The 137442-nt window shown below is 47.0% G+C and overlaps 1 protein-coding gene across 1 annotated transcript; it reads left to right on the top strand.

Moving 5' to 3' along the window:
• The first annotated feature begins 72222 nt into the window (after positions 1–72222).
• Positions 72223–121598, top strand: LOC146178083 (immunomodulatory peroxidase-like). The gene is made up of 15 exons (XM_084577928.1): positions 72223–72311; positions 74906–75069; positions 87047–87119; positions 92148–92380; positions 99062–99259; positions 100903–101037; positions 103967–104068; positions 105837–105947; positions 106488–106623; positions 107986–108195; positions 109631–109762; positions 112603–112821; positions 118355–118524; positions 120340–120445; positions 121474–121598. The coding sequence occupies exons 1-15, from the start codon at positions 72301–72303 to the stop codon at positions 121565–121567; spliced, it is 2094 nt and encodes a 697-aa protein (XP_084434054.1). The 5' UTR covers positions 72223–72300; the 3' UTR covers positions 121568–121598.
• Positions 121599–137442: the final 15844 nt, after the last annotated feature.

Below are 137442 nucleotides of genomic sequence, written 5' to 3' on the forward strand. Positions count from 1 at the left end.
TGCAGATTTTGCAACCCGCCAGACGACTCTACCTACATCAATGACACGCTTCCTCACTATGGATGATACAAGAAAGGAGCACCTCCGGCGCCGCACACGTGCTCTTATCCCAGCGTGTGCGGTAACCCTTCCCAGCGGTCTTACCCGCGAAAAAGAGGTTGTGCTACGGAGGATCCGGGTCGGGGTTGCCCTCACACCTGCTGTAACATGAACACGGTCTCAATATCGATATTTACATCAACGTCCAGGATGTCCTGTCTTCAAGTCACAAAATCATGAGGTAGATATTCACCACTTGTGGGTTTGCCCGGCACTGAAGCCTACGAGAATTCGGCACCTGACGGCAGTGGGCCTTTCGCCGAACAACTTATCTTCATACATTGCATGGACGCAAGGGCCTTATCATCGCTTTCTCTTGAACTTTATTAGAACTGCCAATCTTTTTTCTTTCATTTAATACGTACCCCTTTAATTTTTTTTACATATTCCTTTATGCCCTGAGGCAGTAAACAACGCTATTAAAAATATGACAGGTACTGCGCCTTACGGCGTAGCTCTCCACCACGGCTCCTCTTTCTCTCTAACTTTCACTCCATCTTCCTCCCTTCCAGAGTGACAGATACCACGCGTTTCCGTTGTTGTCAACCAGTTATTAATGCGTAAGCATTGTATAGCTATATAGGCGGGTTTCACATGAAGTGACTTTGTCGGAGCTGTAAAAGATAATTAGTATATCGGAAAAAGAATGGTAGCACCGGATAGAGCGTTAAGGAAAGATGTGAAAGTGACAAAACGGTTGGTGTGGGTTAATCAGATAACTAATTAGGGCCAATAAAGTGGTTTATTGGAAAGGAAAGGCCCAGTATCTGTCACTCGCGGAATCTCGCTGACAAAATTCTGCAGTGATCTCGGAAAATATTTATTATTTTTCCACTGTGCGGCACGAGCCCCGGCCTTGAAAGAAAAAACACGAGAAAGGGCGAGCGATATACCCCATTTCTCCAGTGCACATTCTGCAGCGTTCTCTGGATTTAGAAGCGATAGCTTCACTACACGAAGACAACATATTTTCGATGACCTTCAAACAGCTTCGAGATCAAGTTGGAACTTAAGCTACAACCACTCTGGGTGAGTATGTACCCACCAAAGCTCAGTCAACATTCTTAAAGACTTACTGGCTTTCCTGCAGGGGAAGCAGTGTGCATACGACGGTAAATCATCGACGGGGACGCGTAATCACAAGAGCCTGGAATTGAATGAACTTGCCCAGACGACCCTAATGGTGTCATCCCTCCTCCCTTCCTCCTCATCTCCCAATCCCCGTGCACAAGCAGGGGCACCCAGGCCTCGTGATGACCAGACACCCCTCAAGCCTTAACTGGCAGTGGAACTGCCGTGATTTCCGCGGAAAGCGGAACGCGCTGCAGCTCCACCTCCAGAACATCCCTCCCTCCGACCTCCCTGCTTTAATCGCCCTCCAAGAAACTTTCTCCCCAATTAAGCTGCGCGACGTCACCGCTTTCCACTATCCTTCCGCATCCCCCCAAACATTGCCACTCTGGTTCACCGCAACTATACGACAATAGAGCATCCTCTCGACGTTCCAGAGTGCACGTACCTTTTCCTAGAACTCCTCCCCCGGCGGCGACAGGATGCCAGTCTCTTTGAGATTGTTCTGAACGTCTACAGCCTTCCTCGTACACCTTCAGCTCCTCTCCTCCTCCTTTTACGCAAAGCCCTTTCTCGCGCACATCGCAACGCGCTTCTTATTCTTAGGGATTTCAGTGCACATCACGTCAGCTGAGGTTACCCCAGGAACTGTAGGAAAGGTCTCGCGCTGTGGACATTCGTCCAGAACAAACAATTATCCGTTCTCAATAATTTTTCTGCCCAACCCGCATCGGCTCCAGCATCCAACGCAACACTAATCCGGACCTTTCCATCTGCAAAAACGTCTCGGATGCAGCGTGGACAAACACTTGGGCCTTTCTCGGCAGCGACCACTATATCCTGTCCATATCTTTCTCTCTTCTTACCCTATCCTCCCGCCAGTGTCTGAACCAGGTAGTCGACTGGGATCGGTTCCGCCACTCACGGCAACATGCCCCACCTTTATATCAGACCTTTCTCAATGGACTGCCACCTTGCTCAAAGATGTTTCATCCACCACCTCTACCGTCCCTACCCCTCCTCACTCCTCCACGGCTGACAGCCGCCTTCTTCACCTATGGGGGCGCATCATTCCCTGCTCCGCCGCTGGCTTTCACGAAAACACAACCGCTCACTACGCCTCCGCCTTGCCCGCCTTGCCCGCCTGGCTATGGAAATTGCGGAGAACAGCTCATATCTCATCAGGCAACAGTGGGGCCAGACCTGCGACCGCATGGCTGGTAACCTCGGGCTGAGGGATACATGGACGCTCCTATGTGTCCTCCTTGACCCGTTGCATACCAAGGCCACGCAACGCAGGAATGTGACGCGCCTCCAACAATCCTCACCACTATCCGATTTCGATTTTCTTCTTGCACTCCGAGATCGCTATCTCTGCACTTCCCCTCCGTCCCCCTCCCTTCCTACATCGGCACTCTTAATTCTGCGCTTAACGCAGATATAACTTTGGGGGAGGTTTGTGCGGCGCTACATAAGCTCCGCACCACTTCGAAACCAGGAGCAGACCAAATTTATACCAAGGCCCTTCGTAAACTGGACACATCATCCCTAGAGGCCATTACGGACCTCTTTAACAAACATTGGCACGAAGGCACTCTGCGTTCTGAGTGGACCCACGCTAAGGTAACATTCATGCCCAAGCCCGGCAAACCCATAGACATTCAAAATCTCCGTCCTATTTCCCTCACCTCTTGTCTCGGTAAGCTCTTTGAGCACTTCGTTCTAGACCGCTTGCAGAGCTTCCTTGAGGACAGCCATCTTTTCCTTGATTCGATGTTCGGCTTTCGCCATCCTTCTCTACCCAGGAGGTCATGCTCCAGCTCTCCAGAGGTCCTTCACCCTCTTCACGCCAACACTCGCGCGATTGTGGTACTGGACTTGACGAAAGCATTTGACAATGTCTTCCATACCGCCATCCTAGACGCCCTTTCTACCTTTAACGTGGGTTCCCGGATCCATGGTTACATCAAGGCTTTTCTTGCTCATCGCACGGCTGAGATCTCATTCGGCCCCCTCTCCTCTCCTGCTTTCCTTCATGGAAATCGAGGTACTCCCAGGGTTCTGTTCTCTCTCCCCTTCTCTTCAACATCACCCTTTTCCCTATGGCACATGCTCTAGCTACCATTCCTAACCTCTCCCATGCTTGCTACGCTGATGATATCCCCCTCTGGGTAACTACCGGCAATCTTGGAGAGATGAAAGCCGCTCTCCAGGCGGGCGCGAACACGATCGCCGATTATGCTCGCACGGTTGGGCTAGCTTCTTCCCCGTCCAAGCCAGAGCTCCTGCTCCTCCTGGCTTGAGGCATAGTTCCAACCTCATCTCCTACACTAATGTCACTATCGACGGACATCCCATCCCTTCTGTCTCTTGCATCCGTATTGTCGGTCTCTTTCTCCAATCCAATGGCACACTACTGTCCTTTCCCGCCTTACTACCACCGTCCAGCAGACGGTACGGCTGATCCGGCGGGTCGCTAACCGACACTACAGCATGCGTGAGCACGACCTCCGTCGTCTTGTGCCGGCCTTTGCGCTAAGCCGTCTTGTCTACTCCCTCCCCTACCTCTTTCTGTCTCGTGCCGAGAAAGACAAGGTCAGCTGTCTCATCCGCCAAACCTACAAGTCGGCTCTCGGGCTTCTCACTTCCACCCCCACTTCTCGTCTGCTGGCGATGGGCGTCCACAATACTCTGTTAGAACTTGTGGAGGCCCATCGCGTGGCACAGCTCGATCGCTTATCTCGCACCACCCCTGGCAGAGCCCTTCTTACTTCCCTTCGCTTGACCCCTGTCTCCCCTGTCTGGGTCACCCATCCCTTTCCCAGCTCCCTCTTCTCCACGCTCACTGTCAAGCCCCTTCCCAAAAACATGCACCCTGAGCATCATGCCGCTCGCCGATCTGCCCGCGCCTCCACCCTCTGGTGCCAATACGGTACACGGTCTTACGCCGTGTTGATGCAGCACCCTACCTCTCGCATCTCGCCTATGCCCTGGCCACTGTTTCCAATACACGAATCCTCCTCTCCGTCGCCACTATCCCTGCTCTCACTTCCACTGCCGCAGAGGAAGCAGCCATCACCCTCGCCATTGCTAGCACACCGGCCCTTCTCATATTTAGCGATTCTAAGACCGCAGTCCGCAACTTTGTAAAGGGTAGAATCTCTTCCTCTGCGCTCAACATTCTTAAGCTCTCCTCCCCCCCCCCCCCCCGTTCCCGTCCTGTCCAACTCTTCTGGGTTTCGGCTCACGCGGGGCACCTTGGAAATGAGGCTGCAAATTGTATCGCTCGCGAGGTGACCGACCGAGCTTGCTCCCTCCACCCCGGGATGGACACGCGTGACTCCCTCCTCACCTTCCACGACATCACCCTCCACTATCGCAACTCCCGATTATCCCTCACTCTCCCTCACAAGTGCCTATCTAAAATCGAATAAAATGCGTGGCACCATTTACAGGCCCACACTTTCCTCTCCTCTGCACGCCTTGCCCTTAATCACCCCGGTGCCTTCTCGCCCCAATGCACGCTTTGCAGCTCTCCCCGAGCAGACTATGCTCACATTCTCTACTCTTGTCCGGCGCACTTTCCCCCGTCTCCTGACAAATAAACAGCCCGCAGCTGTGGCAGGCTGCTTTGGCAAGCTCGGAGCCGCTTATTCAACAGCGGCATACGACCTGGGCAGTGGAAGTCACCGCTAGGCGTTACCTGGAGGCCACGACCAGCAGCCGGAAGGCCACCCACGGAACGGCGGAAAACGTAATTTTTTTTAGCCTTCACTGAATAAAGTTTTTACCACCACCACTGATGTAACAGGGCCCACAACTTAAGCTTGTGCCAACGAAGGCGGGTTTTGAGCTCCCCCACTTTAGTGGAGATGCCTCTGCAGTACCATTGGAGCACACCAGAAAAGCTTCTAGAAGCCATCCTTCGTTAGGCATCCAAGCTTTGCAAGAGAACAGATGTCAGGCTGGACAGCTGTGTCACCATGAAACGGAGCAAGGATGCTGTATAAATAATTATCTGAGATTGCAGAAGACACTTTCGGAGTAGCACTCAGGGAAGCAGCTGGGCGGGGGATAGTTTGTGGTCATTCAGCACTTCCTCCAGCAAATGTGTTTGCGTTGCGACTGAAGGAAAAAGCCTAAAGAGAATGTTGTTGCGACTGAAGGAAGAAGGAAAAGAAAATGCACGGGCCTGCTACTGACTGTAGCTGAGCCACCTCTGCTGCCTCGTGCAGACAGAAGAGAAAAAATTACCGACAATTACGTTACTTCCTAATGCGAAATTTGAGCGCAATAAATAAGCTGTTTCACCTTTTCGATAGATTGAGACAAAGAAATCGAGCAACACATGTATGCGCTATCACAGATTTTTTTTTTTATTTTTCACACGTATTCCTTTAACAAAGACTCCACTAACAGTTCTTGACAGTGATGAAGGAAGCTTTGTGGTCGGAGAAATAGACTGATATATGCTCATGGCTCAGAAAGAACTGGCAGATAATTTCGCAGTGGCGAACGGCAGCGGCAATTTCGGCTCGGGCGGTGCACATATACAGATCCGCCGCCACCGATCTGGCTCTCTGATTGCCATCGCACAGGGGTTGCATTGGAGGAGGAGCGAAGAAAGGAATTAAGTTCGAGCCGGCGCTTTGACAACCGGAGACTCGCAGGAAGAGGGGGGAGGGGGGCGGCATGTACACCCAGCGGCAAACGATGGGGGCAGAAGCGCGCGCAGCAAGCGGACAACGCGATAAAGGGAGGAGGGAAGAGATAGCAGCGACTGACTGATGCTGCTGACGCCGATAGTGAGTCAACCTCAGCTGCGGAGTTGGTTTCAGGGACAACGCCGCCGATGCCGACGCAAACAATATGATACCCTCGCTTCCGCAGCGCCAAGAACCAGGTCTAGCCGTGGGAAGGTGGTCACGTATTCGTCGACGTGCCGGGGCCTACGTGAAATAACCGGCGCGTCGGCAACTGAAGAGCACCCTATCCGCCACACAGGAACAAGGGGGAGAACCCTCCCCTCCTCTTTCTGCATGGCGGCAACGGTGTTCTATGCAGTCAGCCCCGCCGGGGTGGTGCAGTGGTAAGACGCCCGACTACTGTGCCGGAGTTCCCGGGTTCGAACCCGACCTCGGCGGCTGCGTTTCGATGGAGGCGAAACGAAGAGGCGTCGTGTGCTGTGCGATGTCAGCGCACGTTAAAGATCCCCAGGTGGTCGAAATTACTCCGTAGCCCTCCACTACGGCTCCTCTTTCTCTCTTTCCACTTTCATTCCCACCTTCCTCCCTTCCCTTACGGCGCGGTTCGGGTGTCCACAGAGCAAGTGTGACAGTTACTGCGCCTTTCCCTTCCTGTGAACCAATTTAATTTTAATCTATGCAGTCACGTTATCTTGACTCTCTAGCGGCGTCAGCGGCATCCAGCGGTATCAGTCGGTCGCTGTTAGCGCTGGGGGGATGAAAGGGGGGCGGAGCTGGTTACGAGGCCGACGACGACGACCACGCCGACGCGAAACCCAGGAACGGACGCCAAAGAGCTGCGCTCTAAAAAGCCACCCTTCACCATCTCCGCCTAGGGTGCCTCGACGTCTTTCGCCTCCGCGAAAGGCATCCTTCATCACCTCCATGCTGATCCTGGCCCTGATGGGACTGGGACAGGTAGGTCAATGCCGCTTGCGGCGTGGGCTAGCCTGTCACCGAATTTTATCTGTAGGCCGTCATTGGTTGGTTGGTTGGTTGGTTCACAGGAAGGGAAAGGCGCAGTAACTGTCACACTTGCTCTGTGGACACCCGAACCGCGCCGTAAGGGAAGGGAGGAGGGTGGGAATGAAAGTGGAAAGAGAGAAAGAGGAGCCGTAGTGGAGGGCTACGGGGTAATTTCGACCACCTGGGGATCTTTAACGTGCGCTGACATCGCACAGCACACGGACGCCACTTCGTTTCGCCTCCCCGCCACTGCTTCGGTAGTGGACGACGGCTGTTGTTGCCGCGCGCGTCTTTCTCCCTCTCTTCTTTTATTGCGAAAGCAATACTGCTAGCAGTTTAGGAAACGTAGTGCAAAGAAGACAAGGACGAAAAAGGATACACGCACGAGCGCTTACTCACAACTGATTTTTTATTAGAAAAGCTAACAGAAAAGAATGTCAGCCCCCACGAAATTGTCAGGTGTGTGCGCTTTGGTAAGAAGAAAGGCAGACGCGTTAAAAAGTGAGCATCGCTGCTATGTTAACCATAAATCTAGGTATGTACAGTGCAGAACGCAGGTAATTTACAAAATTCCTCTTTCTTGTGAAAAATACTACATAGGTCAGACTGGCCGTTGTTTGAATGTCCGGCTCTCTGAACATAGAAATTCTTTAACCCCAAAATCACAAGACAATTTGCCTAAACATTGCACGAAATGTAAATGCCGCCCCATTTTTGATAAAACTATCGTTCTTGGCACATCGTGCAAATCAACGTACAAGAGAAATTATAGTGGAGGGCTGCGGAGTAATTTCGACCACCTGGGGATCTTTAACGTGCGCTGACATCGCACAGCACACGGACGCCACTTCGTTTCGCCTCCATTGAAACGCAGCCTCCGTGCCCGGGTTTGAACCCGATCACGGCGGCTGCGAACGAAGTGGCGTCCGTGTGCTGTGCGATGTCAGCGCACGTTAAAGATCCCAAGGTGGTCGAAATTACACCGTAACCCTCCACTACGGCTCCCTTTTCTCTCTTTCCACTTTCACTCCCACCTTTCTTCTTTCCCTTATGGCGCGGTTCAGGTGCCCACAGAGCACGTGTGACAGATACTGCGCCTTTCCCTTCCTGTGAACCAACAAACAAAAAAAATTATAGAGGCATATCATATCAAGAAAGGAGGGGATAAATGTGTTAGCGAAGCATCCATTAACTTAACAAAAGTAGAGATTACATACCTTGAATCAGTGGTCAAGTAGTTTTTTCACGTGTTTTTTGTGTATCTTTGCCTTTTTTCCACATTGTTGTCAATTTTTGCCAATTCACCTCCTTTATTTCATGTATTTGATATTTTTTGTACCCTATAATTCTGTTAGCTTTTCTAATAAAAAGTCAGTTGTGAGTAAGCGCTCGTGTGTGTATCCTTCTTTTTGGTCCTTGTCTTCTTTGCGCTACGTTTCCTAAAATGCGAACGCACCAACTCGCCCAATTCAGCATTCTTGTGCAATACTGCTAGCACTTCGAGCCTTTGGCGTGTCGTGGCGCCTCCATACATAACCTTTCACGTGACCGTGTGACGTCACGCCAGACCGATAGACGGGGCCCCAGCTCGAGCTGTGTTGTTGTTGGGGCTGTAGGAAGCAGGAAAAGAAAATGCACGGGCCTGCTACTGGCTCTGTAGCGGAGCCACCTCCGCTGCCTCGTGCAGACAGAAGAGAAAATAGAGAAGAAAGAAAAGGAATACGGAGAGAAAGACGCGCGCCGCTACAACAGCCGTCGTCCACCACCGAAGCGGTGGCGGGTGCAATGACGGCCTACAACAGATAAAATTTCGGTGGCAGGCTAGCCCACGCCGCAAGCGGCGGTGACCCACCTGCCCCAGCCCCATAAGGGGAGGTTTTCCAGCTCGAGCCATCGGATGGTGGCGATGAGTCCTTACAGGAGCTGCAGCGGTGACATCACGCCAGACCGAGAGACGGGGCCCCAGCTCGCTCCATACACGGCGCTGTGTCGCAGCCGAGAGAGGGCGCTTGCTGTTTGTGACGTCACGATTGGAGGATAAATGGGGCTGTGGCTCGGCTCCTCGGAGTAGTCGGGGCGTAGCCTTACGGTTTGTCGGGTGATGCGTATAAGGCGAGGCTGGAACGATCTGCTGCAGCCATGGAGCGGCACCGTGCTGAAGAAACAGAAGAACGGAACAACGGCGAGCTAAACAAAGTGCTTATCCAGCAGCTTGGCGAGCGCGCCGGTCAACATGTCTTGATGTAGGTATACCTACAAGTTCAGAGCTTAGTTCAATGAGTGGTGTTAATGTTAGCGAGACTATGGAGACAGCCAGTAGTTCGGAGACAAGTTTCATGGACGCTCTTAATGCCGATGAGACTATGATGGATGCTTCAACTGCGGACGATGCTGCATCTATGAACAGTATGGAATGCTACAACTTCAAGAGAAGAAAACGCCGTGCCGAAGAAACGCCTGAACAGAGAGAAGAACGGCTTTCTAAAAGAAGAGTGCAGTATGCAGCCAAGAAGGGAGAACGCAACGAGGCGAGAAAAAAATTCACGGGCCTGCTACTGGCTTTGTAGCTGAACCACCTCCGCTGCCTTGTGCGGACAGAAGAGAAAATAGAGATGAAAAAAAAAGAGGGAGAGAAAGACGCACACCGCCACACTAGCCGTCGTCCACCACCGAAGCACTGGTGGGTGCAATGACGGACTACAACAGATAAAATTCGGTAGCAGGCTAGCCCCCGCTGCAAGCGGCGGTGACCTACCTGTCCCAGCCCCATCAGAGCCAGGATCAGCCACCCTTACTTCTGACGCTTCTAAGTCTCCATATTTGAGCCCACGCAATTGTGTACCTAACAAAATTCCCATAAAGAAAGGTGTTAGGCAAGGAGACACAATCTCCCCAGTACTATCCACAGCTTGCTTAGAGGAAGTATTCAGAGATTTGGAATGGGAGCAGTTAGGGATAAGGGTAGATGGAGAATACCCGCAGTAATCTGCGATTTGCTGATGACATTGCCTTGCTAAGCAAGTCGAGGGATGAACTGCAAATAATGATTGATGACCTAGACATGAAAAGTAGAAAAGTAGGCTTGAAAATCATTATGCAGAAGACTAAGGTAACGTTCAACAGCCTCGGAAAGGAACAGCAGTTTACATTAGGTAGCGAAGTACTGGAAGTAGTAGGCGAATATGCCTACTTAGGACAGGTAGTAACCGCGGATCCGGACCATGAAAAAGAAATGGAGCGCATTTGGCAAGCACTCACAGATTATGACTAGCAGCTTACCCGTCTCGCTTAAGAGGAAAGTATATAACAGTTGCATCTTACCTGTACTCACCTATGGGGCTGAAACGTGGAGGCTAACCAAGAAAGTTCTACTTAAGTTGAGGACAGCCCAGAGGGCTATGGAACGAAAAATGATAGGGGTAACATTAAGAGATAGGAAGAGTGCAGAGTGGGTCAGAGAAATAACTCAGGTTACCGGCATTCTAGTGGAAATTAAGAAGAAGAAATGGGCATGGGCAGGACATGTAGTGCGAAGAGAGGATAACCGATGGTCGCTTAGGGTAACAAACTGGATTCCAAGGGAAGGAAAGCGTAGCAGGGGGCGGCACAAAGTTAGAGGTTAAGAAGTTCGCAGGGGTCAAGTGGATGCAGCTAGCACAGAACCGGGTTAAGTGGAGAAATATGGGGGAGGCCTTCGCCCTGCAGTGGGTATAGTCAGGCTGATGATTATGATGATGATGAATTGTGTCCCGCTTTTGCGGCGGCTGTCGCGTGGCGTTCCTTTGCGCGCGTTCAAGTTTGGGATTACAGATAATAGGAGCGCTCCTGAAGCGCTATGAGAAGGGTAGGCCGAAATATGGCGGAGTTATCTCCACCCTCCGAGTCCGCGAGGGCGCGCGCATCGAGACACCCTAACAGGTGGTGTCGTCTTCCATTGGAGACACTTCGCCTCTCTTGCTTTCGCAATCTCCTAGGCTACACCTAAGCCACTGAGAATTTTCTTTCTCTATTTTTATTGCGAAAGAAATACTGCTCACAGTTTGAGCCTTCAGCGTGGAACGGCGATGACCACCACTGAACTTTTACCTTTAGACGACCCCAAGCTGGCAGGAGCTGCCACCTTGGGTCTCTCGTTTCACATGGGACGGTTATGTCAGAATTAGCCTGCCAGGATCCTGGCATTCACGCTACTCCTAGAGCCCAATAACGGCTCATATGGCTTGGTTAAAGAGGGGCTTTATATGTGAGATAGCAGGAGCTGCCAACGTGGGTCTCTCGTTTCACATGGGACGCTAATGTTAGAATCATCCTCTCAGGACCTTGGCATTTTGTTACCCCTCTAGGCCACTAAGGCACATTCATACGGCTTGGTTAAGGAAAAAAGAAGAAGAAGAATGCTCGGTCACCCACAGCTATTGCTTTCGCTCAGTATTTGGTTCAGCAGCGTTGAACTCTTCTAATTTTTTCTTCTGTCCCCACAGCCGTCTTCTGCATATGTGGGAAGCTAAGCAGAGCATGGAGCGTCGTCTCAAAAAGCAGAAATGGAACCGCAACCTCAGAAGGATTGCGCGACATAATAAGGAAATCGAAGACTATACTTTCAAATTATGCGAACAAAATTGGGACAACAAGTGTGACGAAATGGAGGGGAGCATGAACCTCTCCAAGACGTGGAGCTTCCTCCGGCACTTGTTGGACCCAGACAACTCGAAGACGCAATCTGGTATAAGATTGGCAAAAGTGAGGCACGCTTTCGAAGGGAACGATGATGATTTCATGAACAAATTGATTGAGACGTATGTGGGGGAAACTTCACGAACCCCACTTCCTGACTATGGTGGAGCGCCTAACGAGGCGCTGGACGCCCCCATCACAGAAGCGGAAGTGAGGGCGGAGATTGTAAGACTTAAAACGAAGTCGGCTCCAGGCCCTGACGGAGTAACGAACAAAATGCTCAGGAACCTAGATGATGACTCCATTAGATATCTAACGGAGTATATGCAGGAATGTTGGGAAAAAGGCGAACTCCCACAACAGTGGAAGACGGCAAGCATTATTTTAATACCGAAACCAGGGAAGCCTCCTCAACTAGCAAATTTACGACCAATTTCCTTAACCTCATGCGTGGGGAAATTGATGGAGCACGTCGTCCAGACCAGACTGATGAATTTCATGGAGCAGGGTGATCTGTGGCCACATGAGATGGTCGGGTTCCGTCCTCACTTGTGTATGCAGGACGTCATGCTCCAAATCAAACATGACATAATAGACTCAAAGTCTAAAGATGCGAAAGCAATTTTGGGGCTCGACCTCACGAAGGCTTTCGACAACGTAAAACATGAGGCGGTCCTGGAAGGGCTGAACAAGATTAATGTAGGTACCAGGACATATCGGTACATCAGGGACTTTCTGACAGGTAGAACGGCCTGCATGAAGTTCCAGACGCTGGAATCCCCCGCAATAAAGCTAGGGAGTAAGGGTACGCCCCAGGGATCAGTGCTGTCCCCCCTACCCTTCAACGTGGCTATGAGGGAACTCCCCGAGCAATTGGCAAAGCTCGAAGGATTAAAATTTAGTATATATGCGGATGATATCACCCTTTGGGTCAACCGGGGAAGTGATTCGTGCGTCGAAAACCTGCTCCAAGCCGTCACCGACATTATAGTCGATTACGCGGCAGAGAGAGGCCTAGCGTGCTCGCCGCAGAAATCAGAATTGTTTATATACAATCCGAAGCATTTAAGGTGCAAGGCACCGTCGGAGATCAAAATTAAAGTGGCGGGTAACGAGGTACCAATAGTCGAGCAAATCAGAATCTTGGGCTTGATTCTCCAGTCACACGGACATAATGGCGAGACCATCAAGAGGCTGGAGAATCACGCGATGCAGACCCTGAGCCTAATTAGGCGGGTGGCCAACAGAGGCCGAGGGTTAAAGGAAAAAAATTTGATGAAACTGATACAGGCCTACATCTTCAGCCGAGTGAGCCACGCAACGCCGTATCTAGATTTGAAAGCGGTGGAAAAAGAAAAAATTGAGTCTCTAATTAGAAAATGCGTAAAAAGAGCGCTGGGACTGCCCATATGCACATCCACAGAGAGATTGATGGCTCTAGGGGTACACAACACATGGGCAGAACTTGCGGAAGCGGTGCGAACCTCTCAAATTGAGAGACTTAGCACCACGAAGACAGGAAGAGTCATTTTGACGAAAGTTGGAATAAATCCGGATAGAGGTCCCACGGTCAAGGTGGAGGTAGCTAGAGAAGTCAGACAAAATTTGGTGATTCCCCCGCTGCCAAAAAACATGCACCCAGAATATAACAAAGACAGGAGGAAAAAACGAGCCGAAGCATTAGAAATTAGATTCGGCGAAATGTCGGAACATGAAGTGGCCGTAGACGCGGCGGGAGGTGGTGGCAGTTTCACGGTAGCAACGGTCGTCAGCGGCCGGAGCAATCCCGTGACAGCTGCCACTTTGCGCGGGCGGAACATAGAAATAGCCGAGAAAACTGCGATTGCGTTAGCTTGCGTCGGAACGGAAGCGAAGTTTGTCATCAGTGACAGCAAAACTGCCATACAAAATTTTAACAAGGGCAGGATCTCGCCCTTAGCAGCCAGAATCCTAGGCCAGAAAAAGTTGGATAGGAAAATTCAAATAATTTGGACTCCTGCGCACGAAGCCGTCCCCGGCAACGAGGCGGCCCGCAAGCTGGCTCGAGATCTCTACCGCCGAGCCGCTACAGGGCCACTTGATTACCGAGGAAGCGGAGAGCGCTTGCTAAAATATGGGGAGATCACGCAGCACTACAGATTGGATCGTAGACTGGTACCCCCACCAGACCAGAAATTAAACAGCAGACAAGCAGTGGCGTGGAGGCGACTGCAAACTTATACATATCCGCACCCGGTTATGGCGAACCACATGTTCCCTGAGGCTAGGAGTGACAAGTGCAATCTTTGTGGGGCGAGAGGGACCCTCGACCACATAATATGGGAATGCCCGTATTCTCCCAGGAGGACGAACAATATAGGCTGTAGAGACACCTGGGAGACCCTGCTGCGCAGCTCGGACCCTGAGCTCCAGCTCCTACTCGTCCAACTGGCTGAAAAGGCTGCTGGGACCCAAGACCTCCCGGCCTGCCTTTGAGGCGGCGGCACCCGCCTTTTGACCTGCGTGTCGGGTGGTGGGTAGATCACCTTATCTGTTGGACATTAAAGTTTAGTCCATCCATTCACCTTCTGTCCTCATGAGGCAGTGGAGGTGGCTCAGCTACAGAGTCAGTAGCAGGCCGCTCGTGCATTTTCTTTTCCTTCCTCCTACAGCCACAACGACAACACCGAAAGGCATTGAGGAATAACCTAACCACAGCTCACCTCCGTTGCCTCGTGTGGACAGAAGACAAATAGAGAAGAAAGAAAAAGAAGAGGAAGAGAAAGACGCGCGTCTCAACGGCCGTCGTCCGGTGCAATGACGACCTACAACAGATAAAAAATTAAAGGTGGCTATAGCTCTGCTATGCCTGGATATACGTAGCGAAAAGCAGTGACTACCTCGGGATCAGAAGTTAATTTCTCCAGTCTTCTGCGCCGTTCGCCAGCAGCTAAGCATTCCTTGGATTCCATGTCGAGCGCGTCTAAGTTCATCGGCGTTCTGTAATTCGTTTGCAGGAAAGGAAACGCGCAGCATCTGTCACTCGACGGATGCATGGGTGGAATATAGGAGCGTCTCCATTAAAACGGGGTAGTAGCAGTTGCTAGCATGCTCATTTTTTCTCCCTATATCTTAATTATTATTTTATATTAGTTAACTATACCATAATTCTATTTATTGAAATTTTCTTTCTATATTACTAACATTATGTCACTTTTCTGCTTTTAAGCCACTAATCTTCCAAAGGTTTTGCTAGCTTCCACCGCAGGTTCATTCGCTCCAAATCAAGTTTTTCACACACACACCCGTCCGCTTATTACCAAACCACATGATGTAGGAGCACTCGAGCAGACGACGCTCTGAGCGTGATTCCTCTGAGCAACGCCACCTGGCGGCAAATTGTGAATATACGATAATAACGCATTTAAAAGCAATTGTTCCCGTCGCTTTTGTGGCGCAATGCATTAACACCATCCACCTCTGCACTGATGCTAGTGAAACATCTGTTCGACTCCTGTGCTTTAACTTTTTTTCTGGATATTGTTTTTCACTTGCCTTCACCGTAATTATTTCCTGCCTTCAGTGAGTGTATGTTACCTTTAGATAGCGTTCATTGACACATTTCAGTAACAATTGGTATGAGAACGGTTACAATAAGCAGTTACCTTCACCGTAATCATTTCCTGCCTTCAGTGAGTGTATGTTACCTTTAGGTTGCGTTCAGACACATTCAGCGACAATCGCCGTTTACAGTGAGTGTATGTTACCTTTAGGTAGTCTTCAGGGAGACCTTTCAGCAAAAATCGCCGTTTAGCTCGCTGAGAGCGTCGTCTGCTCCAGTGCGCCTACGGGATATGGTTTGGCAATATGCCAACCGGCCACTGGCATCTCTAAACCTCAAAGCTTCAGGAAGAGTGACTGCGCTTCATCGACTTCCGGATGGATACCATTACATTCGAGTATAATATGGTTAATTGTTTCTGTGGATTTACAACATACTGCACATGTGTCATCTTCCTTGTTAAATTTCTTGTTGTAGCTGCGTGTTCTAAGGCACCCTGATCTAGCTTCAAAAAGTAGGGCACTGCCTCTTGAGTTATCAAAGAAACCTTCCTTCCTGATCTGCCTTTTCCACTTTCGGTATAGTTCCACACTCTGTTTATTTTCCATCGAATTTATCCAATATTTACCTTGTGTGCTTTTCAACTGTTGCTTAACGCTCTTTACTTCTTCGTCCTTGTAACCAGCATACTTACTGGTTAGTTTTCTAGTTCTTTTCCTTCATTGGGAGTCAACGCTTTTTAGGCGTAGGTGTTTAAATATTTTAGCTGCCCATCTATTACTGTAAAATTTCCTCAGGCGTTTCTCATATATTATTTTACTCTGAGCTTCCCGTACTTCGAAAGATGCCCAGTCCATATCTCCCTGTACCGCCTCATTTGTGGTTTTTCCGTGGGCACCCAGTGCTAATCGTCCGACGGCTCTCTGATTTATTTCTAATGCCGACTTTACCTCTGATATTAGGCACAAAACCGAATTTCCGAATGTAAGGCCGGGCACCATAATTTCTTTCCAAGTACCCCTCAAAACCTCATACCCGTTGTATCCCCACAATGCCCTATGCTTCATTATACTGGGATTTCTTCGCCCTTTTGCCTTTAGTAATTGCTCATGCTTTTCAATGTATGCCAATCCTTCGTTTACCCATACCCCGAGATATTTATATTCTGCCACTCTGGGTACATCATGGCCTTGTATTGTAAGACCTTGATCAGTTGAGCCATTGAAAATCATCAGACCTGACTTAACTGCGCTAAAACCGTAGCCTAGTGCATCCACTTCGTCTCCGCAATACTTAACCAGAGTTTGCAATTCTTGATGAATTTCTGCTAGCAGCACAATATCGTCTACATACATTAAACCGGGGAGGCGCTGCTCTACAGCGGTTCCGCGTAATCTATATGACAGGTTAAAACCTAGGTTACCTTCTTGTATCCTGCGTTTCACATTTATCTTATAAAGCATGAACAGCAGCGGTGATAGAGGACAACCTTGTCGTAATCCTTAGCATACCTTGACAGCTTCCGTACTTCTTATCCCTTCCCATGTAATTTCTACTTTGTTATCTCGGTATATTTCCTGTAGGGACTCTGTTATCTCGTAACCGATGCTTTCTTCCTTTAATACCGTTACGGGGTAGTTCAGCTTGGAGCAGAGGGCGGACACTGAAGACAAGGCTTTCAAACACGTTTTCTGCAAGCACCAGCCGACTCTGTTGAAAGTCGTCTTCTCTAAAAACTCAAGAGAGTCTTCTTCTTCTTTCCTTATGCGTATGCACCGCCTAATGTGACACTATCCCGCCGGCTGAAAAGCACCATCCCGGTGCGTACTAGCGTCCAAACCAGGGTCCGTGTAGTACGGCTTTAGGCGTGCAACATGGACCGTCTCGGTGCGTGGTGTAGAGGTATGGCGTGCGGGATGCAAGGGCGCAATTTCGTATGTCACTGGTGTCACTTGTCGTAAAATATGGTAGGGTACTGTATAACGGGGCAAAAGTTTTTCCGAGAGGCCAACGCGGCGAGCTGGGGTCCAAAGCAACACGAGAGAGCCGCAAGAATACTGGGTGTTGCGATGACAGGAATCATAGCGACGTTTCTGGGAGTGCTGGGAGGCTGCGAGTCGGTTGCGAGCAACAACGCGGGCAGCATCAGCTCGGGCTATGGTGTCACGAGCATATGAGCTGGCAGTGGTGACAGACGGGAGCAGGCTGTCAAACGGAAGCAGAGGTTCACGGCCGTATATAAGATAGAAGGGGGAGTAGCCGGTAGTGTCGTGACGCGACGAATTGTAGGCAAATGTCACAAATGGCAGCGTTATGTCCCAGTCGCGGTGGTCATCAGAAACGTACATAGACAACATGTCAGTCAGTGCCCGGTTAAGGCGTTCGGTAAGCCCGTTCGTCTGTGGATGGTAGGCAGTCGTGAAAGAATGGCGAACGTTGCACAACCGCAATATGTTCCACAGGAGTTCCCTGTTTACGTTGTCGTACGCCCCGTTTATGTCCAGGAAGGCCAAATACAAAGGTCTATTTTCCACTCTAGATATTTCGATGCATTAGGTAAGCACGAACAGGCTATAATCTAGGCGCCTACCATTTCTAAAGCCGTTCTGAAGTTCTCCGAGTATCTTGTTACTTTCTACCCATGCTAGCATCTTTAATTTCACCGCCTGCATGGCCAATCTGTAATCGGAATGTAGGATTTTATGTGCATCCTTTCTATTTTCCCTTTATAAATCAAATTCATTTTACTCTGTCGCCAGCTGTCCGGAATTTGCTTATTCGTTATCACGGTTTCCAAAGCTTTTAACACCCATTCCTTACTTCATCATCATCATCATCATCATCATCATCATCATCATCATCATCATCATCATCATCATCATCATCATCATCATCCCGACTATACCCACTGCAGGACGAAGGCCTCTCCCATATTTCTCCACTTAACCCGGTTCTGTGATAGCTGCATCCACTTGACTCCTACGAACTTCTTAACCTAATCCGCCCACCTAACTTGCTTCCGCCCCCTGCTACGCTTTCCTTCCCTTGGAATCCAGTTTGTTACCCTAAGCGACCATCGATTATCTTCTCTTCGCACTACATGTCCGGCGCATGCCCATTTCTTCTTCTTAATTTCCACTAGAATGTCGGTAACTTGAGTTATTTCTGTGACCCACTCTGCACGCTTCCTATCTCTTAATGTTATCCCAACCATTTGTCGTTCCATAGCTCTCTGTGTTGTCCTCAACTTAAGCAGAACTCTCTTGGTTAGCCTCCACGTTTCAGCCCCATAGGTGACTACAGGTAAGATGCAACTGTTGTATACTTTCCTCTTGAGCGATACCGGTAAGCTGCTAGTCATAATCTGCGAGTGCTTGCCAAATGCGCTCCATCCCAATTGTATTCTACTTGTTATTTCCTTTTCATGGTCCAGATCTGCGGTTACTACCTGTCCTAAGTAGACATTATCGCCTACTACTTCCAGTACTTCGCTACCTAATGTAAACTGTTGTTCCTTCCCGAGGCTGTCTTAGTTGTTCCTTCCCGAGGCTGTCTTACCTTAGTCTTCTGCATATTGATATTCAAGCCTACCTTTCTATTTTTCCTGTCTAGGTCACCCATCATTATTTGCAGTTCATCCCCCGAGTTGCTTAGCAAGGCAATTTCATCAGCAAATCGCAGATTAGTGAGGTATTCTCCATCTACCCTTATTCCTAACTGCTCCCATTCCAAGTCTCTGAATACTTCCTCTAAGCAAGCTGTGAATAGTACTGGGGAGATTGTGTCTCCTTGCCTAACACCTTTCTTTATGGGAATTTTGTTACTCTCTTTATGCAGAACTATGGTTGCTGTGCAGCCACTATATATATGCTAAAATAGAAGCCTGGGCGGGTTGGTATGTATATATTCTAAAACAGCGCAAAAGAACAGGGACGATAGAACGAAACGTACAACACGAGCGCAGTTGTACGTTTCGTTCTCTCGTCCCTGTTCTTTTGCGCTGTTTTAGAATGGAAACTATATATATCTTCCAGCACTTTCACGTACGACTCGTCTACCCCCCGATTTCGCAATGCCTGCATCACCGCCGAGGTTTCAACTGAGTCAAATGCTTTTTCGTAATCAATAAATGCTATGTATAAGGGCTGGCTATATTCCGAGCATTTTTCTGCCACCTGATTGATGGTATGGATATGATCGATAGTAGAGTACTGTTTCCGAAAACTTGCTTGATCCTTTGCTGGATTGCAGTCCAAGGTTGTCCCGATTCCATTAGCGATTACCTTAGTAAATACCTTATACGTAACAAACAGTAAGCTGATTGGTCTGTAATTTTTAGGGTCCCTAGAGTCCCCTTTCTTATGAATAAGGATAATGTTTGCATTCTTCCATGGTTCCGGTACCGTCGATGACACCAGGCACTGCGTTTACAGGGTGGCCAGTTTTTCTAGCACGATATCCCCCCCCCCCCCCCCCGTTTTTTAGCAAATCTGTAGTTATCTGATCCTCCCCAGCTGATTTCCCCCTTTTCATAGTATCTAATGTTTTCTTGACCTCGTAATTCGTCACTGGTGGAACGTGTGACTGTTTTTTCCTGCCGCTAATCTCGTTATGGTCCTGACTACTTTGGCTACTGTAGATATCTGCAGAGTCCTTCAATGTTTTAAAAAAGCATTGAAGGACTCTGATATCTGTATACAACTCCTCGGCTACTTTGATTATCTTGTCCATATTCGTGATGACATTGCTCGCCTTGTCTCTTATCGCATACATCTGGTTTTTGGATATGCCCAATTTCTTCTTTACCGCTTTAAGGCTTCCCCCGTTCTTTACAGCATGCTCAATTTTCTCCATGTTATACTTCCTTATATCGGCCACTTTGCGTTTGTTGATTAGCTTTGATATCTCTGCCAATTCGATCTGGTCTTTTGGATTGGAAGTTTTCATACTCTGGCGTTTCTTAATCAAATATTTCGTCTCCTTAAACAGCTTACCGGTATCCTCTCTAACTATCCTACCACCTACTTCTACCGCACACTCAGTAATAATATCTCTGAAATAATTGTTCATTGCTCCTAGGGTAATGTCGCCATCCTCGGTTAGAGCTGAGTATCTATTCTGTAGCGAGATCCGGAACCCCCACACCGCTAATTCGTTGATGAGTTTCTTTCTTACTAATCTGTTGCGTTCCTTCTTCAGATTTAGGCTAATTCGGGACCTCACCATCCATTGGTCACTGCATAGATGCGGCTCAAAATAGTTTTACGATGACCTTTTCAACACGAGCAGATTTACTGGCTATAAATTGAGCCAGACATCGAGTATCAAATCATGTTCTTGTGTAATGTTCACCCATTGCTAATAGATGCTGCTCAAAATAGGTTTACGATGGCTTTTTTAACACGAACAGAATTACTGGCTATAAATTCAGCCAGACATCGAGTATCAAATAATGTTCTTGTGTAATGTTCACCCATTGCTAATAGATGCTGCTCAAAATAATTTTACGCCCATTGGCTTTAAGCTCATAAGTTAGTCTTTTCTATGAGTGTAATAGTTGTCTCGCACATGAAAAATGCGCATTTATTGATCCGCTTGACGTGCTGTTATGTTGTGCGGTCAGAAAAAAAAAAGCTCTTTTGTATTATATTTCTGTTTAATTTTCTGCATGATTTAGTGTATATTTATGGTTATTTACATCATTTGTTGCTGTTTGCGAAAATTGCGACAAAGTGCTTTCCTTTTGTAGAGTGTAATACCGCTCCTGTCAGGTCAAGTCCAAGTCAAAAGTTCCAATGGGCAATACCAGTGCGTTATCCGAAGTAGCAATAAACAAGAACGTTTAGGCAGGTCAGCGTACGTGAAGTGCATTTATGAACGCCATGCGACTGTAGGCGGTGTACACTGGATGTTGAGTTAGGAACGCAATGTACAAGGACACAACGCTCATCTATTGGTTGCGCGCAAGTGGGGCGGATGTGATAAAAACAGTGAACCGAAACTGGTAGTAAATTCTTTTCTCTGCACAGGAAGGCATAACTTTCAGGCTGATATACGTTAACATTTTTAAAATGCACTTTCACATTTTTAAATATATTGGTATAGGCCATCACAGCGTGACAAATGCGTTACCACCGTAAATGCGTTCTTAAATGAAGCATTTTTCATGTCATCACCAACAGTTTTATCCTAATTAAATACCCACTTACCTACTCATTGATTAGTAAATTATTTATTATTTACCTAATTAATTGCTGATTCATGCCAGTTGCGTAGCAGAATGCGGCACTCAAGCTTTCGCCTTTCCCAACTTTAGTCGCTAAAGTCCCTCGTAATTTTTTTCTTCCATGCCTGCATGCAGCTGCCTTGAAATTGGTCGTCTTATGGGTTTAATGCCCCAAAGTGACTCAGGCTATCAGGAACGCCGTAGTGGAGGACTCCTAAATTTTCGACCTTCTGGAGTTTTTTAACGTGCACTGACATCGTACTCATCGTGCACTGGCGCCCTGGTTTTCGCCTCCGTCGAATAGGGGCCGCCGCGGCCGAAATTCGATCCCGCATCTTTGAGTTCAGCAGTTGTGCCCTTTAACCGCTGCGCCGCCATGACGGGGCGGTACTTTGGAATTAACATATCGCATGATCTTCATGTCCGACCATAATACAGCAATTGCAAACGAAGGCAATCGTGCCTTATTTACGACGTACGCACCTTGAATTAGCTTCTTCATCTGTTAACTCTCTCGCCTACATAACATTTGTTCTTCATAAGCTGGAATATGCATGCGCAGTTTGGGACCCTCACATTTTTATTGGCTAGAACGCTTGAATCAGTTAAAACCGCGCAGCTAGATTAATCCACTCTAATTACTTCTGTCGCTTTAGTGTAATTTCTATAAAATATAAAGCTAACTTACCTGACTTCGAGACGCAACGCAGAGTCTATAGACAGAGAAAATCTGTCACAAAATGGGCCACTCACCCCTCGCAGGTTTTAATTCAGATCATCACGTTTCCCTTCAGACCAGTCAAGGCAAAGCAGATAATCCATTTAGTACACGCACTACTGCGCACCTGCACTCCCTTTTTGTTCGAACAGCAGTTGACTGGGAAAGTGACAGTTCCTTCCTCGACATCCGGATGGATACTGTCACATTCGACTATAGAATGACCGGTTATAAGAAGGTGATCGAGTGTACGATGACAGGTTGCCAATAGATAACGAAATATTGACGCGACTGGAATTCGAACCCGCGCAAGGACGAACCGATCCTTTGCCTATATGCAGGCACTATACTATGGCAGCTTTTCTTCAATAAAGTATTTATTAGACTTAAACAATGTTCTATGCATATGAACGATGTTCAGATTATTAGAAAAACAGTGTCAAATCAACACGATGCTTAAGAGGGCATACTAAGTCAGTAAAGCTCTAAGCAAGAGAAAATGCAGAGCACAATCACTAAGAGTTAGTGCCGCTCCGGTTCAAACTCGGCCTATGCATGCAATTCCTTAAATGAACAATCATCCTAGAGAAGTGGGGTTTTTAAAGAAACAACACAATGTCTGTCCATTATGCGCGTTTTCCAGGGACGTAATCCAATCAGAAAAATCACGTAAAAAAATAAAAAAAATAAAAAGGAGGGTGGAGGTGGTGAAGGGTGGCAGTTCCTGACCCTACGGGGCTGGGACGGTAGGCCAATGCCGCTTGCGGCGGGGGCTAGCCAGCCACCAAGCCACCAAATTTGTATCTATTGTGGGCTGTCATTGCACCCGCCACCGCTGAGGTGGTGGACGGCGACTGTTGCGGCGCGCGCCTTTCTCTCCCTCTTCTTTTTCTTCTCTACTTTCTCTCTTCTGTCAGCACGAGGCAGCGGTGGTGGCTCAGCTACAGAGCCAGTAGCAGGCCCGTACATGTTCTTTTCCTTCTTCCTACAGCAACAACAACATGTCCAAAGACTCATCAACATATGGTCGTGCAATATGGTCGTACAGAATGCGGTGTCAAATTAAGTCCCTTTTTTCAATGACCTCTGCATAACGTCCCAGGACAGTATTGTATGTCTGCAATAAGACAATGCTCAATGGGGTCTGGAGAATCACTAAGGCGGCAATTTACCATAGCCACAAAAATGACCTTCTTGGTATCACGTTTTAACTAGCAGATTCTTTTTATGTAGCTCATAACAGAGCGACTTCGGACATGGCGAGAGAGGCATTTTTATGCTCTTTTGAGTACAGCATGTCTCTGTAAAACAAAATACAAAGAACGGTACATGGGTTGAGGGAAAAGCACAGAAAGTAAATCATTATACCGTTGTTTCCTCTACACTGAAGACAGGAACTGTGGGGAAAAACGAACAAAAGGAATCGAACACACAAATTCATCTGATGCTTTATACACCATAAAAATGAACGATCAGAAAGATTGGAAAACACAGGGGGATTCGGTAAAGTATGAATTAAGTTTGCTCGCAAAAAATGCACATACCGTCGGTGGGCATGTGTCATGAAAAACATTAAACGCGGAACTTTGTACCATAGATAGAGGTAGTTTGGACCAAGGCCGCCGGCTTATACAGGCCGCAGAAGGTTATCACGCCTCATAGATTCAAAAGACGGAGCTCATACAAAAGTAGCTAGCACTCTGTGGAAACGCTTGGTATGAAGTCTTCAGAAGTGAATTATCTGGAGAACATAATCAATTGTAGTGGCTAGGAACAGATTACAGAAGAGGGTCGACCTGCCAAAAATAGAAAGTTTAAGAGGGAGAAAAGTCTGAGCGTATTGCTGAGAGGTCGGCACGCGGTGTTTCCAGTAAAGCGCACTATGATTATGGTCTCTCAAAGGGATGACAAGGCAGTTTAGTACCCTAGATATCCATGCCATACCAGCATATTAAACAGGTATCGATCCTCCCATAGAAAACCTGAGACCGCAATTCTTAGAACGATTAATCTGTGGACTAATCTGAGCACCTGGCACTGAATTCTCAGATAAACGAATAACCTCATTGATACTTGGCCTGTTAGCGCAGGAAAACGCGGGGTAATCTGCATATATAAGCAAATGCTTTAAGTTCGTGGCCTATAATACGAGAGTTACTGAATGCTGTGCTATTTACGACACTTAGGCAATGTGGCTCAAACAAGAAGCGAACAAGAGCGGGGTAAATGGCAGGTTTTTGTTTTACAGTGGACTAGATGAGGACTGGTTATGAGAGACAATAATTTACAATCAAGCGTGCGGAACGTTCTTCGTAAAAAAAAAAAAAAAGTATCCCAGTAGAAACAACTGAACCGAGATATGCACGATCTAAGAGAGAAGAGAGAAACGAGTGGGATATCCGATAAAATGCTTTTCTCCCCTTACAAAAATGCATGTAGGGTTTCTATAGAAATTCGAAAGCGTTGTGTCAATACACGCTGTTGAAAGTCTGTCGATAATCAACAACATTTTGGATGATGCAGTGTTGACCTCTTGTTGAGCGCTTATGAAATAGTGGCCCATGTGTTTCTTAAGAGCGCTTTTGGAATTCGCGCAACTGAAATTCTGTTGATTTCAGGCTCAAATGCTTCAGGAACTCTGCAAGTGACGCTTTTTGATTTTCTGCTACCTTTCCACTCCTGAGCAACAGAAAATAGTGCACGACCATCGGTTTGCCAGGAGCAGACACGGGGTGATTTTCATTAATGCAAAAGTAGTACAGTACATCTCCTAGCTGCGATAAGTCACCACATTCTATGTTCTGCCCGACCAATCAACAATCCTGTCTGATCAGTGCTGGTTAATGATAAGCATAGTGAGGCATAAAAGAACAAAACAGATCTTGATCTTTTAAGCCCCATTATACTTACTCACTCATTAACCTACACTAAACTGACTAAATTGTTGATTGGTCGAGCAGAACATAGAATGTGTTGACTGACCGCAGCAAGGATATGTGCTGTGCTACTTTTGCATTAATGTAAACCACCTCGTGCCTGCTCCTGGCTAACCGTTGATCACGCAGCATTTTCTGTTAATCCGCAGCGGAAAGGGAACACAGAATAAAAAATGCGCGTTAATGAGAAAGAAAAAATATGCATCTTTGGTGAACCCATAACATGAGCTGGGTTGTTTATTTGCTTTATTTCAATTCATGTGCAGGGTATGACGCCAGGCTGTTCTTTGCGTAAAACGCTGATACGTCCGGGAACTCCTCGCATGTGATGCTGAAATAAACAATATAAATCATAATTAAGTTGCGGTATATACTAACCTAAAGATAGAGCAAAGGCATTTGTGCGCTGCTCCACGTCATAGCGCAAGAAATTTCTTGTCTAAAATGAGTTGTCACTGTCTTTCACTGCTTAGACGGCATCGACCGCCGCCTCCACAGCTCGGCAGCACTACCACATCGTTCATTTCTCCCTGATAAACTATATATGCTGCCGTCAAAGATCCCATTGTGAATATAAATAGCAAAGCGCAGGTCACAAGCATTACTACCCCAGAAAACTTGAAGCAAAATTACCAACTATAGGCACTAAAATGAGTGGAAACAAAAACAAACACTCAAAAATGGCGGAGCTGCACAGATTCAATAATCCACAATGTGTGACAGAGGCATATTATGATCTCGATAATGTGTCCGTCTCAGCGCGAGTAGCGTATCGAAAGAGTACAGCACTGTGCCGAACAATCCGTCAAAAACGGTCACCGATTAAAAAAAAGAAAGATCGAAAATGTCGCCATTCCAGCTGGCGTTCCATCGGCCCCAGCGTCCGCGTAGAGACAAACCTCGTTCTCTCTCTCTCTCTCTCCCCCTCCTTTTTTTTGCGACGAGGCTGGTTTGTCTGCTAGAAATATTTACATGCGGGCTTCACCTTGTAGCACACACAGTACAAGACTGGCACAAACACGAATAGGAAAAAGTAAAACGCTCACCAAAGTGCAGACGCTCCCTCCGCCCGCGCCGGCTTTTCGCCTAGAATCCAAAACGCCTGCGACTGTTGAACTTCTTAAACACGTCCTCCTTGCGCAGAAGCTGCCGCCCAAGAGCGGAGTCCTCCGAAGACTTAAATTCGTACGTTCGCGCTCCAATTTGAACAAAACGATCTTCGTGATAATCACCAGCGAAAAACCTACATACGGTGCTTCGTTCACAGTGCAAGATGCGACCACGGTGGCGGGAAAACGCCAACTGAACTGGCACATCGCCGCACTCAGCGTACCCGCGTCTGCGTGCAAAGAAAACGGGGCGCAGAAGAACAGCTTCGGTGAAAAGCCACCACCCCCGCTGCGCGACTGCTGAAGCCAAGGTCATCTCCGTGAAAACAAACCACGGTCAAGGCAGAGAGCGGAGACCAAGCGGGAGCAACCCCTCCTCCCTCCCCCTTTTTTCCCCCCAGCCGACAGGAAGCGACCCTCGACCTCTCCGGACATGCTGGCGCCGTTCACAGGGCACGGGGGAAGTGGGATGCGGACAGGGGCAAGGCGGCGGCCGAATGCTTCTTTGAAAAGAAGAGTCGCCGTTAGAAGACGCATGCAATCTTGTTTTTTTTTTCATACGCGAATGTTTTTGCTATGCGTGTTAACTCTATAGTATGCGTGGGATCAATCCGTGATTATTAGAACCCCTCAATGTTTAAAGTGACTTCATTTTAGCATGGTGTCCACTAAGAAAGGAAGGAAAAGAAAAAAATAACAGTAAAATTCTCCAAAGACATACAGCGGTGGAGGATTCCAATACAGACTGCACCTCATTTTGCGGCAAAAAGCTACGGGCAAAAATACCTATGCTTGGGCAGAATGTCAGACCCTGAAGCATATATATAGTGAACTTTGGAACTGGTTTAAAAAAGCTCTGTCCTGCCCTACATGGTAGGTTCAATCTAGGATCCTGTTTGTTAGTATGATGACTCACTGAACTTGTTTTATGATAAATATAAAATATGTCCTACCACTAAAGTTACCTTCTGCGACATACAGAAGCTGATCCATTACGGATTCTGATTGACATTCAACGATGTATTTGCATTATTAGTGGAGGCTTTGCCATCATGAAGTTTTTAGGGCATATTTTCACTGTGTTGCGAAGCTTGAGCTAAGTGTGCACCGTTAATATGTACTTTTATATAACATGAACGAGCACGCATTTGCATGCTGCTCTTATATTTCCCTTTGCAGAATGTGGCCAATAGTTGATTACAAGTGAGACCAAAAATTCATAACGAAATTGTTACATCATGCTCTTATCATTTGTGCCTAAAACTACTTAAAAACATGGGCCAGCATGAACAGTACACGCTAATTGTTCGTGAACGTTGAAAACTGACAACAAAAAGCACATAGAAAAAATTGCACAAAAAGTCTATTGGGTAGAACACAATGAAAATTCTGTTGGCCCTGTAAAGATTGCATTCAGCTGGGGTTGAATGTCTATCGAAATTCAATAAATTCAAAAGGCGGTCAATAGTCCAACAATAGAGTTTCAAAACTCATTTTTGTAAGGGTCAGGTCAATTTTCAGCAGTGCCAACTGCTCGTGAGCGCCACTGCAATACTCTAAAACCGTGCGTACTACATGGAAATTAGGTTGTACTGACTGGCCCATCAAGCCGCGTGTCTGATGAGTTAAAGTCAAAGTAGAGATTACAAACAACAGCCTGTTTGTCAAGAGTTCAGCGTAGATCTTATAATCAACTCCTCATCAAGTTTCAGTATTAACACAATATAGCTTTTAAAGAACTATGGAAGAAATCCCGCCTCAGTACTGGTAACAAAAATTTGAAGTAAGAATGGGGATAAAACAGTTTTAAATGTCTTGTAAAATTCGCCTGAAAGACCATAAGGTCCCGCACTTTTGGAAGGCGGAAAACGATAAACTGCGTCTTCCAGTTAAGCTAAGGTTAATTGCGAGCTTGTCGCCTTGCACTCATTCTCAAAAAGCGGCTTAGTCATAGACACAAAACGCTCTACACGAACATCATCAGCAGGGTAGATACTTGGGCTTGTTGGTACGTGATCGAAGGGAACAAAATGTTGCGCACCAAGACAAGGACAGAGAAAGAAGACCCCTATCCTGATATCCTGAAGACCCCTATCCTATCAGATGCCCCTATCCTGTGGCAAGCAATATATTGGTCAAACGGGCAGATGCCTCAATTATAGGCTTCGTGAGCATGGCCGGGATGTCAGTAACAGGTGTGGTAAAGGTTTGTCGGCTGATTGCCGTGTTTGCTATTGTATTCCTCTCCTAAAAAAAAAAGTATGGTTTTAAAAGTGCACAAAAACCGGTTAACGCGTGAAATAGTTGAAGCTGAATGGATTACTCTTTTGAAAGATGATTGTATAAGTAACCCTTCTGTCGCGTTGTTGCCAAAGGAGATTGCGTATCTGGCTGATACGACTTGCAAGCGCAGGTTCTTTTGGCGCATGTGATACGCGGTGGCATAAAACCATGCTTTCTTCCTTGAATAAATATTAGTTGGAATTTAGCGCTGTGTGTGTCTTCTTTCTCTGTCCTTGTCTTGGTGCGCTACATTTTGTTCCCTTCGATCAGCAGCAGTTCTTGTAGTGGAAGAAAAAATACTATCGCCCCAGCCGATTACACCTTGTGTTGGTTGGTTGGTTTGTGGGGTTTAATAAAGCCCCTTGATACTTTGAAAGTTACGCCAACGATTGAACTTTGCCGCCGCCGCGCTACCTCCTCGCCTCCTCCTCGCCCCTTGCGCGCCCCTTCGCTGAAGGCCGGCTCTCCGCCCGATTTCCTGAGCGACGATTGGTCTCCCTGCCGTTGCCATTGGAAACCGACGCGCGTCCGACGTTTTCCTTGTGTTTTCTTTTTCCTTCGCGCCATTTTTTCCCCTAGTCTCTGCGAGCGAATATTGCGCGCTGTGCTTTTATTGCAGCGTGCAAGCTCTATGCCGTGCTGTTGCGCGTGCAACTGCAGCAAGCGACCTGAAGATGGTTATGCGGTATTCATGATATCTCAAGGCAAGCGTGACGGCTTGCGCACGAGTCAATGGATTCACAAGATTAGTCGAAAGACGTTTATTCCTAGAAAAAACAGAGTTGTTTGCGACGTCGAGTGCCTTTCTCACTCCCCGTAATAACGCGTCACCTGACGCTGCGTTTTTTATTCCTGCTTGCTGCTCAATATTTTTGCGGCGGCAGCATGTTCATTGTATAAAAATAAGGTTGTCCTCTGCAGCATGCTGAATATTCTGCGAGGCTCCAAGGCTCCATCATTTAAAACGCTTCGACTTCTGTACAGTCAGAAACAGGGCGCTATAATCTGCTTTTTGCTGTCAGAAATAACTGGAAAATTACAGTCTCTCGATTGAATTTGTCGCGATTATGCTAGGATCCCTGGCCTCCTTCACTAAAAATCAAAATTCGGGCTTGTAGAGGAGCTAGCCTTTCCAGCTTTTACTTGTAGTGTGCGTCGGTTACTCGGGAGCAATGAATGCTGGCCCTGAAAAACTATTTGGCAAGTAAACCCGAGGTATTGCGGGTAATCTGCACTAGTTAGGTCGTATGGTATTTTTTTTTTCAATTCTTGAATGTGTCTTGCCATGCTTCGACGCACGCGTGGGTTAAAAAATATGCGTTCATTTTATCAGGGATACGGCCAATGTGCAGGAGGTGTTCATATGATCACACACGCTTCACTTTGACCATGACTACTAGGCGTTGGCAGGTTACCTTCTCTTTGAAAGCCGGAGCTCTAAAAGCGCGATTCCGCGTATTCATTTATTGCGAGAAAAGTTATCCCATCGATGTCAAATCAGCCGGAATCATTACATCAATTTTCTGTATTTACGAAACTTAAACAATCAATGATGATTATAGTTATTATGTAAAAATAGGGGAACATTTTGCGAGCAACAATTCTTAACACTGTAACATATTACTCATTTCAATTGTATGCAAGATTTTTTTTTTCACCTAGCCTGAGTAATTATCTCATCGCTCTATGTTCTAGCTACATTTCACTGAAGACCAGTTTGAGCCGCCAATATTACACGAACTCGAAAAAAAAAAAACAGACCAAACGCAGTTCCATCAATTTTCTCTCACTGACCTGTCCTGAAGTAAAGGAAGCCTCCTCGACAGAGACATGAACCTCGCGCTGATAGTTGTCAGTTATTTCTGTGGCTTGCTCTTTTCCCACCTCCATTTATGAGAAAACAAGAAAGTATAAGAATTAAAAGTCAATGTATAGTTGTCTCGTCAGATATTATGAGATAACAGAGATATGACTGACAACGTAAGTCAATGAAAATTGAAGTATATCAATGGGTCATGGGACGGCATCAGATTAAATAGTGATGGTTATGAATAGTGATAGGTAATGATGGTGACTGTTACGGATAATAATAGTAAATTATAGTAATAGGCCCGGATAGTGAGGTGATAGTGTTCGTTGCGGATAGTGACAGTTACGATAGGTCTCTGGCATTAGTAGATATAGTGATAGATAGGATAGCGATAGTTAATGAATTGGCAGTTATACGCTTTCTCATTTCCGCACGTAGGAGACCTATGTGCACCTTGTAATTTTTTTATTTGATTGTTGCGTTCAATGAAATCAAGCTCTTTTACACAGCGCATGAGACCACAGCATGCTTGCCCCAGAACTTCAGTGTATCGGCAATAGGGCCCACCACTTCTCCCAGTGTACCCTGCTGTCTTTTAACCACACGCGAAGTCAGTGAGGGGCCACGTACTCATAAAATTATTTAATTCCTCCATCAGCATCATATCAAGACTGCCGTGGCAAACCTGTTCCTTGCCTCGAAGCAGCAAAGAACAGCTCAAAATTTGATTTTATGCAAAATTAACTAATGAACGCAGATTATCGCGGATCGCTAACTAGCACAGTGCCATTACACTTGGCGTAAGCTTTCCAACGGAATACGGTTCGGTGTTGCAGCTAAAATTTAGATTTTAATTGCAATTTACTAAATATAAATTAATTTGGCCCAGTAATTGATTGAAATACATGTACAAATAACCAATAATCCAATCTCATGGTTGATCACGTGACATATACTATGCTTAGAGAGATAGCTTGACAGTAGCGAAATAGACTAAGTCCTGCTTTAACCTTCTCTAATCTTGAAGTTCAAAGCACCAGCCTGGATCGTTTTCTGAAGTTTTACCGCGGTGACAGATTTTACGCTCTAAAAAAAAAAAACACACAAAGTCAGAGGCAGTACTAGATTAAGTGCACAAAGTAAAACCTTATCATGAGACTTAAAAAGTGTCTGTAGCACAGAACTCGCCTGAAAGCTTTGTTTATCAGTATTCCCCATTCAAACAGTTCTAAGAAGAAACCAATCAATTCATGAACTTTACTATCGGCATTCTCAATGCTTTTCTCGCAATTTTTCAAAAATTTTGTGCACTCCTGGAGCGCAGACCTGGCCCAAAAGCTCGCGCTTCACTCACTGCTGCGGCCGGCCGGCGGGCGTCAGGGGGAAAAAGCGTGTCGTGCGCAGCGCTCGCCGCCGCCGCGCGAGGAGAATCGAGGAGGAAAGCGCGGCGCGGAAGAGAGTGTCGCTACTTTCAAATTATCAAGGGACTTTAGGGTTTAACGTCCCAAAGCGACCAAAGCTATGAGAGACGCCGTAGTGGAGGACTCCGGAAATTTCGACCACCTGGGGTTCTTTAACGTGCACTGACATCGCACAGCACACGGACGCCACTCCGTTTCGCCTTCATCGGAACGCAGCCACCGAGATCAGGTTCGAACCCGGGTACTCCGGCACAGTAGTCGGGCGTCTTACCACTGCACCACCCCGGTGGGGTACACCTTGTGTAAAACTGCAAAATAATCTCGCGCTGTGCTGTAAACATAGTCTTCATCAAGTTCCAACTGCAACAAACTCTTGCGCTATGCACGGAAAATTGTCGTCTTCATAAGTTCCATGTGTGCCGCACAAATATGGTCGAATCCCTGGAAAATTTTCCAGTGGCTCTAAAATACTGCATGCATACACGCCATCTGGACGAGCGCGGACAGTGACTTTAGTGCGCATTCATTCATTCATTCATTCATTCATTCATTCATTCATTCATTCATTCATTCATTCATTCATTCATTCATTCATTCATTCATTCATTTAAAAACCTTTATTTATCACGATGACCTGAGGCCTAGAGGGGAAGGGAGTGGGTTAAGTGAGGTTGAGGGCGCAAGACTCCGACATGAAGTCTAGCAGGGCACTAAGCTTGCGCTCGGCGTTGGTATTGGGGGCTGTCCAGTCTTCGTAACTCTGAATGTGGTGAGCAGATGTGTAGCGTGCGCGGAGGCCAGCCGTGCCAGGACAGGTCCAGATCAAGTGCTGCAGGTCAACGGAGCCGAGCTCCGCGAGCGTAGTGTCGGACGAATTCCCTAGGCAGCGTGACAGAACTCGCAATGCTTTAGCATGTTCGCACGGAAGTATGCTTAAGTGTAACCTTGTAATTTTTTTTTGCAGGTGCACATTCTAAGGTAGCTTGCATGACTTCAAGAGTAGGGATCCCCGAGACACAGGATGGTAGGCAACCCCATACACTGTAGAGCAAGGGGATCCCATCGATGTCTTCTTTCAAATGCCTAGCTGTGCGTCCAGCTTACCGCGAGCGGAGACTACCTTGTCGCGAATGAACGTATGCATGAGAAAATGTTGAGAGGACAGCGGGTACTTGAGACACGTGCGTTGTGGGCTTGCGGCCGGCTGGGGTTGGTCAGAGACCTGTGAAATGCGATAATGACCCTTGGTCTCATGTGTGACAATGCCGTGCTGTGTATGTCGTCTTTTACATCGCAATTTTTGGAGCGGCAGCAGTTGGAGGTGGGAAGACATATGCCGAGCACACCCCCGAACGATACCCAACAAGGTGGTGCAAGGGGACGTCGGGTGGTCTACTTTCGAGGCCAGAGAGGTGGTGGCGAAGCTGGGCTTGCTTTGAAACCCAGTCTTGTGCCATGGAACAAGAATGCTGGTTGAATCAGGTGCAGCGTTACCTCGTATACTCGGAATGGTCCACAAGATATAAGAAAACAATCCACGGATTATCGGCCAAGTTTGCTCCTCTGCTGTCTTTGTTCGACCTGAAGGGAGCAATCTTTAGCCGAGATCAGCTGGGAGAGCGGATGTCAGCTGCTGAGACGCAGAGTTGGAGGAAGACCGTGGAGAAAAAGCCGCCACTTCGCACGTATTGCGCTGACAGCGGTCAAGCAGGAACAATTCTACGAAAACTCCGTAGGATTTTTGATTTTTGAGGCGCGCGCAAAGGCGGTACGGACAAGGCTTTGGTGGGTAAAATACAGCTGGCGAAACGCAGTCGGAACAGACGTGTGTGGCGTTCCAACACGAGGGCTGCAGAACAAGCAGTTCTCACTCGACCGTTGCTCCAGCCGCAACACCCGATTGGATTGTCATTTGAGAAAGCCCTTGATTTTCCGCTGTTCCGCCCACTGGATGGCAGTCTGGCTGCAGTTGACATGGAGAATATCGGAGGGACATATGACCTGGCTGGTGCGGTCGAAACAGCCAAACATCGACTTAATGTTTGGTGAGAAATCTCTATGAAGGCGATGAAGACATTCGGGCCTTCTAAAAAACAGGGTATGACACTTACGGAGTTTATTTTCTGTAAGGGGCCACTTTATACAAAGGGAAAGCAACATATCGAAATCGAAATCCAAAGAACGCGCCTACGACTTCGTCGTCTAATAGGTTGGTCAAATTTTACATTGCCATGTTTCAGGATAGTTCAGTAACCCTGGTTATATGTCTATATATGTCGTCTTTCCTGACCAACCAGCAATGTTATACGGAGTCAGATGGAAAGCTCAAGGAGCACCTTGTGCGACATGCGAAGGTCTTGAGTGGAGTCCTGACTCCGTTACTTTAATTGAGCTCTACTGCGGCCTTGCTTTGTTGAATTTCTGCTGCGTACAGAACCATCCAGGACCACGAAGATCTTTGAAAACATGCATCCATGATGGTAATAAAGCCCAAGAATGGCAGAAAGACGGTTTCAGCAGATTTTAAAGGTGCCTCGCTAGAAGCGGCAGAGCTCGGCCTAGTTTCTTTACGACTCGACCCATGGCTTGCGAGAAAAGGAACGGCGCAGGGCTCATTCAAGTTCGAGCAGCTGCGCGGAATGCAGCCTTTTTCACTACTCTTTTAGAAGTTGCTCGAAGTGCCTGTTGGGGACGCAAATGGTTTTGTCGTGCATAGTGCCCAGGAACGGAATCGGAGGAATGCAGTTTTTTGCTCAGTGGGGCTTCCAGTGGCTTCAAGATGATTCCGAGAGACTGCTTTATTGCAGATTCTCAGTTATGTATGTTATGACGATACTTTAAATAGAGGTAGACAGCATATTTGACAACGCGATCACTAAATAGCATTCGGTATATCGAGAAGTACCTTGGGAACTGATTTGTAGTGCATGCTGCAAAATTTCTCAGAGCCGTGACATGTCAGGTGAGTGGATGTTTTTTTGTGCTTGCAGCTACTGACGCGTTGCTCATTGATTCGATCTCATTAACGGGCCTTTCGCATCTACTATTTTTGTGCACAAAGAGTTGAAGCCGTTTACGAAAAAGAAAGAAAAGGATGAGCCCGTTTAGGCATAAACGTTTTTTTTTTTAAACTGTTTGTGACATCATAAACGGGTTCAGCATTTTCTTTCTCTTTCATAAACGGGTTCAACCCACTGTCATAAAGAGTACATGCGCAATGTTATGCAAGGGATGGCCCATGTGCGTTATAAGTGCATCTAATATTTACGGATGACTTTGCCTGATCACGAAAACGCTGTTGTTGCTGTTCGCTGTTTATATTGACAATTATATCCCGTAGCACAAAAACTCAAAGCACTTCTGAGCAATGCTGTTTTTTCCAACATTGACAGATAATAACGGCAAATAAAGTTCGAGGAGCTTTTTTTAAAACCAAAACATAACGTGCTTAGTTATCCGTGCCGATTTTTATAATTCCTTCTTTCTCAAAGCTTCGAAGACTTAATGCAGGCAAACATTCTGAGCTAACTTAACAGGTTTCCATAAAAAGATAAAAAGTAAATACCGGACGGCTAATGGCATTTTTTCGAAACCTAATGAATTACCAATAGTAGCTTTGATAGCGAATAGAATGCAACTTGAGGTTTTGTGGAAATATTCTCTACCTTTTCAAATATCCGCAAAATCGAATTGTTTATGCAAAGCAGCGAGGCACTAGATTCACTATTCTGACAGAGTCAAAGATGTGCCCGTCGAAAGACGCTCCGGTGATCTCCTCTATGAGATGTCCGGCATGAGTGAATGTGTTAAGCACGCGTCCATCGTTCTATGCGCCTCATAAAATTACCCTTAAGTACTGATGACTCAAAACAAGGTTCACTTCACTTCATAGTCTTTAAACACTTTTTTATAGGATATAATTACATAAGCGGTGGGTTAACGTGACCGCCAATAAAATGTTAGTTACTGCCTTTTGATATAAGGGGCTATATTGTAGATTTGGACAAGACTGCGAGAAAATAGCCAGTATTAGGTAGATAAATAGGAGGAGAAAAGTAGGCAGGAACGTTAACCTAAAAGGTGTTCCGGTTCGCTACCTTGTACCGGTGATGAGGAGTGCGAGGATTACAAAAGGAAGATAAGTAAAACGGCAGTTTGGGTGAGTTAGTTTTGCACCTTAATTTAAAACAGCGCTATAGCGGTCGACAAAGGAAAATAGGGGGACAAAGAACACGCATGGAGATGAATCAGCGCTGTTTTTGTCGTTCTTTTTTGTCCTAGCCGTGTCCCTATCGCTATTTTAAGTGAGGATATAAAGGGAAGAAAGAAGAGGCGAGGCGATACAGTCATACTTTCTCAATCAAGACAGACGCTCCCAGGTTACAAAACAGTGTCGTGTAGGCATTGATGTCACTACGATGCCGTGGCCACGATCTGAGGATCTTAACCTGCGCTAAAGGGCGAGGATCGAGGTGGCTCAGAGCACAATGCAGTGCATGTTCTACCTCAAGTAGAACGCGACACGGCAACTGGCACCGATGGAGAGCAGTACCACATAAAAAAAAAACAAAACAAAAAAAAAACATACGTACTTAACACGAAGTTACCAGTCCTCACGAGGCACATGAACGCGGTGTAGATAACGGGCGCTGCACCCTCAGCCTGTAAATGCATGGCCGTGATGATAATTTCATAGCCAGGCAAGCTGCACAGCCTCGACAACTTGCGGCCCATCGCCTTTACGTCGTGTGTAAGTAAAATCACGTGGGCAATTTCTACGTGTGCTCGATGTCCTACCACTTACGATGGGTTCCCAGTATGGCTTGTACAAATGAAGCACGATGATATTGTAAAGCCTAGCGGGCACGTGCCATCCTGGCTAAAGGTCGACAAAGATATGCACTACGCAATACTTGACGACCTGGTCGGTACACACTGTGGGGTATAGAATTACGTCCGTGCCTTCCCACGCGGCCGTACGAGATTTTATTTCGGAGGCACCTCCTCGAATGCCATCATGGGCACACCATAATTACACCCTGTGCTTTCACCTCGCTTTTTAATCAGGCAGTGGCTGGTTTCTACGCCTCTCTCAACACTATCGGCATACACAAACGATATGAATCACGGCTGTCTCAGATGGGGACGTAGAGACCGCGCTGTATGCTACGTACCGCGAGCGTGGGCTTAGCCTGTTCCTCAAACTTTTTTAGAATCATCATCATCATCATCATCCTGACTATACCCACTGCAAGGCGAAGGCCTCTCCCATATTTCTCCACTTAACTTGGTTCTGTGCTAGCTGCATCCACTTACCCCTGCGAACTTCTTAACCTCATCCGCCCACCTAACTTTCTGCCGCCCCCTGCTACGCTTTCCTTCCCTTGGAATCCAGTTTGTTACCTTAAGCGACCATCGGTTATCGTTTTCTTAGATTAGGGCATTGCATAAGGGGAGGAGCAGCCCTGATATAATGCATTCACCAATTATACCATATAAAGCAGAAATACAAGGAACCGGGTTGTCCCGCCGCGGTGGTGCAGGGGTAAGGCGCCCGCTTACTGGGCCGGAGTACCCGCGTTCGATCCCGACCGGGGCGGATGCGTTTCGATGGAGGCGAAACAGAGGCGTCCGCGTGCTGTGCGATGTCAGCGCACGTTAAAGATCCTCAGGTGGTCGGAATCACTACGTCGCTATCCACCACCGACTCCTCTTTCTCTTTTTCCACTTTCATTCCCACCTTCCTTCCTTCCTTCCCTTACGGCGCGGTTCAGGTGTCCACAAAAGTAAGTGACAGATCGCGCCTTTCCCTTCCCGTGCACCAATTAATATTACTATTATTATTCAAGGAACCTGGTTCATGTTATACAATTTAAAAAATCAAAACGATGTATCAATATAAAAGACAGCAGCTGAAGAACAACCCGGAGAGAGAGAGAGAGAGAGAGAGAGAGAGAGAGAGAGAGAGAGAGAGAGAGAGAGAGAGAGGGAGAGAGGGAGAGAGAGAGAGAGAGAGAGAGAGGAAACCAGAAAACACACATACATACAAGGAAAAACTCTAAAAAAATACATTACAGGACACTTTGGAGAATAAGTGACGAAAGGCGAAAGCCTAAGTGCTACGCATTTGTTGCGAATGTGGCAGTGAATGATGCTTCGAGTAAAAAGGGTGACTACTGTTCCACGTTTCTCCCTTCCTTTATGGCATGGTATATGTGTACGCGAATTGTGACAGATACTGCGCCTTTTCTGTCCTGTAAATTTCAAACGGAGGCGAAACGAAGAGGCGTCGTGTGCTGTGCGATGTCAGCGCACGTTAAAGATCCCCAGGTGGTCGAAATTACTCCGTAGCCCTCCACTACGGCTCCTCTTTCTCTCTTTCCACTTTAATTCCCACCTTCCTCCCTTCCCTTACGGCGCGGTGCGGGTGTCCACAGAGCAAGTGTGACAGTTACTGCGCCTTTCCCTTCCTGTGAACCAATTTAACTGATGCCTGCTGTATTAACGTGGCCTCGAGATCGAGCAGAGTCGCCACCTTGCGGCTCAGCGTCGAAACCTACTCAGTGTGAATGAGTTTTCGCGTCGCGTGCCAGCCCGCAGTGATTTACGCGCGCTCATGCGGCGTGTGTAGGAGTGTTGTTGTTTGTTTCGCAGTTCCTGTGAGCTTTTGCTTACCTATCTGCCTCTTGCAAAATAAATATGAACAGTCTATAACCCCACGCTTCAGAAAAAAAAAAATACTTGTCCGTATCGAGCATGCCATGCTTGGATAAGCACATCATCCATCGCGGTCTTCGGCGCTTGAGATCCTTTGACATGCAATGTCTCAAACGAAGTGGTACTGTCGTTACCGCTGTGTCAAAGCAAAACAGGTCGTTGCCGTCAATAAAAGTTAATGCAAACGCTCAGAAATCGCATATTCCCGTTTCTGTTTGGAACACCGCAGCTACTAAAACATACGCCACCGCAGACTGCTTCATATAGCAGAATGCAGTTTGAACAGACCACTCTATGCCTTCTGTGTCCTCTGTATGCACAATAGAGTTGTGTGAGTACTTGTTTTTTTTTTTTTTTTTTTGCTTTTAAACCTCTGTCGCGGTGTCTCAATGGTAAGGGCGCTCGACTGCTCATTTTTAAACGAGGGAATCAATCACAACCGTTTCGAAAGGCGTCCTCTGCTGTAGGATTTGACTGCACAGTAAACAATCCCACGTGGTAAATGTAGTGTTAATAATGAAAAAGAAAAAAAAAACGACACTAAAACCAGCCTCTGCAATCATCCGTCATAGCCGATGCCGCGTTCATGCGTTAAGCCAGGGCCAATATGCATTCCTTTTCTTTTTTTTTTTGTTGTTGAAGGCTTCTGTGCATAAATAAATTATAAATTGGTTCACAGGAAGGGAAAGGCGCAGTAACTGTCACACTTGCTCTGTGGACACCCGAACCGCGCCGTAAGGGAAGGGAGGAGGGTGGGAATGAAAGTGGAAAGAGAGAAAGAGGAGCCGTAGTGGAGGGCTACGGAGTAATTTCGACCACCTGGGGATCTTTAACGTGCGCTGACATCGCACAGCACACGACGCCTCTTCGTTTCGCCTCCATCGAAACGCAGCCGCCGCGGTCGGGTTCGAACCCGGGAACTCCGGCACAGTAGTCGGGCGTCTTACCACTGCACCACCCCGGCGGGGCGCTTCTGTGCATCCATAAAGGTTTTAGTGAGCACATTTTGCTTTAAAGAAATGCTCGAATGTTTGGGAAACATATTCCCTGCACCTAATTGTTACCCTAAATATTACATAATACACCTAGATCAATGTACTTTACTCGTAGCCTATTTTAATCATTATAATCCCTTTTCGTCCAAGTGCTATCTTCCGACAAAACTCGTCATTTCTGACAAGGGGAGTGAAACAGCTCCATGCGGGCTTAAATATCAGTGTTTAGTTCGGGAACACATTTTTATAGTCGCATTATAAGATGACCTCCTTTCTTTCGGAATAGTTTTATATCCGGCATCTGTTTTGGAAGCAACCCTAATATTTTACTTCGCATAAGATTTAGTCACTGCTAAATAATTAGTGATAAAGAAATTTTCAGCCTGTAAAATTGCTTCCCAGAACATGACAGTGCCCATGCGCAGTTAATAACGATGTCTTCGCAGCGAGTAATTCGTAGCTTGCACTTTAACGTTACTGAAAATTAATAGCTGATTATTGTAAATTCTGTCAAGTGTGTAAAAGTTCTCTCACACGGTGAAATTTATGCGCATTGCAAAACAAAATAATTACACTCCTAATTTACCGTTATATATTAACATCACACACATCAGAAATTCCTTATACTTTCCTCGGTGTCAGGAAATTATTTACAGTTAGTGGCGCATGCATTAATACACTATCACATTCTATGACAGTGGCCGCAAAAAGCATCTCGGCAAATTCAATCCACTCAGCGCTGTACACGTGAACAATCAGCTTTCCTGTGCGGCGAGGTTTCCTGTACAGTGTCGGCGTGATCTCATTTTTGGGGAATACTTGTGCGTGGTTGTCTGGGCCAGAGTTGATGTGCATTCAGTCTAAAGCAACTCGACATGCAGTGCGCTGCCAATGCTACATTTAACCTGCTTAATCCTCAAGTCAAGTACGATATAATGAACCAGGCTTTCTTGATACAATCTAAATTACTGCAGGTCAGAGCACGAACCTTGTATCTGCGTGAGCTTGACACTAAATTCGCCGGTCTTACTCGCTTGAGACACGCTCAAACTGTTTAAAAGTCGATAAGAAAAACAAAGCTGTCATTAGGCAGGCCCAAGCATTAGGCGCGTGAGCGCGGTACAGTGCAAAAAACGTGCAAAGTAAATCTAGAAGACTGGTGGTTGCGTGCTTCGTCTTTCTAAATCCGCTCTTCTTCTGTTGCATTGGCGAACTCCTTTGATTTGTGTCTGCAATATTGCAGAAATACTGCAGAAGACATGTTTTCATTGCCAACAAACCCGCCGTAAACTCGGAAGCAGACATACGCAGCGTCCGTTTCTGCAAGCGCCGCCGGCTGCCGATCCACACTACCGGAGTGACGATCTCGCGGCGACATCTGGTTTGCTTTTGTTTGCTGTGTGGTGGTGGTGTGAACTCTTTTATTGCGTCCACAAACAGGGGACCAGTCAAAGGACCGGTTGCACTGGCTTAGAGGAGGTCGGCGGGGATCCTTTGGGATGTCGCGGCCTCCACCCCGTGCTGGATAAGCCAGCATTGGTCTGCTGGCTCGAAAATATGCAGGAGAGACTCCCACGTTTCTGGGGTGTTTGAGTTGTCTGTGTTGTAGTGTGTACAAGTCCACGCCATTTGTATGAGAGTGGCCGGAGTTGAGTAGTGTTTACACATGGGGACTATCTGTTGCGGAATGATCCTGCTGTATAAGATGGGGTGTGGGAAGCTGCCAGTTTGTAGTTTGCGCCATTGGACGGCCTCCATCTTGTTAGATCGCGGTGTGCGGGAGGATATGTACATCTTTGGAGTCGGTAGTGCTGGAGTATGTCCGTGTAAGTGGTGAGTAGAGAAGCGCGTGAGATATTAGTGTCAGCTGAAGCAGGGTGGCTGATCATACTCTCGGCTCGGTAGGATAGGATAGGATAGGAAATACGTTAGTTTCTCTAGGAGGGTCTTGTGCTAGTAGCAGAAGAGTTCCATCTTCCGCTTTCTCACAGGGTCGGTGCCCCTATTCCAGGGCTCCGCTGAGCTTCGCTGCTCGCTGGGCGTGCTGGATTAGACCTAGTTGGCAATCCAAATCTCCGCTGGAGAGCCGGCTCTCCCACTGTTCCGCACTCGGGTCTTTACGAAAGCTGTCGTTATTTCTGCATTGCCACGTGATGTGGTATAACGAAGGTGTGCTACCACACCATGGGCAGGTGTCCCGATATTGTGACGCGTAAATTTTGCTTAGGATATGCAGGGTAGGGAATATTCCTGTCTGCAGTCTTCGCCAGTACACTGCCTCTTGTTGTTTTAGATCCCGATGAGGCGGCGGATAGCGGATCCGTACCCCCTTATAGTAATTCAGAATATATCTGAGTACGTAGGGCCGACTCGCTCGGGTAGATCGTCCGATTTGGAGGAAGCTCGGCTCGTGTACCCTCGAGCTACCTGATCGGCGCGTTCGTTCCCCGCTATGTCGGTGTGTCCTGGCACCCAGTAGATGTTGTGTTTGACATTTGATGGGGTCGCGCTCTGGATGAGCCTGAGCGCGGCGCGACCTATGCGGCCGTTCATGTAGTTACGGCACGCTTCTCTAGAATCTGTAAGAATGGTAAGGGACGAGTTGCTTCGATACCCGGCTACCACCGCAAGAGCAACTGCCAGCTCCTCCCCTTCGGTTACCGTGCATTCCCTGACTGAGGCGCTAGCTAGTTCCTTTAGGTTGGAATGAATAGCTACCGCCACTGCGCTATTATGGGAGCTTCCTGTATACGGAGCCGCGTCCGTGTATACCGTTGTGGATCTTGTAGCCAAATTTAGTTGTACATACTTCGCCTGGGCTGCTCTACGGGCCACATGCAAGTTGGGGTCCAGGTTCCGGGGAAGGGAGCTAACCTTTAGCGTCTGGCGAATTGCGTCCGGTATGCTCGCAGTACGATTCTCGATTTCCGCAGTTGCACCTAGCCCCAGTCGCCTAAGAAGCGAGCGCCCCGTAGGAGTCTGCTGGAGCCTGGCTATCTGCGTGACCAGTTGGGCTTCTTTGATCTCTTCGAAGCTAGTAGTTTTGCGTTAGAGGTGTTCATTGGTAGGTGCAGGGCTGTCTTGTAAGCTTTGCGGATGATGATATCTGCACTTTCCACTTCTGCCCCGCCGGGGTGGTGCAGTGGTAAGACGCCCGACTACTTTGCCGGAGTTCCCGGGTTCGAACCCGACCGCGGCGGCTGCGTTTCGATGGAGGCGAAACGAAGTGGCGTCCGTGTGCTGTGCGATGTCAGCGCACGTTAAAGATCCCCAGGTGGTCGAAATTACTCCGTAGCCCTCCACTACGGCTCCTCTTTCTCTCTTTCCACTTTCATTCCCACCTTCCTCCCTTCCCTTACAGCGCGGTTCGGGTGTCAGAGCAAGTGTGACAGTTACCGCGCCTTTCCCTTCCTGTGAACCAATTTAACCTTAACTTAACTTTCCACTTCACCTTTGTTGAGGTTGAAATACGGGAGGGCGTAGCCTACGCGACTGAGTACCAGGCTCTGAACCAGGTGCAGGGTATCCCCCTCTCGCATACCGCTCCGCTTCTGCGACACACGCGTGATCATCCTGGCGACCTGAGTGGTCGATTGCTTGAGAAGGCCGAGCGTATGGCCGCATCGCTGATCGTTTTGAAGCCACATACCTAAGACTCGTATCTTGTCTCGTTCGGGAAGTAGCTGTCCTTCGAGGGAGACATTGAGGGTCCCTTCTTTGTGTTTCCCTTTGTGAACTCGCAAGAGTTCGGATTTTTCTGTGGAGCAGGTGAGACCTCGTGCACGGACATATACTTCTACGCAGGTAGCCGCTGCTTGCAGTCGTTCTTCTTTTTGGCCGAGCGACCCGGAGGTAACCCAAACCGTGAAGTCGTCAGCGTACATGGCGTGCTGTATGCCTTCGATCTTCTCAAGTTGTCTAGCGAGTCCGATCATAGCCACGTTGAAAAGTAGTGGCGAGATGACGGACCCTTGAGGTGTGCCTTTGTTGGGGGTCGAGAATTTATCGCTGCGAAGGTCTCCGAGCCCCACCGTTGCAGTTCGGTTGGAGAGAAAGGCCTTTACGTAGTTGTGAATCTTCTCGCCACAGTGGAGGTTGTCGAGTCCTTCCATTACACTCGCGTGGCTAACGTTGTCAAAGGCCCCTTTAATATCAAGGGCCATGACCGCGATCACGCCAGCGCTCGGGACATTGGTGAGGACTTCCTCTTTGAGTTGTATGAGGACGTCTTGGGTGGAGAGGTGAGCTCGAAAGCCGAACATGCTGTGGGGGTACAGGCCTTCATCCTCCATGTAATTTTGGAGCCTCCGAGTAACGACACGCTCGTAGAGCTTGCCTAGGCAGGAGGTGAGTGAGATAGGTCGGAGGCTTTCGATCTGGAGTTTCTTACCCGGTTTTGGGATCATTACGACCTCTGCATGCTTCCACTCTTCAGGAACCGTTCCTGCGGCCCAGTGCCCGTTGAGGAAGGTTGTCAATTGGTCGACTGCCCCGTCGCTGAGGTTGCGTATTAGTGCATTATGGATCTCTTCTGCACCCGCCGCCGTGTTGCGCGTGCATACCTTTATGGCAGCGAACACTGCTTCCCTGGTGATCGGCCTGTCCAGGTGGGTGTTCGGTCTTCCCAAGTATGGTTTCGGGTATGCTGTAGACAAGGTCGTGCCGTAGCATTTCTCTTTTACTTTATCTAACAGTTCCTTCTCCGTACCCTCGAAGGTGTGGATGAGTCTGCGGATAGCTTTCCCGCTTTCGGCCTTGGTTTGGATAGGGTCGAGGAGGGTCTTGAGCGTACGCCACGTTTTGGCCGTGCTGAGGGTGCCGTCCAGCGAGCTAATGAACTGCTGCCAGCTCTGACTGGCCAGTTGGACTGCGTACTCCTCCGCTATCTTGGTGACTTCTGCAATCTTCAGCTTGAGTTTCCTGTTAAAGCGCTGCTTCTTCCAGCGCTTGGTGAGCCCTTGACGTGTCTCCCATAGCCTGAGGAGCCGGGGGTCCACCTCTGGTGTTTGCTCGGTGCGATCCACTGCCTGAGTATACTGCTTCTGGATGTCTTTGAGTTGTTGACACCAATCATCTATGGAAGTAATCCCCCCTTCCAGGTCCGTGCATGCCTTGCGGAAGGCCGGCCAGTTGGTGATCTTGGCCGTGCCGAGCTTGCGCTTGATGTTGTTGGCTGTTATCGTGATCTTCAAGATATCTTCAAGATATAATGGTCACTGCCTAGATTCTCCAGCAGATTCTCCCACGTTGCATGCTTCGCCCCCTTGGCAAAAGTTAAATCCGGACACGTATCCTGGCAGACAGAATTGCCAAGGCGCTTGGGTTGAGTTTCGTCTGTTAAGAGGGTACACTGGATCGCTTCCGCCGCATCCTCGACCTCTATACCTTTCTGATTATTTGTGGGGTATCCCCATTGCTGTCCGCGAGCATTAAAGTCACCTACAATGAGCAGCGTGTTGCTTTTAGCAAGTTTGCTGGCCTCTAGAAAGAGTTGATGAAAATTCGCGTCCCGGTGGCGAGGCGGGCTATAGAGGTTTACGAGAAAGGCACTCTTTTCCTTGTGCTTCTTTTTGGGAATAATTTCCGTCACTAAGTGCTCAATTTTCGTGTTGGGAATCGGATCATGGGCTATGGTTACCAACTTTTTGCTCACCAGGGTTGCCGTGCGCCCGGTATCGTAGCACGTATATCCCCTGAGTGTCGGTGTCATGTTAGTTTCCTGTAAAGCTATTATATCGGGTGTAGAGTCTTGCGTGAGTAGAAACTGCATTAGGAGTCCCTGTTTTTGGCGGTACCCCCTGCAGTTCCATTGCCAGATTTCTAGTGGTGTTTGTTTAGCCATGGCTTTGGGCGTTGTTCGGATTGGAGCCTTCAGTGACGAAACGGCGCTCTTGTGTGAGCCTGTCCCGGGCCTCGTTTGTTATTCGTCGCGTATTTTGGCTTTTGACGTGGTCCTGCCACGCAACGTTTTGCTCTATTAACGTGACTTTCTGTTCTAATAGCTTTGTTTTGACATACATAGCATCTAATCTTGCATGAGTTTGGCGAAACTCTTCTTTGATGCGAACCGTGAAATTCTCCATGTGCTGCATGAAAGCTCTTAATTCCTCGGGGCTCACGTCTAAGGCGGACGGGGGTCGTTGCACTTCGACCGGCGGGATCGGGGGCCACGGTACCTGCCCTGTTCTTTGAGCCTGCATGTCTTTAATGAGATCATTGACTTTTTTACGGAGATATGCATTCTCCTCTCTTAGAGCTTTAACCTCTTCCGAGTTACGCGTAATATTCTTTTGATCCGAGTGCGTAAACAGTGAGTTTGGAGGGCCCGCTCCCCAGCTCACCTTAACGCCGCCCTTCTTCTGTTGCTTCTGCGACTGCTGCTGTTGCTGCTCCAGCTTGGCCGTTGACCGGTTTAGCGGCGGGAAAGAGTCCTCCCTGGATCGGCTCTGGCTGCGATCTTGCACTATGCTACGGCCTTGGCTCGAGGAGCGGCCATGGTCCCGCTCCGAGCTCAGCCACCTGGTTCGGCGCTCTTGACTCAGGTTCCGGTTCCGCTGCTGCTGCTGCAATTGTTGCAATTGCTGCTGGGGCTCCCACTGCAGCTGCTGCAGTTGTTGTTGCTGCTGCTGCTGCCGCTGCCAGTGTTGTTGCCTGGACTGCCGGACGCCGGTCGTACTGCCCCGGAGCTCGTCAGTAGTCTTGAGGCGTCGACGGCACTCTCTGGTGACGTGGTCGCCTTGGCACACCATGCATTTCGCCTTGCACTGGTGCCCTTCTGGTGGGTCGTGTGTGCCGCACGTCCTGCAGAGCTTGGTGTTCGGCGTTGGACAGACGTCCGAACGGTGGCCTTGCTTTCCGCATACGTAGCAGATCTGCCTCGTAGGACGATATGGGTAGGTCTTGAATTTTCCAGAACGGTAAATGACCCACTGCGGGATATACGGGCCGTCGAAAGTGATGAGCGCCGTTTCAGACCTGCCCAGCATTCTCGCTTCGCGAATCTCCACTCCTTGGGATCGAAGCCGGAGCCTCGATTTCAGTAGGGCCGGTGATTGCCCCGGCATAACGCCGTGGATGACGGCACGCTTGAGGTCATCCGGTAGGGCTGGATAGGTGTTGGTTTCATAGGTTTGGTCATTTATAGTGAGCTTTTCGATCTTCCTGAGCACGTCGGCGATGTCCAGGTCGGGCGTGCTCGCAATCATGATGTTCGAACCGGGCCGGAGTCTCATGATGAAGTCTTGTTCCTTGATTTTTCCTCCGATGGCCGTGACGAGGGCTTGCGTTGCCTGGTCGACACGGATTTCGCTGATTTTTTTTACCTCCCTTGGGGCGGTAGATGATTTTGATATCATCCTTCGGTAGCGGCGGCGGACGTGGCCTTATTTGCCAGATGTTTTGATATAGAGCGCGTCACACCAGTCGCGTGCGCCACTGCTCTGCCAGTTGCGGCTTTCGGCGCTATCTTGTTTCTTGTTTCTTTCTGGGGCTCGCCTGGCTGCAAAATGACGTCGCTATGCGGCACAGCGAACTTCGAACCTTTCTTTTTTGGGCGCCGTTTGGAAGAAACAAGCGTCCAACGCTCCGCATTTTCGTCCTGCAGTGGGAAGATATCGGCCTCGCAGTCCCGCTGCGGTGGTGAGGTCTCCATGGCTTCGTTCACTACCTCCCCTAGTCCGGCGCTCATATTGACCGGCGACGCGGCAGGAAATTCGTTCGTCTCTTGAATATTCGCCAGACCTTGAGCCGATGGCTGATTAGGTACACTCCTGGGTCTAACCGATCCTTCGGAGTCCGAGGACGTCGATGGACAGTCGTCTAAGTCCTCTGTCTGGTTGGTATTTGCCTCTTCGGCGTGGGTGAAGAACCCCCCGTCAGGGATCAAGAAACCATCGACGCCCGAAGCCTCCTCGATTTGATGTTGTTCTCCGCCTATGTCGAGTTTTATTTCCAGGTGTTCCGCATAATTGTCCGACGGCCTTCCGCTGGCGACGGTGGACGATGTCTGGCCACGGCCACCTTCCGCCTCGTCACTACCGCCGCGAGCGAGAGTGTGCGCCTGGGCGTTTCCGCTGAGCGACTCGTGGGCTGGAGCCCAAAGAAGTAAGCGAGATGTGGAAGAGGATGCTGTAGAACGTAGAATGTGTAACGCCTGGCAAGAGATACGGCCAGCATCGTAGTTGCGGATAGCCTGTTGAGAATCACTGATGACGAATTTGGTATTAGGGTCGGCTAGCGCTAGCGCAATGGCAACCTCCTCAGCTGCGGTGACTGTTTCTGCATTGCGAATGCTGCAGGCTGTGTACCAGCTGCGGTGACTCTTCCAACGTTTGAGTAGGCTGGCATGCGCTTCCCACATGTGGAGGAGTTTGGAGTGAGTCGTCTGGTGCGGCTCCTCAGTCGGCGTTTCGACCGTGGTAGTCTTGACGTCCTCTTTAAGTGCAGCAATCCATTCCGTCAGGTTGTTAATCTGACTGGGGACAGTTTGCTCTCGTAAGCATCTGAACCTATCCCAGTCGGTGATGCGTGTGCGCATGTGGTGCATTTTGTGAAATGTTGTGTCAAATGTTGTAGCTATTATGTAACGGTCGCTCCCTAGTGTGTTTCTCGTGTTGGACCAGCAGGCGTCGCTAATGGTTTTGGTTAGTGTGAGATCGGGTGAGGTATCAGCGCTAACGCTGTTGTCGACCCACGTGATTTCTTAGGGATCGTTAAGAATTGTGAGGCCAAGGTTCTGGATAGACTGCCACAGCTTTGTACCCTTGGGATTCTTCCGATAACCCGAAGCCGAATGGTGGGCATTAAAATCGCCCACCACAAGGAGCTGCGTTCCTGCGGCGAGTCGAGTTGCTTTACACAGTAGGTCGGGAATTCCTGATCTTCTATCTTTGGGTGAACTGTATAGGTTGAGTATAAAAAGATTTGCCTCACCCTTTTTTCTGGGCACAATTTCAAGTAGCATGTAGTGTTCGCTAGAACTGTCTATGGTGTGTTGTATAACCGTAATGTTGCGTTGAACAAATGTCGCTGTGAATGAGACTGTCGCCGTCATCCCTGCGTTCGAGGGGGGAGTAAACGCTTTATAGCCCATTAGTTTCGCCGGACCGCTAGCTTCTTGAAGTGCTATTACGTCCGGTTGTTTTGATAAGCTTTGGATGTGAAACAACAGGTTACTCCGTTTGTTGCGGAATCCACTGCAGTTCCACTGCCATACCTCAATTTGCTGGCGAGGGGCCATGTTGAGACATGAGAGGAATAATTACGGGCACAGTCGCGGATGCCGGCATTACATTACGGCTTGCCTCCAGGGCCACGAGAAGCTGCACTACTTGCTGAAAAAAAACGATGTTTGTACCCAGCTCAGTTACTTCGCGCGTGAGAACGTTAACTTTCTCCTCGAGACCGCTAAATTTATGCTCGAGTGCACTCATTTCTGCTCTTAGCTTGTCTGCTGACTTAGATTTGGTAGTCGGTTGCGGGTTGCCATTTTTAGACGCTTCTGCAGCGCGTTTCGATCCGGTACCCTCATCGGAAGGAGCCGGTCTTTTCAGGTTAAGGCGGCTGTCCGTGTCCATTGCAATACTGGTGGAGGGTATGGTGTTTAGCGTGGTGGATGAAGACGCAAGGTGTACTGGTGTAGTTTTTACGGATGGTTGCAGAGATTTAAATAGACTTTTAATTTCTGCTATTTCCCGTGCATTTGCTTAATGGTTGCGTCTCTAGACTGTATTTTAGCTAAGAGCTCCTTCTCCCGAGCGATGTAATTCTGGGAAGCCGTATCCGGCCAGCTCACCTGCTTCGAGCAGCTTCTGCTCCTGCTCCTTCCTGCTCGAACGCTGCCGTCGGTCCGTGCTTCCCTGCCTCGAAGTGGCGTCCTGGCTAGATGACAGTGGTGGGAAGGAGGATGACCTGTGGCGGGTCTTGCTTCCCCGATGGTGGCTCGACGAATGGCTACCGGCTTTGTCTCTTGAGCGCGGCCTGTGTCCGGATTGCTGGTAGACTTCATCGTTCAGGTTCTTGTGTTGTTGCTTGTTTTTGGGGCGGCGTTCTACGAAGCGATGTTTGCAGTTCTTGCTCCCGGTGTTGTGGGCGCTCTTGCACACAATGCACTTGGGCGTGCAGGTGTGAGCTTCCCCCTCGGCTGGCGGAAAGTTTATCAAACGAATCGTCAACAAACGAAAATGAATGAAAGAAAAAGATCTCTGTCGGTTAGTCCAGGCTTTCGTACTGAGCAAAATTGTCTACTCCCTCCCGTACCTGCAAGTGCAATTGGTGGAGAGAATGAAGGTATAGTGCCCGTCTTGAAGCCGTTAGGACAAGTGCGAATATGCGTTGACTTGACTCAGATGAACAAATCGGTGCAACGTGAACGGTTTGTGCTTCCAACTGTGGATGAGACACTCGGGTTGCTCAGTGGGGCAGTCAAGTTTTCCAAACTGGACGCAAACTCTGGTTTCCACCAAGTGAGGTTAGCAAAGGAATGTCAACTGCTCACAACTTTCATTACTCCATTTGGCTGTTATTGCTTTGAGCGGCTACTATTTGGCATATCTTCGGCTCCTGAGTATTTTCAAAAACAAATGTGCGAGATCCGTGATGGAATTCCGGGGTTAGTGAACTTAATGGACGATATCCTTGTCTTTAGTTCTAGTCAGAAGGAACACGACAAACGCTTGTTGTGCACTTTAGAACGCTTGACCGAAAACGGCGTGACCCTCAACAAAGAAAAGTGCCAGTTCAGTGCAAACGAGCTTTGTTTTCTGGGGTGCCGCGTGAGCCAAGATGGAATACGCTCGGATCCAGCGAAGGTTCGCGCAATTTGCAGATATAAAGTCGCCGAAGAACGTTGCAGAAATGCGCACATTTTTAGGTCTAGCTAATCATTGTTCCCGATTCATTCCAGAATTAGCTGAACAAACGGCGCCTTTGCGTCAGCTGCTGCCAAAGAACACAAAGTGGGTCTGGGCAGAGCCTCAAGTTGATGCCCAACGACCAACGATTATTTTTGCAGATGCTTCGTCGTACGGCTTAGGAGCAGTTTTACTGTAAGTGCAACCAAATAAAGAAAAGCGGCCGGTTGCGTTTGTCTCAAGATCATTGACACCAACTGAGATGCGCTATGCGCAAATCGACAAGGAGACTTTGCCTATAACATGGGCCGCAGAACGTCTCGAAAGCTTTGTGCGTGGACTACACATTACGGTAGAAACAGACCACAAACCGTTGGTTGCTTTGCTAGGAAAGACTCCACTTGATCTGGTTCCGCCTCGCATTCAAAAGTTTAGAATGCGGCTAATGCGGTTCAGTTTTGAGGTGCAATATGTTCCGGGAAAAAACCTGGAACTAGCGGATGCACTCTCCAGAGCGCCAGGGCCAGGCCAAAAGACTAACTTTCTTTCGGTCAATGAAATCAACTGTTACGTTGCTGGCACGTTATCGGAGTTAAGAGAGTCGGAGCACTTCCGCTTAGTAGCCGAAGAACAGGCGAAGGACGAGACTTGTACGTTGTGTCGCTATGTCTGGGAGGGCCGGCCTAGTCTACCTTCGTTATCAGCTATATTGAGGCCCTATTGGCAGGATCGTGCCGTTTTGAGTGTATGAAAAGGTGGCCTCCTGCACAGCACCCGCCTGTGGGTGCCACACTGCCTTAGAAGCAGAATGTTAAAGCTGCTTCATGAGGGCCACCAGGGTGTGGTAAGGTGTAGAGCAAGGGCAAGAGAGTTCGTTTGGTGGCCAGGTTAAAGCGCTCAGCTTGCTGCGTTCATTGGAAACTGCCGCACGTGCTTCCAATTTCGCGTCCAGCCGTGCGAGCCGATGATCCCGACTGAGACGCCTTTTCGGCCTTGGCAAAGCGTTGCGGCAGATATCCGTCATGTGAAGGGCTGTAAATACTTGCTAATAGTTGATTACTTATCTCGGTTTCCGGAGTTGTGTCGGCTGACCTCTCTTAACAGCGCTGAAGTTATTTATCATATCAAGAAGGTGTTTTCGACACACGGCATCCCGGAAAAGCCGGTAACCGATAATGGTGCTCAATTTGTCTGCCAGGAGTTCAACCAGTTCGCGAAAGATTATGGATTCAAACATGTGACGTGTAGCCCTAGGTACCCGCAGTCAAACATGAAGGTAGAAAGAATGGTAAAAACTGTGAAAGGTCTGTTGCTAAAATCGGATGACTTACATTTGGCTTTGTTAGCGTACAGGGACACGCCGGGACCCCTAGGCAAAACGCCAGCAGAGCTACTCATGGGGCGGCAGCTTCACACTACTTTGCCTCTCCACCCAAAGAAGTTGGCCCCCAAGACGGCCAATCTCAAAGAAGCACGGGACAAAGATGCCGATTTCAGGGAAGCTCAGCGGCAAAATTATGATCGTCGGCATGCTGCCCGTCACCTTTTCCCGTTGCTGCCAAGTGATTCGGTTTGGGTCAAGGACTACAGGAGAGAAGGTGTGGTTCTTCATCGTGCAAAGCGACCACGCTTGTATATGATGGCTTTGGATAGCGGGGTTCAGATTGAGCATAACAGGAGAGCGCTAATCAAGCAAGCGCCCAAAAGAGGTTCGGACTCTGACGGGGCGTACGAATTTCCGTCTAGCCTAGATGGTCTCGGGGAGAACGGAAACTCTATTCCTAATACACAAACTGTCCCAGATGGTCTAGAGGTGAACGAAAACGATGTTTCAAAGGCACAAACAGTCCCAAGTGACCCGATGCAGGCACCGTCGAATATCTCTTCGCCTGCTGTTGGGGATGAATATGTCACACACTTTGGTCGAAAAGTAAAAAAGCCAGAACGATACGGTATTTCTGAATGCCATTCAGACCATTTGCTTTGAAGTTGTTGTATTTGTGTATTTTGTGTGAAGGCCATTCAGGCCGTTTGCTTGTTTATTGTGTATTTTAAAGTGCGTCTTTGTTTTATGAATTGCTGTTTTTCTGAAAGTGAAGGGGATGATGTGGCATTATCGCTACTTGTGTGATAGTAGCTATCTTAACAAGTGCACGTGTACGTTTGTAATGCCGGGCGCATGCGTGAGATACTCAGCGTCTGTATATATACTTGTCATGTTGCAATAAACAGGGGGCTTGTTCCCTGTGGCCTGGTCGAGGGGCAGCCACGCAGAAACCCTCTGTGAAGTGTCGTCCATCGAACGCCACAGAAGGTCGGGAGCCTAATCCGACAGGCCTACAAGGCTGCCTTGGGCTCCCGCACAGCACGTCTACGGAAAGGTTGCTGGCCCTTGGGGTTCACAACACGCTATCGGAGCTGTGCGATCGCACACACTGTCTCTCAGCTTGGACGACTCACTCGCACGAACGCGGGAAGGTCCATCCTGTACAGACTACATATGTGCGAACAACTTCCAGAGAAGGACGCGAAAACGCAGTACCTACACACATTAGGACAGCTCTATTCATTAAACCCTTGCCCAAGAATATGCACCCCGCGCACTACGAAGGCCGACGCATGGCGAGGGCTCGCGCCCTACGTGCCAAGTACGGCCGACACGTCAATGCAGCATACGTGGACGCGGCGGAATATCGGCATATCCAGAGACAAGCGTCCCCGTGACTTGCGTGGCGTATGCGTGCAGTTTCTCAATCATATTAGTCCCTTTTGGGTATATGCAACAATTTCAAAAGATGAAAAGGATCTACATTGCATAACATGTGGGAGATGGGGCACTCTAGATCATATTATTTGGAAATGTAACAACAGCCCAGGAGCTAAAGAAAATATAGATAGAGACGCCTGGGAGACCCTGCTGCGAAGCGAGGACCCCGCTCAGCAGCAGCAAGCCATCCTCCTGGCGGCTGAGGCCGTGAAGCAACAATGCATATTCACCAGACCTTAGTTCGCGAGGCTCCTGAGTAAGGCTCCATCAGGCCTGCGTGCCGGGGAGTCCGAATCGGAGCTTCTTCTCGGTGGAAATAAAGGTTTTCAACAACAATTACCGTTGTATCGTTGTACCCATACGCTTGTAGAAACAGCCCCACGATCCTAATCTGTTCCAGTTTCGGCACTGTTTGACCGTCTACTGTTACGCTGATGTTTACCTGGCGTTTGCACCTGAGCGCCTTCGGGTTGTAGATAACCAGTTCCGATTTTTGTGGAGAGCACGAGAGGCCCCTTTCGGTCGCGTAGGACAGCACGGTGTCCGCCGCCGCTTGCAAGCGCTCCTCGATGCTCGCGTCACTCCCCTGGGTGGCCCATAGGTTGACTTCGTCCGCGTACATGCTGAATTTCAAGTTTTCCACTGTCCTCAGTTCAGCCGGAAGGTTTCGAATGGCAACATTAAAGAGGAACGGGGACAGCACCGAACGCTGTGGCGCACCTCTGCTTCCTAGTTTGACGGTGGAGGATTCAATGTCCTGAAACTTTATCGTTCTACCCGACAGGAAGTCTTTTACGTAGTCGTACGTTTTCTTTCCGACCCCAATTCTTGGAGGCCAGAAAGAATTGCCGCGTGTTTTACGTTCTCGAACGCCTTTGTCAGGTCAATAACTAGTAGTACCCTCTCGTCCCTGGTTTCGCTTTTTATGATGTCGTGTCTCAAGCGGAGCATTACGTCCTGTGTGCACAGGCCGGGCTGGAACCCAACCATTTCGTGCGGCCACAGGTCGTTAAGTTCCATGAAACGCGTTAGTCGCGTTTGGACGACACGCTCCATCAATTTCCTTATACAGGATGTTAGAGACATTGGTCGTAAGTTCTCTAGTTTAAAGGGTTTGCCTGGCTTCAGTATCAAAATTACGTTTGCCGTCTTCCACTGTTGTGGGAGGCGGCCTCTGTCCCATACGATTCTCATGTATTTGGTGAGCGTGCGGATGGAATTATCGTCCAAATTTCGGAGAACCTTGTTTGTGATTCCGTCTGGGCCGGGAGCCGAGTTGTTTTTAGGCCTAATATTTCGGCGCGAACCTCCGCCTCCGTGATCGGCGTGTCTAGGGCCTCGTTTAAGGGTCCTTCGTAATCCGGCAGGGGTAAGGCCTGTGTGTCGCCTACGTACATGTTAATTAGTTTCGCCAGGAGTTCCCCGTCCGTGCCCTCGAACGCGTGTCTGGCTTTCTTCAGTCTTATGCCCGATTGAGTTTTCGAATTGTCAGGATCAAGTACGTGTCTGAGTAGGCTCCACGTATTAGCAAGGCTCATGTTCCCTTCCATCTCGTCACACCTACTACACCAGTTTTGTTCGCAAAGTTTTACTGCGTAATCTTCAATCTCTTTGTTATATCTTGCTAATCTTCGCCTAAGGTTCCTGTTCCATCTTTGCGACCGGAGACGCCTCTCCATGCCGCATTTCGCTTCCCACATATGAAGGAGTGTTGCTGTCAACCGTCACCGGCGCATCGTCCTCCCGCAGGGTCGTGGTTGCTTTCTATACTTGTTTCTTAAGCGTCTCTGCCCATTGCCCTATGTTTTGGATTTCATCTCCCCATTCGCTGTTTTCTCTTATTTGCCTAAACCTGTCCCAATCGGTGATTTTGGGCTTTTTGAAGCGACGCGTTTTGACGCCCTTGCTAAGGGTGAGAGCCAGAACAAAGTGGTCGCTGCCTAAATTTTGAGCTGTGTCTTTCCAGACTGCGTCTCCTGTGTTATTTCCTATAGGGTAAGGTCTGGGGGTGGTGTCTGCACAGACGCTGTTTCCCATCCTGGACGGACAGCTAGGGTCCGTCAGGAGGGTGAGGCCGAGATCATGTATGTCCTCCCACAGTTGCCTACCCTTGGGGTCGTTCGTGTCTATTGTAGCCCCATTCTTGGTGGACGGCATTGAAGTCTCCCAGAATTATAAGAGGATTGTTTCCTGCTGTTTTGATCGCTTTGCGGAAGAGGGAACGGAAACGTATCTTTCTCTGCTGGGGGGTGCTGTACACGTTTGAAATGAAGAGACTAGGCTCTTCCTTGCGACCAGTGATAATTTCTATTAATACAGCTTCGATGTCACGCGAGTTGAACTCATGCTCGACCACCGCTATGTGTCTTTTAACTAGCGTGGAGACGCGGGATGTTTTTCCCCGGTCCCCGTGGAACGCCTGATATCCCGATAATTTTGGTAGACCTTTTCCTGTCTCCTGAAGGGCTATAGCTAAATGTTTTTCTTTGCTCTGCTCTAAGTGCTCTGGCAAGAGCGCTCGCTTTCGTTGGAAGTCGCGGCAGTTCCACTGCCACACCAGAGAGTCTTCATTTTTACTGCGCCTGTCCATTTTGTTGCCTTTGGGTCACGTTTTTTCTAATGTAGCTGGCCTCTCAGTGAAGGCGTTCTGCATCCCGGTGATTTGCGTCTGCATTTGAGTTACCGCACCCATTAATTGGGTGAGGAGGGTCTCGATTCTTTCAAATCTTGCTTCGTATTTAGCGTCCAGTCTCCTTTCTAATGCCACCAGCGGGTCCGTCTCGTCCCCTTTACGTTTTTGCGGGGGTGACCTGATTGTTTCAGTAATCATTTTCTCCTCTTCATTTTCCCTCGGCTCAGGGCGCGCGACTACGACCTTTGTAGGCGGGGGAGAGGGCATCTGCTTCTGTACCTGTTTTTGGGGTACCAGTTGGTTCCTCGGTGGAGGAGGGGGGTACTCGTTTCCATTCTTAAATTTTGAATCTCTGTAGTGAGCGTGCTGAACATGCTCTTGAGCTCTCGATTCTCTTGTTCTAGTTTTTTAGTTCTCTCGTCTGCCTCCCTATTTACCTGGGAACTGCTAACTGTGAAGCTTACCGTTTTTTGATCTCCGCTCGGACGGCGTCTGCGTGCAGGTGGGCCCCGCGACGTCTTGGGGTCCCGTGTAAAGCACCCGGAGCTGCTGGCTGTGGAGGAGTCGGCCAAGGTCCTCGAACTGAAGCGCCTTCGTCCAGAGCTGGATCGGTCCCTGGTACCGGAGCTTGAGCGGCGTCGCCTAGAGTTGGCGGTGGCTCCTTCCTCCAGCCTTGGGAAGTCTCCCTCTTTGGCAGTGAAGTGGTTTGATCTCGATCTCCTCTTTAGTAGCCGGGGGTCCTCTTCACCATTTCTGGTTCTTGGGCGTCCCTCGCGCTCGCAGTTTTGCGTTGCATCAGCCATTCTCAGTTGTTCCTGCTGACCCAGTTTTTTCTCCCATCGTCTTTTTTTGGTGATGTAAGGGGTTCTATATATCTTCCGGCATCGCTTGTCGCCGGCGAGGTGATTCTTTCCGCATAGCTGGCACCTCAGTTTGCACAGATGACCTTCTTTCGGGTTTTCCATGCCGCATCCGCAGCACTTTTTATTCGTCGGATCCACAAAAACGTCGTCTCGGTGTCCCATGCGGCCGCACGCGTGGCAAACTTCATATTTCTTCTTGTATAAGACGCATCTTTGCGCGAAGGGAGATAGGTACACCCAGCGCGGTACCCTCTGAATTTCGAAGAGGATTAGTATCGTCTGGGAGGTTGCTCCCAGTCTGCGAACACCGAGCACTGGAGGATTCTCCTTTCTCCTGCGTATTCGCTCTAATAGCTCTTCGTTGGAATAGCGGAGGGGGACGTCGTGCACGACTCCCTTGTCGCAATCCTCAGGCATAGCGGGATAGGCCTTTACTTCGATATTTTCGCTGCCGCAAAGAACTACGCCCAAAGCCGCGTGCCTTCGTCCGCGCACTTCGCTAGTAGTGGCGATTAGTATGGACTGTTGCTTTATATTTGCCGAGAAGATGTCGCTCTCGGCATCCTTGATTGATTCAGCCAGTTCAATCATTCCCCCTTCTATTAGGCGGTCGACTCCGTCCCGGGGGCGTATTAGTATTTTTTTCGGCGTCCCTCGGTATCTTCGCGGACTGCTTCTATACCGATTTTGCCACTATAGCTTTCTTCCGATGGCGGCCTTGTGACCTGTAGTCCGCTGTTCTTCCTCATCTTTGGTCGCGGTTCGCGTTTCCTCTTCGAGGGGCACTACGCGGTCTTTCTTTTTGGTAACAAACCACGTACCCTTAGTTAGCTCCGTGGGGTCGATAGTCTCTCCCTCCACCGGCTCCATTGTGTGCTCATGTTCTTCTGTGGCTCCCGCCGCCGAGAGCGTCTTTCTTCTCCTAGGCCTACGGATAAGCCTAGCGGTCCCATATGGGCCGCCGAAATATAGGCATATTAGTGTGCCTACCTCCGAAATTGCGATCTCCTAGGACTCCACTTCACGTGAGTAGTCGAATCCAGCGGTATAATGCACGCCGTAGGTCGAAACTTGGACTTGAACGGCTGCGTTCGACGGAGCTCATCGAACGCGCGGCCGCTCCCTCCTGCTGCCTGACCTGGAATCGTATATGCATGAATCGCCTTGTGACGTCATGACCTGTCGTGACGGTACATCGCGCGCCCCTTGTCAAGCACAACCAGCATTTCATCAAACGCATTAAAATTCACCGGCGTTCTATAATTCGTCTACAGGAAAGGAAAGGCGCAGTATCTGTCACTCGCGGAATCTCGCTATCATTCTCATTGTGGACAAGGACAAATTCCCCCTGTCTACACTGAGAATGATAGCATTTTAATAATGAAAAAAAGGACAAGGTGGAAAAGCGTTTCACGATCCGCGGTAAAGCGTTGGGATCCAAGGAATGGAGGTTCGACTCCCCGGTGGGAGACAAGGTTTCTTAATTTTCCAAATCTTTGTATTTGTAATTGCATTGAATAAATTATGATTCTGATTCTGAAGTATCAGAGCCGCTGCAAAAAGCGTGACACTCTTTTTGATGACAACGATGAGCCATAATGCCTTTCCCCTTAATAACTTAGTACTTGAAAAGCGCTGTTAATATCGGCCTGAATTCATTAGCTTCTCTTTCAGTGACAATAGAATCGGGTAGCTCATTTCATAAGGCAATGGTTCCGGGTGGGGAAGATTTATTAGAGTTTCTGGAGCCGCGTATGCGTTGCATACTTAAGAGCTTAAAAGTCAGCGTGAGGTGCGAAGAAGCGAGTGCAAGACAGTCATAATACAACTTGTGAAATAAATAAATCTGTGAAATTTTACGCCAAAGTGCGAGGTGCTGAATATGGATAGATGCCTTGATAATAGTTATGCTATGTCTTCTGTCATACTGCGATGTGGAGAAGGGGTGAAGGGTGGCTATTCCTGGCCCTACGGGGCTGGGACGGTAGGTCAACGCCGCTTGTGGCGGGGACTAGCCAGCCACCGCATTTTTATTTGTTGTAGGTCGTTGCACCCGTCACCATTTAGGTAATGAACGATGGCTGTTGCGGTACGCGTCTTTCACTCCCTCTTCTTTTGCTTTCTTCTCTACTTTCTCTCTGTGTCCGCACGAGGCAGCGGAGGTGGCTCAGCTACAAAGCCAGTAGTAGGCCCGTGCATTTTTTTCCTTCTTCCCACAGTCAGCCACAGCACAGCAACTGCGATGGGATAAAACGGGCTGAGCGATAGTAGTGGTTAGAGCGCCCGTCTCGGCTGCGGGAGGTGGTTAGTTCGAAACCCACCGCCGGACTCCCACCGGTAAAAATGGGTACTAGCGTCCCCCGGCCTGGCGTTCGGCTTTTCCAGGGGTGTGCGTTTGAGAGAAGGTCCGTAAACCCCGCTGCGCGCCCTTTCTCCGCAGTGGGCCCAAACCCAGTTTCGAACCTCGCAGCCTGCAAAGGTGCTTCTATTTGTCTTGCAAAGGTACTTCCTTTGACCCTTACCTGAAGTGCTCTCTTAGAGCCTCAGCTGCAGCAGTCCTAAAAAAAAAACAAAAAAAAGGGCCACATAGTGGGCTATTGCCGCGCAAGGCGGACTTGTTGTCTGATGGCGGAACGAATCACTGCCACATCGGCGCAACTATTTGGGCCGTGACCCCTTATCCCAAGCATTTCACTCCAGAAGAGCCGAGCACCAGGCCGGGGGAAAGCTTGTACCCATTTAAAAACCGGTGGGTAACCGGTGGCACCAGGGATCGAACCCCGTACCTCCCGAATGCGAGGCGGATGCTCTACCACAAGGCCACCGCTTCGGTCTCCCAAACGCACACCCCTGGAAAAGCCGAGCGCCAGGCCGGGGGACGCTTGTACCCATTTTTACCGGTGGGTGTCCGGTGGTGGGTTTCGAACTAACCACCTCCCGCAGCCGAGACGGGCGCTCTAACCACTAGGCCACGGCTGCGGTGGTTAGAGCTTCTTTTGCTTCCTTCTCTACTTTCTCTCTGTGTCCGCACGAGGCAGCGGAGGTGGCTCAGCTACAAAGCCAGTAGCAGGCCCGTGCATTTCTTTCCTTCTTCCCACAGCCAGCCACAGCACAGCAACTGCGATGTGATAAAACGGGCTGAGCGATAGTAGATGACCTGAAGCTGGTTGGTTAGATAGGTTATTGATAGACTGATCATCGGTAGTATAGTATGCGGTGGTAAGGGACACAATCGTCTGTAAAGAAGATACGAGATGACATACCTCCTTGGTGGCGCACTGATTAGGGCGCTCGACTACTGTGCCCAAGGATGCGAGATCGGATCTCGGCCGCGGCGTCTGCTTTTCTATGGAGGCTATCAAAGCGCCCGCGTACTGTGCGGTGTCAGTGCACGCTAGAGAATCCCAGGTGGTCCAAATTTCCGGAGCCCTCCAATGCGGCATTTCTCAAAGCCTGAGTTGCTTTGAGACGTTACATCCCATAAACCAAACAAAACCAAACAATATGACATAGAATTAGGAAGATCGTTGACAATACCAGGAAAAGGAGTTATCCCAGGACCGATTTCCGAGGGACACCAGAAATGGCTTTAGCAATTCTCGATTGTGGTTGAGAACGATTGCATTTGTGAGCGGTCACGGAGAAAGCAGTCAATCCGTAATAATCGAAATAATCGAAACTTACCAATATTCGTACACGTCTGGAAGAAAGGTATAACCGCAGACATCGAATGCAGCATTCTACAAATCGTTATCTGCTAACCAAAGTAAAATTTAATGTCACAGGTTTTACTAGTAATAAACTATGAATTCGCTAACATTTGGTAAGAATAGAACCACGCGAGTTTAGGATGGCGATGAAAACAGAATTGAATGCTTTACTTAGCAACATGGTGAATCATATTTGTCGGTTGGTAGTATTATCTTTTTCATGAAAATGTAAATGTTATTCGATAATGGGGAAGTTGATTTCGATGACTAGAAAATATTTTGCTATCTCTGGCGCCGAGGTGTTTACGAGGTGCTTACTGTGGGGGCAATCCATTCAAATGAAGTCGCTTTAAACTTTTTTTTTTTTTTTTGTGATGCAAGACGTTGCCATTTGCACCGCGAAAGCTACGTATACACGGCTAAATTATTGCCCGCCTGACTCAACGTGCAAGCAGGCTATCAACAGAATATAAACAAATAACCTAATCAATATATCGGCACATGAAAAGCAGAAAAGGCAAATAACATTTTTTATATTTCGGAAGAAATAGATATTGATACGTGGCAGAAGGCTAGCTCAGGGAAAACCACCACGGCTGATGACAGACGTAAATGTTCTTGCAAGCACCAACAGTGGCTTCAGCTTCGTCGTCTCTCATTGTTTTTTCCACTGTCGTCCTCTTCCGTGGCATATACGTAACATTACCCCGCCATGAAAAGCACCGTCCCGGTGCGTACTACATCACATCACATCACATCACATCACATCACATCACCACATCCCTTTATTACCTTAAAGACCCCCGGTTCGCGGGTATTACATAAGGGGTGGGTACATGTATGAAGATTATATACAAAATAAACATAAGGGGTGGTACACGCATGAAGATTATATACAAAGTAAACATATTATTGGTTCAATATGGCAGTTATACAGTCACAAAATGTAGATGGGCAGGTGGTTCCAGCAATGTCGTGTGGAAGGCCATTCCAGTCTACGGCTGAGCGAGGAAAGAATTACGCCGCAAAGGTTGTAGTATGAGATTGTGGACGTGCAACTTGCAGGGGGGGACCAATGCGGGGTGAAATGCGTGCCGGTGGGTTGACGTAGGGCGGAATTCCAAGTGAGCTGGAAAGAAACTTATGGAACAAACGCATACTGGCGATTCGACGACGACATACGGGATGTGTTAGACCGGACTTAGCTTTTAAAGATGAAATACTGGCATTGTATGAATAGCAGGAATGAATGAATCTAGCGGCTCGATTCTGAAGGGATTCAAGTGAAGTTATCAGATAGATTTGGTTTGGACTCTAGATGGGGGAGGCATATTCAAGTTTTGTTCGTATTAGTGACTTGTATGCGAGAAGTTTTACATCTGGTGGTGCATGGCGCAAGTGCCGTCTTAAGAAACCAAGAGATCTATTAGCTGACGATAGGATGTTGGTGATATGCGCATTGCAGGTTAGATCTTCGCACAGAGTTACGCCTAGGTATTTATAAGATGTGGTTAGTTCTACTCGGACGCCTGAGATTAAGTAGGGGAAAAGAATGGCGTTACGTTTTCGGTGAAACGACACGTGCTTGCATTTAGTTGGATTAAGTTCCATGAGCCATTGGCTGCACCAGTCTTGTACACAGGTTAAGTCGTTTTGAAGAGCTAGTTGATCAGATGTGTTAGTAACCGTGCGGCTACTAACACATCTACATCGGGGAACTACAGCTGCAGTGGTAGGGCTTCATGTGAGCGACATGAAAGATTTCGGAACGTGGCATATCGAACTGTCGGCGTGAGTGCACAGGGGTGACCTCGTATGTCACAGAAGCGACTGGCCGTAAAACCCGGTAGGGGCCTGTGTACCGCGGCAAGAGCTTCTCACAGAGCCCAACTCTACGTGCGGGAGTCTAGAGCAAGACGAGAGAGTCCGGAGAGTAGTGGGCATCACGATGTCGAGAATCATGGCGCAGTTTTTAGGAGTTCTGGGAAGAAGCCCGTCGGCGGCGAGCAACGACACGGGCGGCATCAGCTCGGGATATGGCGTCACGAAAATAGGAACCGGCATCAGCGGTGTGAGGTGGTACGCTGTCAAACGGAAGAGAGCGGTCACGGCCGAACAAAAGATTGAAGGGCGAGTAACCCATTGTATCATGACGGGAGGAATTATACGCAAACGTAACAAACGGTAAAGTAATATCCCAGTCACGGTGATCAGCCCATACATACATTGATAGCATGTCCGTGAGTGTGAGTGTGCGATTGAGGCGTTCGGTGAGGCCGTTCGTTTGTGGATGGTAAGCGGTGGTGAAGTAGTTCTTAATGGAGCAGTATCGGAGAATTTCTTCGACTACTCGATCAAGAAAGCAACGGCCACAGTCAGTGAGCAGCTGGCGTAGAGCACCGTGGAGAAGGATAACGTCGTGGAGGAGAAACGCAGCCACGTCAGTAGCACAGCTGGTGGGTATCGTTCGTGTAACGGCATAGCGCGTAGTGCAGTCTGTACCCACCGCAATCCATTTATTCCTCGAACCAGACAGAGGGAAAGGCCCAAGGAGATCAAGGCGAACTCGGTAAAATGGATCTATAGGGATGTCGATCGGCTGTAGGGATCCAGCAGGCATAACCGAGGGCTTCCTTCCGTCGCTGACACCTGTCACAAGAAGCCACGTAACGACGAACAGAGCGGTAGAGACCTGGCCAAAAGAAGCGCCGGCGGACGCTGTCGTACGTACGAGATACGCCAAGATGACCCGCAGTTGGCGCGTAATGCAGCTGCTGAAGAACGGTGGCACGCAGGTGTTCGGGGACAACGAGCAGAAGCACAGCGCCATCTGGTCGCATATATTACGCCGATATAAAGTACCGTTGTGGAGCACAAACAAAGCAAGGGTAGAGTCAGGGTGATCAGTGCTGAGGCGGCTGATAAACCGCAAAGCTTGGGATCTAAGCGCTGCTCATGACGAATGTTTAAAAAGTCAGAGTTGGACAGCACACAGGTGTCATCGTCACACTCGCCTTCAGGCGGCGGATCTACCAGGTTGCGGGACGGGCAATCGGCATCAGTGTGTAGCCGGCCGGACTTTTGAACGACAGAAAAAATGTATTCCTGAAGACGCAGCGCCCAACGCCCAAGACGACCAGTAGGGTCCTTCAGCGTAGAAAGCCAACATAAGGCGTGGTGGTCGGTGATGATGGGGAACGGGCGGCCAAACAAGTAAGGGCTAAATTTTGTAATGGCCCACATGAGGGCTAAACACTCACGTTCTGTGATCGAATAATTCCGCTCAGCCGCTGAAAGGAGGCGACTCGAATAAGCAATGATGCGAGTGCGGCCCGTCTGCTGTTGGGCGGGAATGGCAGCAATACCGTGGCCACTGGCGTCGGTGCGTACCTCCGTTCGTGCTGAGGGGTTGAAGTGCGCCAGGACGGGCGGGTTGATGAGGGCTGCGATGAGCGCAGAGAAGGCTTGAGATTATTCTTGGCCCCAGCAAAATGGAACGTCGTTCTTCAGAAGTAGTGTGAGTGGACGAGCCGTGTCCGCAAAGTTGGGGACAAACCGCCGAAAATACGAGCAAAGGCTAAGAAAACTACCAACGTCACTGGTACAGCGGGGTGTAGGAAATGCACTTACAGCACGAATTTTGTCGGGGTCTGCTTGAACGCCGTGGGCGTCGACCAGGTGTCTGAGCACTTTGAGCTCACGTCGGCCGAAGCTACACTTCTTTGAATTCAGCTGAAGGCCAGCTCTTCAGAAGACTCCAAGAATGGCATCAAGGCGGTGAAGATGGCTCTCGAAGGTCGAAGAAAAGACAATGACGTCATCGAGATAACATAAGCACGCCGTTCGTTTGAAACCACGTAAAAGAGAGCCCATCATACGCTCGAATGTAGCGGGCACATTACACAGGACAAAAGACATCACCTTGAATTGGTGCAGGCCATCGGGTGTGACGAAGGCTGTTTTCTCTCGGTCCCGTTCGTCGAGCGCGATCTGCTTATAACCGGAACGAAGATCAATCGAAGAAAAATAACTGGCACCTTGCAAGCAGTCGAGGGCATCATCTATCCTGGGAAGTGGGTAAACATCCTTCTTTGTAACTCTGTTGAGGTGTCGGTAATCAACGCAGAACCTCCAGGTATTGTCCTTTTTTTAACAAGCATGGCAGGGGACGCCCAGGGGCTGCTCGAAGGCTCTATAATGTTTCTTGCCAACATCTTGTCCACTTCATCTTGTATGACGGGACGTTCAGAAATGGCGACTCGGTAAGGACTTCTGTGAATTGGTCTGGCCTCTCCAGTATCGATGCGATGAGTAACGAGAAACGTTTGTCCCAAGGGTCGGTTACCAAAGTAAAACATGTCACAGTACGAAGTCAGAAGGCACGTAAGTGCTTGAGAACGATCATGACACAAGTCAGGAGCTACCATTCCTGATATGCGGGCCTCCGTAGGCGGGGCCCGTGCAGGTCGTGTCGATACTTCAGCAGGAGTGTCAGGCAAAAGTGCAGGCACATTAAAGTCAGACAGTGGGGTCAGTTCGGCGAGACAAATGCCCTCAGGAAGAATTTGTACAGAAAAGCTGAAGTTCATGACGGGAATATAAGTGTGGTTATTCGCTACGTGGACGATATTGTGCGGGAGAACTATGCTACGCTGCAGAGTCACGTCGGTTACGGGGGAAACCACGTAGTCGCCATCAGGAATGGGGGGAAAAGGCGACATGAGCACATACACAGCGGCTTCAGGAGGCAGACGAGTAAATGCAGCGGAGCGAAGACGGAGCGTTGAAGTTTCATGAGCTTGTTCGTCAGGACGGAGCGGCAGGTCTAGATGAAGCAGTCCAGAAGAACAGTCAATAAGAACGGAATGGGCAGATAAAACGTCTGGGCCTAATATTACATCTTGAGGGCAACTGGTGAGAACTGTAAATAACACAGAGATGTTGCGGCCGGCAATTCTAATTCGTGCAGTACACATACCAATAACAGTAGCTGTGTTGCCATCCGCAACGCAGATGGTAGATGAGGTAGCGGGTGGAAGGAGTTTCTTGAGGCGTCGGCGGAGCGAGGAACTGAGGACAGAAATGTGGGCGCCAGTGTCAAAAAGTGCAGAAATTGGGACTCCATCCACAAAAATATCAATGAGGTTACGTCTAGATGCGTGGGTTAGTACCGAATTGGCAGTCCGGGTCGGTAATGCAGCGTCACTCTGGAGCGCTGTATTCGCTAGTTTTCCGAGTTGGTGCCGGCGCATGATGGGGAGGAGCTGCGACGAGGTACCGGTGAACGGGATCGACGAGCGCGGGGAGATAAAGATCCACTGGATCGACGAGCAGTTGTGACAGTTTCGGTGCGAGGCTCATCCGGTTGAGGAGGAAAGTGTCAAGGTCCATCATGGGCGGGGCGGGGCTCGGGTGGTTGGGCAGCAAAACGTCGAGGTCCATAATAATACCGACGGTCAACGTTGTAATAGCAGCGAGGGGCGGGGAAGGTACGGCTACGGCAATAACGCGAAATTTGACCGGCGCGACAGCAAATAAAACAGATTGGCCTGTCATCTGAGGTGCGCCACTCTGCAGGATTGGGACCAAAGTAGCTACGTAGGGAGGTTGGGCTGGTGGTTGCAGCAGCCACTAAAGCAATAGAACGCGATGGTGGCGGGGGCGGCGCGGGGCTGGAGGAGAGGCCGACGTTTGCAAATTCCCGAGGACAACGGCTTGTATCATAGCCACGGCGTCGGGCAGCGGAGACAGGAGTGGTGCAGGAGTTAGGGCCTCGAAGAGTTGGCCTCTCCGGACGATCCGAGTGATGGTCGTGGGATGGGAGGGCTGGTGTAAAGGGGTCAGGTCATTGCAGGATGAAGTAGCCGGCGTGTTTGGAAGACTCTCAAAGCGATGCACGAGACGCCTTTGTTTTGCCGGCTCGAATTTTCTGCAGACTTGAAGCACCGAGTCGACAATGGAGCGGTCCGTGCAGAACAGGACGTGGAACGCATCATCCGCGATACCCTTGAGGATATGCCCTACCTTGTCAATTTCCGGCATGGAGCTGTTGACCTTGCGACACAACGCAAGCACGTCCTGAATGTAGGCAAGGTAGGGGGATTGGACACGAGAAGAGAGTTCCGTTTTGGCAGCCAGAACCCGCCAAATGGGCTTCCCGAATAAGTCCTGAAACCTTTGCTTGCAGATGTCCCAAGTAACGAGCTCTAGTGCGTGATTTTGGAACCATGTTCGAGCTGTTCCCGCCAAATAGAAAATGATGTTAGCGAGCATGATGGTTGCGCCCCAGTGGTTGTTGCTGCTGCAGCGCTCATACTCATCTAGCCAGTCTTACACGTCTGGGTGGTCGTCGTCACCATTAAAGATGGGAGGGTGGCGAACTTCCGTGAGTACTACTGGCTGAGGGGATGTTCCCGCGGTGGTAGGGGCTGTCTCGGAGGTCATCGTGGCTGTTTTTTACGTCGTTGTGATGCCAGGTAGGTGACGGCCGCTGCGCAAATCCAGCTTTTGGCAGCGTAAATGGGTTAATATGTGCGCATGCGGATCTTGATTCACCTCCACCAAGATGATACGTGGCAGAAGGCTAGTTCAGGGAAAACCACCACAGCTGATGACAGACGTAGTAGTTGTTGTTCTCCTCTAATTTGATGGCACATACCCACACAGAGGGATCGGCCAAGAATTGGGGTGCAGAGATATTAGATTTTGAGATGTATAACTACATCACAAAAATAAATAGAAATAAATGCTAGAAAATAGAGAAGGAAATGTAAATATGAAAAAAAAGAAAATAAAAAAGAGTAAATACTAACGCACGCAGTAGGAGAATCCTGAGATTTATATGTACAGATTAAAAATTCCATGCAAATTAGCAAGGCAGACATTTTGTTTCTATTAAGAAGGTTTGAATGGCGTTAAAAACAGACCTGTGGCTGTACCCAAGCATGGTGGCACCGAACGATAATAAAATCTGGCTGCTCAAATTAAGACCCAGCTGTTGTTTTCTCATCATGGTAAAACGGCGGCAAAATATAACAAATGATCTATTGTTTCCGGTTCCCCGCAGAATGCGCAGACGAGAGAAAGCGCCAAACCAGACCTGTGCATATAGAAATTTAGGGGCGGAATACGACAGCGTAGCTTCGTTAGAGAGACCTCAGTCTGCCTTGATTCACATGATTTCCTATTCCAGGAATACTTGAGATGCAGGTAGTCGTCCGATGATAAAACAGATCCAACCTGCGTGCTTAATAAGGAACGCTTACGAAATCGTGCTGCTGTTATGTACGCTGTTGCCGGGAGGATGGACAACACAGGGCCATTCAGAGATTCTTTAGCTAGTTTATCAGCAACCTCATTGGCTGTCACATTACTGTGGCCTGGTACCCCCATTATATGTATGAGGCTAAAATGTGAGGGGAGCAATGAAAGAAAGGTGTTTAATATTGGCGAATCCATATTCGAAGAAAGCGACAAGCACAAGGAATAAGAGTCTGTAATTACAGCTGCTGTTGAGTATGGTGGGTGTAGTTTGCGCAGAGCAAGCACCACCGCCAGCAACTCCGCCTGGAAAATTGGGGTAAAATCCGGCAGGCGGACTGAAAAAAAAAAAAAAGCCCAGTCTAAAAGCGGACAGTATATTCGAATGCCGGCCTTTTCATGAAATTGAGAAGCATCAGTTGCTATCTTTATGCTAACGGGAAGACTTCGTAAATGATCTTCTAATAATCCATTTAAAATTTGAGGCGATAACTGTTGTGCATTATTTGGGAAAATGTCATCATAGACAATTTGAGCCGAAGATGCGCTTACTTTTGTTGGTAGGATGTTAGAAAGGACTACGTGCAAAGGTTGTAAAAGATTTTGCACTAGTATTACCTGCGGGGTATGAAACCGAGGCCATCTGACTCCAAAAAAGAATTCTGGCTCGCAACAAAAAATTGATAGGGAGCGGTGGAATTGTGATTCATATATTTTTAGATACGTCTGGATAATCAAGAATTGTAATCTAGCTAACAACGGTGGTATTCTGGCTTCAATGTATAATACATTGTTAGCCACAAATTTGGGGAGCCCAAGGCATAATCTAAGCGCTTCCCGCTCTATAAGAACAAGCGGACGAAGTTTGTAAGCAGGTGAACCAGAAAACAACACAGATCCAAATTCTAAAATTTGTCGGATATAAATAACATAAATCATTGAATGAGCGTCTCGCCGCATCCAAGACCTTGGATTGCTTAACCTTCGCAACATACCCACAGCACGAGCCACTTTCGCTGCAACATGTTCAATGTGATCCCTCCATTCCAGATGGTCATCGTAAATCTCCCCTAGATACTTCGAAGACTTAACTTGCGGAATCATTTCCTGCTTAAAAGATTTACCGGATCCTGAATTTGGAAAACAAGGAAAGCGCGCCTTTTAACGTTTAATGTAAATCTTAAGTCACATAACCAATTCTGAAGGGAGCTTAGGTACGATTGTAGGCGCCTGTTGAGGGATTGAATTATTTTGGCAAGTTTCCATTCTGGGTGTATCCAAGCATGTTTGATGGAATAATTTACTACCTCTAATAACGTCTCAAGTGACTCATCAAAATATTTTTTTAACATTTTTGAGGTTACGTTATCAGGATCGGCAACAGCGGCTGGTAATCTCATAACTATAGGAGAAAGCTCAGAAACGGAAATTTGAGGATCATAATTACCTGGTTCCATTGGCATTACAGATATCGACCATGAAGGAAGTGTAGAAGTGTAGACGAGAAACGCTTCTCCAGTCATTTGGCAATTGTTTCAATTGTGTCTGTTGCTTCTAGGGGAGTCAAAATAAGGGAATGTAGATTTTGTGACTGCGGAATCTTTTTCCGCGAGCGTAAAAAACCAAAAAGAGCAGTTCGGTTGCCAGATTTGGACAGGAAATCAAAATGCTTAACATCATACTTGTCCTTCGCTTTTGCAACTGTACGTTTAAAAGTAGCCGCAATGAACTTATAATCATGCTAGTTTTTCGGGCACTGGTTGTGGAAAAGATTTTTGCATGCCGCCTTTTTACGTCTGTAATCTCAGGAACAATCAGCATTCCGGCAAAAAGCTGAAGTATTCCCCTTCTACCTCCGTACCAAGATCACAGACTTCTTAAGGCAATCCTCAATCACCAAGCATAAGCGTTTTGATTTTTGTTCTTCATCGGTGTTAGTCACTGACTCAAGATTAGAGCGTAACGTTAACTGAAAGTTATTATAGTTGATAGATGACTTCAACTGAGAAGTCGCCGGAGTTACAGGGCGATTAACATCAAACGCAATCGGTATGTGGTCACTAGAGGTGTCACAATCAAGTGTCGACCAATTATTAACGAAAAGACTGGGAGAGGTAAAAGTTAAATCTAACACCGATTTAGTGTGTTTTCTTGTGAAAGTGGCCGAAACCGAATTTCTACAGGAAAAGTTATTATGTGTTACCCAATCCTAAAGACGCTTGCCACAACTATCTGTCTTGTGGCCCCATGACACATGATGCGAATTAAAATCACCAGCCAGAAGAACTGAGTTTCGACAATTAACTAATAGCAGATCTAGAGGTTTTGTATCTTGTACACCGCTAGGGAAACGAGCATTCACTAAGGAAAACGGACACTGCCCTGGAATTTCAGTCTAGGACCAATAACTCACAATCTATAGAAGAAAGATGGAAAGAAATCTTAGCCCTGTGACAGAATTTTGTACAGACAAATATAATTAAACCTCCTCCTTTTGATTGGCGATCTTGTCGGAATGAATGATAATTTTTTAAATAGAAATGCTTTTCGGCTGTTAGCCAAGTTTCTTGCAAAATAATTATATGTGGATTACATTGTTGAAGCTGTTAGAATTGAACGACAGTTCCACTAGATAACTTTTAGTGCCCCTATGATTGCGAGATCTGAGCAGCCACAACTGCCTGCCCCCAAATATTATCCTTTGGCTTTGATGCATGCTGATGTTTCTTTGATTTTGGTTGGGACCGCGGAGAAGAATGGTTGGACATGGGAGACCCACATCGTTTTAGAATTCTTACATCTGATCCCACCATCTCTGTGTCATTAATGTCTCGATCCTCATCTGGGGGACTAGTTCTGTGAGGCGAAGCAACAGTAGTGCTTTCAAGCATTTGAGAGCTTTCAGAGGGCATGTTTGCTATGAAAATGGCTGTTCCTGATTGCAGGGCTTGCGTTAGCTGAACTGCCAGAACGTTAGAAAAACACTCTGTGACAGTAACAACTATTCGGACGACCATTTTAGTCATTGAGGCTTCCACTGCAGTAATTATTGCCTTTGAGATTGATGCATCCAGAGGCATACCTGATCGGGCTGACACACCTGCATAACCGTGCAATCACTCTTTAACTTCCGTTGCAGCGTCACGACGAGAACAGCGTTTTCTATCTATTACTTATAGGATTTGAAGCTCCTGTTTTCGAGATGGACACTCCAAGGAATTTGCAGCGTGAGCTCCACCGTAAAGGCAGCATTTGTCGTTTCGTTGTGAACATGATGACGAATGTCCATCGCCACATTTGCAACACCGCACGGAGGACTTACAACCACGAGCACTGTGACCATATCGTCAGCAATTAGTACACTGCAGTGGCTTAGATTTAAGATGATCTACACGGAAGATCAATGGCCATGCATGCTTTTATCTCTGACGGGCATGAAGTTCTCGCAAATGTGGCAATCACTGACTCTGTTGGTACCCGCGTATTATTAGCCTCCCGGTTGCAACGATACACTGCTACCACACCAGCCGTCGAAAGAAGGTCGAGGGTCTCAGATGGAGATAAAGAAGAGTCTACTCATCGGACCAATCCTTTTGTGCATGCAAGATGAGTAGGGATAAAGGTGCTCACCTGAAGCGATCCAAATGAATTGAATTTAAGCAGATCCTCAACGCAATTCAGGTCTGGAGATCGGCACAGTATCCCGCTACGCCCAAACTGCCTCACTTCTGTGATCGAGTCATACCGGGGAGGCTGCCTGGAGAGTAGCTCGAACAGTCCCAGGGCTATTCATTTTCATAAATCCGCCATCCTTGGGCACCAGCGCCACAGAAATATTTTGGAACGCCAGATCGTTGGAACGCTTCTAGAGGTAGATCGTGAGGCATAATGAAAGCCGACCAGGGGGAGCGCCCCTGGCCGGGAGACTGCGTAGACATCACTTTACAGTTACACTCTCTTTGCGAGCGTTATCAACACGGTGAAAAGCGCAAATGCGCTGGGGAAACCTGAAAAAGAGGACCAGCCGCCCAATACTTAGCCCATTCAGGCCTTCTGCTCGTAGCGGTCACAGAGAATCGCTCGCCGAACCTCTCCTGCGGTATTCGTCTCGTGGCTTCAGCTTCGTCGTCTCTCACTCTGTTTTCCATCGTCGTCCTCTTAAGTGGTATATACGTAACAATATATACATTATGAACAACATGAAAACTTGAGTAGGGATGTAGGGAAAGAGTACGAATTAACAAAATGTACGCCTTTCGCTGGCCCCTGCAGATTCCGGACTGCGTCCAACTCCAAGTTTAATGGGAGCGTAAGAAACTACTTCAGCCTGCCACAAACATGTCAAACATGATAAATGGGTGATGATAGTCGGACTGCTTACGCAACTGAAATGTGTGGCACCAAACCTCGCATTATTGCCTTAGCTAACAAAGGAGCAAAAAAAAAAATCAATTTATCCGCAGCCACTTTCAGCAACTGCAAGAGCCACAGTCCTATTACTAGTCGTTAACAATACCGGCACGTGTACACCATTTAACATTTTGTTTTTCCATTTTCATGCAAAGCTAGGGAACATACAAGTGCAGCCTTGAGATGCGGAGCATGAAAAAGAATAGCAATGCATCAAACGTAGGAAATGAATCAGTGTATACTTCACCATTTTCGTGGAGCTGCGCCACCCGCACACTCCGTGACGAGCAAGGCGAGTCAGCAGCTGTCGGTCGCTCCTGATCTGAACGGCGCACCTGTGGCCGCCACCAAACCTACCGCCACCTGCAGGATGTTTTTTTTTTTATCGTTCACATCATTCATTGTTGTCGACCGGCTGAGAAGGGCAGCGGCTCATAAAAGCGGGTGAGCCGAACCGGCCTCCAGAGATCTCTACCAGCAGGAACGAAGCAGGAGTCATGAGGCAGAGGTAAGCACTGCCTTAAGGGAAAAAAGTGTGCGTGATGTACGGATGACGTTTGAAATGTAGTGTTGGATGTCCAACCTATGTGTCCCGGCTTCAGCTTATTTCTTGCACAGGAAATAATAGCGAATATTCTTTGTATAACTGCAGTAGATAATTGGTACGGATCTGAACCAAATACATATCTTGTTGAATCATAGACGCCAGCGTGCAAGTCGAGAACAGCCGGGAAAATTAATCAGGACACGGTGCTTACTTCTTAGTAACTTAGTTGCGAAAATAACGCATCATTTACATTTAGATTTATGGAGACGGCCATATTCAATGTAGGTAGTTGGAATACAACCAATCGACATCTCGCTTAAGACGAATATTTGTTGAAGGCACATGTGTCTCGTGAACTTTATGTCAAACCAGGAGGGCTATAACCGCTGCTGGGCTGCATGTAATTAGCTCTGAAAATTGTTCATATAGCTTGTCGGGGGATGATTTCAAACAATATAGGATCAGCTGTTCGATTTTATTCTCCGCTGTATTTCATACTGCTGTCACCTCCTCAGCGTTCGAGATCTCTCAAACGCGATAGCATTAAGCGAAAATCCGGGTTCAGCGCTGGAGTCATCCATTGTCATTATGAGCTAAAAATTAGAAACATGACGTTGGCAGGCGCTCGCTGGTAGCTGAGATCACCGCGTATTGACTGGACAATGGGTTCCCTGACGTTCCTTCAATACAGAACCCTCCTGGACAGCTGAGTCCACCACTGGATATACCAGCTGAATCATGGATGGCAGTTGGCAACTATCTCTCTAGAGGAGTGCACGAGTGCATATATTAACGGCCTCTTTCCAGTACTAACTTACGGGGCAGAAACATAAAGGCTAAAGAAAAGTGCTAAACTTAAATTGAAGAAGGCGCAGCGAGCTGTGGAGTGTGAAGTGATAGGTGTAGGATTAAGACACCAGAGGTGAGCACAATTATAGTGCGAAACCGAGGTAATGGTACCATGGATGAAATCAAGCAGAAGAGATTGGCTTACTCAGATACGTAATGCGAAACGAAGATGGTCAAACTCTCACAGTAATGGAATGTATATACTCCAAGGGAAGGCAAGCGTAACAGGGCGCCGCAAACTCAGATGGGCGGGTGAGATCAGGAAGCATGCGGGGACAAGCGGGGAGCAGCTGGAACATGTACTGGGTTAATTGGAAATACCTCTGTCCTGGACGGTCTTAGCTTTGCTCGTGGTGGTAATGGCATGTCACAGCAAAGCCATCACCACCACTCTTCCCTTCAGATGCTGGTTATATACTGCCTGCAGGCCGGCTCAGATTAGTTCCTGCAAATCTGGTTAGAGGAACGAATCTCCGCATCGAACTGTGCTTTTATAGCAACGAGTTTTCTGTATTTTTCATTTTTATATCTTTTTATTTCATTTAAACGCACCCTGAAGCGCCATGACATTGCAGCAGGGAAATGCGCTTCACGAATAACAATAACATCAGGTTAAACAATTTCAACCTATCAGAATAATAAAAGTGCAAACAGGTCTTGTGAGCAGAAACAAAAACAAATACAGTGAACAACATCTTGCTTACTAAATAAACAAAATGGCTGCTTCCGGCATGCACGACGTGAGCTGGAATCGCATTCCCTTCATTGTTTTCGAAATAAAAAGGTAGAATTTAATGTAATTTGCTTTCCATTTATTTTTCCGAATACCGAATTTATTTTTCGTAGTACCTTCTGGCCGACATGTATGAAGGGGGGGGGGGGGAGGGGCGGCCTGAATATATTTTTCTCTCGATTTTTGCCAGAATTGAATATATGATGGGCATTAGTGCATCGATGCATGGAGTGCATCATCGGATCAGATAAATTCTCTAATGCGAATTAATGAACACTATTTTAAGTGGTAATGCATTGAAATGTTGCAATAAATCATGCCCTTAGTTTTCGCTAAACCTCAGTATGACGTATTGAATGGTTTGGTTTGGGTTATGAGGATTAATGTCGAAGACGACTCAGGCTATGAGAGTCGCCGTAGTGGAGGGTTCCAGAAATTTCGACTACCTGGGGTTCTGTAACGTGCACTCGCATGAACGGAATACGAGCTTCTTAGTTTTTGGCCTCCATCGAAAAAGAGCCACCGCTTCCGGGATGATGTATTGAGTCCTTTCGGTCATCCTGTAATTCTGTATACAAAAGTCACCATTTTATAATTTATTTTATTCAATGCATTTACTAAAGTATGAGCAAATGGTTCGCATATGACATCAAACCAAAAATTATTTCCGAACAAACAGTCTTCAAATTCAGGAATTTAAGACAGACATTCTTAAATCACTTGAGCTAGAAGCAATACTTTTCAGGTTTCCTTTTTCTCTCATTGTACTTTTATGGCGCAATATTCAAACAGCACGTCTTTGCGAAACTCTAGATTGAAGTTACGGCCCATTAACGTATACATTCCGCTGTTGAAGGAAACACCACTATCGGATGCAAGCACGAAATAATGTTTCCATGCCCCTGCAACCTTCAATTAATTTAGCGGAAAAAGCTACCATATCTGTAGTTCTGCAATTTATCCAACTTTCCAGTATGCTTCTCATCGTTTGCGTGTTTGTGGGCACGCTTGTTCGAGCGAACGGTGCTCACCTCTCCAGGGAAGCGGTGGACGAACTTGCTGATAAAGCCAGGGAGTCATTGAACAGGGAAACGGAAGCAGTCATCAGACAAGAGAAAGCAGAGGGAAAAGACACTGGTGAGTTGACTATCGCCCGAACGTCGTTACTGGTGCATTAACTTTGTCAGCCATCTTAAAGAGCCACTGATGACCGGTTAAATCTGGCATGTTAGACCGATTACCCTTTAAATGAAAAAAAAAAAAGGATACTTTCACACAAAATGCCGATTTATTTAGTAGCTATACATACAAAAGATAAATTTCACCTATCGGCACCACCGGGCGTGGTGCGCAGGCGAACTTGGATTACTTGGAGGTGCTGTTTGGAAGCGCATATCTAATGCTTTAGGCTACATAAGTATTGTATTTAAAAACGGAGATCCTGGAGGCTTTTTTCGGTTTTGATGTCATGGAATCTAACGAAGTCACAGGAAAATAACTATGGGGGACACTGAAGCGTCGCCTCAAGGGCATACCCTTAAGGGCACACCCTTAAGGCGACGCTTACGTGTCCGCGACATCTGCGGCTTTTTTTCGAGACCGCCTTCCAGATGTATGCATTTTCTACCCGCTTAATTATGATAATGTTATCTTGGGCCTTTATTATGCCACACATACTAATTAGTATACATTTAGGAGTAATCATATTATATGCAGTGTCAGCCGACTTAGGTATAAAACACCTCTTTAACCAAGCCCTAAGAATGTGCTTACGTGGCCTGGGGTAGCGTGCCTAATTTGAGATCCAAGGGTCCAGAATGATTCAATCCCACCCCACCGCTCCATCTCTAAAAGCAACCAGAGTTGGCAGGTCGCGCTAACTGGGCGTCGTCACGTGGTCCAGTGACGTTATACAAGACACCGATCAATGAGTTCCCGATATGCCAGCAACACTCTGCCAAATCACGCTCGCAGTTTCTCACTCAAGACGCCGACACCGACGATGGCGGATTTTCTGAAAAACGAGGCCTTCAACGCTACTTCGTTAAAAAGTGTTAAACTTTTATATGCTTGTTTCTCGGCAATGAACTCGTCTTGTCTGATAGGACAAGATCATCATTCACAGGAGTCTTTAATGGATTTGCGCCATTATAAGAAAGATTTGATGACGCCGTCTTCAGTGTGCCTCCAAACCATGGCTCCCGTCTCTTAAAGAGACTTCAGAGGAGCGGCTATTTTTGGATACAGCTCAAGGAAAAGCGGCCTCTGACCTTCAAAGACCCTCCTCTCATCCTTCTCCTCTTCTGAGACCCAGATCAGGGATCAATTTTCCCGACTTTGAGGATAATCCCATTGGACCTGTTAGCATGACGAACCAGGGCGTAGAGATGAAAAGGGACTAATCACAGCTTGTTCGGATTAACTGCGGCGTCGTGAAAATCGGTAGACGTCATTGGCCGAAGAGCTTTCTTCGAAGGGCGTCTGCAGCTTTTTATTTGAGTTGTATCCGAATATAGTATTCTTTTCTGCTGCTGATGGCCTGCAAGAAGCAATATCCTCGCTTAGGACGCGGAGTATACTAGCATATGTTATTCTCCGGTAATCGATTTACGCGCTGTAGGCGGCGCGTAAATCAATGACCGCGGCGCAGGTGGTGAGTTTTCGAAATACACTCGGGAGTGGAGCTGGCCGACTGCACGCTTTGTATTCCTGTCGAGTCGTGAATTCACTTTTAAGGCGAAAGCCTTTCTTGGCTCACCTGTGGCGTGCGCAGAAAATGACTGTCCGCGAAATCCATCACCAGAAGACAGACCCAAAGCCAATCCAGCACAAACCACAGAGCAAGCCAAAAAGACAAAATACCGAATCCAGTCAGGGTTTTTTGGCTCATTGTAATACCTTAATGACATAGCAGATTGACTATCCACATTAGTCATAACCCGAATCCAAGTCACACCAAAATTTGGGGCCTAGATGTTTGAGGTTTTTCATTGAGCGAAATCAATTTTATTATAAAGCAGATAACTTGAGACAAGAGCCTACACCTAATGTGCATTATGCGTCATGCTTTAACAACTCTCGTACCTCTCTTAACTTCATTTATTTATTTATTTTATTTTACACATACTGCAGTCATAGAGACCAAGCAGGGGGGCAACATTCAAAAAGCAAAAATAAAATCAAACACTACGCAAATCCAGCGTTCCGGCAACAATAAAAGAAGAAAACCAAACAGAGGGCAATGATATTGTTAAGTTTACACATACAATAAGACACTCTTTTCAAAAGCAGCGGCATCCTGAGCCGAAAAGACATTTGCTGGCAGTGAGTTCCATGTTGTGATTGTTCGGGGAAAAAATGAGTTTTTGAACGTATTTGTGCGTGCAAAGTACGGGGTAAGGTTATGGTTGTGGCTATTGCGTGTCTGTCGTGTAGAACGGGGGGATATATAGGGAGCAGCATTAATATTAAATTGACTAGAGTAAAATGAGTACAGAAATTTAAGCCTTGCAAGTGCTCTCCTTCCTTCTAGAGTGGATATGTTCTTCGTAGACATCAGAACGGATGGCGAGATAGAGCTATGGTAAGCGTTAAAAATGAAACGGACTGCTTTTCTTTGGATCATTTCAAGTTTCCTTATATCCTTTTTTAAGTGCGGATCCCATACGACGGAAGCATACTCAAGTTTCGGACGAATTAGTGTGTTGAAGGCAAGTTGTTTAAGTTCAGAGGGAGCGTGTTTTAATTTGTGTCTTAGAAGGCCGAGGTTCCTTGAAGCAGACGAGCAAATGCTATTAATGTGGCTGGACCATGAAAGGCGATTTGTAATGGTGACTCCAAGATATTTGTATTCGCTCATCTGTAGCAGTGGAAGATTGTTTATTGCGTAATTAAAACTGTATGGCGCTTTCTTGTTAGTAACCTGAAGAAGAACCGATTTGTCGCAATTTATTTTCATGGACCAAAGGGTGCACCACTCTAGGACATTATTAAGATTTGACATGCAAGCATTTTTGGTCGGTAGTGCTGCTAATTTTCTTAAACAGAATGCAGTCATCTGCGAATAGTCTAATACTGACTTCGGACGTATTTACGGAGTTAACCAAATCATTGATATAAATAAGGAATAAAAGAGGCCCAAGTACGCTGCCCTGAGGCACACCAGAGGTAACGGGTAAAATACCTGAATGAGATTTTTTAACATCGACGAACTGTTTTCTGTTGGAAAGATAGGTTTTCATCCACCTGACAAGTGCTGTTGGAAGACCAAGATGTTGAAGTTTAAAGATGAGCTTATTGTGCATGACGCGATCAAACGCCTTGCTGAAATCTAAAAAAATGACGTCAACCTGTCCAGCATTGTCAATCGATGAAGCGAATTCATGCACTGTAGTGACGAGCTGAGTAACCGTAGATAAGCCTCTTCTAAAACCATGTTGAAAGGGAGACAGGATGTTATTTTTTTCCAGAAATGACATAAGATATTTAGATATAACATGCTCCATAAGCTTGCAGGTACCTGAAGTTAGCGATATGGGACGGTAATTGTTAACGTTCAAACGATCACCTTTCTTAAAAATTGGAACAACGCGAGCTAAGCGCCAGTCATCAGGGACAACAGAATCTTTTAATGAAAGTTCGAAGAGGCGAGTTAAAATGTGGGCTAATGGTTCGGAATAACGGCGCAGAAACTCATTAGGGATATCATCAGGCCCCACTGCCGATTTCGTTTTTAAGTTTAGCAGCATGTTTAGTACGCCTTCATAGCTTATAAAGTCACCTGATATATCAGATCCAGATACCTGCAGTTCCAAATCTTGATCACTCGAGGCAAAGACAGAGTGAAAGAAACTATTGAAGTGATTTGCAATATCCACAGGAATCTCCGAGACCATGCCGTCAATAGATAGCTGTTTTACCTCATCTTTAGAATCACGTAGGTAACGCCAAAACTTCTCAGGGCTCTCTCTTAAGAGTTTGGGCAGTGCCTGCGAAAAGTAGTGTTTTTTTGCTTCGGAAAGCTTAGAAGCTAGCTGAGTTTTCAGCGTGCGAAAACAGGTAGTTTTATGACCGCTTCGTTTAGTGCGTTTAATTTTGCGATGCAAATGAATGATTTCTCTAGTAATCCACGGATTAGGCTTATTTGTACGTACACGCTGGTTGGGAACGAAATTTTCAATGCAAAAGTGAATAGTGTCCTTAAGTGTAGTCCATAATGCTGTGACGTCGCTAGGCAGGTTATCACATAAATCCCAGAGTTTGTCTAGGATCGCAAGATCATCGGCACGTGAAAAATTTTTTACAGTGTTATTGTTCGCTATCTTATGGTTTTTCTGGGCATCAAGCAGCAAAGACAAATGAACGCTTTTGTGATCAGAGATAGCCGTGTCAACATACACACTGTATTCAGATAAACTAGCGCTGACAAATACCAAATCAAGAATTGAACGAGCGTTACCCACTTCTCTAGTGAAATCAGAGACAGTCTGCACCAAATCACACATCAGCATAATATTCAAAAGAGGGTTGGTTGAATCATTAAAAACACAATCAGGGTTAGCCCAATCAAGTAAAGGAAGGTTGAAATCACCAGCGAGAATAAGGCGGTCATCTTTGAACAAAGACATATGATCATACAGCTCAACCAAGAAATCGGGGGAGGCAGATGGTGGTCTGTACACTGACTGTGAACAAACTACCCCAGCAGTTTACCCTAACAAATAAACTCTCATCTGGTTAAGAACAGTGCCATTCAAACAGTTTTTTATTATGACGGCTACGCCCCCACCACGGGTAGGTCGGTCTCTTCGGAACATTTTATGTGACGCGGGGACAATAACACTGTCAGTAATGCCGTCATGCAACCAAGTTTCGGTAATTATCATTATGTGGGGATCATGGGCCAAAATGAGAAACTCAAGCTGGTCAACTTTATTGGCAATACTCTGTGCATTCAAGTTCACTACCCGTAATTCTTTGGGCGCAGTGGATGCATTCCGTCATGTCTCTACGGCGTTCCGAGAAGGAAGCGCGACGCGTGTGTTATTAACTTCGTCCCAAACGAACAGGTTACCGTCAATTTTCAACTTATCATAAACAAGATACACCTTTTGTTTATTATCTCTTTCTGCCTTCGAGCTTTCCCAAAGCAGTTTGCGTTTGCGCAGCGTGTGCTGGCTGTAATCGTTTTGTAGGTATATATTGCTACCTTTGAGCTTGCTTACGTTCCGCCAGACGGCTTGTTTTTCATTAAAATCTTGGAAGTACGCAGTGACTGGTCTGCGAGTTCCGCTGAACCCAAGACGGTGAATGCGAGCGACGGACGTGCACTGGACGCCCAGTTTTACACCAAATACATCCGAAATCACCTTAGTTCTTAGTGTTTCTTCACTTTCATCCGGGGATTCATCAGTGCCATACACAACAACGTTAGAGCGACGACTGCGGTCCTCAAGATCCGTTAATTTGTCCTTTTGCCAAGTAATAATGCTCTGAAGGGAAGCGGTAGAATTTTCTAAAGTGGCAATCTCAGGGGACTTTACATGCATTTGTTTCAGCTGTCCATCTAAAGAACGCAACCGAGAATCGACATCACGCAACAGTTGCTCGTTTTCTGACACACAGATTTTAATGGATTCAATTCTCTTTAAAGATTCGAGTCTGACCTTCCAAAATACACTGAAACATATGTTTCACGACGTGAGCCTTGTTGCGCATTTGAAATTCCCGTGCGATGTCTTGTGCTCGCCGTTATGACCCTCTTCAGAATGTTTGCGATACAGCAGGCGGCAACGCAGAAGCGCGCAGGGTTTTCTGCTACGCCTGATTTTCAGCTTTCGTGCAAAATTAATGTACTAAAGAATAAAAATAGCCTGCCATATTCTTTTAAATTTTCGTGGTAAGAGTTGCTCCCCCTGCGGTAATGTTTCCGCTCAGGTTTAATAAAGCGTGTTGGCGCAGTGTTTAACACTGATCGCACCTGCTGCAGCTAGCACGACAGGAACATTTCAACAAGCGTATGTTACTCGCGGAAATCTACTTTCCCACGTAATAGAAGAAACGAAAAAAGAAGCCAAGTGCTTGTTACTGCTATATGGGTGCACTAGCAACCCCCCCCCCCCCCCCCCCCCCCCCCTCCTCTTCTTGCAAAAAGAAAAGAAACTATTAACAATGCAGAAAGGAAAACAGCTGTTGGCGCCTGTGAAAGATTGAAGTGCACGCAGGAGCCCACAACCCATGCGGGACGAGACAGGAAAAAAAAAGTGAAAGAGGAGAGATGATGGAGTTCCATCTCTTGCGCCCCATTAGTTAAGGTTTATCTGTTGGCAGCTGCTGCGACATGAGGATCGTTTATCTACGGCTGGAAGACACGCCTAACGTGGTTTTTCCCGGGCGCTCACTGTGTGCTTTACTCCATGTCGTCAATACCGACTGTGCCTCAAAATACTCGGGTATTAGCGCACAAGTCCCGTGTCGCAGATAATCCGGTGTCCCCATCGGTGACCTTAAAAGTGAGCGGAAAACGTATGATTCGCCGACAGGGTCTTGACGTCACAACACATGTCCATGCGCGAGAATTTCAAACACTTCACAATGCTCACTTTGAATGTGATCTCACGCATGGAGGGCAAAAAATTAAAACGGGGCACATAATGGGAATAGAAGGTCGTCACAAATTTCTTCCACTGGAGGCAAACATTTTGCCAATAGCCGTTCCCAACGGCCGTTCCCAACGATGTATGCTTCTCCCTTGCGTGGCTTCGGAAAAAACCTAAGTTTATATGTATCTCATGTGGTATTTCATGTAAAGTTGCACCTTTCAAATGTATGCTAATGAGTACTGTGAAATCATGTTTTTGTGCTAGCATGTGGCGCCTCCACTCGAGAGCTGCTAAGAAATGAACCTAACGGAGGCCTATCAGACGGTTTTAAAACGCACTGCGCTAAAGTTGTCGTCTTGGTGGTGCGAAGAAAAAGTGCAACTGAAGACGAACGCAGGAAAACTGACAAACGAATACACGTTTCAGGTAAGTATGGGATAAGAAACAGAACGAAAAGAAATAATGGGCTGGAGTGAGTGGCGTTGTCTGCTAGATGAAAACTGCCGTCGTCGCTTACTTGGCGTTGCTTCGACGAGCAACGAACGCACTAGGCATGTTTTCATGTCGCTCAGCTCTTCGCGAAGCGCCCATCGACGCTCAAACATTGGTGCCTGTATAATTCCACGCTTAGACGTGGCAGCGTCAACCCTGTTGTGGTCGCTTTCACTGCATTTAATTCCTATTCGCAATTTGGAAACATTCTTTGCCGCCTAGCGGCCTCCGCGAGAAATACCCGAATCAGGGTCAGCGCAGTAGTGCCCGATGGGTATCGTCTACTAGCGCTTTGTAAAACGGCATCTCTGAATAATTGATTGAAAACTTTATTACCATCGATATAGGAGGTTCCCCTACTATCCCACTCAGATACCGTACGAAAACTAAAAAGGGAAAGTTGAAAGAGTTTTGCATCGTTCCATTTCACGTGCTTTCGCGCCGGAAAGCCTCCACAGTATATTTGTTGTCTCACCAAGTAAGGAGATGATCTGCCCTGGAGAATGTTATGGACAAAAAACAACAACAACAACAACAACAACAACAACAACAACAACAACAACAACAACAACAACAACAACAACAACAACAACAACAACAACAACAACAACAACAACAACAACAACAACAACAACAACAACAACAACAACAACAACAACAACAACAAAAAGAACAGAACTTGAAAAACAGGTGGCCTTGGCCATGGTCATTGAATCGAGCCATTCCCCTCGGGACTTCTTCCTTCACGGCAACCGTCAACTTGTCGAATTCAATATCGCATAATCATGTTGTGATTAGGAGTTTTTGTTTCGTAGACATGCTGTCATTGTCAACTGAATATTTTTTTAAAGTTTACAGTAGTATCGCCACCTGATTTCACGTTGTTGTAATTGATCGTTGCCCCGGCAACTGAGACTTGCTGCTTACTTCTGAGTACACGTTAGCACGCTGACCGTCTCTCGTTCATCATAGTCGTATGGCAAAGCGACGGTGCGAGCAGCAGTGGGCCGACGTAATGGAGGACGAGTAGATGTTTAACTCGTTGGATGAAAGACGAAGTTAGCGCATTATTAGGTCTTACTTCCAGGATTTATCTTTGCGTTATTATTTTCTCGACCTTTCCCCCTTCGACCTTCGACAAACCCTGTCTTGATATTGTAATTATGGTCAGAGACTACAAACCTTTAATTCTACAAACGCCCTGTAGTAAAGTAAGCGACAAGCATTGTTTACAAAAATGTTGCCAATCTTTGTTGTTTCATTCGAGAAATAGACGTGTGAGTGTTCTAATGCCTAAATTTCTTCATTGGTTCGTACATTTACGCAAGTTGAGTTGGACCTTATACTGCTGATAGAAATTCTGGTTTCTTCATTCTTTGAATAAAGTGCAGAAAGGTCTCATAACTACAATAAAAATAAACGCCAAGCATTGTGAATATGTGTAGTAATAATGGGGAACTGCTATAATAAAAGGACTAAAACCGCTTATTATGATTTTAATCGAATACGATTATTTGATAGCGGGCTCCGCGCTCCATCCTTCATCTGCCATAATACTGGCGTAATAAATTGGTTATGGAAATCTGCATCCTGTTCCACGACACTTGTTGGAATGGACCACTCACTAACATTCACTAGTTTTTCGTTCCCGCTCAAATGGTGGTGCAATAACTTAGCTGTCAAAACTTAAAGCTATTGCGGAAATTTCGCAACACAGACCGACCTGCGATAAACCAGATCATTAATTCGCACCTGTTTTTTGTCTGTTCCCAGAACATCTCGGAGCAAACCACCTGCTAGACTGCACGTGTACTACCTATACCTGTCGTGCTTTTTTCGTATGCTCATGTAGATGTAGCACCTTCCTTTCATAATTACTAAGGGAAACTACAAAAACACGACGTAGTGGCATTAGCCACGATAATTCTACCAAACAGCACATGACTAACGCCATGAGATCAGCTAACATGATAAATTCAGCCAAAGCTGGCGGATGGCAACAACAAGCCGTCGTTGTCGTCATTGTTATCAGCCCGCTTAAAACTGTTGTGGAATGAAGGTCTCTTCTACAGAACAATAATGCGTCCTGTTCTGCGCTAGCGGCACCAGAGGGATCCTTGAAAATCTAGTACTGACCCCCTAATTCCCAGCGCTAGGCATATGGTCCTTGCGGCGCATACTGGGCTGCTCAAAGAGGTCACCAGTTATGAGATCGGCACGTTACACGTGCTGCCCGTATGTTGATTCGCTGTTATCGATCACAGATTGCAACTTGCAGACGTGACAGAGCCCCGTCTCCAAAGACTTAGACCATTGAGCAAAAAATACGGCTCAGTGTAGCACTACTAATTTACAGAGGCGACGCAGCGATGACCGTGGTCATGCACGTCTCACATGTGGAATTAAACACCAGACGTCGCTGTAAAGCATACTCACAGAAGGCCGGCGTGGTCCTCAAGATTTATAATTGCGAAGTAGTGGTTGTGCCTGTTTATCTAGGCGACGCTCGCTTTACAAAAGAAAATATAAAATAAAATAGAATATTAGTTTTAGGTCGAAGACCTTCGGAATTTATAATTTGATCAAAGCGCTTGCGGACGGGACAAACTACAAAGCTTGCACAGAAACAAGCGCTTGTTTTTGTGCAGCATTTGCCATTTGGCCCATCCGCACGCTCTGTGTCCAAATGGTTCCTTGTCAACTCACCCAAATTTCCAGTTTACTTCGGAAGGTACAGCCTGATATTATCGCAGTGGTTTGTGACTTCGGCATGATGACTTCACCATGGAACAGGGATTGTTACCATGCACCGTATTCGCTTTCGAAACATTTAAGTAAATCTGCCTGAGTCAGGAACTTAATCTGGGGAACTTCACTTAGCTTCGTCCTGTCTACTTCTACTGGTGAACTCGTCTTTTCCGCTGGTTTATTCTCCGTGCCAGAACCAACTGGCTCAATGAGCTACGCTTCTTCAGTACTCTACTCATATGTACGACACGTCACTGCCCTGCGCAGTCAAGCAAACATTCTCCGGCGGGCATCAATATCAGCATGACATGTCGCTGCCATGGAGTTTCTTATTTTTCATCACGGGCGTATAGAAATATATAAAAGAAAGTATATCAGACCACTCTTTTAATATTCGTACAAAATTATTCATCGCAGGACCATCGTACATTTTTCTTTGCCGTTCGCCACATTTAGATACCCACTTTTTCTTTTGGCATTCAAGCGTGGAATCGTCTGCCTGAAGAAATTTGAAACCTTGTTTCAGTTCATTTGAAGCTAAACTTAAGGCACTTTTGGGTAAATAGGACAGCCTGGGAATATTTTGCTCTTCTACATAAACTTTGATGTCCGCGTTTCGCGATACAGATGTCCGCATTTTTCCTTTCATTTCGTTTCGTTTCGTTTGGTTTTCTTTCCTTTCCTTCGGAATTGTTCTTGTACTCGTTTCTTTACGATGTCCTGGTTCCATTTTGTTCTTTTCGCCCTATTAATAGTTGAATTGGGCTATGTTGTTGCGGTTCTTCTGACCTACTCCTGTACGGACCTTTAATGACATAGGATGTATAAGTAAACAAATGGCACTCTCTTCAAACTTTTCGGACGTGAACAGTGTAACTTCACATTTGAATCGGTTAAGAATAATGCATCTCGAAGTCGAATTGAATACCAGTCGAATGGCTAAGTAATAGAATCGAATACGAACGGAACATTTGTACTAAATTTGTTACTTGTCCGAATATTCGTAAAAAAAAAAAAAAGAGCGAACCAGCAATTGCCCGTAAGTTTCGGCGTTTTAACTTAAGGAGTTAGACAGATAGCGGTTAAAATACACAAGGCTAACTTGCACTAAGGTTCGCAATATAAACCTAGTAAATAAACTATGTTATGATTAAAGTTATACATATATAAAATTCCCCGTTTTTTATTGCTGACTCAAGAAAATAAACCAGAGCTACCTGAGGACATGGGACTGACGACATCACTTTATGAGTCATGGTCTCTGAAGGCGTGCATCAAAGCTAAGCTGGCTGAAGTTGCCTGACCGCTGCTACGTACACCCAATGATACATTCTATTTATGAGTCTCATCAATACAGCTGCCCGATTGAAGTGCCCCGCGATACAGAACCCTTCACCTAGCGTATGCTGATGTGGCAGGTTAGTACGCGGTACAGAAATGAGCGTTACTTTTCGAACTGTTGTCTAAGACAAATGTAGTGGGCCTAACTCTAATCTCGTGTCAGTTATTCGAAAATCATTCGAAAAAATTTTAGCGTATTGGGTTCGTTTCTAATAATGTTGAACACAGATTTTTGATTCATTTATTTATTTTAATGGTAGGATATTTGAATCGCTTTTCGAAATTTTTGAATATTTGCACAACCAACCTCTGGGCATATGGTGAATCCATTCTATGGTCATATTTACTGTTGTTTTGACCTCAGAACGCCAAGGGCAAGTCGTACTGTCGTGCTTTTGGGACATTTTACGGAAGCAACTGATGAAAGAAAGTAGCACATAACCAGAGTTTGGATCATCTTGTACAGGTCATGCGCTAGGCAGTTAGTCGCGTGGAGAAGGAGTTTCATCCACTCGCCCTGCGCATTGTTAATCTTTGGCAGCAACAGAGTAAACATTGACCGCCCTCAAGCTGCTCGTGAAGACGTTTTCCGTTTTTATCCCGGCATTTATTTTTGTAAGAAAAAAATACTATAAAAATTGAATTGACATATGTGTGTGTTCTTTTGGAATGTTATACTTACACTTTTTTTTCTTCGCTGGTGTAGTATTTGTGACTTTGTTCCTTATTAGTATATTTCTCCCCTCCATGAAACTAGTTAGAAAATATATTTACACATCGGTTTCGAACAAGCTTTCCGGGCTTTTTGTCATGTTCAGTATTTTTTCTCCCCCCACCCTCCCCAGTGCTGTTGCGCTTAAGACCGTGTAAAATAAATTATTAAGTCGATTTATCAAAAAACATTTTCAGCATCACCTCTTCTTTCTTTCCAGGCACAAGGCCAGCCCCAAGTTCTGCACGGAGCTGTCCATTCGCTAGCTCCTTGCCGAGATCGGAGCACCATCCGTAAGCGTAACCTATGTTTTGCTCCCGCTGTTCATGTCAAGCCGTCCGGTGGAACTCGGGGTCTCGCTTTGACGAGTATCGTGATCACTTGCCATTTTTAACGCGGTAGTGTTAAGGGCCCCATGTCGCAGAAAAGTCGGTGTCGTCGTCGGCGGCCGTCGACCCACGTCGTCTGGCGTTGGCCGTGAGCGAAAAATTCCAGAAGCATTAATAAATAAAAACGAGTAGGAAAAATCGCCGACCTGAGGGATCGAACGTAGGCCTCCGGGATGCGAGACGAGCACGCTAACCACTCGGCCAGGCAAGCCTTTTTTTTTCTTTATTACCAATTTTTTTTAAGCACATAGATGGTTTGAAATAGACAAAGGCGCGTCTATTGATTGCGGTGTTGTCTCAGAAATGTCCCTTAGAGAAGTGTATTGTGGCGTATAATAATAATTATGAGCAGGTAAATTACAGAATTACAGAACACGCAGTTAAGCGAGTGGCAAATTACTTTTCCGCTGTACTTCCTTTTTGCTTGGCGTGCACGTATCGCCACCATGCGTGTGGCGCACGGAATAAGATAGACAGGGCATGGCCTCCGAGATCTTCATTGCGCCGGCTCGGATCGGCAACGTCGATGTTGCCGACGGACTACGACTGCAACTTGAGGCCCGCGCGTTTCGGCAAGGTGGCTGGCAGCGCTTCTACGTCCCGGAAGGATTAATAAATAAAAATGAGTATAGCAAGTTGCTCTAGGTAGGAATTCAAAACAGAGCCTCCCTTCTCAGTGCACGTCTCAGCTGCATTGTAAGGGAAGAAACGCTTGTACGCGCGAACTGGAGTCGAAAGGCTCTCTTGCAGTGGCCGCTAGGGGAAGCGATTACGTCACCGATAAGGCATGAAGCCTCGGAACATGAGCTCGCTCTTGAGAGACGTGTAATGAAAGCGGTTGCGTCTACCAGTGCCGTGCGCGCTACGGTGTCTCTTGTGCTATCGCGTTTCATTCTTAAAGGCGAAGCTTAAGCGTCCTCCAAAGTTTTTAAAACGAATTTTTTGCTTTTGTTCTCGTGCTCAGTGCGCACGAATTTATCACTTAATATTTGCGCTAAAACCTTACTTGATGATGTCTAACTAAGTCTTTGGAAGTATATGTTCCCCTGCCTTTGGCCTTTTAGTACTTGTGTCGATTTAGGAGGCGTTGCAACTAGGCCTTAGAATCTGAGATGAGCTTGGACTAGGCCTAGAAGACGCGTGTGTACGCCTCCGCTAAAGCGGGGCTTTGTATTTACGTTTCTCTTGGAAACTTTGACAGCTTCCATCACAGTCCTCCTAACGAGGAACACTGTGCCATGTGTCACACAAGATTAATCTTGCCTAATATGATCTAGTCACTGCCTCTCAAGCACCATCACAAATATAAGCGGAAGCTAAATCCTCCAAAGACATGTTTTCGCACATATTAAACATTATTATTGTTATTATTAATTATAAATACATTTATTATTATTAAACATAGTTTAAATCTAGACTTAAGTTTTACAAAGGTGATGGCGTAAGTGTCGCGCTAATTGAAAGATGACAATTAGAAGAGCGATTGCTCTTTGCGCTAACTTGTCTATTACTTGCATATATATGTGACAATTTTGTATTGGCGACATTTGGTTTTTAAGACTTGTTCGGTTATCCTGGTGGTGGGGACACACCTAATGTTTCAATATTTTTTTCCATTGTTTCTGCAGCAGTTTTTTCAGGAGGCGTAAATGCTGCTACGCGCTTTAGTTTGTCCGATGTGTTGTCTCATTCCTATTTTTGTCAACTCACTTCTGTACTGTACTCGAGAATAGCAGGGACAACCATTTTCTCGCTATGTGGACGAACCTACACAGGAAGGAAAAAAAATTGTAGCCTTAAATATATTCCTACTCTAAAGATATTCTTTTTGTGAACAGTGTTCCTTATTATTGAGCGCGAAGTTTCGAGATAAGTCATTTATTTTGCGGTACTAAAATGAGAAGATATATCTTCATTTAAACAAATTGCACGAAACAAATTGAAATTGTATAAACATTTAACAATATGATTTACACCCGATTTTAGGTCGAGAAATAGTGCCTCAGTAAATGAAAGTCAGCAAACAAAGGACGCTGCGACCTAAGAATCGCCCTTGAACCCGACACTAAATCCAAGTGAAACGTTTCTATGGCACAACTGTAATGGCACCATTCATCTGAAGATGTCAATGCTATCTGCTTCATCGACGCTTATTCCGTCCTTACACCAACACTTTCAATCCCGCGCCAAAAAAAAAAAAAAAAAAAAAAAAAGGAGTCAGTTGCGGTAGTTTACAGTGCAGAACAAAAAGGGCTCCACGTACCCCATCAAGGTAGTCACTTGAAATTTACACAAAGGAAGGAAAAACCGGAATATCCATGACTTAAGCAAACTTTCCTTAGTGCACCCACAAAACTCGTGACATTGGAAAAAGCTCGATAACACTTCTTGATATGCGTACGCCTATAAACGCTAATTTATAACATGCTAAACTCAGTAAAAAGTTTCCACTATAACAATTGGCCACCGAAACATGAGTGTGCTGGTTCCGAGCAGTCGGATGTTGCCGCATTGAAATAAATAAACCAACTTAATCAGCGTGAATTCCTTTTTTTTTTTTTTGTTTTGTACTCCTCTATCCGCAATGACTTTGGAACCGGTCGGCTGGGCGGGTTAGTGCCCTTCAAGATAGATAGCGAGGACGAGGGAGGCAGGGCTGTTAACCAGAGAGGCTTCCGGTTGGCTACCCTACGCTGTAAAAAAAAAGGATGAGACTCACTATGTTACTGTGCCGTAGGCCGAATTTAAGAAAAGTTCTGACATTTGGTCCTCCTCAAAGCCACGGTGAAAGACCAGCTGAAATCACGTCCAGCATATACCGGGCAGTAACTACAAAATCATGTCCAACGTGTGCCCACATTGACTGTCACGCTTCCCGCTATGCAATATTTCTCTTTGCCGCATGACAAACGCAATGCCTTTCTGTTGGCCGTTGGGTTGGAACGTGCGAACTGTAAAATAATACTGGCTGTTGAGCGAAAGGCATACTCGGAGATGTACTATGAATCAATTCGATACTTTCTCTTTAACGCAAGATAAGATCCTCGGGCTATGGCAGCATAAGTCGACTGCCCTGGAGATCTGTTATTTTTTGCCTGAGAGTGGCCGCATTGAGGGAACAATCGTGACTGCATTCACAGCTCCTACGCTCTTCCCCCCTTTAATCCCCTCAGTGCTGTTCGCCAGTACAGGGTGGCCGATGGAGAAACCTTCCTGTTTAACATCCCTGCCTTCTCTCTCCTCTTTTTATAGTGCTGGTTGTTTCCTCTCAGTAATGAGGCATATGTGATCTTATGCCGTGTGCCAAGGTTCTCTTCCTGAACGTTAAGTCTTTCCCTGCGGCGAGTCGTGTTCCCCTGTCGAAGTTGTGTGCACGTCGCGCACCTCTGCCGCCATGTGTCGACTGCTGGGCAGAGTTCGTCAGGCTCGCGCAAGCCTCGAACACGCAGATATTTTAACTCAATGAACACTAACTTTCACGAGAATACAGAGCTGCGGGCTGGGCGTTTGCCTAGCGTTTTCCAGACGTAGCTGTTTACCTGAAAGCTGACTGTTCACTCTTCCGGATTTACGGCCGCCCCCTTGTGCATTGCGTAGAGCTCCTATTCGCATCGTGGGCTCGCCGATCCGGCCATCGCCGCTGTATAAGGAGAAAGCATTTTTAGGCTCACGGAACGAAATCTCGTGCGCAAGATTTCTGCGCGAGATGTGAGCGGGATCAGTGCACTGATATTCACTGGGAAATAATACTGATGACGTCATCAGAAAAATAAGAATCTTGTCTACGCAGGGAATCGAACCTCCATCTCTCGGATCCCCGGCCGAGCGCTTTAACTAACTGCCCCACGCTCGGGATAGGGAAACGCACATCATAATTCTCTTGTCTACCGTGACGATGATAGTAGCGATGGCAACCATGCTGTAATTAGTGACAATGACAATGATGATAGTAGTAATAATAATGATAGTGCATTTAGTTGATAATGATAATGACAGCAAATGTGATGCACGTGTGCAGCAACAAAGCTCCGGCTTTCGCATTTCTGCAGTGCAGATTCCACAGTGATCTCGGAACAATTTGTTGTAAACCTCACATACATTCGAAAGCATTGTGCCGTGCCACTCAAAAATTGAAATTACTGATATCCTATTGGCTCCGTTTGCTGGTAGAGAAAGCTAGCACAGTATTTCTTCCCGGATTCCACGGACGGGTGTTCTGCACAGTGGGATGATGCTGTGCCGGGTACGGGCGTTCCATCTCCAGTACAGACACATGAATTTCATAGTTTGATAAGAATCGCTGACGATGCACAAGATAATGACAGCTTGATTAAGGAAGAAGTAGATTGAGGTTGCAAGAATCGATACTGCATCGAACTTATGCGCATCTATTCTGGCGCACCTCGTGTCATCCGCTGACGTCGCTTTCATGGAACTTGGGGCTAGTGACAGCGGTGCTGGGCGCTGTGCAAACCAGGTGAGAAGATGTCCGTCTCTGTTATTTGTGGAATTGAAAAGTGTAAAATTGGAAAAATAAGATTTTCATTACAGGCCTTCGAAATTCGCGAGCGTAGTATGCAATTGCATAAGCTTTGAGATAAAAATTGTGAGTCAATATATGGGCATACGTGGGATGTGACTCCTGGAGGAGGTATACAGTGGATTCCACCGTACCATTAATTTTCTGTTCCATTATTGAGGTACCATTAAGACTCACGTCCAACGTAGCTTTAAACACTTTGCACTTTTAAACATAAGTGCCCACTTAGATGAACTTAGCACCAACGTAAGAATAATAAAGGGAGGGCTTTGGCTTCCCAGCCTCCGTTTCTGGCGTCTCTATCTACACGTACACCACCACAGATCAAAGAGACTCGAAACTTGCCATCGATGAAAACCGTTCACTGCTCGCTTTTTTTGCTTTCCCACCAGCTTCAGAGACGCTGGCATTGAGGCTGCTGAAGCGCTACTCCCGCACGTCAGACAATGGCTCAAGAAGGAACGGAAGGAGTCGTGTGGTTCCTGCCCGGTGAAGACGCCCACTTCTTGCGATCCACGCAAGCTGTACAGGGAGCCGGACGGAAGCTGCAACAACCTGCAAAATCCAGGGTGGGGGCAGGCTTACTCCTGCCAGCGGAGGCTCCTACCAGCAGCCTACGATGACGGTGAGCCGGCAGTGCCCATTACTCACGGTTTCCACTGGCTGTCACTTGAGCATCGCCAGGAATGCTTTAACGCTGAAATCGTGAATGAGCCTATGAAACAGATATTATCCTGTGGGCCCCGACTGTCTTCAACAAAACGGGTATGCGAGCCACAGTCTCACTTGACGAGTGGCGCACATACAGTAAGCATACAATATATCATTTAATTCAAGACCAACGATCTTTATATTTCGAGAACATCGCTGTGTTCTAAGTACGTCACAGCCAGAGCTGCCTAAATGACCTAGTAAAGATCACACGTGAAGCAACTATTACAGCAAAGTGGTTGTTTTAACAGAACGGATAGCTTTTAAATACTCTTACGGTATAAAACGTAGCGTCCAGAGATATTGTAAAGGGATGACGACGACAAATTGCTGTGCTCACGTGTGGAAGGCGGAGAACGACGACGTGTGTGTGTGATTCGTGCTGGGCACCGCTGGCATGAAGTTGTTTGTCTGGTCAGCTACCCCTTTGTAAATATCTCTGAATACATCCGTGTATCTACGTTACATTATTGGTTGGAGGTGCGGGGTAGCCTACAGCAAGAACGGAACTCCGCAGCGGTCTTTGACTTCCCGGCTCTTTAGCCATGCCCAGCGATGAGGCCGCACCATCGGCGTCCCTCATCCCGGCTTTCATCATTGCCCACCCGCGTGATCCCGGAACCTCCAATGGAGTGGACGGTGCTGATGTGGAGAACTGGCTCGCTATGTACGAGCGCGTGAGCGTACACAACAGGTAGGACCCGACTGTGAAGCTGACTAACGTCATTTTCTACCTGACGGCCACTGCAAGGGTCTGGTTCGAGACCAGCGAGGAGGAACTAACCAGTTGGGACCTGTGCAAGCGGAAACTTTCTCACCTAATTGGTAAGCCAATCGGACGTCACCTAGCCGCGCAGGAGCTCGCATGCCGAAAACAATCGTCCACAGAATGGTATGTGTCATACATTCAGGACATTTTGGCTCTTTGCATGAAAGTTGACCCCGCAATGTCAGACAGTGCTAAAGTGGGTCATGTAGTAAAGGGAATAGCACGCCTTCAACTTACTCGTGTACAAGGACTGCGAAACGGTTGACGCGATCCTAAAAGAATGCCGCTGGTGTGAACAAGCGAAAAGCCGCAGTATTTCTTCTTAGTTCACATGGCTGCCGAACACGGTTGCGACGTCGTCCTGCGTGGACTCGACCCCACCTTGCGCTCTGCCAACATCCGACAGCTTGACACGACTTGTGCGCCGGGAGCCATAAGCAGTGTCTCCAGCGATTTCCGAACTATCGGTACTAGACGGTTCCCCTACGGTACCTCTTATGCAGGCTGTGCAACCTTATACAACCTGTATGCTCCATTAGCTCTCCAGATGCTCGCCGTGTGTCCCCGGTATTTGGTTCTGGACGTCCGTACTATCATCGCCGCAGCCGCAACCCAGATGAGTGGCGAACACCTTACAACAGGCCTATCTGCTTTAACTGCTCCTATGTCGGTCATATCTCTCGACACTGTCGAACTCGTCCACCATCGACCTACCGCTGCTACCCGGATTATGTCTATTCCCGCCGCACTTCATTGCCCTATGAACCGCAATTCTCAAGCTCTGACACTCAGACTCTGCCCACCAACCGTTCGTCGCCTCCATACCACAGTCGTTCTCCGTTGCCCCGATCTCGCCGCCCGTCATCTCCTAATCCGTATGCTCAATATCGTTCAGAAAACTGATGGCCGCAGCGTCTGGAGGTGAGGCTGCCCTGACGACCCGACCCGAAAACCCTCTAATTCTCCAGGCCCGAAGGAAGATGCTTAGCGTCGGCGTAGACGGGATCACTGTTACAGCTCTGATTGACACGGGAGCGAACGTCTCCATTGTGAATTCCCGTCTCCGCCATCGCCTAAAGAAAGTGCTCACTCCTGCCCCCTCATCTGTTGTCCGTGTCGCTGACGGTGGCACTTCTGCTGTGATTGGAATGTGTACAGCTCGTGCATCAATCGCCAGCCGTCATACTTCTGTTCTCTTCACTGTCCTTGAACACTGCCCTCATGACCTAATCCTATGGAGGAGCCGCCGGATCCAGTTGTGCACTGCCTATGCACTGTCAATTTTCACCGCCTGGACCCCGAAGCCGTCATCTATGCATCGTTCTTGTCTGTCCCACCAGTCCCTGATGGCCAGTACATCATTACTCCAGCCCTTCATGTACCTCTCGCACGGGACGTTACCCTTGCTCATACAGGGTCACTATGTCTGCCAATCAAGTGTCCCTTTTGGTCCTCAACTTTGCATCGCATGTTCAGACCCAAGGCATGTCGGTCGCCACGCTGTGCCCTGCTTCTGAATGCGCAGCTGATACAGGTTGTGCACCCTCCTCGGCGAACTGCCCCGTGTCAGACGTCACACCATCTGACGAATACACAAAGATGATTGCTCCTGACCTTTTACCAGCACAAACTCACGATCTCAGATGTCTTCTTTCCTAATATCGCGACATCTTTGACTTTGATAACCGCCCTTTGGCTCGGAACTCTGTGGTTACGCATCGCGTAAACACCGGTGAGACCGCTCCCATTCACAGACATCAGTATAGAGTGTCCAGTACGTACAGAACGCAACATCATTCAGCTAGAGGTGGACCAGATGCTTACTAACAACATCATAGAACCCTCGCCAAGCCCATGGGCCTCACCAGTTGTCCTTGTTAAAAAGAAGGACGGGAGTTGGTGCTTCGGCATTGATTATCGGCACCTCAACAGTATTGCGAAAAAGGACGTGTACCTCCCCCCCGCTATTAATCGATGACGCTTTGGATTACCTTCACGGAGCCAAATTTTTCTCTTCCATCGACTTTCGATCCGGGTATTAGCAAATGGCTGTCGATGACAAAGACCGTGAAAAGACCGCATTCGTCACACGGGACAGATTATACCAGTTTAAAGTCATGCCGTTCGGTCTCTGCAATGCTCCAGCTACCTTCGAGCGAATGATGGACTCCTTGCTTCGAGGGTTTAAATGGACTACATGCCTGTGTTACTTCGACGATGTTGTAGTTTTTCCTACACATTTTCCGCGCACCTCGAAAGACTGACGAGTATTCTTTCCGTCTTCCGTAGAGCCGGGTTGCAGCTCAACTCGTCGAAATGCCAATTCGGACGCCGCCAACTCACAATCCTTGGGCATCTTGTCGATGCTTCTGGTGTCCGCCCAGATCCTGCTAAACTTAAAGCTGTCAAGGACTTCCCTCTGCCTTGATCTTCTACGGATGTGCTAAGTTTTGTCGGCTTGTGCTCTTATTTCCGACGTTTCATCAAAACTTTTGCGGCCATCACCCGTCCCCTCACCGACCTCCTTAATACACCACTTTTACCTGGGGCCCTGCGAAAGAAAACTCATTTTCTTCACTGATCCACTTGCTTCCCTCATCACTTGTATTGACCCATTTCGACTCGTCGACTCCAACAGAAGTTCGCTCAGATGCCAGCGGATATGGTATCGGCGCCGTGCTCGCCCAACGTTACCAAGGTCAAGGCCGTGTAATTGCATATGCCAGCCGCCTTCTTTCCACTGCTGAGCGCAATTATTCTATTTCAGAGCGCGAGTGCATAGCCCTTGTTAGGGCCGTGTCTAAATTTCGACCCTACCTGTTTGGCCGTCCTTTCTCGGTTGTGACTGACCACCACGCTCTTTGTTGGCTTTCTTCACTGAAGAACCATACAGGCCGGCTTGGTCGTTGGGCATTACGCCTTCAAGAGTATTCTTACACCGTTGTCTACAAGTCAGGGCGTCTACATCAAGACGCTGACTGCCTGTCTCATCACCCTGTGGAACCGCCAGATCCTGCAGACTGTGACATCGGCCCTTGCTTGTTCGCTGTCTCTGATCTGCTTAACATCGCGGACGAGCAGCGGTACGACTCCTCCTTGCGTCCAATAATCGATCGCCTCAGCGGTGCCACCTCAGACCCTACACTTCAACTCTTTGTTCTTCGCGATGAAATCCTGTACCGCCGCAACCTTCGCGCTGATGGACCTCCGCTTCTGCTCATCGTTCCCCAGCGTCTCCGCTCCTCTGTCCTCAGGGAACTACATGACCTGCCCACCGCGGTTCACCTTGGTGTCCCCCGAACGTACTATCGGGTCCGCCGCCGCTTCTTTTGGCCCGGTCTATATCGTAGTGTTCGCCGTTACATTGCCAGCTGCGACCTCTGTCATCGCAGAAAGCACCCATCCACATTGCCTGCCGGTCTTCTGCAGCATATCGACGTACCCCTAGAACCCCCCATCGTGACGGACTAGACCTCCTCGGACCTTTTCCGACGTCCAGTTCCGGCAACCGCTGGGTCGCTATTGCGACCGACTACGCCATCCGATATGCCACCACACGTGCATTACCAACCAGTTGCGCCACCGATGTCGCCGATTTCCGGCTTCAAGATGTCATCCTTCATCATGGTACTCCACGCCAATTGCTGACGGACCGCGGCCGCTACTTTTTGTCCCGGGTAGTTGACGACATACTCCGGTCCTGTTCCACGCAACATAAGCTCACTACAGCGTGCCATCCTCAAACGAATGGGCCTACCGAGCGGCTGAACAGGACCCTCACTGACATGCTATACCATCGTGATTGGGACATTGCCTTGCCCTATGTAATATTTGCTTACGATTCGTCGCGACATGACACCACAAGCTATTCGGCTTCCTGTCTTCTATTTGGTCGACATCCTGCATTGCCATTGGATACACTGCTGCCACCATCTTGGGAGTCGACCACGGAGTACGCACGTGACGCCATCACCCAAGCAACTATGGCCCGCAACCGTCTCACCAACTCCCAGGCCTGCCAGAAGTCTGTTTACGACCGCGGGCATCGCCCAGTACACTATGCCCCAGGATCACTCGTTATCGTTTGGTCTCCTTCTCTGTGTGTCATTCTTTCTGAGAAGCTCCTTCGCCAGTACAACGGCCCTTATCGTGTGCTCCGTCAGGTGACCGACGTGACATATGAGGTTGCCCCTCTTGATCATTCATCATCCACCCGCCCTGCCACCGACGTTGCTCACGTAGTTCGCCTCAAGCCGTAGCATGCACCTGATCCGTCGTTTACCTAGCACAGGGACGGTGCTTTCGCCGCCGGGAGTTGTGTAAAGGGACGACTACGACAAAGTGCTGTGCTCACGTGTGGAAGGTGGCGAACGAGTGTGTGCGATTCGTGCTGGGCGCCGCTGGCATGAAGTTGTTTGTCTGGTCAGTTACCCCTTTGTAAATATCTGTAGATACATCCGTGTATCTACGTTACAATTATCATATATACCGTGTAACCAGTTTTTGCCTAAATTTTGGAACCTAGAAAGTGCTTCCAAGCTGTTCAGTGGCGCTCTTTTAGTATTAATGAAGGCCTTGTTGGAGTAGGTAGGGAAAAAAAAACCGTTTTTACTATCGGGTGATTTGGAACACTGGGAACGTTTCATGAGCCATCGGGTGCGGTTAAAACGCAAACATCTTGGGCTGTTAACTTTTGACAAAGACTGCGCATTTTTACACTACCACGATTCGGAACACACTAACACACATTTCCACGCGCAATTCAACCGGGCCAGTCAAAGAATTTATATTTGATATTTTTTCGTGCTGTATTTATTTTGGCTTCAAGAGGCTAACTACGGCCGTATACTGCGCTTGATTAGTGAAGGTCATGGGGGGAATGCGCAGCTGTGAGCTATAATATTAGCTGACTTTCCTTTTCCCGTCATTTTAATGCAAGTGAAATAATAACTATATTACAGATTTTTGCGCGTCTCACATTATCGCTACTCACCTTGCTCTTGTAGAGATCATTTGCCTATATTTGTTATGGGGTATTGGGGTGGGGGGAGAGGAGCTGAAACGTACTTTCTGCCGCCCCCTGCTACGTTTTCCTTGCCTTGGAATCTAATTTGTTACCTTCCCGGCCATCGGTTATCCTCTGTTCGCACTACAGGCCTTGCCCATTACCATTTCTTCTTCTCGATTGCCACTAGAATGTCATTGACTCGAGTTATTTCTCTGACCCACCCTGCACGCTTCTTATCTCTTAACGTTACACTTTCCATTTCCCGCTTCATAGCTCTCTGCGTTGTCCTCAAGTTAAATAGGACCCTTTTCGTTAGAGTCACGTTTCTGCCCCACAGGCAAGTGCAGGTACGATGAAACTTGTATACTTTCTTCTTGAGCGATGCCGCTAAGCTGCTAGTCATAATCAATTACTTGCCAAATGCTCTCTATCCTAATCTTATTTTCCCTGGTTATGTTCCTTTCATGGTCCGGATCTGCGGTTACTACCTGTCCTAGCTGACCTCGTTATATTTAGCCATAAACTAGCCCTACCTTCCAAGGCTATAAACTTGGCGGCTTCAGAACACTAAAAAGTACCCTTAGGAAGCAGCAAGTAGGTAAGACGACGGCGCGTTGCGCGGTGTTTTAGTCTTCATTGTGGGTGGTACAGCGCGAAGACACGAAGTACGAAGAAGAGAATCGCAACAGAAACACTCTTCGTTCTTCGTGTCTTCGCGCTGTACCACCCACAATGAATTATTAACAACTCGTCCAACTCTACATCCTTCTTCAGCGTTGGTTTACTGTCTTCCGGCAACTGTTTTCTCCTCTCTGCAGGCATTAATGAGCCGAGAAGTACGGCATTAAGTGGCAACCCGCTTCCAAGCGCCAGGCTGGTCTCCTATAAGGTTCATCCGGAGAGAGACAGACCGGATAGGCAGCTGACCCACTTGGCTATGTCCTTTGGGCAATTCATCGACCACGACATCACGCATGCACCAGCAAGTACACTGCCTCCGCTCGAGACCTTTCTGGGTGCGTACAGTTACCACCATTTCCGCCATCGTGGCTCAGTACCCGATTTAGTGGCTCAGTGGTCCCTGAGACACTGAGACTGGCATGGGGACGCATTGTAGGCACCCGAGAATATATTTGAAACCTCCACTACGCTGAGCCTCACATGCGAGGGAAAGTATTTTGTAAAAATTATTCACTTATTTGATTTTTTTTGTGTCATTCACTTATTGTTGGTTGCAATTTCCGGACTGTGCTGTTGAAGGCGGGGATGACCAATGGCAAAGAAATAGACAAATAAATTTTCAAGCGTACCGCGACTTCTATTAATTTTTTGGGTGAAAATCTCATGTTGTTGTTTTCTTCTTTGCAGATGATCGCACGTCAAAGTTCTAAGAAAATTGTAAAAGGGGAGCTCAGTTTTAGAAAGCTATTCTGAACTTACTTCCCTATAAAACAAAGGTCTATGTATATAATAAAGACAAGAAGCAAATTTTCTTCGCCATCTCGCAAAGTTTGGGAAGTTTTCAGCCGGGGAAAATGGAGCTTTCGTACCAAGTCCTAATTCACAGCTTTAGATAGATAGATTGATATATAGATAGATAGATAATGTTTATTTGAGTGTCCCTCAACAGCCAAGTGGTCTAAAGGAGCGCACACTAGGTCAGATACATCAGAACACTTATTAACATTTAAAAGCAGGCATGAAAACAACAATTAGGCAAATATGTCCGTGTCAATAAACGTTTTGTTATACAGGATTTGTATACGAGTCATTGGACAGTTGGCGTGCAAATCTGGATAAAATGTGTCAAAACAATTTGCAGCCTTTGCATGCGGCACACGAAAATTCAGTGACATCAGTAAGGTCTCACAGTAATGAAACCGCGCACATTTTTTTTGCAGAAACTGCATGTCACGTATGAGTCGCCTGTCGCCAAGAGTACACATATTGTGGTCTGCCAAGAGAGAATCGTAGTCGTAGAAACGGCGGCGTCCAATATATCTGTCATAAAAGATGCGTATGAACTTACGCTGGACATTTTCAATTTTTGCGCAATAGGTGGCAGATACGTTATTTCAGGCTACTGACGCGAACTCAAGACGCGGTCTCACAAGAGCACAGTATAGAGTGCGTAGTCATTCGTGCCGTTGAAATTTTTTTTGTTAGTCTAGAGATAAGACCAATATGTCTCAATGCGCGTAACACAATTGAATTTACATGCAATCTAAAATCAAGCCTTGAATCAACAACAACACCAAGGTCTCGTACATGGGCCACACGAGAAATATGATCCGCCAAAAGTGTATAATCAAACACAACACCGTCGCGTTTCCTAGTTAGAGACAAGACGGAAGTCTTCTTAATATTCCACTTTAAGCGATTCAACAAACACCATTTCTCGACGTTAATGACGTTACCGTTACCACACATTAACGGTTATAAACACTGAGCCCGAGAGGCGTCACCATAACCACGGTGAAGGCGTCATCGCCTGCTTCATTGTTTAGCTTGGTTGAAGTAGATTGGAATGGTGCCACTTCTGGCGGTTCACAGAATGCTAGGTTGGAACGCGTGCTTCATTATGTCGCCAGAGTGTGGATTTTGAATTTATATATTATTAATATTTACGGATGCCTCATGTTTAATTTCTGTTCCCCAGGCGCTCAGAACGGATTCCAAAACGACACTGAGAGCTCCAGCATTCAGGTGCCTCCGGACGATCCGTTCTTCTCCCAGTTCAATCGCAGCGTTCTCAATTTTCTTCGCTCACTGCCGTGTTGTCACTGTCAGACCGGTAAGCTTCTCCCGTTGTAACACTTTTCAAGAGCGGAGATTGAAAAGAGGTGCCTTACGTTGTGGGATAGGATGCGCACGATTTCCGACAGCTTCTGAAGCTTTTAAGAATGGAAATTTGTAGTCTGTGCTGTGCTTAAATAGTTAAGTAGAATCCACTTCACAAAATAATTTCGGACATATTAGCAAACATATAAAATAAACCAGAAAAACTACCAAATGCTAGTCACGCTAGTATTCCGGACGGCAAAATAAGGTATACGATCAGCGTTTTTTCTAGAGCGGTCTTGAGAGCGCTGCACGTGGCCTTGCCTTTTGCGGCCCACTAGACTAACGAGCATGAAACCATTTAACAGGCTTTTTTTTTTTCGTGTCTATTTGTGTCCGTCTGGCATAGCTCTTCTGCCTAGCTGGGAAGAAATTTCTTTTTTTTTCTTTATTTTTTCGTTTAGGAAATGTTTCCGTAGTGCAGCAATGCCAGGCAGAAACAGTTCCAGTGTAAGTTGGGTGAGCGCTTGTCCAGGAGTCCAAAAAAAAAAAACAAAAACAAAACAAGGGTGATGTGTATTGTAGTTATTAGATCAAGTACACTGTGGCGTCAACAGATACGTTAATGGAACCTATGGAATTTGAAAGTGGTCCTGACGTTTTCTAGATGCTTGTGGCCTAGTAGGCTCTTCTCTATAGATTGCGTTATAGGAGAGCATCAACAGCCGCTGCCGAACGTTAAAATCCGTCAGATGTGAAAAGTATAGTTCTGAGAGGTCGTGAAGCCCTGGAGGTGCTCTACGGACCGTAAAACACGGCCAAAAAAGTCATCTTTTTGTCTAGGATGTCATGAAAGTTCAGACACGTTTTTTGGTAACTGACAGTTGTATAAATTTAGAAGTATGCATACTTGCTCCTAAGCTTAAACATTTAAGGATATTAAGAATTCTATCAAACTGTTGTTTTCAGTGAAAAAATTCATTCTCTTTTCCTAAGGCAGTGTTGAAAGTTGTCCGACACCGAAAAACACTTATTTATCACCGAGAAATCGGAATTTGAAATCTTTCCTTTAGAGTATAAAAATTCGGGACATTTTGTATTGTCGACGCAAACATTGCACTCGCGATATCGAGTGGTGAGGGGACACCTGTACTTCGTGCGTTTTGTTGTCTCTTCAAGCTCAATGATATAAAGCTTGCATTTCGATGAAAATAGTTTGTGCTAGAGCGCTCTGCGGGATCGGTACAGGTCAATTTGTATTTGTCATAGGTGTCCATTTAACACGCGGGTCAAGTCGAGAGCTCAATGACCACAAATCATAGCGTTTGCGATTCACTGCTCAAGAGAACGAAAGCAAAATAAAAGCCAGAAAACTTTGTTTTTCCATATCGTAAGAAACTTCGGCGCTTAAATGGAAACTGCATCGGTTGCAGATCTCAGTTTAAATGAATGGAATGATTACAACTCCCAGGTTAAGCATGCGAATAATCTTTGCGCTAGCATTTTAAACAATGGAGCAATTAGCGATTAAAACTGCGCCGGCTATCAGGCTTCTTCGCACTGCACAGCGACGCATGGGGGCGCATGATGACGTCATTGACGGTACCGGTACGTTTCCCGCATAGAACCGCTAGGTTTGAAGAAGTAAAAATATGGCTACCGAAAGAAAATGCTTATAAACATTGTTTGGCGATATCAAAAAAGGCACTGCAGGATGTGCGCGAAGGCAACGAAAAGAATAAATATTACCGTCCATGACATCATCACCGAGCTTCTCCGCAGTCGTTCAATGCTGTGAGAAGAAGCTGACATTTTAACCGCCGATTACGTTATCAGTTTTAATGGTAGCACGAAAACACGTTGCTAGCATTACATACAGCCTATAAAGATCTTAATCCTTGAATATCGCAGACTTCTCGAAAAGTGATGCGGCCGTCCTTTAATTGTGTAGCGGGGCAAAACCGGCAAATTAGCTTTTCCTTAAGTTTTCTTAAATGGACAATCATCATACAGAAGTCGTCTTTTGTAGAAACAAGAGATTCACAATTTCTGTCAAGCATGTGCGTTTTCCAGAGGCTGTGTAACCCAATTAGAAAGAACATGTCTAAAGGCTTATCAACAAATGGCAATGTACTGAGATATCTCAGAGAATGTGGCGTCAAATGAAGTCTTTTTTTGAATGTCTGTTGCAAAATATCAGAGAATGATACTGCATATTTACAATCGATGAAACAGTGCTCAATAGTTTCCGGAGAATCACAAAGGCGGCAATCTACTCTAGATACTAATATGCCATTTTTCCCTAACCAAGTTTTAACAGGCAGGGTCTCAGTGAGTAATTTATCAAAGAATGTATTCGTACATGGCGAGAGCGGCATTTTCCGCACTTTTTTGAGTACATCATTTACCGTTCTGTGTATTTTTGTTTACCGGGACGGCACGCCCGGGATCGTGAAAAGCATATATTACTTCGGCTTGTCTACCGCGAGGATGATGACAGTGATAGTGATGGCAGTAGCGATGACAATTATGGTGAATTTAGTTGATAATGATAACGAGAACAAACGTGATGCACCCTGTGCAGCAGCAACGCTCAGGCTTTCGCCTTTCTGCAGTGTAGATTCAACAGTGCTCTCAGAATTTTAAGACTTATGTTTCGTGCTGTACTGTCATATGTGTCCAACATATCTGATCGCTCATATCTTCCCTTTGTTGATCTGATCCTTCCGATTTCAAGTGCTCCTGAGCGGTTCACTTATCTTTCCGCGCGCTGATCAAGTAGACCATGCGTTTCAAAGCGGTTGTTGCACACAGGCCGAAGACTTTAAGGTGGTTTCCAAAAGCATAGTGATGCCCCTATTGCTTTTAATCGCGAAATTTTATTTATTTGGTTAGTAAGAGTGGCTGTATCTTCAAAAACTAACACGATTCGTTTCTAACAGGTCCAAGAGAGCAAATGAATTCGCGGACATCGTTCATCGACGCATCGCATATTTACGGAATCAACAAGGACATCATGGACAGCCTGAGAACATTCGATGGCGGTGAGTGGATGTTTCACCTTCATGACGGACGTAATATAGTCTGTGCAACCTTTAGCTACCGTCGTTTGCGAATGCGTCGAAAAACCTGCGTTCCAACGTCTCTGCTGGGATAATATAATCGCAGTTGTTACTACTGCGACAGGTACACCATCAAAAATGATGTCGCTAACAGATGACTCCTGCTGAGCCTGTAGTAACATGTCGGGGCAAGAGAGTTTGAATTTGTGTTTGCCACTGAGACCAGTTATATACATACGTTGTTTCAACACCGAGGATGGGGCTATGTGTTTACTTACTGTCATACGGCTAGCACTCACATCTTGGAGCCGGCACACATACAATGATTATTCTGGCTTCTCAGGGCATCCTGATGCAGTACCTTCTGTGTTATTGTAATACCCGGAAAATGAAAACACAATGCACAGAGGGGCACCATTGACTCTAGTACAAGACACTGCCGCATGGAGCGCTACCAAAACATTGTTCCCGGTCGCGCGGTTGCCCATATTGGATACATGATAAGTCAGGTTAGCATTCGAGTGCCATGCCGGGCGTTTCCGACATCGTCAATGCAATCATGAGGAAGAAATGGGTTCGAAACGTGTGTCAGTCAGTTTTCGGATACAAAGTTTGTTTTCCCGCTAGCCCTCCACTGCAGAAAACGGAAAGTATCCACACACTTGCGCTTCGAAAAACTTGGTCTTATGCAAGCACGTTCCGGGCCCCAGCAAGTCCTGCTGTTTCTGCTGATGCGCTGAGATCCGGTGTACAAAACGGCCTCAAAACGGACCATCTGTATCAGAACAAGTGAATGCATAAAAAAATATTTACCTCGTGAACTAGATGCTTCAATGACATTAATATGGCGTCTTGGCATGGTATCGATATGTTTCCTATCTGTCGATTGGTGATGCTGAACGCGTAGTTTGCCAGAGGACACCCAGAAATGTTTAGTTTCTTAAGTTTCTTTATTTTTACTCAGTGGACCTTTTCGAGATCGTCCTCGCACCTCAATAATTTTGAAGGTAAAATAGTTGAATGTATATGACCCACAAACATACGTCATCAAGAATTGTTTCAGAGGAGTTTAAATATTTTCAAGAAATATCTGTTTTAGCACACTGCACAGGTTTGTAACGGTCAGCCTAGCTTCGCCATCCATGCGGTTAGCCATTCAGAATCAAAATTGTCTTTTTTTTAAATATACGGCAGTGGGCAGACAGACCTTACCTACACATGTTCGTAACGTTTTGCTCTTACTTATTTTAGGTTGGTTTGTTTATGTTTAACGTCTTAAAGCGACTTAGGCTATATGAGAGACGCCGTGGTGGAGGGCTCCGGAAATTTCGACCACCTGGGGTTTTTTAACGTGCACTGACATCGCACAGCACACGGGAGCCTACTTTTCACCTCCACCGAAAAACGGCCGCCGTAGCCGGGTTTCGATCCCGCATCTTTGGGCACAGTAGTCGAGCGTCCTAATCACTGCATCATCCCTGCGGGGCCCATGCTTATGAAGCCCAACAGTGCAGCCATCGGTCCGATATGACTCGTAGTAAATTCAGGAATCACTTGCTCGAACGCGCTTCCTGCTGCGCGAATGGGAGAGTGATGAGCCCCACCTGACGAAACACTCCTTGAGTCGGAGTCTTTTTTCAGGTGGCGCCCGCTTGAAGCGCGACATGAAACGTTCGGATGAGCCTTGCTCATGCCTTCCTACCTAGTACTTAGCCACCTGCTTGGATTTTAAACGGTCCCGTTCTCGCAGGGCTGCTAAAGCATGAGACTGTGAACGACTCGGTTATTCTACCCCTCAGTCCGGAGCCAAGAAATGACACCTGCAGCCGCCCCGATGAAGGCAAGATCTGCTTGCGGACAGGTAGGCCGCACTTCAGTTCTCTCTGCAGTACTCGATGGTGGCTTCTTTGAATGGTCAGATTATTTATGCTTTGACCATATCGCTGCGTGATGCGTATTAGGCAGTTAAATTACTTCGTAGTTTACACATTTTGTTTTCGATTCAATATTAGGCAGACTTGGGAGACTCTTTGGCTTGTGGTGCAGACGTATAGCCACTAAGCGAACCGCTAAGAAGCTTTTGTCACCCGTGCAGCTTTTACCCTGCACAAATAGGCAGATTACATTCAGTGAATTGCTCTCTTCCAGGACAATCTTTAAAACGTAAGAGATTTCAATCATAGAAAACATTGTCAACTGCTCTCTCAGATATTCGCGCACTTTTATCACTGCCCCTGTGAAGTGCTTTCTTAAGACGCTGGATGGATCACGTCTGGCCCAAAAGTACTTATTATATGAAGTTGACAGCAAACGGGACAATCTGTTAGATCACAATAAAGAACTTTAATTGGAAACGTTAAAGAGGCCGAGTTTTTATTTTGATCTTGTCTGGTGGTCTCAGGTGATTTCAGGAACAATCAAAATCCGGGTCTTATATCGCTGCATACGTTATTTTTGAGAGAGCACAACAGAATGGCCACGAAATTGGCTGATATCAATCCTCACTGGAACGACGAAATAATCTTCCAAACTGTCAGGTAAGCTACCCTTGGAGACGCGATAAATATTAATTTCGTTAACTGAAACCAATAAAGATCTTTTCTCAGCGCTCGAGCACGACATACTTCAGGATTTTAGCTTCGAATCAAAATTTTCGCATTTTGCGATTTCAGACATTGCGTGTCCCACCTCGAATAAGCGACAGTATTGTGTGAAGTAAAACGTATTGCTGGGAGCGCCTGTCCTGTGTTGCCTATTTGTTCGTGTCTTCGTTAGCGCTGTTAATCTTTCCTTTTATGAGTACTGTGTGAACTTGCTTAGAACGCTTTAATATATACGCCTTGTGTTTTGGCAAAATCAGGCGCAGCCTCCTGATCTGACCTCAGTTTAGAAGACATCTTAAGTCAGAAGATTACCAGTCCGGAGTGCGTTCCCAATAAGATAATGTTACAAATCTTATCTGGATTGATAAATGATTGCTCAGCTCTCCACAGTTGGCTATTCTCGCTTGATCGACAGCTGCGTGCAGCATTGAAGATGTAGAAGGTATTCAGGAGACGTCACGGGCGTCATTGTGTGGTGCAGAACACAGCTTCAGCAGTGCAAGTGGCGGTAAGGCGATTAGATATGCCTGTAGCCTTTCGCCGTGCTACATGCACAAAAATTGGCGCCACTGTGACGTAGGTGCCTACTCTCTATGTTCCCGTGATGTCGGCGTGATTGGGCAGGGAATGCAGTGAGTAAACAAGATAACCGATTGTTGTTAAGGGTCTTGCAGTAGACTACCGAAGAAATCAAAAGGATGTGGCATAAGATCAGTTGGCCGGATAAGATTAAGAATTTTGAGGGGTCAAGTGGACGGAGATGGCAGGGTTATGATTGGGATGTATGGGAGAAGCCTTTGTTCTTCAGTATGCGTAGCTAGGCGGGTGATGAGGATGTCAAAGTCTCAATCTGCGGTCCTTTGGCGGCCCTCAGGATGCCTTTTGGGGCTAAGCGCTGTTTCAGACTGTTACGATGATACTACTAAAGGTAGAATTTTGGCTCTGTGCGTTATGACATCGCATAGACGCAGACAAGGGGCCTTATTTCGAATAGATGCTTGACATCTTCCACATGCCACCAATAGGAAGATTTTCTGAATTCCAATAAATGTAACCGCGACAAAACAGTGTATTCCCTTGCCTTATACAGAGGCGCTAGAATTCTGCGTCGAGACACATCGAATTACAGAGGGTGTCTAGGCTTAAGATCTAGTTAAGGATCTAGGATCCAGAATTTCGAGAAGAAAGAATTCTTAAATGCATTCTGGAATGGGAAAGGGCCTCGAAGCTACTTGCAAAGCTATAACTTCAAAAATACCACTAACGCTCGTTCTTATGTGCATTATATTTTTACAGGAGAATAATTATTGCCTTGTTACAAAACATCGTTTACAACGAGTGGCTTCCTGGTATTATCGGCCCTGACGCCATGACGAAATACGACCTGTGGCCGCTAAAAGACGGTTACACGAATTATGACCCAACTGTGGACCCCACTATCATCAACGAGTTCTCCACTGCGGCCTATCGTTTTGGACACTCCAACATCCAGGGTCACTTCGATGTGTGAGCACTGGGCTTGCCTACTTTTGGTTCAGATATTGTCACGACTCGATATTGTTGCATTTTGACTGCAAGCCAGAAATTATTATAGGGACCCATTCCACAACGTACGACAGGCTCCAGCACTTTGTGTGACGTTGAATTAAAGATTCTAACTTATCACCAAGAATCAACACAGAGCTTGCAATTGAGCTGATCAGTTTCCTCTCACTTGTTAGATACATGCAGTCCGCAAGACAGGCCTCCAATTTTAAAAACTTGCATACTAGAAATTTTGTCGGCGATGGTCCTTGGCACGGGTTGCGTCCTTGCCGCTCATTTTCATGCCAATAATCTGTACACTGGGACCACTGTTTGTTTTTATTTCTTATTTATTTATTACAAATACCTGCAGCGCCCGTTTGGCATTATCTATCCTAAAAGGGGTTCACAATACATTAAGTACCAAAGCGGGAACTATCTCATATTGTGCGGTCGTGTCACGAGTGCCTTCATTAAGGCGAAAATTTTAGAGCGGTACGTAGTTCGATCCCTTTAAGCGCAACCCGGAGAAAGCTTGGAAACAGCGGGGTGACCTTCAAGCTCAGCCAAGGTCAAATTTGGACTTAGTCTCGCTAGCATCAAGGTTCGCTTATAATAGTGCGATTTGGTGAGCTGGGGCTGGAGACACGGCTAACTAACCGCTAATTAAGGTTTGTAATTAATTACAGTTGTTATTACACTTCCAGTGTAATTTTTGTCCGCAGAAGTGGCGGATTCCGCGCCTTCTCGTTCCTTTGAATCAGTCAATAATATTATTATTAAGTACATTAAAACTCCCAGATGAAAAATGCAGTCTTAAAAGCGCTTGGCGGAGGGCGTGAAGCTTAAGCGTCCCCCTAATGTTTCGCCCACCCGCCTTGAGCGGAAAATAGCGACCGGAGTTGGGATTCTGCACTAAACGGCCACATGCACGACGGCCATAATTTCCACTTTTATTTCAATTCTCGCTCTCCCTTTCGGCTATAAGCATGTGGTTTCTTTCAAACAGTCATATTTTCGAAGTATACGGGTCTGTACACTATCAATGGTGTTGCTGATCTCTGATTTCCAGTTTAGCTTTTATTTTTTTTTTTTCACGTATTTTGCTCTAAGATGTTCTTATATGTCGTTGTTTAGCAAGCCAAATTGTTTGGAAAAGGGGTCGCTCGCTCTGTCATTTCTCTTCATCTTTTGGCGTTCCCTATAGGAATAGCGAGGCCAGCGTACACACCTCGGTTGGCCCACTTCGCGCAGGTACAGCCTCAATGACCTGTTTGCCGAGCTGAAGCTATGTTTTTCCGAGTTCTGTGTTCTCCAAGCTTCCTTTTGCCGAACTATTATGAGATACAGTGATAAATGCGGAGAAATCACTTCACTGCAAACACATTACTATATATCGCTTCTTTCTGCTTTGCAGAGTTAACGAGGACGGTAATGGAGCGAGGGCCATTCGACTTGAGGACGTCTACTTTCAACCTTTCGAATACAATGGTGATGCGGATGGTACTTACCGTGGACTCTTGAAAGAACCAATGCAGGCTACCGACAGGTACTAGCTTTTTCCTTTCTTTTCTACTCATCGGCATGCCGTAATGTCGGGAACTAGGCTCTGGGGTCAACCAAGGAAAAGGCGTGTTATTTTCTAGCTGCTGTTGTGTTTGCCCTTGGGTCATTACAGCACAAGTTTGCAAGTGGGACTGACCATAACCAGGCAGTGCCTTCCTTTTCATTTAAAATGTTAATGGGGACGCAGTCGGATTAGAAGAAAAGAGTACGGCCGATTTGCATACGGTCACAAATTCGAACTATAGGTGCACTAGCAGGGCTTACCCCTGCTAAACTTTTATATGCATTTTTACATTTTGTTATGCTTTGGCTCGGCTTTGTCTATAGCGACGCCAAACAAAAGGGCAGTGCAGCCCTGTCATCAGCTCGCCTCACACCATCTGCTCTGGCTCTTATTGTAAATGAACGGACACATGCACAATGTTTTGCATCCCCCTTTGCAATGCACCGCGCTGCGCTGAAAGGTGAGGGGCGGGATTATAAAGGGGAGAGGAAAAGAGAGATTTGTGGAGAATGTAAGAGATAAAAAAAACAGATGCCCCAGTTTCGGCATAACGTATTCAGATCAGTAAAAGGAGGTCTCCAGGGGGAAGAAAGGTAATCGAAGTGCAAGGAAGTGCGCTGGCTGGCGAAGGCCCGCAAATGCGTGGATATGAGCACAAGATGATTCATGACGCGGCGAGTGACGTGCGCAGCCGAGCTCCAGGGAGCCCTACGCGTTCACATCTGCTGTCCGTGAAGACTGAGGGGTGACTGACACAAAAAGGAAGAAGTCGAAGTCCGGAGGAGCACGCGTGTGTACAACACTACCCGGTGAAGATCACGATGGCGGAAACTGTGATACGCGTTATTCTTTCATTGGCTGCAGCGGTGCGGGGGTTCCGCTTTCTCATTGGTTAAGCTACGTGACGTATGTGACGCCACCATTTCTTTCACGCTTGAAGTTCGAAAGAGTAAAAGAGAGAAAGTGGCTTTGGGACAGAAACTCATGAAATCCGTGATTGCGATTTGTAGTGATATGAGGTGCACGGCTCAACCTGGTTTTATTTCTTACTTTCAGCTATAGGAGAAAATGGTTCGCATAGGCTTAGTTTTGGGCTTATAAATATCGATGAAATATATCTTGACTCAAGAGCAAATTTTCAACGGGGAAGTAGGCATTTATGCTGTGCTAGAAGCTTCACAGAATAGAGCCACACAAGACAGGCACATAAATCTCTTAAAAATAGATTTCTAGCCGCCGCCTCCTTGAAGAAGTGAATATATGGTGAAAACAAATTCACAGCAGTGAAACGTGTTAAACCAACTTTGACAGACGATAGCTCTGTTTTGCTTAGTTGTTAGTAATACCACGCATACAGCTCACGCTATTGCGCACCTATTACATGATATCTATGACATTATTGAGACTCAATCACTTTTTAAAGTTAAAGGTGAAGGTCATGGTGAAATTGTCAATTAGTCATGTGGTCATGCCCCAGCTTAGCATACAGTACATATTAGATGAGACGTCGCTATACAGGGCAAATCCCAGTTGACCTTGGCTCAGCTTCAAGGCCACCCTGCCGGAACCAAGCGGTTCTCCCGGGCTTTTACATGGTAAATCAGAACTATATCGCTCTAATTTGTTTAAAAAAGACAAATTGATTTAGTGGTCTAGGCTAAACGCAATATGGGCGTAAAATGGAGATCAACAGTCCAGGCTTAGCTTCAGCATGCGACAACACAGTAGCACGGAAAAAAAATTTCACTTGTGAGTTCTGCGAACACTGTCGTTCCATGAAAAAAAAAAAAAAAAAAAAGCTGTGGGACACTAATTAGACTGGGCGGATAGGCATAGCAAAATAAATACGACTGCGGCTTTTCATAGCTTTTGCGCATTTTAGCGTTCGATTTTGGACTCAACTCGTCGAGACCTTTTGAACAATATATCAGTTCGCATTGTAGGGTTGAGCTCATTTTTTATGCGCAGTTGAATAATTAGCTGTAATTAAGTAACATTTACAATTAGCTAAGAGAAATCGTACTTGTGTACGTGTATTCTATCCAGTGGTTTTCGAGCCACGTCTGACCACATCCTTCAAGGAAAAACCGCCTCCGGGGGATTTATTACGAATTCCTTCTCTCGAGCGGTGGGAGGCCACGTTGTGCTGCTCAGACCCAAGTACTAATGCCCGGGTCATTTAATGGGCCGGCCAGGTCGTTGACAGCCACGGCCTGACGGTTAGCTAACATTAGTCTTTTGTAACCTGCTCTTGTCGGCGAAATGAATGTCCTTCAGTTCAATGCAAATATTTCAAGCCTGTATGGGATTCCGCATCGTTGGCTCTGCTTTTTCTTTAAAACGACGGCGGAGCGGATCTTATCATATTTTGTTCTGTGGTATATGTTTGCCTTTAGTGCTTGTTTAGCGCTATGACTCATATACTTGTTTGCATACTGGTAAGTACTCGTGTTTCTCGAACAATTCTGAAGATCAAGGAATAGAGCGCTTTCACTAAGTTCATCTTTATTCAGCTCAAACTGACTATCGTGGCCTATAAGAAAAGCAAAATGAAAATATCGTGGCCTTGTTAGCCCCGAGGGCACGATAACTGGGCAAAGTGCCAGGGATTTTTGCATGGGGAATGGCCATCCACCCCAGCAGTTTTTGCTAATGTAATATGGGCTACAACCCCTGCAATGTACCTAGGTGTCCCTCTGGAATTCTATTGTGATATGGAGCCTTATTGGCAAACGTAGATCCAAATGTCTGCTCTTAGCTTGAAGGTTTGCACTTTGTAGATATAAACAGCCCTGATTTAAAGTATGTCGGAACCGCAGGTTTGGGGACACCGCCGTCACCAACAACCTGTTTCGACAGCCCGGGAGCCCGGCCGGTTCCGACCTGTTCGCCATCGACATCCAGAGGGGACGCGACCACGGTATCCAGCCGTACGCGGAGTACGTCAAACTCTGCCAGAACATCTTTGTGGAGACGTTTGCGGACCTCGCCCAGCTGATGCCCGAAGATGTTGCCCAGCTCTATGCGCTGATTTATGAGTAAGATGAGCGGCAAAGGTTCTTTTTTGACATGAACAGGTGGTCCAAAGGAGTAAAGGCGTTCGATCATTGTAGACGAGCTAAACACTGTCCTAGGCTGTTTGTCGCGAGAAAACATCACTGTTTACATCCGTGGTATAACGGCACTGCAGCCAGCAGCAACCTGAACTTTTTCTGTGGACGACAAAATCAATCGATAGATCGATGGGTCTTTTACTTCGCCAAGATTAGGGGCGCCATCAAGAGCTTGATTGCCTACCTGCGCTCCCATACAAGGTTTCAAATGTTTGCAAATATTATCTGATGAAGACAAAATCGAAATGTATTTGCATTTGTGCGAACAGAGCAAGACAGTTGGGCAACAAGAAAGAAGAAGTAGGCGGAGACTCAAGCTCCGTCTTTAAGAGTATGATCGACAACTTTAGTTCGCTCCAGTCTGCGAACTCTCGTTCGTGCGCATGCGCTTTGCTGCCATTTTCATCACTGTAATGCTTTACTTTCTGCCTCTATTATCTCAAACATCCTCATTGGCATTGAGTCATAAGCTACTACTTTGTGTGTACGGACAGCCGACGTAGATATACCAAAGACAGATAAAATGTCCCGCTTTATCCACGCTCTACGAATGTGCCTGCGTGGCATAGGAGTAACGTTCAGGACTCGGGATCCAATGTTCCCAGAGGATTCGATTCTCGCACCGACCACTTCCGTCTAAAAACAGAAGCTCGAATTGGCAGAGCCTGGCAATTCCATCATGTTATGTGTCTCTGTGGCGCCTCACACCCCGTTGACCAGCAATTGCCTGGCCATGTCACCTGCATACAACCCCATGCCCACAATGCCATGCTAGGAATTCTTCGCTTACTGCGTTGGCAACAGCGACGACGCCGGATTTTCTGGTAAATGCGGCGTTTAGCCCTATCTCGTCAACACCCATAAAAATGTAAACGTGACACAAGAAATTTACGATACCAACGCAATGAGTTAAGTAATGATAAAGATTAATATCTCGCCATTTGGCATCTGTATTTAGTTCATATTCGCGGAAGGAATTATTAATCTCGTATGACATGACAGTGTTTATTAAGGGGAAATGAGGGTGCTCGTTATAATACATGAAGGAAAGAAGCCAACAGTCGGCGAGGCCAAGGAAAGCGTTGGGGATTGTACTTTTTGTCTTTTTTTTATGTTTACTTGGATAATCACAGAAATTAGTAATGTAATCTGTTTAGGGGAAAGATAATTAAACACAAAGTAGAAGAAAAAACAACGTGCCGATGGTGGGAACCGAACCCACGACCTCCGAATATCGCGTCCGGTGCTCTTCCAACTGAGCTACATCGGCCGCTGTCCCCCCTGCTACTTGCTTGGGTATTTATGTTGTCTGTATACGAACCTTGAGAGTGTTAAACAGCGCCACCCTCAGCCATAGCGGCGGACGTGGAGCGTCCTTTGTTACCGCCAGTGTCACGTAGAACATGATCAAGAGCGAGGGCGAAAGCTGTGCTAGAACCCTCTTAGGCTACCTATGGCTTCAAGACTGCCAGAACCGAGACCCCCGTAAGCTACAAGCAGATCAATTAAGGGGAAATGAGGGTGCTCGTTAGAATACATGAAGGAAAGAAGCCAACAGTCGGCGAGGCCAAGGAAAGCGTTGGGGATGGTACTTTATGTCGTTTTTTATGTTTACTTGGATAAACACAGAAATTAGTAATGTAATCTGTTTAGGGGAAAGATAATTAAACACAAAGTAGAAGAAAAAACAACGTGCCGATGGTGGGAACCGAAGCCACGACCTCCGAATATCGCGTCCGGTGCTCTTCCAACGGAGCTACATCGGCCGCTGTCCCCCCTGCTACTTGCTTGGGTATTTATGTTGTCTGTATACGAACCTTGAGAGTGTTCACCAGCGCCACCCTCAGCCATAGCGGCGGACGTGAAGCGTCCTTTGTTACCGCCAGCGTCACGTAGAACGTGATCAAGAGCGAGGGCGAAAGCTGTGCTAGAACCCTCTTACGCTACCTATGGCTTCAAGACTGCCAGAACCGAGACCCCCGTAAGCTACAAGCAGATCAATTAAGGGGAAATGAGGGTGCTCGCTATAATACATGAAGGAAAGAAGCGAACAGTCGGCGAGGCCAAGGAAAGCGTTGGGGATGGTACTTTATGTCTTTTTTATGTTTACTTGGATAATCACAGAAATTAGTAATGTAATCTGTTTAGGGGAAAGATATTAAACACAAAGTAGAAGAAAAAACAACGTGCCGATGTTGGGAACCGAACCCACGACCTCCGAATATCGCGTCCGGTGCTCTTCCAACTGAGCTACATCGGCCGCTGTCCCTCCTGCTACTTGCTTGGGTATTTATGTTGTATGTATACGAACCTTTAGAGTGTTCACCAGCGCCCCCCTAGCACAGCTTTCGCCCTTGCTCTTGATCACGTTCTACGTGACGCTGGCGGTAACAAAGAACGCTCCACGTCCGCCGCTATGGCTGAGGGTGGCGCTGGTGAACACTCTCAAGGTTCGTATACAGACAACATAAATACCCAAGCAAGTAGCAGGGGGGACAGCGGCCGATGTAGCTCAGTTGGAAGAGCACCGGACGCGATATTCGGAGGTCGTGGGTTCGGTTCCCACCATCGGCACGTTGTTTTTTCTTCTACTTTGTGTTTAATTATCTTTCCCCTAAACAGATTACATTACTAATTTCTGTGATTATCCAAGTAAACATAAAAAAAGACATAAAGTACCATCCCCAACGCTTTCCTTGGCCTCGCCGACTGTTCGCTTCTTTCCTTCATGTATTATAGCGAGCACCCTCTTTTCCCCTTAATTGATCTGCTTGTAGCTTACGGGGGTCTCGGTTCTGACAGTCTTGAAGCCATAGGTAGCGTAAGAGGGTTCTAGCACAGCTTTCGCCCTCGCTCTTGATCACGTTCTACGTGACGCTGGCGGCAACAAAGAACGCTCCACGTCCGCCGCTATGGCTGAGGGTGGCGCTGGTGAACACTCTCAAGGTTCGTATACAGACAACATAAATACCCAAGCAAGTAGCAGGGGGGACCGCGGCCGATGTAGCTCAGTTGGAAGAGCACCGGACGCGATATTCGGAGGTCGTGGGTTCGGTTCCCACCATCGGCACGTTGTTTTTTCTTCTACTTTGTGTTTAATTATCTTTCCCCTAAACAGATTGCATTACTAATTTCTGTGATTATCCAAGTAAACATAAAAAAAGACATAAAGTACCATTCGCAACGCTTTCCTTGGCCTCGCCGACTGTTGGCTTCTTTCCTTCATGTATTATAACGAGCACCCTCATTTCCCCTTAATTGATCTGCTTGTAGCTTACGGGGGTCTCGGTTCTGGCAGTCTTGAAGCCATAGGTAGCGTAAGAGGGTTCTAGCACAGCTTTCGCCCTCGCTCTTGATCACGTTCTACGTGACGCTGGCGGTAACAAAGGACGCTCCACGTCCGCCGCTATGGCTGAGGGTGGCGCTGGTGAACACTCTCAAGGTTCGTATACAGACAGCATAAATACCCAAGCAAGTAGCAGGGGGGACATCGGCCGATGTAGCTCAGTTGGAAGAGCAGCGGACGCGATATTCGGAGGTCGTGGGTTCGGTTCCCACCATCGGCACGTTGTTTTTTCTTCTTTGTGTTTAATTATCTTTCCCCTAAACAGATTACATTACTAATTTCTGTGATTATCCAAGTAAACATGAAAAAGACATAAGGTACCATCCCCGACGCTTTCCTTGGCCTCGCCGACTGTTGGCTTCTTTCCTTCATGAGAGTGTTTATGAAACTTTAGGGGTACACAGTTGCGAGAGAATTGCAGTGGTGGTGATGGTACAAACTTTATTTGAGTCGTGGCATGGCTTCATTTGTACTGTTTCATAAGATAATATCATGGTGATAGCATTAAGGTTCTGCTCGCCTGAACATCCGGTTTTGTCAGTGTTGGCGTTTCAAAATAAATTCGATCATGCTTCTGGCAAGTGACAAGTTCCAGGTGACATGGTAGAGTTCCGACTGGTCCGGAGGAGGAGGGGGGGGAGGGGTTGTGTGATGTCATGGTACCATACGATATTGATTTGGCAGACACTGCCCTCTCGGGTAGCTCCTTCGATATCGGAATCAAGCTCACCGACTTCTTTGAATCCAGGTCAGTAGAGCAACCCATAGGTCACGCTGCACTTCCGTTGGGCTTAATTGGAACGGGGCTTTATAACCGTGTCGGGTGATCTTTCGCGTCATTGGGTAGATTATGACTATCATATGCCACTGACTACGTAGGAGATAATATAGGCACTAAGTAACGGATTCGTGGCTAAACAATCATTAAGGGGTATACTTGCACAAGGACTCCATACGGGAGCTGCAGGCGAGCTGTCCAGCCATGCAGGTTGAGAGAAATCAAGTTCACCCCGTAATCTTTTGCGCAGTTCATATGGCAGAGTTATGTTGAAAAATCTTATTACCACATTTAGTCATATGATCTCGGGGAACGTTAGCAATATGGATCTCAGTATTCTTTTGAACTCAGATTTCAATACTCAGCACTGCTAGCCAGATTAAGGCTTCACTCTTTGTGGTGGCTTAACCATTCGTCACTTATGTTGTTTAGAGCAACACTGGGAGTTTTGTTCCAATATAATGTTAATCTTCTCATTTGTATGAATTTGGTATCAATCCGCATTTGTCACGCAGTCGCACAGAACGTTGAAAGTTCGTGCGCTTATCCGTTAAACTCCGCCATTGCAGTCAATTTGCGATTGCTTATATTATTTTAAACTTTCATCTTTAGGAGACTACAACTAGCTAATAATTTTATCTTTTAATCTTCGTAATGATATGTTAAAATACGCTTCCGGTGTAATACAGAAATTTACGGCTTTCTCTTTTACCCTACTCATGATTTGCTTTTGTCTTTGAGACAACGTCTGCATTCGACCATTTTGTATCTGAGCTGCTCTTATTGAATGTTTTTGTGCTGTCAAAGTTTATCGTGTTCAGGTGATAGCTACCGTTTGTTTAGGTATCGGTATAGTTTCTCCTGTCAAAGCCATGCGCAAGGCTACAGAATTTTTAAATATATATCAAAATAAAAGCAGATTTTGATTGCAATTCTTGTTGCACGTATTGCCGGTCAGCACCAATCCAAAGGGATAATGAAATTGCATACACGTACTCTTCCTAGCTGCAATATGCGCGCAATACTCCTTGTCGTATCCCGGATGCATTTCTTATTCTCGGGGAAGTGGCGGACACTCTGAAGCGTAATAGAGGTAGGCTGCATAAGCACCTTTATTTGAGGGTAGGGGGAGGAAGTGTCATTTCGTTTTTAAAAGCCCGTTCTTACGCAAAGGAGCACGTACACTATGAACTGGAACGAGGAACCCATGTAATAAATGCATGTAATAAATGCATGTAATAAATGCATGTAATAAATGCTTCTATTGGTCCGTGCTTTCTTCGCAAAATTATATACTTTTGCTCAAAGAACTGAGTTAGGGCTTTACGTTGCAGGGACGTCCATGACATCGACTTCTTTTCTGCGGGTCTGAATGAGCTCCCAGTGCCAGAAGCGTCTATGGGGCCGACATTCTTATGCGTGGTGGCAGATATGTTCAAGCGGCTCAAATGGGGCGACCGATTCTATTTCGAGCACCGAGAACAGGCCGGATCCTTCACGCCAGGTAAGCCTCAGTGTTGACCTCTGAATGCTTGCTCGATGTCTGGTATGCCTTGTTTTTCGGACTTGGCTTTGGTGTGCTGTTGGTCCTCTCTCGGAAGTTCAGTAGAGCTCCGAACGGCCTTGTTTTCTTGAGATAACTTTCTTGTCGAGCGCTGAGCGCTGTGCACGACTTCAGTGGCTTGCATACAGTGCGAACATTGGGAACTTCGAGGCATATTTCCTGCTTCGGCCTAAAAACATTGCCGGGTGGCCCTTGGCAATGCGAATTACTGATTGATGCAAGTCGATGTAAAATAGTCAGCTCTTCCCAAGTGTGATGCTATCTGCCACGGGAATTTATAAAAATAAAAGACGATGATTTTCGTCTTGGTTGTGGCGGTGCTGACTGCTGTTGATTTTCAAAGACCTTCAGATAATTATCGTCCATTGACAGTTTCTCATCTGCCTTGATATGCGTGAGGTCAAAATGGTATTGTTTCATTGCTTCTGTCACTAAATGGAGACAAGGGCTGCTCTGCGTTACAGTGAATCTCTGCCGTAGGTAACAACCGTGCCTTAACTACACCCATGCGCTTAAAAAGAGCCTAACGGCACTTTATTTAAGTGTCGTTAAGCTCTTTTAAAGCCCATTTAAGCCCAATTTAAGCTCGTAAATTAAGAGCTTAAAAAACAATTTATTCACTTGCTCACAAGAATACATCGCAAGCTCAGGAGGTTATGTTATAAAACATTGGCAGATGAACCAAGCAAAGCAGTGGTCCAATGCTTGAAGTAGAAAAAAAAAGATAGGAACAAGAATAATAGGTGATAGAAAAGGTAAGCAGAGTTAGCGCAGCTCACGAAATAAGAACAGAAAAAGATTACAATAGAGTCAGCAGGTGCGGCCTCACAAAAATAGCAAATGTGTCATCAGTGGCTGAAACAATACATCCAGGTGACCTGTCTAAATGGTTCGTTGTGCTTGCGAAAAAAAAAAAGATCAACGGCCAGTGATATACTAATTTGAGGCATGCTATCTCGCGTATTTTCAGCGATGTTCTTTATAGGGGATGTAAACGCAGGCAAAATTTTAATATTATTTTAAGATCCACGCAATATGTTGGTGGTTTAAGAAAAGAAATAAAAAATAATGTGAGTTCAAGGAAATACCAGATGGACACTGCTTCCACGGGGAGCCAGATTGAAACCGCTGTATCAAACCGAATATTTCTACCGTAGAACGAGATTTCATAGAAATGCAAAGAATAGTTTCTTTTCATCTAAGCGTATGTTTCATGGAACATACGAGCCGGTCATTTTTTGAGCGCCTTCATAGTATTGCCACTTTTTTGTCATCTCTTCAGTTTTTCTTTCTATACGAACATAGCAGCTTACTGTGCAAGTAGACACCCACCCAAGTTTTACAGTTTTATCTTTGAGATAGCGAATTCGTTCAGTGTTGTGTTAAATTTGTCTTCTAATAACTTATTTCATGCCAAAATTTGCCTTGTAATTTCACCAGCACTAGACCGAAAACAGCTCACACTGCGGGTATGGCCAGGAGAGGAGAAAACGTACGCCTTGGAGCCGACTTGGCCTCTTCTTCAAGGCTGACTGCTTCAGGCGTGTCATACCTTAATTAGGTGCTGTGTCGGCATTCGAAACGTCAGGTTTCTCCTCATGAGACATTTAGTGGATCGTTAGGATTTGTACCTTACCTTGTGACCATACAGAACACTGCTAGAAAGTTTACAAACCAGCGTCCCCACTCCTGCGCAATTTGTTGCACAGGAGTAGTCAAAGTTGAATTTATTTCTTGTCTTTCTGCTTTCAACAGAACAACTTGGCACCCTAAGAGAGACAACTCTCGCCAAGATCATCTGTGAGAACACCGCAGTGAAGTCCAAACTTCAGCGAAATGTTTTTAGACTGCCAGATTCGGGGTAAGGCATCATGCCGCTTTTGGAATTATGCATGTACGCAGGTGAAAATATGTAGATAACTCGTGTGCTAGTCTTCGAGTTATGCGATTTGTTCTTTCACTAAGACTGGAGACAGAGTCCCAGTTTCAGAGGTCGCGTGTGGACAGCTGTGATCGCGAAAAGAAAACACGTAGAAAACCATTTCACACATAATCTTCCTTTCCATAACAACTGCCTTTGTGGCGTTTAAGTACGGTAAAGTTATTTCCTACTAACATCTATTTTAAGCGGAATTTACTTCGCTAAATTATGGTATATAATTATATACGGCCTCATAATTACCAGTCATAAATGTCCGAATAAAGAGTGGAACTGCGGTAACTTAACCAATCTGCATTTTTCAGTCGAACTGAAGCCGACACCATATTCCCTGCTAGACGGCAGCTTGAGTGCTATCGTGTTAAAAAAGGGAATGCAGCTGTCACTATCACCGCCCGTTTTCGAAAGCAAGCAACATTCATCGACACTGATTTTTAACGCAGATTTCAGAGTCTATGCCACTCCGGCAGTCACTTCAAAACCATTTTAAACCGTGCTTCGTGGAGTGGACGTCGCGAGATACATCCCGTGGTGGGAAAATGATTGAATTCATTTTTTTTTCGTCCAAATATGCTTTTCAGTGCCATTGACCAAATATTAACCTACCAGAGGAGTACCGCAGATGATGGGCGAGTGGGTACGACATTCTAGGTCAAAACAGTGCTCATGCTCAAATACCCTTCCTTGTCTCTTCTCCTTCATGCTGGCACATGCGCGATGGTTTATTCTAGAACCGCCAGAGGAGTCACAATGTAAAATTTTGCTACCAAGAATAGCTGAATACAGTTGTCCTCGATGTGCCTTGTACGCAAGAGCTACTGGACGAGTGTGTACAAAATTCGTTTTGCTTTTGAGCATAAAACCCCACCTGGCATGCATGTTTTTATTGTAATTATTGAAATTAAGTCTGTTCTCGAACGCTACAGCCGTGTGTTCTTTTGAATACGCAGGGAGAATGACGTGACTTGCGAAGACCTTGCAGATATTCGGCTGGAGTACTGGACAGAGAGAAGTGCTAGCAGCGACGATGACAACTGGTTGTAGCTTTCAGCAGGAATAAATGCTTTGTGGCCTAATCATAAACATTTTACTTTTATTACTACAAACGTCTGGTGACTTGTATCCATATCTTACACTCCTGTTCAGGGACGTGTTACAGCTCATGTCCCAAACATCCTACTGTTTTTTCTCCATATAGGTAAACGAAAACGAAGTCCGTGAGCACTGACATTCTGTGCCTGCGGTCAGTACTGATTTGCTTAATCCAGGTGCCACCATCTCCGGTTGCAAGCCATTTTAATTTGCGGATTCAGAGAAATTACGCGTAGCATGTCATTTCCGGTCTTCTCGCCTGCTCCGATTACTTCCTCTAATCGCCATGAGGCAAATAGTTATGAAGGCGAGCACATCCGCAAACCTCAACAAGGCCCGAGGCCTAACCCGATGAAGAAAGAGTGGTTACTGCCATGAATTTGCTCATTTCTACGTCATCAGTTGCTGGAGACAATCCGATGCCTAGGACGGATGGAAAAACTTTTGAGTTTATCGGTTTTTAGAGATGAGTGTTTAGCAAAGCGCCCGCGTACTGTGCGGTGTCAGTGCAGGCTAGAGAATCCCAGGTGGCCCAAATTTCCGTAGCCCTCCACTGCGGCATTTCTCAAAGCCTGAGTTGCTTTGAGACGTTACATCCAATAAACAAAACTAAACCAAACAATATGACATAGAATTAGGAAGATCGTTGACAATACCAGGAAAAGGAGTTATCCCAGGACCGATTTCCGAGGGACACCAGAAATGGCTTTAGCAATTCTCGATTGTGGTTGAGAACGATTGCATTTGCGAGCGGTCACGGAGAAAGCAGTCAATTCGTAATAATCGAAATAATCGAAAGTTACCAATATTCGTACACGTCTGGAAGTAAGGTATAACCGCAGACATCGAATGCAGCATTCTACAAATCGTTATCTGCTAACCAAAGTAAAATTTAATGTCACAGGTTTTACTAGTAACAAACTATGAATTCGCAAACTTTTGGTGAGAATAGAACCACGCGAGTTTAGGATGGCGATGAAAATAGAATTGAATGCTTTACTTAGCAACATGGTGAATCATATTTGTCGGTTTGTAGTATTATCTTTTTCATGAAAATGTAAATGTTATTCGATACTGGGGAAGTTGATTTCGATGACTAGAAAATGTTTTGCTATCTCTGGCGCCGAGGTGTTTACGAGGTGTTTACTGTGGGGGCAATCCATTCAAATGAAGTCGCTTTAAACTTTTTTTTTTGTGATGCAAGACGTTGCCATTTGCGCCGCGAAAGCTACGTATACACGGCTAAATTATTGCCCGCCTGACTCAACGAGCAAGCATGCTATAAACAGAGTATAAACAAGTAACCTAATCAATATATCGGCACATGAAAAGCAGAAAAGGCAAATAACATTTTTTATATTTCGGAAGAAATAGATATTGCTACGTGGCAGAAGGCTAGCTCAGGGAAAACCACCACGGCTGATGACAGACGTAAATGTTCTTGCAAGCACCAACAGTGGCTTGAGCTTCGTCGTCTCTCATTGTTTTTTCCATTGTCGTCCTCTTCCGTGGCATATACGTAACATTACCCCGCCATGAAAAGCACCGTCCCGGTGCGTACTACATCACATCACATCACATCACATCACCACATCCCTTTATTACCTTAAAGACCCCCGGTTCGGGGGTATTACATAAGGGGTGGGTACATGTATGAAGATTATATACAAAATAAACATAAGGGGTGGTACACGCATGAAGATTATATACAAAGTAAACATATTATTGGTTGAATATGGCAGTTATACAGTCACAAAATGTAGATGGGCAGGTGGTTCCAGCAATGTCGTGTGGAAGGCCATTCCAGTCTACGGCTGAGCGAGGAAAGAATTACGCCGCAAATGTTGTAGTCTGAGATTGTGGACGTGCAACTTGCAGGGGGTGACCAATGCGGGGTGAAATGCGCGCCGGTGGGTTGATGTAGGGCGGAATTCCAAGTGAGCTGGAAAGAAACTTATGGAACAAACGCATACTGGCGATTCGGCGACGACATACGAGATGTGTTAGACCGGACTTAGCTTTTAAAGATGAAATACTGGCATTGTATGAACAACAGGAATGAATGAATCTAGCGGCTCGATTCTGAAGGGATTCAAGTGAAGTTATCAGATAGATTTGGTTTGGACTCTAGATGGGGGAGGCATATTCAAGTTTTGTTCGTATTAGTGACTTGTATGCGAGAAGTTTTACATCTGGTGGGGCATGGCGCAAGTGCCGTCTTAAGAAACCAAGAGATCTATTAGCTGACGATAGGATGTTGGTGATATGCGCATTCCAGGTTAGATCTTCGCACAGAGTTACGCCTAGGTATTTATAAGATGTGGTTAGTTCTACTCGGACGCCTGAGATTAAGTAGGGGAAAAGAATGGCGTTACGTTTTCGGTGAAACGACACGTGCTTGCATTTAGTTGGATTAAGTTCCATGAGCCATTGGCTGCACCAGTCTTGTACACAGGTTAAGTCGTTTTGAAGATCTAGTTGATCAGATGTGTTAGTAACCGTGCGGCTACTAACACATCTACATCGGGGAACTACAGCTGCAGTGGTAGGGCTTCATGTGAGCGACATGAAAGATTTCGGAACGTGGCATATCGAACTGTCGGCGTGAGTGCACAGGGGTGACCTCGTATGTCACAGAAGCGACTGGCCGTAAAACCCGGTAGGGGCCTGTGTACCGCGGCAAGAGCTTCTCACAGAGCCCAACTCTACGTGCGGGAGTCCAGAGCAAGACGAGAGAGTCCGGAGAGTAGTGGGCATCACGATGTCGAGAATCATGGCGCAGTTTTTAGGAGTTCGGGGAAGAAGCCCGTCGGCGGCGAGCAGCGACACGGGCGGCATCAGCTCGGGATATGGCGTCACGAAAATAGGAACCTGCATCAGCGGTGTGAGGTGGTACGCTGTCAAACGGAAGAGAGAGGTCACGGCCGAACAGAAGATTGAAGGGCGAGTAACCCATTGTATCATGACGGGAGGAATTATATGCAAACGTAACAAACGGTAAAGTAATATTCCAGTCACGGTGATCAGCCCATACATACATTGATAGCATGTCCGTGAGTGTGAGTGTGCGATTGAGGCGTTCGGTGAGGCCGTTCGTTTGTGGATGGTAAGCGGTGGTGAAGTAGTTCTTAATGGAGCAGTATCGGAGAATTTCTTCGACTACTCGATCAAGAAAGCAACGGCCACGGTCAGTGAGCAGCTGGCGTAGAGCACCGTGGAGAAGGATAACGTCGTGGAGGAGAAACGCAGCCACGTCAGTAGCACAGCTGGTGGGTGTCGCTCGTGTAACGGCATAGCGCGTAGTGCAGTCCGTACCCACCGCAATCCATTTATTCCCCGAACCAGACAGAGGGAAAGGCCCGAGGAGATCAAGGCGAACTCGGTAAAATGGATCTATAGGGATGTCGATCGGCTGTAGGGATCCAGCAGGCATAACCGAGGGCTTCCTTCCGTCGCTGACACCTGTCACAAGAAGCCACGTAACGACGAACAGAGCGGTAGAGGCCTGGCCAAAAGAAGCGCCGGCGGACGCTGTCGTACGTACGAGATACGCCAAGATGACCCGCAGTTGGCGCGTAATGCAGCTGCTGAAGAACGGTGGCACGCAGGTGTTCGGGGACAACGAGCAGAAGCACAGCGCCATCTGGTCGCATATATTCCGCCGATATAAAGTACCGTTGTGGAGAACAAACAAAGCAAGGGTAGAGTCAGGGTGATCAGTGCTGAGGCGGCTGATAGTGCCGCAAAGCTTGGGATCTAAGCGCTGCTCATGACGAATGTTTAAAAAGCCAGAGTTGGACAGCCCACAGGTGTCATCGTCACACTCGCCTTCAGGCGGCGGATCTACTAGGTTGCGGGACGGCAATCGGCATCAGTGTGTAGCCGGCCGGACTTGTGAACGACAGAAAAAATGTATTCCTGAAGACGCAGCGCCCAACGCCCAAGACGACCAGTAGGGTCCTTCAGCGTTGAAAGCCAACATAAGGCGTGGTGGTCGGTGATGATGGGGAACGGGCGGGCAAACAAGTAAGGGCATAATTTTGTAATGGCCCACATGAGGGCTAAGCACTCACGTTCTGTGATCGAATAATTCCGCTCAGCCGCTGAAAGGAGGCGACTCGAATAAGCAATAATGCGAGTGCGGCCCGTCTGCTGTTGGGCGAGAATGGCAGCAATACCGTGGCCACTGGCGTCGGTGCGTACCTCCGTTCGTGCTGAGGGGTTGAAGTGGGCCAGGACGGGCGGGTTGGTGAGGGCTGCGATGAGCGCAGAGAAGGCTTGAGATTGTTCTTGGCCCCAGCAAAATGGAACGTCGTTCTTCAGAAGTAGTGTGAGTGGACGAGCCATGTCCGCAAAGTTGGGGACAAACCGCCGAAAATACGAGCAAAGGCTAAGAAAACTACCAACGTCACTGGTACAGCGGGGTGTAGGAAATGCACTTACAGCACGAATTTTGTCGGGGTCTGCTTGAACGCCGTGGGCGTCGACCAGGTGTCTGAGCACTTTGAGCTCACGTCGGCCGAAGCTACACTTCTTTGAATTCAGCTGAAGGCCAGCTCTTCAGAAGACTCCAAGAATGGCATCAAGGCGGTGAAAATGGCTCTCGAAGGCCGAAGAAAAGACAATGACGTCATCGAGATAACATAAGCACGTCGTTCGTTTGAAACCACGTAAAAGAGAGCCCATCATATGCTCGAATGTAGCGGGCGCATTACACAGGAGAAAAGACATCACCTTGAATTGGTGCAGGCCATCGGGTGTGACGAAGGCTGTTTTCTCTCGGTCCGGTTCGTCGAGCGCGATCTGCTTATAACCGGAACGAAGATCAATCGAAGAAAAATAACTGGCACCTTGCAAGTAGTCGAGGGCATCATCTATCCTGGGAAGTGGGTAAACATCCTTCTTTGTAACTTTGTTGAGGTGTCGGTAATCAACGCAGAACATCCAGGTATTGTCCTTTTTTTTAACAAGCACGACAGGGGACGCCCAGGGGCTGCTCGAAGGCTCTTTAATGTTTCTTGCCAAGATCTTGTCCACTTCATCGTGTATGACGAGACTTTCAGAAATGGCGACTCGGTAAGGTCTTCTGTGAATTGGTCTGGCCTCTCCAATATCGATGCGATGAGTAACGAGAAACGTTTGTCCCAAGGGTCGGTTACCAAAGTAAAACATGTCACTGTACGAAGTCAGAAGGCACGTAAGTGCTTGAGAACGATCATGACACAAGTCAGGAGCTACCATTCCTGATATGTGGGCCTCCGTAGGCGGGGCCCGTACAGGTCGTGTCGATACTTCAGCAGGAGTGTCAGGCAAAAGTGCAGGCACATTAAAGTCAGACAGTGGGGTCAGTTCGGCGAGACAAATGCCCTCAGGAAGAACTTGTACAGAAAAGCTGAAGTTCAGGACGGGAATATAAGTGTGGTTATTCGCTACGTGGACGATATTGTGCGGGAGAACTATGCTACGCTGCAGAGTCACGTCGGTTACGGGGAAACCACGTAGTCGCCATCGGGAATGGAGGGAAAAGGCGACATGAGCACATACACAGCGGCTTCAGGTGGCAGACGAGTAAATGCAGCGGAGCGAAGACGGAGCGTTGAAGTTTCATGAGCTTGTTCGTCAGGACGGAGCGGCAGGTCTAGATGAAGCAGTCCAGAAGAACAGTCAATAAGAACGGAGTGGGCAGATAAAACGTCTAGGCCTAATATTACATCTTGAGGGCAACTGGTGAGAACTGTAAATAACACAGAGATGTTGCGGCCGGCAATTCTAATTCGTGCAGTACACATACCAATAACAGTAGCTGTGTTGCCATCCGCAACGCGGATGGTAGATGAGGTAGCGGGTGGAAGGACTTTCTTGAAGCGTCGGCGGAGCGAGAAACTGAGGACAGAAATGTGGGCGCCAGTGTCAAGAAGTGCAGAAATTGGGACTCCATCCACAAAAATATCAATGAGGTTACGTCTAGATGCGTGGGTTAGTACCGAATTGGCAGTCCGGGTCGGTAATGCAGCGTTACTCTGGAGCGCTGCATTCGCTAGTTTTCCGAGTTGGTGCCGGCGCATGATGGGGAGGAGCGTCGACGAGGTACCGGTGAACGGGATCGACGAGCGCGGGGAGATAAAGATCCACTGGATCGACGAGCAGTTGTGACAGTTTCGGTGCGAGGCTCATCCGGTTGAGGAGGAAAGTGTCAAGGTCCATCATGGGCGGGGCGGGGCTCGGGTGGTTGGGCAGCAAAACGTCGAGGTCCATAATAATACCGACGGTCAACGTTGTAATAGCAGCGAGGGGCGGGGAAGGTACGGCTACGGCAATAACGCGAAATTTGACCGGCGTGACAGCAAATAAAACAGATTGGCCTGTCATCTGAGGTGCGCCACTCTGCAGGATTGGGACCAAAGTAGCTACGTAGGGAGGTTGGGCTGGTGGTTGCAGCAGCCACTAAAACAATAGAACGCGGTGGTGGCGGGGGCGGCGCGGGGCTGGTGGAGAGGCCGACGTTTGCAAATTCACGAGGACAACGGCTTGTATCATAGCCACGGCGTCGGGCAGCGGAGACAGGAGTGGTGCAGGAGTTAGGGCCTCGAAGAGTTGGCCTCTCCGGACGATCCGAGTGATGGTCGTGGGATGGGAGGGCTGGTGCAAAGGGGTCAGGTCATTGCAGGATGAAGTAGCCGGCGTGTTTGGAAGACTCTCAAAGCGATGCACGAGACGCCTTTGTTTTGCCGGCTCGAATTTTCTGCAGACTTGAAGCACCGAGTCGACAATGGAGCGGTCCGTGCAGAACAGGACGTGGAACGCATCATCCGCGATACCCTTGAGGATATGCCCTACCTTGTCAATTTCCGGCATGGAGCTGTTGACCTTGCGACATAACGCAAGCACGTCCTGAATGTAGGCAAGGTAGGGGGATTGGACACGAGAAGAGAGTTCCGTTTTGGCAGCCAGAACCCGCCAAATGGGCTTCCCGAATAAGTCCTGAAACCTTTGCTTGCAGATGTCCCAAGTAACGAGCTCTTGTGCGTGATTTTGGAACCTTGTTCGAGCTGTTCCCGCCAAACAGAAAATGATGTTAGCGAGCATGATGGTTGCGCCCCAGTGGTTGTTGCTGCTGCAGCGCTCATACTCATCTAGCCAGTCTTCCATGTCTGGGTGGTCGTCGTCACCATTAAAGATGGGAGGGTGGCGAACTTCCGTGAGTACTACTGGCTGAGGGGATGTTCCCGCGGTGGTAGGGGCTGTCTCGGAGGTCATCGTGGCTGTTTTTTACGTCGTTGTGATGCCAGGTAGGTGACGGCCGCTGCGCAAATCCAGCTTTTGGCAGCGTAAATGGGTTAATCTGCGCATGGGGATCTTGATTCACCTCCACCAAGATGATACGTGGCAGAAGGCTAGTTCAGGGAAAAGCACCACAGCTGATGACAGACGTAGTAGTTGTTCTCCTCTAATTTGATGGCACATACCCACACAGAGGGATCGGCCAAGAATTGGGGTGCAGAGATATTAGATTTTGAGATGTATAACTACATCGCAAAAATAAATAGAAATAAATGCTAGAAAATAGAGAAGGAAATGTAAATATGAAAAAAAAAACAAAATAAAAAAGAGTAAATACTAACGCACGCAGTAGGAGAATCCTGAGATTTATATGTACAGATTAAAAATTCCATGCAAATTAGCAAGGCAGACATTTTGTTTCTATTAAGAAGGTTTGAATGGCGTTAAAAACAGACCTGTGGCTGTACCCAAGCATGGTGGCACCGAACGATAATAAAATCTGGCTGCTCAAATTAAGACCCAGCTGTTGTTTTCTCATCATGGTAAAACGGCGGCAAAATATAACAAATGATCTATTGTTTCCGGTTCCCCGCAGAATGCGCAGACGGGAGAAAGCGCCAAACCAGACCTGTGCATATAGAAATTTAGGGGCGGAATACGACAGCGTAGCTTCGTTAGAGAGACCTCAGTCTGCCTTGATTCACATGATTTCCTATTCCAGGAATACTTGAGATGCAGGTAGTCGTCCGATGATAAAACAGATCCAACCTGCATGCTTAATAAGGAACGCTTACGAAATCGGGCTGCTGTTATGTACGCTGTTGCCGGGAGGATGGGCAACACAGGGCCATTCGGAGATTCTTTAGCTAGTTTATCAGCAACCTCATTGGCTGTCACATTACTGTGGCCTGGTACCCACATTATATGTATGAGGCTAAAATGTGAGGGGAGCAATGAAAGAAAGGTGTTTAATATTGGCGAATCCATATTCGAAGAAAGCGACAAGCACAAGGAATAAGAGTCTGTAATTACAGCTGCTGTTGAGTATGGTGGGTCTAGTTTGCGCAGAGCAAGCACCACCGCCAGCAACTCCGCCTGGAAAATTGGGGTAAAATCCGGCAAGCGGACTGAAAAAAAAAAAGCCCAGTCTAAAAGCGGACAGTATATTCCAATGCCGGCCTTTTCATGAAATTGAGAAGCATCAGTTGCTATCTTTATGCTAACGGGAAGACTTCGTAAGTGATCTTCTAATAATCCATTTAAAATTTGAAGTGATAACTGTTGTGCATTATTTGGGAAAATGTCATCATAGACAATTTGAACCGAAGATGCGCTTACTTTTGTTGGAAGGATGTTAGAAAGGACTACGTGCAAAGGTTGTAAAAGATTTTGCACTAGTATTACCTGCGGGGTATGAAACCGAGGCCATCTGACTCCAAAAAAGAATTCTGGCTCGCAACAAAAAATTGATAGGGAGCGGTGGAATTGTGATTCATATATTTTTAGATACGTCTGGATAGTCAAGAATTGTAATCCAGCTAACAACGGTGGTATTCTGGCTTCAAGGTATAATACATTGTCAGCCACAAATTTGGGGAGACCAAGGCGTAATCTAAGCGCTTCCCGCTCTATAAGAACAAGCGGACGAAGTTTGTAAGCAGGTGAACCAGAAAACAACACAGATCCAAATTCTAAAATTTGTCGGATATAAATAACATAAATCATTGAATGAGCGTCTCGCCGCATTCCAGACCTTGGATTGCTTAACCTGCGCAACATATCCACAGCACGAGCCCCTTTCGCTGCAACATGTTCATTGTGATCCCTCCATTCCAGATGGTCATCGTAAATCTCCCCTAGATACTTCGAAGACTTAACTTGCGGAATCATTTCCTGCTTAAATGTTAAAGATTTACCGGATCCTGAATTTGGAAAACAAGGAAAGCGCACCTTTTAAGTCACATAACCAATTCTGAAGGGAGCTTAGGTACGATTGCAGGCGCCTGTTGAGGGATTGAATTATTTTGGCAAGTTTCCATTCTGGGTGTATCCAAGCATGTTTGATGGAATAATTTACTACCTCTAATAACGTCTCAAGTGACTCATCGAAATATTTTTTTAACATTTTTGAGGTTACGTTATCAGGATCGGGAACAGCGGCTGGTAATCTCATAACTATAGGAGAAAGCTCAGAAACGGAAATTTGAGGATCATAATTAACTGGTTCCATTGGCATTACAGATATCGACCATGAAGGAAGTGTAGAAGTGTAGACGAGAAACGCTTCTCCAGTCATTTGGCAATTGTTTCAATTGTGTCTGTTGCTTCTAGGGGAGTCAAAATAAGGGAATGTAGATTTTGTGACTGCGGAATCTTTTTCCGCGAGCGTAAAAAACCAAAAAGAGCAGTTCGGTTGCCAGATTTGGACAGGAAATCAAAATGCTTAACATCATACTTGTCCTTCGCTTTTGCAACTGTACGTTTAAAAGTAGCCGCAATGAACTTATAATCATGCTAGTTTTTCGGGCACTGGTTGTGGAAAAGATTTTTGCATGCCGCCTTTTTACGTCTGTAATCTCAAGAACAATCAGCATTCCGCCAAAAAGCTGAAGTATTCCCCTTTTAGCTCCGTACCAAGATCTCAGACTTCTTAAGGCAATCCTCAATCACCAAGCATAAGCGTTTTGATTTTTGTTCTTCATCGGTGTTAGTGACTGACTCAAGATTAGAGCGTAACGTTAACTGAAAGTTATTATAGTTGATAGATGACTTCAACTGAGAAGTCGCCGGAGTTACAGGGCGATTAACATCAAACGCAATCGGTATGTGCTCACTAGAGGTGTCACAATCAAGTGTCGACCAATTATTAACGAAAAGACTGGGAGAGATAAAAGTTAAATCTAACACCGATTTAGTGTGTTTTCTTGTGAAAGTGGCCGAACCCGAATTTCTACAGGAAAAGTTATTATGTGTTACCCAATCCTAAAGACGCTTGCCACAACTATCTGTCTTGTGGCCCCATGACACATGATGCGAATTAAAATAACCAGCGAGAAGAACTGAGTTTCGACAATTAACTAATAGCAGATCTAGAGGTTTTGTATCTTGTACACCGCTAGGGAAATAAGCATTCACTAAGGAAAACGGAGAGTGCCCTGGAATTTCAGTCTAGGACCAATAACTCACAATCTATAGAAGAAAGCTTGAAAGAAATTTTAGCCCTGTGACAGAATTTTGTACAGAAAAATATAATTAAACCTCCTCCTTTTGATTGGCGATCTTGTCGGAATGAATGATAATTTTTTAAATAGAAATGCTTTTCGGCTGTTAGCCAAGTTTCTTGCAAAATAATTATATGTGGATTATATTGTTGAAGCTGTTAGAATTGAGCGACAGTTCCACTAGATAACTTTTATTGCCCCTATGATTGCGAGATCTGGGCAGCCACAACTGCCTGCCCCCAAATATTATCTTTTGGCTTTGATGCATGCTGATGTTTCTTTGATTTTCGTTGGGACCGCGGAGAAGAATGGTTGGACATGGGAGACCCACACCGTTTTAGAATTCTTACATCTGATTCCACCATCTCTGTGTCATTAATGTCTCGATCCTCATCTGGAGGACTACTTCTGTGAGGCGAAGCAACAGTAGTGCTTTCAAGCATTTGAGAGCTTTCAGAGAGCATGTTTGCTATGAAAATGCCTGTTCCTGATTGCAGGGCTTGCGTTAGCTGAACTGCCAGAACGTTAGAAAAACGCTCTGTGACAGCAGTTACTATTCGGTCGACCATTTTAGTCATTGATGCTTCCACTGCAGTCATTATCGCCTTTGAGATTGATGCATCCAGAGGCACATTTGATCGGGCTGACACAACCTGCATAACCGTGTAGTCGTTCCTTAACTTCTGTTACAGCGTTACGACGCGAACAGTGTTTTCGATCTATTACTTATAGAATTTGAAGCTCCTGTTTTCGAGATGGACACTCCAAGGAGTTTGCAGCGTGGGCTCCACCGTAAAGGCAGCATTTGTCGTTTTGTTGTGAACATGATGACGAATGATGTCCATCGCCACATTTGCAACACCGCACGGAGGACTTACAACCACGAGCACTGTGACCATATCGTCAGCAATTAGTACGCTGCAGTGGCTTAGATTTAAGATAATCTACACGGAAGATCAATGGCCATGTATGCTTTTATCTCCGACGGGCATGAAGTTCTCGCAAATGTGGCAATCACTGACTCTGTTGGTACCCGCGTATTATTAGCCTCCCGGCTGCAACGATACACTGCTACCACACCAGCCGTCGAAAGAAGGTCGAGGGTCTCAGATGGAGTTAAAGAAGAGTATACTCCTCGGACCAATCCTTTTGTGCATGCAAGATGAGTAGGGATAAAGGTGCTCACCTGAAGCGATCCAAATAAATGGAATTTAAGCAGATCCTCAACGCAATTCAGGTCTGGAAATCGGCACAGTATCCCGCCACGCCCAAACTGCCTCACTTCTGTGATCGAGTCATACCGGGGAGGCTGCCTGGAGAGTAGCTCGAACAGTCCCAGGGCTATTCATTTTCATAAATCCGCCATCCTTGGGCACCAGCGCCACAGAAATGTTTCGAACGCCAGATCGTTGGAACGCTTCTAGAGGTAGATCGTGAGGCATAATGAAAGGCGACCAGGGGGAGCGCCCCTGGCCGGGAGACTGCGTAGACATCACTTTACAGTTACACTCTCTTTGCGAGCGTTATCAACACGGTGAAAAGCGCAAATGCGCTGGGGAAACCTGAAAAAAGAGGACCAGCCGCCCAATACTTAGCCCATTCAGGCCTTCTGCTCGTAGCGGTCACGGAGAATCGCTCGCCGAACCTCTCCAGCGGTATTCGTCTCGTGGCTTCAGCTTCGTCGTCTCTCACTCTGTTTTGCATCGTCGTCCTCTTACGTGGTATATACGTAGCAATATATACATTATGAACAACATGAAAACTTGAGTAGGGATGTAGGGAAAGAGTACGAATGAACAAAATGTACGCCTTTCGCTGGCCTCTGCAGATTCCGAACTGCGTCCAACTCCAAGTTTAATGGGAGCGTAAGAAACTACTTTCCCCTTCATGGATCACTGCCTTGTCGTGGCGGAGGGGCTTGCGAAACTCGATGAAGTCGTGAGCTCTGCTGTGTAGGGCCACCGAAGATAGACAGGTCACGGCAGAGAGTTCTGACAAAATGTGATTCACTGGAGAAGGTAATGGCAACCCACTCCAGTATTTCTTGCCAAGAAAACCCTATGGCCAGTCACAATACCAATAATGATATGGCGCCGGAAGATGAGCCCCCCAGGTTGGAAGGCGTCCCACATGTTACTGGGGATGAACAAAGGGCGATTCCTAGTAGCTCCAGGACGAATGAAGCGGCTGGGCTAAAGCCAAAAGGACGCTCAGTTGTGGATGTGTCGGGAAGCGACCGGAAAGTCCGATGTTGCAAGGAGATGTATCACATAGCAACATGGAATGTAAGATCTATGACGCAAGGTAAACTGGATATCGTCAAGCGAGAAATGGACAGATTGAACATTGATATCTTGGGTATCAGCGAGCTCAAGTGGACCGGAATGGGAGAATTTAACTCCGGCGACCATTATGTCTTTTATTGTGGGCACGAATCCAAGAGAAGGAATGGGGTCGCTCTCATAGTAAACAGAAGAATGGGCAAAGCAGTGCTAGGGTACAACCCCAAAAACGACCGAATGATTTCACTTCGGATCCAAGGTCACCCTTTCAACATAACAGTTATCCAAGTCTATGCACCGACCACTACTGCTGAAGAAGCTGACGTTGAGAGATTTTATGCGGACCTACAATGCCTTTTAGACCGCACCCCATCATCAGACGTCGTTTTTCTCATAGGAGATTGGAATGCCAAGGTAGGGAGTGAAGAAATATCCGGAATTACAGGCAAGTTCGGTCTTGGTGAGCCAAATGAAGCTGGGCAGAGGCTAGTAGAGTTTTGTCAAGAAAACAACCTGACCATAGCGAATACTCATTTTCAACAGCACAAGAGGCGCCTGTACACATGGACTTCACCGGACGGTCTGTACAGGAATCAGATCGATTATATTATTTGCCGGCAGAGATGGAGAAGCGCTATACAAGCAGTAAAAACAAGGCCTGGGGCCGATTGTGGCACCGATCATCAGCTTCTTGTTGCCAAGATTAAGCTTCGATTGAGGAAAACGCAGGAAACTAGAAGGCCTTTCAGGTATAATCTGGATCAAGTTCCATTAGAATATGCTGTGGAAGTGAGGAATCGATTTCAAGAATTAGATCTAGAAGACAAAGAGCCCGAAGAGATGTGGTCTGATGTTCGTGATATAATACAAGAAGTTGCTACTAAGGTAGTTCCAAAGCAAAAGAAATGCAAGAAAGCAAACTGGTTATCTGAAGAGGCTTTGCAAATAGCTGAGGAAAGGAGGATGGCAAAAGTTATGGGGGAAAAAGAAAGATACAAGGTTCTCAATGCGGATTTTCAGAAAATAGCAAGGAGAGATAAGAATGCCTTCTTGAACATACAGTGCCAAGCAGTTGAGGACAACAGCCAATTAAGGAACACAAGAGCTCTGTATAAGACAATCAAAGATATCAAAGGAAACTTCTGTGCTAAGATGGGCGTGATAAAGGACAAACGAGGCAAGGACCTCACTGAAGCCGCAGAGATAAAGAAGAGGTGGCAGGAATACACAGAAGAACTGTACAAGAAGGACTCGAATGTGCAAACCCAACATAAGACGGTTGTGATAACTGATCTTGAGCCGGGCATCCTGAAGAGTGAAGTTGAATGGGCCTTAGCCAGCCTTGCTAAGAACAAAGCTAGCGGAATTGATAGCATTCCAGCTGAGTTGCTTCAAAACCTCAACCATGACGCTGTTAACATTCTGCATACATTATGTCAGAAGATTTGGACAACCCTGCAGTGGCCACATGATTGGAGGAGGTCAGTTTACATCCCCATTCCAAAGAAAGGCAGTGCCAAGGATTGTTCCAACTACCGCACGATCGCGCTTATTTCGCATGCTAGCAAGGTGATGTTGAAAATCCTCCAAGGTAGGCTGCAGCAGTATGTGGATCGGGAGCTTCCGGACGTGCAAGCTGGGTTTCGCAAGGGCAGAGGAACTAGAGACCAAGTTGCCAACCTTCGCTGGATCATGGAAAAAGCAAGAGAGTTCCAGAAACCCATCTACTTCTGCTTTATTGATTATGCGAAAGCGTTTGACTGCGTAGATCACAGCAGATTGTGGCAAGCTCTCCAAGAGATGGGAGTTCCAATTCACCTCATCTGTCTCCTCAGGAACCTGTATGAAGGGCAAGAGGCCACAGTCAGAACTGGGCATGGTCTTACTGATTGGTTTCCGATTGAGAAAGGAGTGATGCAAGGCTGCATACTGTCGCCCTACCTATTTAACCTATATGCAGAGTGCATCATGAGGAAGGCCGGTCTGGACGAGTCTTCAGCTGGAGTGAAGATTGCTGGAAAACGTATCAACAACCTTAGATATGCGGATGATACCACTTTAATTGCAGAAAGTGAAGCGGAACTCAAGAGACTTCTGATGCGCGTACAAGAAGAGAGTAAGAAGTTTGGGCTTAAACTGAACATTAAAAAGACAAAGATCATGGCGTCTTGCCCTATCAAGTCCTGGAGCATAAAGGGACAAGAAGTGGAAGCAGTGACAGATTTTCTCTTCTTGGGCTCCAAGATTACCTCGGAAGGAGACTGCAGCCATGAAATTAGGAGACGCCTGCTTCTGGGAAAGAGAGCAATGGTTAGCCTTGACCGCCTAGTAAAGAGCAGAGACATTAGTCTGCCAACCAAGATCCGTATAACTCGTGCTATGGTCTTTCCAGTTGTGATGTATGGATGCGAGAGTTGGACTGTGAAAAAGGCTGACCGCCGAAGAATTGACGCGTTTGAATTGTGGTGCTGGCGAAGACTCTTGAGAGTTCCTTGGACTGCCAGAAGATCAAATCAGTCAATATTGTCGACCATAAACCCTGACTGCTCATTGGAGGGTCAAATTCTAAAGTTAAAGCTCAGCTACTTTGGTCATCTGATGAGAAGAGAGGAGTCGCTGGAGAAAGATTTGATGTTGGGAAAGGTTGAGGGTTGCCGGAGAAGGGGTAGGCAGCGAACGCGATGGTTAGATGGCATCCTCGAGGCACTGCAGATGAAGTTATGTGATGTTAGGAAGATAGTGAGAGACCGGAAAGCGTGGCGTGACATGGTCAATAGGGTCACGAAGAGTCGGACACGACTGAACGACTGAACTGAACTGAAGAAACTACTTCAGCCTGCCACAAACATGTCAAACATGATAAATGGGTGATGATAGTCGGACTGCTTACGCAACTGAAATGTGTGGCACCAAACCTCGCATTATTGCCTTAGCTAACAAAGGAGCAAAAAAAAAAATCAATTTATCCGCAGCCACTTTCAGCAACTGCAAGAGCCACAGTCCTATTACTAGTCGTTGACATTACCGGCACGTGTACACCATT

The sequence above is a fragment of the Amblyomma maculatum genome, chromosome 9 (genome assembly GCF_055883805.1).
Source record: "Amblyomma maculatum isolate TAMU_Amacu chromosome 9, ASM5588380v1, whole genome shotgun sequence".
In the NCBI taxonomy this organism is placed as follows: domain Eukaryota; kingdom Metazoa; phylum Arthropoda; class Arachnida; order Ixodida; family Ixodidae; genus Amblyomma; species Amblyomma maculatum.

Coding starts and splice junctions, on each gene's coding strand:
- LOC146178083 (XM_084577928.1), top strand. Junction 101,038..103,966: donor GTGTTGTCACTGTCAGACCG/GTAAGCTTCTCC, acceptor CGTTTCTAACAG/GTCCAAGAGAGCAAATGAAT. Junction 120,446..121,473: donor TTTAGACTGCCAGATTCGGG/GTAAGGCATCAT, acceptor TTGAATACGCAG/GGAGAATGACGTGACTTGCG.